We start from the raw sequence: 141,401 nt of genomic DNA, 5'->3' as shown, positions 1-141,401 counted from the left end.
ACCAGCCTCCGGTAGAATGACATAGAATCTTTTTTCCGCTAGGCACTCCTTGCATCTTCGGTTGAAGTTTCAATTTTAGATGGAATAAAGAAGTCTTAAACATACTAAATGGGTCAGGTTATAACCCGACCTAAATTATTAGATGGATCCAAATGGGTCAGGTCTATATATGTGTGTGTGTATATATATATATACAAACGCGCGCGCGCGCGCGCGCGCACATATATATATATGTATATATATTTGTACATATATGTAGATATATATCTGTACATTTATATATTTATATATAGACACACACATATACATAAATATTATTACTATTATTATTTTTAATAATAATATTTTTATTACTATTATTAGTGTTACGGGAGAACTTAGCCACCATGCCCCACGTGACCGGCACGCGCGCCCAGGAAGACTACGGCTGCCCCTTGATCCAGCGATCCGACCTCGGGTCGGATATCTTCGGCTCCGCAGCCCGACCCCGAGTCGGCTGCCCCTTGATTCAGCAATCCGACCTCGGGTCGGATATCTTCGGCTTCGCAGTCCGACCCCGAGTCGGCTGCCCCCTGGATCCAGCAATCCGACCTCGGGTCGGCAATCTCTTGACAACAACAGACTGTTCTCCTGAGGCACGCCGCGGCCCCCTGCTCCACACTCCCTGCAACGGCCGAATCCGGCGCTGCCCCACGATCCCCTGTAACAACCGTACAAAGCGGAGCTCCACTACGCCCTGCCATGGCCGTACCCGGCGCTGCCCCACGATGCCCTGTAACGGCCACGTCAGTGGCAACCCCATCGTGCCACACGATGACCAATCCCCAGAAAAACCCCCCAGCCTGATATATATGGGGCTGGGGGGGAAGGGGGAGGGTAAGCAAGATTCTCCATAGCATTATCTTACCTGCTACCTCTCCTTCTCCTTCGATTCCCTCTAACTTGATCGTCGGAGGGCCCCACTACCCCAGTGGTGGTGCGAGGCTTGCTTGCAGGTTTCCCGGCGGAAGGTGGAGCGCAACCAAAGCAATTCAAAGGGAACCCCGTTCACACCGCTGTGCCAATCGTTCTCGGTTTGGACCCTCAGCAACAGTTGGCGCTAGAGGAAGGGTCCGGATCTCAGAGCGATCGTAATGGCACGGCGAGGTGGTCGTGGAGCTTCCAATGCTTCCGGTCGCGGGGCCTCTCGCGCCACTGGCCGGGAGGCCGCTGCATCTCCAACACGCTCTCAGCAACACTCCACCGCCCCACCGCCCATTCAGATGGTCGAAGCCGCCCAGTTCGACCAGCTAACCCAGCAGGTTCGCACCCTCGCGGAAGCGGTGCAGAATCTGCAGGGTGCGATGTCCCGGGCGCCGCAGCGGGCTCAGGAGCCGCCGCTGCCTGAGCGTTCGCCTGTCCTCCTCAACCCGCGCTCCTTCCTCTCCCATGGGGAGGAGCGCCGGCGCGAGGAGGATTCTCGAGCACGCTCCATTCTGCCGGGACTTTCCCACCGGAGCTGCGCGGGGTACGAGAGGCGGGCCCGGGCGCGTTCCCAGACCCCCCAGTCCTCGAGGAACCCGCGCTCCAGTCGGTCCCCCTCTCGCCGCTCCTTGTCTCCCACCCACCGGTCGCGCTCCCTGGACCGGCGGGTGGACGATCTCCACCGACAACTCCAGGTCCTGAAGGGCCATTCCAAAGATCCCTTCGCCGACTTAGAGATCTCCTCCCAGCCGGCGCTCGCCTCGAGGATCCTGCGGACCCCGAATCCGCCGGGGTTCAAAATGCCGGCGATCGAGCCCTATGACGGGGCGGCGGATCCGCAGGATCACGTCGAGAGTTTCAGGACCCTTATGCTCCTCCACGGAGCATCAGATCCCCTTCTCTGCAAGGCTTTCCCGGCAACCCTCCGTGGCCCGGCGAGGGCATGGTTCGCCGGGCTGGAGGCTGACTCAATCCGGTCCTTCGACCAGTTCACTCGCCTCTTCATCACTCATTTCGCCGTCAGTAGCCGGCGGCGACTGGTCTCCGACTCCCTCTTTGATGTCCGGCAAAACGAGGGAGAAAGCCTGCGGGATTATCTTACCCGCTTCAACAGGGCTACGCTGGAGGTCCGGAACCTGAGTCAGGAGGTAGCTCTTTCAGCCCTGAAGCGTGGCTTCCGAAAGGGCAGACTCACCTTCTCCCTGGACAAACGCCTGCCGCGGAGCTTCCCAGAGCTGTTGTCCCGGGCGAACCAGTATGCGGACGCCGAGGAGGCGGCCGCCCACCGGAGCAAGGAGGCCGCCGAGATCCCTCAAAAGCTTGGGAAGAAAAGGCGGAAAGAGGCACGCCAGAGGAGGAGCCCGACGCCTCAGCGTCGGCGCAGAAGCCCGTCGCCGGCGAAGAACCACGGCGCCCCACGCCCTCGTTCTCCGCCCCGACGTTTTCACCGGTACACCCCTCTCCTGACTCCCCGGGCCCAGATCCTTATGGAGATCAAGGGGCGGGAGGACCTCCCGGCCCCGAGACAGATGCGGAGGATCCCTGGGAAGAGGCCCTCCCGGGCGTACTGTGAGTACCACCGAGACCACGGCCACGACACGGAGGACTGCTTCCAGCTTCGGGACGAGATCGAGGCTCTCATCCGCCGGGGGCGTCTCGGTCGATATGTGAGCGACCGACGTCCCCCCGCAGACCCGCGTCCGGCCGACCCGGCCCCTCCGGAGCCTCGGGAGCAGAATCGACCCGTTGCGGGCGTAATCCACACTATCACTGGGGGCTGCCCCCGGCCCGTGAGGAAAGCAGGGGGCTCGACGGAAGTGTTAGGGGCGGCCGTCGCAAAGAGGCAGAGGGTCGGCAATGTAATCACCTTTTGTGATGAGGATGTAAAGGGGGTTCAGACCCCCCACGATGACGCCATGGTGATCTCCCTCACTATGGCAAACTATGATGTAAGGCGTGTTCTTGTGGATAGTGGAAGCTCAGCTGATATCTTGTTTTACGAGGCCTTCCAAAAGATGGGCTTGTCCAGACATTTGTTGCACAAAATATCCACCCCCCTCATAGGATTCACCGGTGACGCTGTCCCGGCGGAAGGTGTCGTTGAGCTGCCTGTGACTGCGGGCGTCGCACCCGCAGAAGCCACGGTGTGACTCGGGTTCTTGGTCGTCCGTGTTCCCTCGGCCTACAACGCTATCCTCGGACGACCCGGACTGAACGCCCTTCGCGCGGTGGTCTCTACGTACCACTTGCTCATGCGGTTCCCCACGGCGGTCGGGATCGGGGAGGTCCGAGGCGACCAACCGACCGCACGGCAATGTTTCCTAACGACCCTCAAAGGGAAGAAGCCCGCAGAAGCCCTAAGCGTCGAGTCCCTTGATGCCAGAGACGAGGTGGCCTTGCGGCAGGGGGAGCCGGCCGAGGGTGTGGTCGAAGTTCCCCTCGAGGAAGGCCGCCGGGACCGGGTGGTCCGGGTCGGCGCCAATCTCGACCCGGGAGCTCGGGCCCGATTGGTGGAATTCCTCTGAGCCAATGCCGATGTATTTGCCTGGTCGGCGGCCGATGTACCTGGGATCGACCCGGAGGTCATTTCTCACGCCCTCAACGTCGACCCGACCCACCAGCCAGTGAAGCAGAAGAAGAGACACTGTGCCCCGGATCGGATCCGGGTGGTCGACCAGGAGGTAGACAAACTCTTGGAGGCAGGATTCATAAGGGAGGTGAGTTACCCCGAGTAGCTGGCAAATGTTGTACTTGTCCGGAAGGCGAGCAGGAAGTGGAGGATGTGCGTCGACTATACCGACCTGAACAAGGCGTGCCCTAAGGATAGCTTCCCGCTTCCGCGGATAGACCAACTGGTCGACGCGACTTCCGGATATCAGCTGCTGTCTTTCATGGACGCCTTCTCCGGTTACAACCAGATAATGATGGCCCCACAGGACGAGGAGAAAACTGTCTTTATAACGGACCGGGGGCTGTACTGCTACAAGGTAATGCCCTTCGGTCTGAAGAACGCTGGCGCCACTTACCAGCGCCTCGTCAACAAAATCTTCAAAGAGCAAATCGGCCGGAACATGGAGGTGTACGTGGACGATATGCTGGTGAAGAGCCGCCAGGCAGACCAGCACATCGTGGATCTGGAGGAGACTTTTACCACCTTACGGAAGTTTCGCATGAAGCTGAACCCAGCGAAGTGCGCCTTTGGCGCTTCGGCCGGGAGGTTCCTTAGTTTCATTGTCAACCAGCGGGGTATCGAAGCCAACCCGGACAAAATCAAGGCCATCCAAGGTATGTCCCCTCCGACCAAAGTAAAGGAAGTTCAGGAGCTCGCTGGAAGGGTCGCCGCGCTCGGACGATTTGTGGCAAAATCGGCCGAACGCTGCCAACCATTCTTCAAGGTGTTAAAACGCCCAAAAGACTTCCTCTGGACTGCCGAATGTCAAGCAGCATTCGACCAGCTCAAGGAATACCTGGCGTCTCCTCCCCTACTGTCCAAGCCGCAAGAAGGGGAGATGCTCTACCTCTATCTGGCGGTCTCCCCAACCGCGGTCAGTGCGGTGCTGGTTCGGGAAGAGGCAAAGGTCCAGAAGCCTGTGTACTACATCAGCCGGGTCCTACGGGACGCCGAGACGCGGTATACGAAGGCTGAAAAGATCGCCTTCGCGCTGCTGACCGCGACCAGGAGGCTCCGCCCCTATTTCCAGGCCCATTCTGTCACCCTCTTAACTGATCAACCGTTACGACAGATCCTCAGCAACCCCGAGAATGCGGGACGGCTGGTGAAGTGGGCAGTAGAACTCGGAGAATTCGACATCCGCTACCAGCCTCGACCCGCCATCAAGGCCCAGTGCTCGCGGACTTCCTCGCTGAGTGCACGGTGCAGGAGGCGGAACCTAGACCGCCGGAAACGCCCAGCCTCGACCTCCCGACCTGGACGCTTCACATCGATGGGTCGTCGAACCCCGAGGGTGGAGGGGCCGGGCTGGTCCTTACCAGTCCTGATGGAGTGATAGCCGAGTATGCCTTGAGGTTTGGATTTCCAGTTACCAACAACGAGGCGGAATACGAGGCCCTAGTCGCAGGACTCAAACTCACTGGGGAGCTCGGCATCCGGCGTTTGAAGGTCTTCACCGACTCCCAGCTGGTGGTCGGGCAGGTCCGTAGGGAGTTCGAGGCCCGGAGCCCGACCATGCAGAACTACGTCCGGAAGGTGCAAGCACTCATTTCCGACCTCGGCAGTGTCGACATCCAGCAGGTCCCCAGAAGCGAAAATACCAGGGCCGACAGGTTGTCCCGCTTGGTGGGCGCAGAGGCGCACAACTTGTCGAGGGCAGTCTACCTGGAGACCCTGGATGCCCCGAGCATCGGCGAGGCTGGAGCGGTGATGGCGATTGATCCGGAGCCGTCTTGGATGGACCCGCTCGTCGCCTACCTCGCCGAAGGGATCCTCCCTGAAGACGAAGATCAAGCTCGGCGACTTGTCAGGAAGTCCGCCCACTACGTACTCTATGAAGGGAGGCTGTATCGGACCTCGTTTACCGCCCCCCTCTTAAGGTGCCTCCGCCCCTCGGAGGCGGCCTACGTCCTCGGCGATGTCCATGAGGGCGTCTGCGGATCGCACTCGGGGGCTAGGTCCTTGGCGCACAAGATCATGAGGCAAGGCTATTATTGGCCTACCTTGTTGGAGGACTCAAAGGATCACGTACGGAAATGCGACGCCTGCCAGTGCCACGCCAACGTCCAGAGAGCCCCTTCTGTCCCCTTGGCACCAATCACCGCACCCTGGCCCTTCGCACAGTGGGGAATGGATATCCTCGGACCATTCTCCGTCGCTTCCGCCCAGCGAAAATTCTTGATTGTTGCAATCGACTACTTCACCAAGTGGGTGGAGGCAGAGCCGCTGGCCACTATCACGGAGGCGCAAGTCCGGAAGTTCGTGAAGAAAAACATCATTGTCCGATTTGGGGTACCCCGGGTCCTCATCTCGGATAATGGTCGACAGTTCGACAACAAGCATTTCCGTGACTTCTGCGAGAAATTCGGGATCGAGCATCGGTTCACATCTGTGTCGCATCCCCAAACCAACGGTGAGGCCGAGGTGACAAACCGGACAATCCTCCAAGGAATTAAGGCGCGAATCGGTCGGACGGGGCAAGCTTGGGTCGAAGAACTCGAGAACGTCCTTTGGGCGTATCGAACCACGCATCGGACCCCTACCGGGGAGACGCCTTTCAGCCTAACCTATGGCACGGAAGCCGTTGTCCCCGTGGAGCTCGGACTCCCCTCGCCCCGGGTGGCTACGCACCGACCCGAGGCCAATTCGGAGCAACTCCGAGGAAACTTGGACCTCTTGGAAGAAGCGAGGGAAATGGCACAGGTTCGGATGGCGATGTATCAGCGGAGGGTGGCCCGATATTATAACTCCAAGGTCCGACCAAAACTTTTCAGAATCGGAGATCTGGTGCTAAGGCGAGCCAAAGCATCTCAACCCGCGGAAGGTGGGAAGCTGGCGCCAAATTGGGAAGGCCCGTATAGGGTTCGTTGGGTAAACCGACCTGGCTCCTACCAGTTGGAGGCCCTAAATGGTCGAGAAATTCCAAGGAGCTGGAATTCCGCTAACCTACGGGTGTATTACCAGTAGAAAGACAAAGCCAGAAAGACAGTTCAAAAAATGTATAGTCCTTTTCATTTCAATAATTCCTGATCACAATGGCGTGTTCGTGTGATTACAAAGAATTCCCAGAGGGGGATTGGGGAGTAAAGAAAGTAAGGAAGAGGTGGGGACTCCGTAGAGTTGAAGATCCGGGATCCCGAACCCTCCACCCGAAGCAGCTGCAATCCCACCGGGCATGGGTGCTTCTCCCCGGAGGCGCCATCGACGCCTCACGCAAAAGACGAAGAGCCGGCGCGGACGAAGAAGAAGTGGACGAAGAAGGAGTTCACACTGCTCCTAGAGCAACGCCACCTCCAAAGGATATTCCGGCCCTCCCCAAGAGAAGGGGAGGGAAGGAATACAAGGGAGAAGAGCGCGAGGAGGCGCGATCCCGGATGAAGCGTCTGGCGCAGAGCTCAATCGGGAGGTGGGACGGAAAAGAGGGGGGATGTGATCCCGGATGAAACGCCTAGAGCGGAGTTCCACCGGGGAGAATCTCTCCGTTGATCCCAGATGAAACGGCTAGTTGGCGGAAGTCGCGAGGGGCGCACCTCCCGTTCTTCCGGCAGGGGCTTCCCAGCCACGCACCGGAGAGGAGGTCCACGATCCATGGCAACCTGAACAGCTCCGGCTTGGCAGGCTCCACCGTACCTGCACTTATATTTATAGCCAAACTGTGGCCCCCCGGTCGTTCCGATGCGGGTGGCTCCAATAAATGCGGGCGCATCGTATCCGGAGCCGTTCCGGCTCTCGAGGCGTATCCTCCCACGACCTCCTAAGCGTCGTTCTCCTTAATTGCATTCTTCATGTAGGACACTCCGGGCGGCGTATATCCCACGGCACACGTATCTCCGCACGCGCCCAGGCCGCATCCGCCTCGAAGAACGCGCGTATCGCGGCCGCTTAACTGGCACTCCTCGCAAGCAGCAACTGGCCGATCCGATTTCCCAGGTAACGCCTCAATTAGCATTTAATAGCCTTCTGGTGTTCCCCAGGCGACGCGTCGAGAGGAGGAGAAATACGATCGCAGCTGGCCACGGAGAAACCCCGTCGAGCGGCAAGTGATAGGCGCGTGACCAACGAGCGGAATTCTCCGAAGCTCGGCCTTCGGATGCCAGGCTAACCCGATGATTATCCCGGGAGCAGACTAGCCTGAAGCCCCGACCGGTCGCCTCGGCTTGCGCCAGCCTTGGCCGACCAACGAGCGGAATTCTCCGAAGCTCGGCCTTCGGATGCCAGGCTAACCCGATGATCATCCCGGGAGCAGACTAGCCTGAAGCCCCAACCGGTCGCCTCGGCTTGCGCTAGCCTTGGCCAACCAACGAGCGGAATTCTCCGAAGCTCAGCCTTCGGATGCCAGGCTAACCCGATGATCATCCCGGGAGCAGACTAGCCTGAAGCCCCGACCGGTCGCCTCGGCTTGCGCCAGCCTTGGCCGACCAACGAGCGGAATTCCCCGAAGCTCGGCCTTCGGATGCCAGGCTAACCCGATGATCATCCCGGGAGCAGACTAGCCTGAAGCCCCGACCGGTCGCCTCGGCTTGCGCCAGCCTTGGCCGACCAACGAGCGGAATTCCCCGAAGCTCGGCCTTCGGATGCCAGGCTAACCCGATGATCATCCCGGGAGCAGACTAGCCTGAAGCCCCGACCGGTCGCCTCGGCTTGCGCCAGCCTTGGCCGACCAACGAGCGGAATTCTCCGAAGCTCGGCCTTCGGATGCCAGGCTAACCCGATGATCATCCCGGGAGCAGACTAGCCTGAAGCCCCGACCGGTCGCCTCGGCTTGCGCCAGCCTTGGCCGACCAACGAGCGGAATTCCCCGAAGCTCGGCCTTCAGATGCCAGGCTAACCCGATGATCATCCCGGGAGCAGACTAGCCTGAAGCCCCGACCGGTCGCCTCGGCTTGCGCCAGCCTTGGCCGACCAACGAGCGGAATTCCCCGAAGCTCGGCCTTCGGATGCCAGGCTAACCCGATGATCATCCCGGGAGCAGACTAGCCTGAAGCCCCGACCGGTTACCTCGGCTTGCGCCAGCCTTGGCCGACCAACGAGCGGAATTCTCCGAGGCTCAGTCCTCGGATGCCAGGCTAACCCGATGATCATCCCGGGAGCAGACTAGCCTGAAGCCCCGACCGGTCGCCTCGGCTTGCGCCAGCCTTGGCCGACCAACGAGCGGAATTCTCCGAGGCTCAGTCCTCGGATGCCAGGCTAACCCGATGATCATCCCGGGAGCAGACTAGCCTGAAGCCCCGACCGGTCGCCTCGGCTTGCGCCAGCCTTGGCCGACCAATGAGCGGAATTTCCTGAGGCCTAACCCTCGGATGCCTGGCCTAGCGCCGGAAGAATTTCCTGAGGCCTAACCCTCGGATGCCTGGCCTAGCGCCGAAAGAATTTCCTGAGGCCTAACCCTCGGATGCCTGGCCTAGCGCCGGAAGAATTTCCTGAGGCCTAACCCTCGGATGCCTGGCCTAGCGCCGGAAGAATTTTCTGAGGCCTAACCCTCGGATGCCTGGCCTAGCGCCGGAAGAATTTCCTGAGGCCTAACCCTCGGATGCCTGGCCTAGCGCCGGAAGAATTTCCTGAGGCCTAACCCTTGGATGCCTGGCCTAGCGCCGGAAGAATTTCCTGAGGCCTAACCCTCGGATGCCTGGCCTAGCGCCGGAAGAATTTCCTGAGGCCTAACCTTCGGATGCCTGGCCTAGCACTAGAAGAATTTCCTGAGGCCTAACCCTCGGATGCCTGGCCTAGCGCCGGAAGGATTTCCTGAGGCCTAACCCTCGGATGCCTGGCCTAGCGCCGGAAGGATTTCCTGAGGCCTAACCCTCGGATGCCTGGCCTAGTGCCGGAGGAACTTCAAGAGTCAGGAGTCGGCGAGACGCTACCAAGAGTTAAAAAGAGGAAGGACGAAAGTGAAATGAGGAAACACTTTGTTTGCATTAACTTTCGTTGCATCAGGGCCGAGACCCATACAACATGGCAAAACGCCAACATACAAAGAAAAGAACAAAGAAAAAGTACAGAGGGTCAGCTTGGAGGAACCCCCGGATCGGGAACGGCGAGCACGTCCGCGAAGGGTAGGGAGACGGTTGGAGAACCGGCAGGCAATGGCATCGGAGGGGAGTCGAGGAGGGAGACCCCACTCAGGTCAATTTCGGGGTATTTAGTGGACACCCTTGCCAGACCTTCATCGAAGCCTAAGGCAAAGGAGTCGGACACCGCATCCGACATGTCACAGATGAACTCGGCGGACTGACGATAGGCCTGTACCGCCTGACGCCCGATTTCTGCGCTCTTCTCGGCCAGCGCCGCCTCCGCTCGCTCCGTAATCTGAGCTTTCGCTTCCATGACCTTCGCCACAATCCGCTCGTCCGCCTCGGAGGAGACCCTCAGCAGATCGGCCCGAGCCTCCATGTGCTTCGCCTCGGCAGCGACGCGAGCAGCCTCAGCCTCCTCCAGGCGCGAATGAAGCTCCTGGTTGCTCGCACGAGTCCCCTCCAAGGCCGACTCCAATTCGGCCATCTTGGCTTCAAGAGATCGGGTTCGGTTGCGGGCGTTGTCGGCCGACTGCTGGGCCTTCTCCCACCTCTCCCGGAAGTCGGCAGCCTTCCGGGACTGCTTTTCGGCTCGCTCCTCCGCCTTCCTGATCTCGCTTTCGAGACCCGAGGTAACCTTGAGTTGCTCCTGAGCCTCCAACAGTTGCCTCTCGAGGGCGGTGAAGCCGAGTGCCCGCTCTTCGGCCACCTGGAGCCTCGTCTCGAGGTCCCTGGTCGTTCTCCCCGCCGCAGCCTGGCCTCCCTCCTCTACAGCTTTCAGTCGGCTCTCGGCCTTCGCCAGGAGCCTCGCCTGTTCCTCGTGGCTCTCCTCCAGACGGATCATGTACTGAGCGAGCTAAGAGACAGAAAAAATGAGAGCGTCAGACGGGGATCAATAGAGCCTATAAATGACGAAAGCGACCAAAAGAACACTCACCGACATGAGGCGGACGCAGCTGGCAGCTCCGACTTCAGGGATCCTCATCTGCCGGACCTGCCTACGGTCACCCTCCAGCAGCACCGTCTCGATGAGGTTTCGGGCGCCGGCGAAAGTGAAGGCCGACCCCGACTTCGCCCCGGAGCCGGACGGTGGTTCTGCGGCCTTACCCTTACCCATTGCTTGAGGGAGAGTCATGCCGACCGTGCTCGGGGCGGGGGCCGCGCCAGAAATCGACAGGGTCCCGCTCGGCCGAGGCCTCGGCGCGCCCCTCCTCGTATCATCCGAGGTCGACCAAGTCGAAGGCCGGGCTGGGGACCGACCGCGTCCGACCCGGCCATCTCGGGCGCGCCCGGATGACACCTCCGAAAAAGCGGTAGTCTCATCACCGGAGGGCTGATACGGCGTCAACTGTCGGTCCCGAGCCCGCGGCGTCCCCCTGATCGGTGGGCCCGGACCCGTCTGTCGGCGTCGGAGTCGCCTGCTGGCGGGGCTTCTCCGCCGGTGGGACCCCGCTCGGAGGAGTCCGTTTCTTCCTCCGGACCGCTTCCAGTAGGGACGCCCTACTAACAGCCATTGCCCTGTCCGACTGCATGACGTCGTCGATTTCTGCAAAAAGAACGAGATGGTTAGAAACTGAGAAGCTGATGGAAAGAAGAAACGAAAGAGGAGAAAAGAGCTAAAAAGAAGAAGTGATGGCGGGCTCACGGTCGGCGGGGACCGAGCTCAGACCGACGTTCACCAAGGCATCCTCAGAAATAAGGCGAGCCACCGGGGGGAGCCGGCCCTCGGCAACCAACCCCCTCAAAACGGCGACGCCATCGGACTCCTCCCTTGACAACCTCGATAGGCCGATCGGGGACTTCATCGGCGTCTCCCAGGTTGTCCCGATTCCCCAAGAGGGATCTACGTCGATGAAAAAGAAACGCTCCTTCCAGCCATGAATGGAGGAAGGAGCCTCCTTGACGAGGCCGCACCCTCGCCGCGCCGCAAAGCACCACCACCCTCTGTCCCGGGGGTGGCCGTTTAGGCCGTAGCATTCCCAAAAGACATTCAGGGTGGCGGGAACCTCGTGCATGCGGCAGAGAACCTGGAAGGCCGTCAGGGTACGCCATGAGTTCGGCACCAGTTGCGTCGGTGCCACTCTTAAACCTCGAAGCACCTGCACGACTAAGTCCGAGGGGGGAAAGCGGAACCCAGCCCGAAGGATGTCCTCACTAATGGCGACCTTCCCTGGAGGAGGATGGGACATCCTCTCCTCAGGCCCCGGGAGCGTAACGTTGCAGGCTTCGGGAAGGTGGTACCGGGCCACGAACCTATCTAGGTCTTCGGGGACCAGCTCCGACTGAATGCGGTCCGCTCTTACTTCGTCCATCCCTAACGGCCAGAGAATCTACGGTCAGGACGGGGTCAAGAGGGGAGAAGGGACCGGAACGACTGAGGTACACTAATACGAAAGGAGAAAGTACGGAGAGCCCTAAATTGAAGAGTGGGGCAACTCACCGGAAGGGAAGGAAGAACGGCTCCGAGAGCGTCAAAGGAGGAGCGAACGAACAGTCCGACGGCAACGGCAACAGCACAAGGGAGAAACTCGAGGATGCCTGTGAAGAGAAAGGCGGATGGGGGAGGGCCCCCGGTTAAATAGGCAGAAAGGCGGGTGACGCCAGAGGACGCCTGGCTACCGAAGGATCGTTCTCGCCCCAAAGGCGAATCGACGCCATTAAGGAAGGATGTCCGCCGAAATCCGCAGACCGCCAGATCAGCGACAACCGCCATACGCCATAAAAAAAGAGAGGGGAGCTCGGAGCGCGCGCGCCTTTCCGAGGGATGGCGGCAATCTCGAAGCATCACTCCCTTCACCCGTTCCCCTCCTGGTTCCAGGCTCGGAAGTGGGGGGCTACTGTTACGGGGGAACTTAGCCACCATGCCCCACGTGACCGGCACGCGCGCCCAGGAAGACTACGGCTGCCCCTTGATCCAGCGATCCGACCTCGGGTCGGATATCTTTGGCTCCGCAGCCCGACCCCGAGTCGGCTGCCCCTTGATCCAGCAATCCGACCTCGGGTCGGATATCTTCGGCTCCGCAGTCCGACCCCGAGTCGGCTGCCCCCTGGATCCAGCAATCCGACCTCGGGTCGGCAATCTCTTGACAACAACAGACTGTTCTCCTGAGGCACGCCGCGGCCCCCTGCTCCACTACTCCCTGCAACGGCCGAATCCGGCGCTGCCCCACGATTCCCTGTAACAACCGTACAAAGCGGAGCTCCACTACGCCCTGCCATGGCCGTACCCGGCGCTGCCCCACGACGCCCTGTAACGGCCACGTCAGTGGCAACCCCATCGTGCCACACGATGACCAATCCCCAGAAAAACCCCCCAGCCTGATATATATGGGGCTGGGGGGGAAGGGGGAGGGTAAGCAAGATTCTCCATAGCATTATCTTACCTGCTACCTCTCCTTCTCCTTCGATTCCCTCTAACTTGATCGTCGGAGGGCCCCCACTACCCCAGTGGTGGTGCGAGGCTTGCTTGCAGGTTTCCCGGCGGAAGGTGGAGCGCAACCAAAGCAATTCAAAGAGAACCCCGTTCACACCGCTGTGCCAATCGTTCTCGGTTTGGACCCTCAGCAACAATTAGTATTATTACTATTATTATTGTTTCTATTTTTAATATTGTTACTATTTTTAATTATAATTACTATGTTTAGTATTATACTATTACTATTATTAGTACTGTTATCATTATTAATACTACAACTATTATTAGTATTATTATTATTTTTAGTATTATTACTATTATTAGTACTATTACTATGATTGGTATTTTACTATTATTAGTATTATTATTAATAGTACAATATTACGACAATATAATAATATAATATAATATAATATAATATAATGGATTAAAATCTAATCTAATAATAGATTATATTATATTACTGCTAAATATTATTATATATATTAATATTATAATATTATTATAATATATATCTTATAATAGAATATAATATAATCTAATATATTGTCCTTTATATAGTTAATCATATATTATAATAATTTAATTATAATTATATCATATATTATCATAATATAACTATTATTATTATTATAATAATGTAAAATTATGATTGTAATAATATGTCATATTATGCTTATAATAAAATATAAGAATATATTATATTATAATTATGTATTACTGTAATAATATAATATATTATACTATTATAATATAATATTATAATTTATTATTTTATTGTTATATTATATTATATTATATTATAATAATATATTATGATATAATATGCTTTAAGATATAATAATGAGATTTGTTGGTTGTTATTTTGGTCATCAAATTTTTTTTATTAAAATCAAAATAGCTTTCCAACATTTGTCAGAAAGCACTTTTGAAGAGAAACTCCAAAATAAAGTTTTTTCCAAGTAGACCTTTTCATCTTTCTAATAAAATCAAAATAACTTTCTGATTTTTTACCAAACGCCACTATATCATCCAAAGTACTTTTGGAGAGCTAAAAAGTGATTTCTGGCCATCCAAAAGCTTTACCAACGGGGCCTTAGTACCTTAGGGAGTTTTTAAGAGAAAAAGACAAGGCGAGAACCTTGTAAGCTTGTCATTTGCATGTTTGTGTATATTAGCAAGTATATGATGATGTCATCATGCTCATGATTCAATGGGTAGCTTGCACCTAGTACTACGTGTAATATTGTTTTTGATTTACTATTTTTTAAAAGTTGGCTATTGGAAATGGTGGCCCTAAATAAGGAATATCGCTTGAAAGCTATGGAGAAGTTTTTACTATAGTTTCTATCACATGGCTTTTCTTCTTTGTTCTTATTTAGTGTTAAAAGTGGGTGCTCCTTTCAACATGAACTAAATTTTAATTCTTAATAGATCTTGTTCAATGTAAGAATTTTTTTTCCTTGGAATATGGTTGCGCTAGAATTGTTCCTTGGTGATTGATTCACAACGAGCTCATGGTTCTATAAGTGATATCCACTCAACACTACGTTTAGTATTTTTAATTTTCATTTTTTGAGTTGAATATTGGAATAGTGGCCCTAAACAAGGAATACCTCTTGAAAGCTATGGATTTGTTTCCAAATGAAGCTTTTGTCATAGTTACTCTGATAGGGCGTTTTTGTTTGTCTTCATTTAGTGTTAAAACTAGAATACTTTTTTGTGAGCGAGCTTTTTTTTTTTTATAGATTTTGTTCCATGCATAAATCTTTGCCAGTGGATTATGAGTGGCTAGGTTAGAGAATTGTTTATTGATGGTTAATTTTTTTTTCTCCTACTGCCTCTTTTGATGTGTGGTAGAAGAAAGCTAAGAACTAGTATATTTCTTGGTCTCAAATATGAGCAGGATCTATCAGTAATGGAACCAAGGTCTGCAATCTTGGTATGAGGTACTATATCGATACCTTATCTGGTTGGCACGGTATGGTGGATACAGTATGATCAGTACAGTGTGGTATGTATCCTATATTGAAATAGCTTTCTAATTATTTTTCATAATTTTTATCTTGGTACTCCTTGATACAGGTCGGTACGCTTTGCTACGAATCTGTACGCACCTCGATACGGGGCAGTATGGAATTTGCATCGACTTGAAGTTGAGTTTTGTACTAGTTTTCTCTTGATACAATACAGTATGCTCCATACGAGGCAGTACGGTGCAGTACAACAGACTATGAATAGAACGTGTCAGGAGTATCTCAAGGTCAATGCAGGATGAGTGAGAGTTGGGACAATGCTTGTTGTTTATGCCTATGTTGCTTCACCTGCAAGATATTAAAAATTGACATGAGGATGTTATTTTTTTATGCGTGATTGCTGTGTTCCAATGCCTGGTCCAAGTGTGTGTTGCATCTTTTTTATGTTTTGTTATGCACATTGAAACCTGCAAAAAACTACACAAATGCTTGTTGCTTGTGAGCCAGTGTGATCCTATTTATGCCTTTCTCCTTTGGTTTTGATTCCTCCTTCTGAATGTTGGTTGTCTCTACAATTTGGTGTTGAATAAGATTGTGGACCTCAAGAAATTGTAAGCCAATATAGTAGAAAATAGAAATGATTGATCATGTGGTGTCTTCTATCACTCTCTTATCAAACCTGTTGCTCAATATGCAAATGTGCAATATTAAAACCTTGGTCCTCTAGAAAGATATTATATGCTTTGCTTGGTTGTGGTGTAAGCAAGTCAAAGGAAATGAGAAAGGGGTTGGATATCTGTCAGCCTAGGTAGCAACTTAGCATGTTCAAATCTCTTTGTCAATTTGTCATTTCCTTAACCTAGGATTTGCAGTAACCAAGTAGAGCATAAGCAGATGTGTTATGTTTGATTTTATGGAAGCATGCAGAATGGTGCTGCATGTTATTTATTGTATTTCATTAGCAACTACTTTAATTTGGTGTGTTTCTTAGAATCTTCGAACTCTCTGAACATTATTGTTTTCTATGTGCTTCGCGAGATTTCTCTCCTGCTTCTTTTTGCTTATTTTGTTCCTCCTAAATTTTCATATAATGTAATTGTAGCTGTTCTTGTGTTCAAGTTATATAGTCAGATTTGTCAGGGAGACTGCCGCTCAATTTGATTTTCTTTTTTTTGCCTTTTTTTTAATTTTATTCTTCATCTATGCTGCCCTTGTCTGGTATTTGCATGCAGATTTTAGGTAAAATATGATTCCTCTCTGGCTGTTCACAAGACTATACTAGAACTTATTAATATTCCAAAAATTGAACAGAAGATTGACCGAGTCATTTGCATTGTTAGCCTTCAATCTGTTCTTTATCTATTAGAAATTTAGAAGTTTATGCTAATGTATGTATGTGAAATCATTTTTGTAGTCAAGCTGAATGCAAACCGAGTTGTAGTTGGTACTCTTCGTGGATTTGACCAATTTATGAATCTGGTAGTTGACAATATTGTAGAGGTTGTCGGCAAGGAACCGAATGATATTGGAATGGTGGTAAGTTTCTTTGCAGATCTTAATTATTATAATTGAATAGGAGGCCTTTTCTTAAAATAGTTACCGTTGTCATTTTCTTTTCTGGATGCTTTCATGGGAAAGCATGCAACTTAACCTCGAAGAGGCACATGATGACAATATTCAAGATTACCCCCTTGGTATGCCTGTATCATACCAAACCGGATAATACCGAACATAGCGTACCAGTTCGGTACTGATACTAGTACCGATGGTGTACCGACCCTCAATATGCCAAAAAAATTTTCGTATTATACCGACACTATGCTAATGTGGCACCGGTATGGAGTTCGGTACCAGTATGGTGAATCTTGGTTACCACAAGTCCCTTTTGAGGCTAAGTAGCTTCCTTCTGCTGGGAGGTGCTAACTCCTTCTTTAAATTGCTAAAATTATTTGACGATTTGAACCATATTAAATTTTCCACAGGTTATCAGGGGTAACAGTGTAGTCATGATTGAGGTTCTAGAACCAGTTGGCAAAACTTGATGACTTCCCATTGCTCGTGGGATCATGTTTTGGACCAAAAGGCTGTGAAATGTATGGTTTATATGGACTGTTGCCATGTCTCTTTTTTGTTTTTCTGTTTGCTTTTTTATATTTTATGCTAAAATAACAAATTTTACTCACCAGTATGGAAAGATTATTGGACTTGATTTCCATCATTGGATGCTTGTGATGAGAGTTGGTAGTGTTAAAGGCTGTAATGAATAGTTCTGTAAATGCAGGTGTCTTTGGAAGTCGTCTGTGTCTACTAACTTCCTCTTTGTCCTGAGCACAGATCACTTGTGTGATGAAGAATTTGCTTTGCTTAAGTTAGTGATTCAGTAGAATCTTTTACATGAGGCAAGAGATATTTTTGCAAAATTTAATTAAATGGGTATATATAAATTTAGATCATGCTAGCCTTGCGATGATCTTATCATGAATGCAATTATCCTATTATAAAACCAGATTGGATAAGGGCATGGTTCGACAGTTCTGATCCAATCAGCCGATGTGTCTAAGTTTAATAGCTGTGGCTAAAAGCAAACAGCTAATTACAATTATAAATGTTGCTAATGCTCTAACAAATTATTACTATTGCTACAAGTGAAATCTAGTTGCCATCATGACTATTGCTACAAGATTGGCACAATGTTACTAAAAGGAAACTGTTGCTGGAAATTGGACCCGGGGGCCGCCACGAAGCCAGGGGAAGGAGGGGCTCCGCCGCAGGGACAGTGGATGACCGTGCGCCGGCTGGTGGCGTCCTCCTGGAGGGGTGCAAGTCCGCCGTAGGAGCGGTGGTCAATGGCGTGCCGGCTACTGGCGTTCTCCTGTAGGGTGGAGCTCCGCCGCAGGAGCGGTGGTCGATGGCGTGCCGGCGGGTGGCGTCCTCTTGGGGGGCGTAAGTCCTGCGAGAAAAACCGGTGGCCGGGCTCCCCGGCGCCGGCCCTCCGATGCTTAAGTCAGAGGGGGCAAATATGTGGAGAGAGCAAGGAAGAGAGTATGTGGAGAAGACAGAGAGAATATTTGGATAAGATCCAGAGGATCAGTTTCCTCAATTGTCTGTGTTGTTTACTTCTTTCCACCCGGTCTAGGAGGGTTCTCTCCAGCTTCGGATTTTTCCTCTTGTTTTGGTCCTGTTTTGGTCCTGTTTTTGTCCCCCCTCCCTTTTCCCCCCAGGTTTTCTTTTATAGGAAGATTTTTGTTATCTGGGAGGTGACAGGAGGTTTGTCCTGTTTTGTAATAATTGGGCACGATTTGGCCCATTAATGGCGTGGTGGAAAATAAGGCCGAATCAGACCGGAACCAGGGAGTTGTCACGGTCGATCGGACCTGTTGGGGTGGTTGAACCGCCGGCCGTGGTAGGCCTGGGGTCCGTGGATGGTAAGTGCATTTATTACCGAGTGAACCGGCGGTCAGGGAGAGCCATACGCTTTGATGGTTCAGTGATCCGGAGATCGCCTTGAGCCGTGTTCATTAAATGACTGAGTGCATCAGAGACTCGAGGGGGTCTCATGCATTAATGGCAGGTCGTGCCGAATACCTGCGGAGATCTTATGCCTTGATGGCTTGGAGATAGCGGCAGGTTGTAGTGGAGTTGTCAGGTCCCTCGGGCTTAGAGGGTTAGGCGGAAGTTGAACATTTGGTCCAAGGTAATCGGCTCGGCAGGGGTGCCGAGCCGAGCTGGTCGCCCAATGGGGCGCCCTGTGGCGGGGTTGCTTCATAGTACTTCTGCTCGGCGCCCTTTGGGCGAGCGTCTTTACTTCCGCTCTTTGGTTGGTTTCCTGGTCGGCGCTCTTTAGGCAAGCGCTTTCTCTGGTCGGCGTTCTCTAGCCGGGCGCCCTGCTGATCGGCACTCTTCGGTCGAGCGCCTTTCTGACCGAGCATCCCTACTTGGTCATTTTGGTCGGGCGCCTCTTCTTGGCGCTCTCTCTGGTCGGTGCTCTCTAGCCGAGCACCCTGCTGGTCGGCACTCTTCGGCCCGAGCGCCTTTCCAGTCGGCGCACTTTAGTCGAGCGCCTCCGTGGCGGCATGACTTGGGGTTTTTCCCCCAACACTACCCCCCGACTTCCGAGTTCCAGTTGGCTACCAGCTGGAGCGCGGGAAGTAGTTTTGGTTGGACCATTACGGATTCCGAAAATCCTAATTTATTGCGCATTTTGAATTATCAAGCGCTTCGAGGTGTCTTTAATAGGCGGCGTCTCTTCCTTCCCGAAAAGTCTCATTATTGGGACGCTTTTTGCGAAGCGTCCTCGCGTCGTGGGCTCATGATGGGGCCGCACGATTCGATGGGGCGCTTCGGCGTCCGAAGCGTTAGCCCTAAATAAATGCGTCGTTCTGTCTTTTGGACCGACACGCGTCGTCATCTAAACAGGATACAGCGTTTTTCTCGCTGATCCGGGCCGTTGGGGAGGTCTATTTAAACTCTCCCCTGGCCCTCTGCCCTCTTCCTATTGTTTTCTGCTTCCAGCTTTCTATTCTTCCAGTCTTCCTCAGACCGAAGTCCCTTTTCTCCGGCATCTTCCCCAGGTTGTCCTTTTTGCTTTTTTAATCCTTTTCTTCCCCTACAATGGGTTCTCTCCCCAGTGAAGTCGTATCCACCATGAGCGTCCTGGAGGTCGAAATAACCGAAGAGTGGTTTTTCCCTCTTCAGGGGTTCCGTTTGGAACCCGCCAGGCGAAGGGATCGGATAACTGATCCTCCGGTAGGCCGGATCGGAGTGCACCAGGAGTCACTCTGGGCCGGCCTCCGATTTCCTCTTCACAGCTTCGTGAATGAGTTGCTGACAGTATGCCGGTTGGTCCCGGCGCAACTCACTCCGAATGCTTGGAGGATAGTGATGGGTTTCCTGTCACTGTGTTTACTGCAGGGGATTCCGACCTCTGTTAACATTTTCCGGCGACTTTTTGTCTTTAAGTCGAATCCGGGAGACGGGGAGTGGCTTTACATCGCCCTTCGGGCGGGTCGGCCACTCTTCCATGGTGCCCCTTCGTCCATTCATGGCTGGAAGGAGAAGTTCTTCTTCCTTGGCTCTGAACGGTCCTGGGGGTTTGACCCCAGGTGGGGACCGGCCCAGCTTAAGTCTATCAACAGGCCCCCCCAGCTTTCTCCGCGTGAGCAGGAGATCCTCGACACCATCCGCGGCCTTGGGGACGGGATCTTGCTGAACGGCCTCATTAGTGAGGACGCTCTGGTGAACGTGGGGCTGAGCTCGGCACGTCCTCAGGGTAAGGATAATAGCAATGCCTCTTTCATTTCCTTAATTGTTCTAATGTTCTAATTTTGTTCGTCTTTGCAGACATCGCCAAGATGGTGACCAAGAGCGAGGTCCTCTACGCCCGCTACCAGAAGAGGGCAGCCGAGCTCTCGGGTGAGCCCACCGAGCCGAGGAAGAAGCAAAAGGTCTCGGCAACCTCGACTCCCTCGGCGGCGGCAGTAGCCGAGGCGGGTCCTTCCCGCCTCGCGCATCCCGAGGCGGGCCCCTCTCGTCCCGCACATCCCGAGGCGGGCCCTTCTCGCCCCGCGCGCCCCGATGCTGGTCGGGGGGACGGCGCGGATTCCGGAGGCTCGGGCTCCAGGGGAGCCTCAGGGGCGCCCCCGTGCCCGGTGCCTTTAGCGCAAGTTCCTGGTCGGCAGGATGCTTCAGTTGCCGATCAGGGGAGGAGATCCGCGGGTCCCGTGCTTGCACGGCCCGCTATAGTCGTGCGGCGGTCAGATCGGCCGCTCGTCCGACCCCAGCCCCCTAGCTCCGAACCAAGGAGCAGTCAGGGAGCTTTGGGGTTGGCTCCACCTAGGCCAGCCGACGCTGGCCTCCCGAGTTCGTCAGGCTCGGAAGAGCGGGTGCCTTTTGCACCCACCTGGTCGGTGTTCGAGGGCGATTCAGCCCTCGAAGATCCTCGAGTAGCGCGCGAAGTATTTCGGCTCGCGCTGCTCCCGACTGACCGGGCCGCGATGCAGTCCATGAGCTACAATGCTTTCATGGACATTACTTGCTGCAACGCCGTTCGGGTAAGTAAAATTTTCCTCCTGTGTAATCTGTATAGATTTTTTACTAGTGGCGCCTTACGTTTTTCTTTTCGTCTCTTTTATAGCGTTTGCACGAGACGGAGATGCTGATGCACCCAGTCCAAGAATACTGGGAGAAGGCCCGGAGGTGCCAGCGCAGTTACGACGAGGTCCAGGCGAGGTACCTAGCCGCCGAGGCGAAGTACCAAGCCGCCGAGGCCGAACGTCAGGTGCTCCAAGGAAAAGTTGGAGCATCCGAGGAGGGAGTCCGAGCTCTGACCGCAGAGCTTGAGGAGGAGAAGGGCGCGCACGCATTGACGAGGTCCGAGCTGCGCGCCGCAGAAAGCCGCCTGGCCAAGGCCGAGCAGGCGCTGGCCGCCCGCGGGCAGGAGGTGGAGAATGCCCGCGGCCGCCACTTAGAGCTCGAGCGGGGGCTAAGGGACCTTGAGCGGAAGACCGCCTATCATGAAGCCCGGGAGCTCGAGGCTCGAGAGCAGGCTCAGAACGCGGTGAGGCTCTTCCGCGAATCGGCGGAGTTTCGCGACCTCCTAGAAGAGGAGGGCGTGAATGGGCTAATCCAGGGCTTCCGGAATTTCCGCAACCAACTGCGGCAGCTCCTCCCGGATTTTGATGTAAACCTGCTCCAGCCGGGAGCAGGGGTCGAAAGGCCGGCTGCGGAGGCAGAAACTCCGGGGACCGAGGCGGCCGTAGCCGTTCCCGAAGTGACCGAGGTCGCCTCCGAGGCTACTCCTATCGCTGCCGAGGCCACCGAGGGGGTCCCGGCTGCTGAGCCAACCACTCCTGGTACTGCTGAAGCCGAAGTGGTCGAGCTCGAATCTTAGTGTAATTTTTGCTTTATTTTGTTTAAGTCGGGATGGCCCCCCATACTTGTAAGGGCCAAATCCGAATTTTCGTACTTAGCCTACGGGCTTTTTGGAATGAATATCTTTCTCGGAAACTCGCCTATTGTAGTCCAAGTTTCTCTGCTCGGATCCGTTTTAGGTTCCGAGGATACTCTAGGGCCTCAGCTTTTACCCGCCACAGGGCTTTTAGGTTTGGCTTGCCGAGCTCCGCTGCTCGGTCTTTCAACGCTTATGCCAAAGGGATTTGGTCTCGGAGAGTCTTTCCGAGCTTAGTCCAGAATTCGACCAAGCCCTAAGGCGGCCTCTGGGACTTAAATTTTGACGAAGTTAGTGAACTTTGGGTCCGAGCCTCGAGTTACCGGGGCGGACCAGATTCTTTCCCACCAATTGGGTTGAATACTCGTCAGCTCATGACAAGGATTCACCATAGTATAGTAGTTTGGTGTCGTGAGTATTCTTTCGCCGAGGCGATTGAAAATGCTCTTCTGCTCGGAGTCCATTTTTTGAGGACGTCGGCAGAGATCCGAGAACAATAGATAATGTAAAAACATTAATGTAGAAGCATAAATGGGTACCTTGTACCGTGTGCGTCCTCGCGCCGAGGCGACTGAAGACGCTCCTCTGCTCGGGGTCCGTTCTTCAAGGACGTCGGCAGAGAGAAGTCCAAGAATAAAATAATGTGAAGACATTAAATAAATGGGTACCTGGTACCAAGTGCGTCCTTGCGCCGAGGCGACCGAAGACGCTACTCTGCTCGGGGTCCGTTCCTCGAGGACGTCGGCAGAGAGAACGAGCCGAGCTCGTGGGTTGAAGTCGGTGGAGAACGAGCCGAGCTCGTTTGGTCAATGAAGACCACGTCCCAACGTATTGGGGCATCCCGGTAACCGGGGCATCCCGACGTCTCGGGGCATCCTGACCGTGGTCAAAGTAGGCGAACGAGCCGAGCTCGTCTGGTCAGAGAGGACCGCAACTCATAGTCGGGGAGCACGAGCCGAGCTCGACGGTGGAAGCCGATGGAGAACGAGCCGAGCTCGTCTGGTCACCTAAGACCGCACCCCGACGTCTCGGGCCATCCCGGTAACCGGGGCATCCCGACGTCTCGGGGCATCCTGACCAGGGTCATCTTGACCGTGGTCAGGGTAGGCGAACGAGCCGAGCTCGTCTGGTCAGAGAGGACCGCAACTCATAGTCGGGGAGCACGAGCCGAGCTCGACGGTGGAAGCCGATGGAGAACGAGCCGAGCTCGTCTGGTCAGAGAGGACCGCAACTCATCTCGACGTCTCGAGCATCCCTTTAGCCGGGGCATCCCGACGTCTCGGGGCATCCCGACGGATCGGGGCATCCCGACGTCTCGGGGCATCCTGACCGTGGTCAGGATAGGCGAACGAGCCGAGCTCGTCTGGTCAGAGAGGACCGCAACTCATAGTCGGGGAGCACGAGCCGAGCTCGACGGTGGAAGCCGATGGAGAACGAGCCGAGCTCGTCTGGTCACTTAAGACCGCACCCCGACGTCTCGGGCCATCCCGACGGATCGGGGCATCCCGTTGTGGCAGGACATCCCAATATATTGGGGCATCCTGACGTCTCAGGGCATCCTGACCAGGGTCATCTTGACCGTGGTCAGGGTAGGCGAACGAGCCGAGCTCGTCTGGTCAGAGAGAACCGCAACTCATAGTCGGGGAGCACGAGCCGAGCTCGACGGTGGAAGCCGATGGAGAACGAGCCGAGCTCGTCTGGTCAGAGAGGACCGCAACTCATCTCGACGTCTCGAGCATCCCTTTAGCCGGGGCATCCCGACGTCTCGGGGCATCCCGACGGATCGGGGCATCCCGACGTCTCGGGGCATCCTGACCGTGGTCAGGGTAGGCGAACGAGCCGAGCTCGTCTGGTCAGAGAGGACCGCAACTCATAGTCGGGGAGCACGAGCTGAGCTCGACGGTGGAAGCCGATGGAGAACGAGCCGAGCTCGTCTGGTCACTTAAGACCGCACCCCGACGTCTCGGGCCATCCCGACGGATCGGGGCATCCCGTTGTGGCAGGGCATCCCAATATATTGGGGCATCCTGACGTCTCAGGGCATCCCGATGAATCGTGGCATCCCGACGTCTCGGGGCATCCTGACCGTGGTCAGGGTAGGTGAACGAGCCGAGCTCGTCTGGTCAGAGAGGACCGCAACTCATAGTCGGGGAGCACGAGCCGAGCTCGACGGTGGAAGCCGATGGAGAACGAGCCGAGCTCGTCTGGTCACTTAAGACCGCACCCCGACGTCTCGGGCCATCCCGACGAATCGGGGCATCCCGTTGTGGCAGGGCATCCCGACCGTGGTCAGGGGAGGAGAGATAAACCTGACACCACGAGATAATCAGGAGAATCGGTGAGCTCGGAAATCATAAATTAATTATGAAATGAAATCCATAGAATGAAATTCAATAATCGAATAATGAGGAACCCCTTGGGGTTCTACTGATGGTACACGCAGAGATTTTCAGAGCTCCAGCTCCGCGGAATGACAGTCCCGTCTAGGGACTCTAGCTGATAAGTCCCGGGTCGGCGGATGCGCGTGACTCGGTATGGTCCTTCCCAGTTCGGGGCCAGCTTCCCTTGCTCAGTTGGTCGGGAGGCTTCAGCTCTTCTAAGGACAAGCTCCCCTGGTCTGAAAGATTTGACTTTGACCCTCGCGTTGTAGTACTGAGCTGTCTTTTGCTGGTACCTCGCCATACGAACTCGGGCGACCTCCCTTGTTTCCTCGATCAGGTCGAGGTTGCTTCTGAGCTGCGAAGAGTTGGAGCTGGCATCGTGGTGCTCGACTCTTGGAGAGGGAAGTCCAATCTCCAGTGGAATGACGGCCTCCGTCCCATAGGTCAAGTTGAAGGGAGTCTCGCCGGTGGGGACGCGGAACGTAGTCCGGTACGCCCACAGGACATTGTATAGATCTTCGACCCATTGCCCTTTGGATTTGTCGAGCCTGGCTTTGAGACCCTGCAAAATAGTACGATTTGTTACCTCGATTTCTCCGTTCGTCTGAGGGTGCGCGACCGAGGTGAAGCGATGGTCGATGCCAAGCTCGGAGCAGAACTCTCTGAAATGGATGTTGTCGAACTGGCGACCGTTGTCAGAGATAAGGATGCGGGAAAGCCCGAATCTGCAGATAATGGACTTCCAGACGAAATCCCGCATCTTCTGCTCGGTGATCCGGACAAGGGGATCGGCTTCTACCCACTTAGTGAAGTAGTCGATGGAGACGACCAGGAACTTCCTTTGTCCGGTGGCCAGTGGAAATGGCCCGAGAATGTCAATTCCCCACTGGGCAAAAGGCCAAGGGGAGCTGATAGAAGTCAAAGGAGCCGAGGGCCGGCGTTGAACATTGGCGTTCCTTTGGCACCGGTCACATCTTTGGACGAAGTCCATAGCATCCTTCTGGAGTGTCGGCCAATAATATCCTTGGCGCAGAATTTTGTGGGCCAGTGCTCGCCCTCCTAGATGGTTTCCGCAGATCCCTTCGTGGACTTCGCGCATGGTGTAATCAGCCTCCGTTGGGCGGAGGCATCTGAGGAGGGGAGAGGTGAAGGACCTCCGATAGAGCTTTCCCTCGTACAGTATGTACCGGGTGGCGAGGCGCTTGATTCGGCGAGCCTCTTGTTCATCAGTGGGGAGGACTTCATCTTGTAGGTAACTGATGAGCTCGTCCATCCAGCTTGGCTCGAACTCAGTGCAGAGGGTCTGCTCGGGCTCGTCTGTACTGGGCTTTTGGAGATATTCCAGTACCGCCTCTTTGGAAAGCTCGCTCATGCGAGAGGACGCCAGCTTTGATAGCTGGTCGGCCCTAAGATTCTCCGACCTGGCAATATGTTGAATATGAAAGGATTCCAAGGTCGAGGCGAGATCCCGTACCTTCTGAAGATACTTCTGCATGGTCGGGTCTCTGGCTTCGAAGTCGCCCACAATTTGGTTGACGACGAGCTGAGAATCACTGAAGGCCTTCAAGTCCTTTATTCCTAGCTCTTTGGCTAGCTTGAGCCCGGCGACAAATGCCTCATACTCCGCTATATTATTTGAAGCAGGAAACTCGAGGCGCAAGGCTTGCTCGGCGACCACCCCCTCCGGGCTGGTGAGGATGAATCCTGCTCCGCTACCCCCCGAGTTTGAAGAGCCGTCGACATGCAGAGTCCATGTCAAACTCGGGGTCTGCTCCGTGGGTGACTCAGGTTCGGGCTCGGGCTCGGCTTCATCTGGTATAGTGCATTCGACGATAAAGTCTGCGAGCGCTTGTGCTTTGATCGCCGGTCTGGGCCGATACTCGATGTCGAATTCTCCGAGCTCGATGGCCCATTTGGTGATCCGATCCGCACGATCTGATCTCTGCAAGATCTGCTTGACCGGCTGGTCGGTCAGCACAGCCACTGTATGAGCTTGGAAGTAGGGTCGGAGCCTCCGAGCCGAGATGACCAAAGCATAGGCAGTCTTCTCAAGCTTGGAGTATCGGGTCTCGGCGTCCCTCAAGACCCGGCTGGTATAATATACTGGCTTCTGGATTTTGCCCTCCTCTCGGACCAGGACCGAGCTTACTGCAACAGGGGAGACAGCTAGATATAAGTAGAGGAGCTCACCCCGTTGAGGCTTCGTGAGCAGGGGAGGGAAAGCCAGTAGGCGCTTGAGCTCTTCAAAAGATTGCTGGCACTCGTCCGACCACAAGAAGTTCTTTGGCTTCTTGAGGGCTGCAAAAAATGGAAGGCAGCGCTCGGCCGAGCGGGAGATGAATCTCCCGAGGGCTGCCACTCGGCCCGTGAGCCGCTGTACCTCCTTGACCGTCCTAGGAGGCGTCATCCCTTGGAGGGCTCGGATCTTCTCTGGATTGGCCTCAATTCCTCGTTGTGTAATGATGAAGCCGAGGAATTTGCCGGAGGTGACCCCGAATGCACATTTGGCTGGATTAAGCTTCATCCGGTACTTTCGGAGTGTGGAGAATGCTTCCCTGAGGTCGGCTATATGGTCTTGCGCCATCTTGCTTTTCACCAGCATGTCATCCACGTAGACCTCCATGTTTCGGCCTATTTGGTCTTTGAAGATCCGGCTGACCAGTCTTTGATAAGTTGCCCCGGCATTTTTTAAGCCGAATGGCATCACCTTGTAGCAGTAGGTTCCCCCGTCGGTGATGAAGGCTGTCTTCTCCTCATCTTCTGGCGCCATGCGGATCTGGTTGTATCCGGAAAAGGCGTCCATGAATATCAGCAGCTCGTGACCCGAGGTGGAGTCCACGAGCTGGTCGATGCTGGGAAGTGGAAAGCTGTCCTTCGGGCAGGCTTTATTCAGGTCGGTGTAGTCCACGCACATACGCCACTTCCCGCTGGCTTTCTTGACGAGGACCACATTGGCGAGCCACTCCGGGTAGGCTATCTCCCGGATGAAGCCGGCCTCAAGGAGTTTGCTGACCTCCTCGGCTGCTGCTTGCTGTCGTTCAGGGGCCGCGCCTCGCTTCTTCTGCCGCACGGGCTTGCTGGTTGGCTTTACTTGGAGCCGGTGGACCATGATCTCGGGATCTATCCCCGGCATGTCTGCAGGCGACCATGCGAAAACATCCATGTTGTCTCGCAGGAAGTTGACGAGGCGACCCCTCTCGTGCTCGTCGAGGCCGGAGCCGACCTGCACGGTTAGCTCGGGAAAGTTCTCTCGTAAGGGAACTTGGATCAGTAACTCACCAGGCTCTACCCGCTCTTTCTGGGGGTTGACCCGTGCCTCCATAACCTTAGTTGTGGGCTGGTCAGTTGTTGGGGCAGGCACTTCGGCTGATCGTCTTGCCTCGTGGGTCGCCAGGTAGCATCGCCTTGCCACCATTTGGTCCCCTCGAACTTCGCCGACTCCCTGGCTGGTGGGGAATCGCATAAGCAAGTGGCGAGTTGAGACCACCGCTCGGAGGGCGTTGAGGCCTGGCCTTCCGAGGATGGCATTGTAGACCGAGGGAAGGCGTATCACGAGGAAGCTCATCCCCACAGTACTTTCGCGGGGGGCGAGCCCGGCTGTGACCAAAAGGTCGATCTCGCCCTCTACTGGGACTGAATCCCCAGTAAATCCAACTAACGGGGCATTCATCCTCCGCAGCTGTTCTTTGGTCATCCCCATTTTACAATATGCACCAAAGTACAAAACATTCGCCGAGCTTCCATTATCAACTAAGATGCGTTTTACATCGAATCTATTTATAATCATGGAGATGACCACGGCATCATCGTGGGGAGTTTCGACTCCCTCTAGGTCGTCGTCTGAAAAGGAGATGGCTTCAGAGGCACGCAGGCGCTTTGAGGAGGTTTCTTCCTCCGAAGCTTCTCCAGCCGAGGCCCCGCCTCGGATAGTGTTGATGACGCCGGCGATGGGCCTGTTGGCATTCGAGCCTTCAGGCTGCGCTGCTCCTTCGGCTGGCCGCTTCTCTTCACGTCGGCCTTGCACGAATCGATCGAGCACCCCTCGGTGGATGAGTGCTTCGATCTCATTTCGGAGCTGGTAACACTCCTCGGTATCATGTCCGTGATCCCGGTGGAAGCGGCAATACTTCCGGGGATCACGCCGGATTCTAGTGTCTGGCTTCGGAGGTGGGAGCCGGATGTGATCCCGACTCTCAATCTCCATGAGAATTTCAGCCCGAGGAGCGTTGAGGGGAGTGTATCTTTCATACCTCCCTTCGGGTGCACGGGCCTGCAGTGGGAACTTCAGGCGGAGGGGTGACCTCTGCTGTGGCGGTCCCCTCAACCGGGGTGGACTCTTTGGGCGGGACGGATTCTTAGCTCGTCGCGGAGACGGGCTTCTGGGCTGGCCGCGCTCCTCGCGGCGTCTCTTCTTGGAGTTCTGCTCGGTTCCGCCCCGCCTAGCTGCCACGGCTTCTTCCGCCTTGGCGTATTTCCGCGCCCGAGCGAACATTTCAGTGCGGTCCGCGGGAAAATTCTTCTCAATCGAGAAGAGGAATCTGTAAGACCGGGCTCCAGTCTTCAGTGCTGACATGGCGATGGACTGGTCAAGCTCCCGGACCTCCCATGTTGCAGCGGTGAACCGGTCCAAGTACTCCTTGAAGGATTCTCCCTCCTTTTGTTTAATGTCTAGGAGGGAGTCGGACGTCCGCCGCTGGGGTTGGCTGGCGGCAAAGTTGCCAGCAAATTGTCTGCCAAGCTGCTCAAAGGAAGAGACAGTACTCGGCTTCAGCCCGGTAAACCAAAGTCGGGCTGGCCCTCGGAGTGTCGCCGGAAAAGCTTTGCACATCATGGCCTCCGAGGCTCCTTGTAGGGCCATTAAGACCCGGTAACTCTCCAGGTGGTCGAGGGGATCAGCCTTGCCGTTGTAGGGCTCCACCTGGGGCATCTTGAACCGTAGCGGAACCGGTTCATCTTCAATCTCCGGGGAGAAGGGCGACTTCGTAGTAAACTCAAAGTCACCATCACGCCCCGACTTCCTTCCGTGGAGTGCCTGGATTTGGCGCTCCAACTTCTCGACTTTCTTGTCGAGTTCATCATTCTGGAGGATTGCTGCAGCGGTTCGTTCGAGCGCAGGTTGCCCTGGAACCGACTCAGCTTCTGAAGGCTGTGGCCAGCCTCCGTGGCCCCTGGCTGGGTGCTCTCTCCAGAGGGAGGCCTGGACTTGGGAGTCCTGGACTTGGGAGTCCTGACCTCGAAGGGGAAGTCCGCTTGTAGGAGGCTCCGGTTGAACTGGAGCCGGAGGAGGCGGTGCCGCTGGAATGCCCCTGGGTTGCAAGCTTTGGACGGCGGTAGTCAACGCCTGCACTTGCTGCACCAAGGCATCAAACTGCTCCGGTCGAACTTGAGGCGCTGACTCGGCCGGAGGTGGTGAGTTCCGAACGGAACGTTCTGGACTTGGTGGAGGACGTCGAGAGGCGTTGGAAGCCCCTTTGCTTCTTAGCTTCATGGCAGCGAACTCGGTCCCTTCCTCTAGCGCCAACTGTTGCTGGAAATTGGACCCGGGGGCCGCCACGAAGCCAGGGGAAGGAGGGGCTCCGCCGCAGGGACAGTGGATGACCGTGCGCCGGCTGGTGGCGTCCTCCTGGAGGGGTGCAAGTCCGCCGTAGGAGCGGTGGTCAATGGCGTGCCGGCTACTGGCGTTCTCCTGTAGGGTGGAGCTCCGCCGCAGGAGCGGTGGTCGATGGCGTGCCGGCGGGTGGCGTCCTCCTGGGGGGCGTAAGTCCTGCAAGAAAACCGGTGGCCGGGCTCCCCGGCGCCGGCCCTCCGATGCTTAAGTCAGAGGGGGCAAATATGTGGAGAGAGCAAGGAAGAGAGTATGTGGAGAAGACAGAGAGAATATTTGGATAAGATCCAGAGGATCAGTTTCCTCAATTGTCTGTGTTGTTTACTTCTTTCCACCCGGTCTAGGAGGGTTCTCTCCAGCTTCGGGTTTTTCCTCTTGTTTTGGTCCTGTTTTTGTCCTGTTTTGTCCCCCCTCCCTTTTACCCCAGGTTTCCTTTTATAGGAAGATTTTTGTTATCTGGGAGGTGACAGGAGGTTTGTCCTGTTTTGTAATAATTGGGCACGATTTGGCCCATTAATGGCGGGGTGGAAAATAAGGCCGAATCAGACCGGAACCAGGGAGTTGTCACGGTCGATCGGACCTGTTGGGGTGGTTGAACCGCCGGCCGTGGTAGGCCTGGGGTCCGTGGATGGTAAGTGCATTTATTACCGAGTGAACCGGCGGTCAGGGAGAGCCATACGCTTTGATGGTTCAGTGATCCGGAGATCGCCTTGAGCCGTGTTCATTAAATGACTGAGTGCATCAGAGACTCGAGGGGGTCTCATGCATTAATGGTAGGTCGTGCCGAATACCTGCGGAGATCTTATGCCTTGATGGCTTGGAGATAGCGGCAGGTTGTAGTGGAGTTGTCAGGTCCCTCGGGCTTAGAGGGTTAGGCGGAAGTTGAACATTTGGTCCAAGGTAATCGGCTCGGCAGGGGTGCCGAGCCGAGCTGGTCGCCCAATGGGGCGCCCTGTGGCGGGGTTGCTTCATAGTACTTCTGCTCGGCGCCCTTTGGGCGAGCGTCTTTACTTCCGCTCTTTGGTTGGTTTCCTGGTCGGCGCTCTTTAGGCAAGCGCTTTCTCTGGTCGGCGTTCTCTAGCCGGGCGCCCTGCTGATCGGCACTCTTCGGTTGAGCGCCTTTCTGACCGAGCATCCCTACTTGGTCATTTTGGTCGGGCGCCTCTTCTTGGCGCTCTCTCTGGTCGGTGCTCTCTAGCCGAGCACCCTGCTGGTCGGCACTCTTCGGCCGAGCGCCTTTCCGGTCGGCGCACTTTAGTCGAGCGCCTCCGTGGCGGCATGACTTGGGGTTTTTCCCCCAACAGAAACAATTAGCTGTAATTACAATAATTACTAATTGTGAGCTTTTTAGCAATTGGATGTACAGATTTTTTCGAATCCATCTCTTTATTAACATGACTATATAGATGCAGATTTTTTTCGAATCCATCTCTTTAGTAACATGATATATGACAGTTCTACTAATCGTTTCTAAAGGATTTAGCAATAATTTTTAGAGATTTTAATAATGATATTTCCATCATTAAATTATTTTTTTTACTGTAGTGTAAGTTGGGTTAGGTCGGGTGTGGACCGTGCGGTTTCAATTAAGGTTAACCCTACCGCAAGCTTGCTTGAGATTTGATTGGGATTTTTGAGCTGTAGTCCAACCCTAATTTATAAGACCTCAATGCAACTCTACCGGATGAGCAGGTTAGATAGGCCAAGTCAAGATTAAGCCAAGCCAAGTTGCACCCCTACCATATTCTTTTTAAAGTTAACAATTGATGATGTTTGGAATTTTCTTTTTCCAAGTGCGAGAGATGGAATTTTTGTCCCTTCTTTAAGCGAAAAGTATTCTGGTTGGTAGCTTTTGTAGAAAATTATGGAAATGTGATATTGTTAGGTTTGAAAAAACTACATGATGATGTGATGAAAACAATTCTAGACCACAATATTATATATACTTTCATGTGTGTTCCTTTTTTTTTTTCTGAAGTATTTTGGTCTGCGTCAATGTACATGACTGACCGAGGAGCAGGAGCTACTAAGGCATTGGAATGATAGTTAAGTTCAACCTAGGAGTTACGGCGGATCGATCATCGTTCAACCTAAGTGTTACGACCGATTGATCATCAATCATCATTCAACCTTAAGGCTTGGACAAAATTTGAGACCTGTTACCACCCAAGCCAGCTGAACTCCAACTTAACCACACCATTATTGTCGGTGCAGCGTTTGTTAACCAGTTGCCATCCTGGTCTGTGCTCCTGCGTTGACAAATTTGGCCTCATTTGGCCTGCTCTGCTTACAAGATGAGATGAACCTCGTGCAAATCTTGATGCACCGGTGAACGGATGGTGATCGGCCGAGGATCAAGAACCCATCAAATGGAGGTCCACCTTGCATGCTGTACCTCAATAGCATGAGATCGGGCCCATCAATGAATGAAGAAGACAAGTTGGTGTCAACAACCTCCAATCAACCAAACCAAATTATTCAACAATGAGGACCAACTGAAGCACTTTAGTCAAGCCCACCCTAACACCTCCCTCTGTCTCCCACTCTCTTCCAGTCTTCCTACCTGAAATGGCCTCCAAAGCCACCAACTCAATCATCTCTCCACCCAAATAGCTTTGGAAAAAAGATATTATCACCAATCTCAACCTATCCACCCTTTGCTCTCCCTTGCACACCAATTGAAAAATGAAAGGACGAGGTCATCGCCTATCTCTCTCTCTACATGCATGAGGACTTCTAGAAGTAGTAGGTTCAGAGCTTGTAGTATGTGTGAGAAGCTCCCGCGCTTTCCATGCATTAATTCCCTCTCTCTTTCCATGCTTTTTCTCCTCTTCGACTCCTAAAGTCTTAAGTCCTAAAAAGACCTACGTAGAAGTTCTGGCAAACAGCTCACCATTTTCTCATCATCGATCTTTTTTTCCTTTCTGAACTGAATCGATATATAAGAGTGCCAAATCAATCGAGAACCACATCTTTATTGCTTGAGCTGTTCTTATTTCAGGGGTACCAGATAGCTGTTGAGATTAGAAATGGCTGCATTCCAAGAGAATTATCCTCGTCCAGTCTTTTGTCAAATAGGAAAAACCACTGTTCTCTTCTACTAGTACTGCTGCTCCTACGAGTACTACTTTGTTTAGGAGTACTGAAACTTGTGGAAAGATGGAAGTTTCAGTCCACTCCCTGAATGCTTCCCCACATTTCCGAAGTACCGGCCATGAAACCTGTTCTTCTTCCACCTTTAGTTCCCCAGGGTTTTGTCAGGAGAACACCCCAGCTATAGAAATCCATGTCCACTCCGAGAACGACCCAAATTACACCTGCTTCTCTTCTGCACATAACTTTTGCTCTCCAACCCAAAGCCCACCACTAATGGACATCAAATACCTCTTCAAGAACAGTCCACAGAATCCTCAAAACACCCCTCGTCACCAGCTATCTTCTTCTGCATCTCCTCTAATGGACATCAAATTCCTCTTCAAGAACAGCCCACAGAATCCTCAAAACACCCCTCGTCACCAGCTATCTTCTTCTGCATCTCCTTCTCAAATGGATGCTACTGCTGCACTTCCAAGTGATCAGCCAATGGAGACTGGCTTAACTAAGCTACTGCCTATCCCTTCAATTGAGATGGAATTCATCGATCAAAATGAGGATGGACAGCTGGGATGGAGGGAGGTAGAAAAGCAGTCTGACCAGTCAGATTATTTGCAATGCATCGGTATGTCTTGTGAGTGAGAAAGGAGTGTGCATTAGATTAATGAACGTACGATAATTAGGCCTAAAATATATTGCGTTAGGGTTGCTCAGATTTTTAGCCTAACACTCATGCTACATCAGCTCATTATACTACTAGCTCAAAGGTTTCTAATTTCTTATATATGAATCTTTACATGTTTATCAGCAAATGTGACGGTTTATAATTTTCTGTATTTCAATGTACTTTGTAGCTTATGAAGAGTGGACTTCAATTATCCTGGAACAGATTTTTCATTTAAATAATGATTGAAATTCTGATATCTTTTCGGTACATTCTAACCAGTTTCCTTGTTTATCTAACTCTTTTTCTCCACAGACATACATGGAGTTGTAGAAGGGACTCCACCAAAAACTGCCAAAAATGACCAAAACACAAGTCCTGAGCTCCACCAAGCCTCTGATTCTGGTTTCAGACCTCCTAAGATCAGAATCGCCTTGGAAGCGTAAAGTTTCATAAGCTCCAATTCTAAGAACTTGTCAAAAACTTGTACTACATTGCAGAATGTTTTGACATATTCTCAGAACTCCCAAAACTACATGCTAAGAACCAAACAAGATTCACGACTAATCTCAAGTGCATAACTTCTCAGGAGTGGGAGAAATTTCCATGACAAGATCACAGAGGAGGAGATCAAGCAGGTCCGTAATTCTACATTTTTTCCAAGATCTTTGTGAAAATATACAGCTGAATCTATATAAAGTTGTGGTAAATAGTGGCTTAGTGGCATTTTCGTAATTTTGTTCAATTCCAGGCTATATTGTATACAGCATCCTTGAATAGACTCTCTTTATTCCAAGACGAAGCCAGCGAGTGCGCGCGCCTGATAAGGGAAGAGCTTGACGCTGGCCAAGGAGCCGTTGAGGTGCTCCATTTAAACCCTCATATTTCTTTTGAATAACCAAAATGCCCCTACACATGCCAATCCTGCATCCACTCATAATTCTGAACCTAGTATCTTAAATATAGGTACAGAGCACAGGAGACAATCTATCCCAGACATCCCCAATGTCGGGGACGCCGGCGAGCTATCTGAGTCATCCAAAGCGACCACTGATCGCTGTCCTTTTCCGGGCCCACTGGAGACAAGTATGGGTGGTCTTGCTCTGGCTAGCTGCTTGCCTTTCACTCTTTGTGTGGAAATTCATCCAATACCGCCATCGATCAGCCTTCGAGGTTATGGGATACTGCCTGTGTACTGCAAAGGGTTCTGCTGAGACATTGAAGCTTAATATGGCACTTGTCCTCCTCCCAATATCTCGTAACACCATGACGTGGCTTCGTAAGCATCGCTGGATCAATTCGACCATCCCCTTCAATGACACTATCAATTTCCACAAGGTATCTCTTGGGCACACCTGGTAACCTTTCTTTTCTTTTTTTACAAAGAATGTACACTTTATAATTCTACAAACCACTGATTCATGTATCAGAGAAACTATAATACCTTTCTCTGAATTCCCTTTTTGAATTGGCAACCCTGAATGACCTTGTCTTATAGTTATCCCCTTTCAAATCCTCTTCGATCAATCTATTCACTCTGTTTCGTAAAGTATATAACACCCTTTACAAACCTTTTTTACTGGGTACTCCCCATTTTTCTCCAAAAAAAAAAAAAGATCTAAAGTTTAGTTATTCAGTTGCTAGTACTAAAATTGATTTTTGACAATTCTTTGTTTGCCCCTCCAGTTTTTATTACTGAAATGTATCAGAATTGAGGGTCAAAAAGTTTAAGAGAAAAAATGAAGACAAATTATCTTCAAGGATGCATCAACAAGTTCCGAAGGATCAAAAATAACAAAATATCATGAAAGTTAAACCCCTTTTCTTCAAGAAAGTCATGAAAGACAAATATTGTTTCATGCTGGGACTTCTGACTGTAATTTCCTTTCTTTAGTGTAGCTGATCGCAGGTGGGGTTGTGATTGGAGTGATCCTCCATGCTGGTACACACCTTGCATGCGACTTCCCAAGGATTGTCAATGCTAAAAGATCGGTGTTCCAGCGAACAATCGGAAAAGGCTTCCATTACCGGCAGCCATCATACTTGGAGATATTGGTGACTACTGAGGGTGCTACAGGGATAGCAATGGTGGTCCTGATGATTATAGCATTCCTTCTTGCCACAAGGCCATCAAGAAGGCAGCATGCATCATTGCCATGGCCAATAAGATGGTTTGCAGGGTTCAATGCCTTCTGGTACTCGCATCACCTGCTTGTCCTGGTCTATGTGTTGCTCATCGTTCATTCCTTGTTCCTCTTCCTAACTCAGGATGTAGCCGAGAAAACGGTACACCATCATACTTCTTCCTAAAAGCACGATTCATAATTTACAGCTATAGCTTAGAATAGATTAGTGGCTGTAGTTTCTCAAAATGAAAGATTATTGGCAGTATGTTCCATGTAAAAACTCAGTAACGTTGCATACAAATTTTAACCACTCCAATGCATAATTTCTCTATAAAAATTTCCACAACTTTTCTGTTTCACTCTTTTCTTTTTTGTCTTATGAATTTTTCATACCTCTACTGAATTGGAAATTTTGCCAAATCAAAATAACTTGTGACTATGATTACATTAACCAATAGTATTTGTTCTAGTCATATGCAGAGCTTTTTGCCGAATTGTTTTTATCATATATCACGCCTCGTAAGGCCAAATATTCTTCTCATTTGTTTAATTCTCACTTAAAAACAACCAACTTAAGGGTACCTGCATGATACCTTTCATAGAATTGCCGTTCTTAAGTTGGTCTCACCATTAGAGTTTTGTTTTTCTTTTGGCAAACTGATCTCTTCTTCACATGTAGTTTCTTCCTCATTTTCTCCTCTTATAAGCAGACTTGGATGTACATAGCGATCCCGGTCCTGATATATGCTGGGGAGAGAGTATTCCGGATAATCCGGTCAGGAATTTATGGTGTCCAAATTCTCAAGGTATGTAATTTATTCACTAAAGACTAATAAACCCCTTAACAGCTACATACTCATAGTATCTATGTGTTTTTATACTTGTTTTTTTTTTTTTTGGCAACAGGCAGCAATTTATTCTGGTGAAGTTCTGTCGCTGAAACTGCAAAAGCCTGCAGGCTTCCAATATTGCAGCGGGATGTACATATTTGTACAATGCCCTCAGATATCTACATTTGAATGGTATAATAAATATACTATTCCTGTCTAGACCATCCTAAGGAATGTGGAGAAATATTATGAAAAATTAGTATTTTTATGCAATTCTACTTTTTTGAATGGAAATACTGGAATAATTGCTTCCTTTTCTTCCCTTAGGTTTTGTTTGCTCAAAAACCAATATTTCTTGCATGCATTACAGGCATCCATTCTCACTTACATCTGCGCCGGATGATGACCATTTAAGCTTGCATATTAGATCACTTGGAGATTGGAGTTATCAAATCTACAGCCTTTTTCAGGAGGTATAAATTATTTTCTTTTTTTTTCTCAAAGTACAAACCAGGAACAGTAAGATGGAGGTGTCAGCAGAGAAGTTACTGTAAAGTCTCTTAGCTTACAACCACCAAACAATTCTCGATCCAAAAATATCAATGGAGAATGTAAATTTTACAGTGCCTTTTGATCTCCCAACTCATGGCATTTATTTTATAGATTTAAAACAGATTTTGCTGTGTGTTTTCAGGCATTAGTCTCTGGCAAGGCCAATTTCCCAAAAATAAGCATTGATGGCCCTTATGGTGCAGCCTCTCAGGACCACTGTAAGTATGACAACATCTTGCTCATTGGACTGGGCATTGGGGCCACACCATTCATCAGCATCCTCAAGGACATTGCTAACGGCCAAAAAGGGCCACAACTAGATACTGTAGGACCTCCATTCTTTCCCTTCAACTGTGATGTTGGAAGCCTGTGTTTGTTATCTTAATCAGCACTACTTTGTCTTTTAAATAGGTAAATGATGTTCAGGCTCGCAATGACAAGGGCCCAACAAAAGCTTATTTCTATTGGGTTACACGAGAGCAGGGCTCATTTGAGTGGTTTAGGGACATCATGAAGGAGGTTTCAATTTTAAATAAGAAGAAGGTAAACTTTCAGCATTACTCAGCTGCTTATAGTTGTTCATCATTTATTCTAACAGTTAATGTATTCTTCTGGTCCTCTTACCAAATGAATTAATGTTCTCATTGCACACATGAACTTCTTTCCCTTGGATTTGTAGGGAGTGATAGAAATGCACAACTATCTGACCAGTGTTTTTCGAGAAGGCGACAAGAGATCAGCACTGATCAGTGCAATCCAAGCCCTTCATTTCATGAAGAGCGGTGTAGATATTATCTCGAAGACTCCAGTGAGTTCTCATTGTGCTTCTCTGATGATTCAATAAGCCAATGCAAAAGGAAATATATGAGAGCTGATGTGCTCCCCCCTCTACCACCATCCTTGAATGCTCTACCGGTTACCGAACTAGTATTACTACGAGGCCAAGCCAGAAAGTTTGCAATAGCGCATATGTCGGAGGGCCAGACCCCTCCTAGATCACAAGCTTGGCTTTAGTCTCAGTACAGATTGGTTATTGTTAATGAATTGACGAAGGATAACATGTGCAAAGAATTTTAGAATTTGTTCAAAATTATAGCTTTGGCTTATCATGTTTTTTGATCTTTCAGGTTTGGACGCAATTTGCTAGGCCAAACTGGTTCAAAGTCTTCTCTGGTTTGGCTACTAGACATGGAGGGGAGAGGATTGGTAAGAAACCATAATGGTAGTTCAAGTTATTTAACCATAACTGTGAAGTAAACAAATTGGGAATCTTAGTTGTAGGTAAGTTTACATGGTGATTTTAGTGGAAGAGTTTCTTAGTGGTCTTGGTGACCATCTTAGAATCTAGGACTTGAAAAGTAGTTTAAAATACTACGAAGGAAAGTCAGATTTAGGCCGGTAAGTTGTAAACTTTGAACACTGGCTTAAGCCAATGGAGTTGGTAAACAGTCCTAAACCAAAAAACTAGGAATTTGATGCAGTGGCTTATTGGTCTTGGAGGTGGGATTGGATTTGCTCACTTGCTTATGATTTGGTGAATTTGGTTGCAGGGGTTTTCTATTGTGGACCAGAACATTTGGGAAGAGATTTGGAGAGATTGTGTCACAAGATGACTGCCCAAACCTCCACTAGATTTGTATTTCACAAGGAACGTTACTAAATGTACAACTATGGGGATTAGGCCCTACAATTTTTTTCTCTGTTATTGGTGGATGTTGGACTGGTTCAAGGACTTCACTTACAGTCACAGAGGAACCTTTCCTAACCCAATGTTACACTACATAGATCTTGCGATAGCAGAAGCAATTGTAATAATCATAGTTTTATTCCAGACTAATAGTAATAATTAGTCAAATTATTGTTTATCATTGTTGTTGTCGTTGTGCTTGTAGCGGTGCCCCCCCCCCCCCCCCCCCCCCCAAAAAAAAAAAAGAATTAGAGAATTTGTTTTTTTGCATGGTGGAACCTTGTTTTTCTTTTCTTTCTTTTTTTTTTGGCTACGCGACGCAACAACAAAAAGCACATGTCACACTTCGACAGCTCTTGGACTACCCGTTAATGTAGTAATATAGATTTCTATGTGCTTTTCTTATAAAAAAAAGCTCGCTTAAATGAGACTTTACCGACTAATCTATCTAAATCACCCAAAATAGTTAAGGTTGAGCTAAAACTTTTGATGATTGGATGGATTTGGGTTAGTGGAGACCAACTTGGCTATGAATGGATTGGGTATGGATTTGACCTTTTAATCTAATGGACCATCATGAGTTATATAAATATTTAAATTTCATCCTCAAAATTTAGGTTATTGATAATTGTATAGTGGGTCATGGCTTCGTCGAACTTTGTTCCAATAATTAGGATAGATGTGCAATTAATGATTAAGAATGAATAAAATATAACAAAGAGGACATTGTCTTAAATTTCCCCTCTTGATATTTTTACTTTTTAAAATGCCTAGCCCTAGATTTCCTATTTTTGAACCTATTTTGTTTTTACTAAAATGTATAATTGACAAGCGAAGGGTAATAGGATAGGTGGGTTGAATATGGTTCTATATAAAATAAATAGGTTGGGTATGAGTTATTTTTTCAACTTGATTATATATGGATTTGGGCATATAAGGCTTTAGTGCAGTTGAAAATTTGTATTGAAAGTTACAACAACTAAAATAAATAGGTTGGGTATGAGTTATTTTTTCAACTTAATTATATATGGATTTGGGCATATAAGGCTTTAGTATAGTTGAAAGTTTGTATTGTAAGTTACAACAACTAATAATAACAAATAACCAAATATTTATGTAACTTAGAAACTTGGCACCTCTAATTTTCACATGCATGTATGGCATAGATTCATAAAAGTTGGTTGAACCTATATGAGATATGCCACCAACTGTTATTTGCATCCATCAACCATGAAACTCAGTGTGTCTTATTTTTTTTCTTTCTTTTTTTTTGAAAAAGAAAAGTTACGCCCACTGAATGACTTACCTTTCACCCGGATCACAATTGAATGAGCTATCTACATTCCAATAATCATATGTAGTCAACGCAAGACAGAAACAGGTTCTTTTAGTTTGATTAGATGGCGATGTCACGCAAGCTGGAATAGCTCAGTTGGTTAGAGCGTATGGCTGTTAACCATAAGGTCGGAGGTTCAAGCCCTCCTTCTAGCGTCCCTTTTTTTTTTTTTCCAATAAACCGGACAACAACTTCACTTTTTTAACATTTCCCTTTTTTTTTCTCCCTCAAGAAAAATGCCTTCCCAGGGTCCAGCCATGACTTCATGTTACCAATAAACCCAACAATAAAACCTTCCGGCATCTTTTTGGGAGACATATATTATATGAATTTTTAGCATTTCTTTTTTTTTTTGGAAAAATGCCTTCCTAGCATGGGTCCAGATTTTCTTTTTTTTTAAAAAAAAATGAAGTTGTGATGGTCATTTTTTATCCTGCAGGAATATACTAGGGGAGATCCATTTAATGTAGGCTGAGCTGGGCCTGCTATTTTTTAATGCTGAAAATTCTATTCTCAATCCCATGGATTCTATTTCCAAGTAGGGATGCAAATGGGTCGGATCGGATCCTGGATGATCCCGATCCGATCCGATTTTTTGTTCGGATTCTAATTTTGGACCCAGATCCGACACGGTTGAAGATCGGATCGGGTCGGGTCGGGTCCGAGTTGGGTCCGGATCGGGTCCGAGTCGGGTCGGGTTCGGACCTGAATCGGGTCTAATTTTTTTGTATTTTTGAAAAAGAATTTGGGCAAATCTAGTTTGGTCATATCATAATTATGAGGTGCTGGGTGACCCATGACTTGAAAGACTTGCAATTGATCTCCAGTCAGAACAGATGACCCCGACTTACTAACTAAGTCGGTCTACAAGCCAAATTTCATATCACACTATTTTTTGTCCATGTGACTGGACGGAACTTGGTGTCTCCAGCTCCCCTCTCACGAGGACAAAAAAAATCCCAGACCTTCTTCCAAAATCCAATTCCATTGCAGAAAACTGGCACATGACCCATATTCAGTTCGGTGTTCCCTCACTTCCTCCCTGTAAAAGTTAAAAAAAAACAGAAACCAAAATACCGAAGGAAAAAAAAAAAAAAAAAGCCAGCTACCGATACACGACCCAGAGGTATCAACAGTGTAATAGACCGAGAGAGGATCCTGACAGACCAATAGTGTCACGACCCACACAAAAAAAAGAAAAAAAAAAACTCTCTTTTGCTCTTTCCCCCTCTCTCTTTCTCTCTTCGGGTCCATTCGGGTCGGGTCGGATCCGTTCGATAAACCCAGTCCCGACCCAGAAAATGATTCGGGTCCAATTTTAGGACTCGACCCGGATCCGCGGGTCCTAAAATTCGGGGTCGGGTCGGATCTACGCGGGTCGGGCCGGGTCGGGTTTCAGGTCAACCCGACCCATTTGCAGCCTTATTTTCAAAGAAATTATCCAAATAAGCACTTAAATAATATTTATATCTACTTTATTGCAGTATTCATAGATTAATAACCCAATCAGTCTTAGTAGTACCATATTAAATTGAAGAGAGACCAAGTTTTAGGGTCGAATTGGACTAGGATATACCTGACCCCGACCCGACCTAGTTTTATGTTTGGGTCTTGATGGTGAACCATACCCAACCTAGAAGAAAATTAGATCGTGTCCATAGAAAACTTCTTTAGACCTAGTGGATTATAGAGATGTACGTATCAGATCCAATTTTTTATGCATTGGGTATATTTAGGAATGTATGCATTGGGTTAGGTTGGGATGGGTCAAAGTTCAATATATTCAAACCTAACTCGGAATGTCAAACAAGTCTAATTTTGAAATCCAACCTGGCCTTCTGGGTCTCCACAAATGGGTCAAAGCTGAACCTGTTATCCTTTGATGCTGAAAATTCTATTCTCAATCCCATGGATTCTAGTTCTAGTGGAATTATCCAAACAAGTCTTTAAATGATGTTTATAACTCCTTTATTTTAATACTCATAGAATAATAACCCAATTTTTCTTAGCAATACCATATTAGATTAAAGAGAGACCAGATCTTAAGATGTATTAGGGCTGCAAATGGGGCGGATCGAACCAAGGTATGCTTGATCTTGACCCAACCTAGTTTCATGTGCGGATCTTGATGTTGAACTAGACCCAACTTAGAAGAAAATCGGATCATGTCCATGGAAAATTTCTTTGGCCTAGTGGATTATATATATGTATGGATCGGATCCATTTTTTTATGCATTGGGTATAGTTAGGAATGCATGCATTGGGTTAGGTCAAGACAAATTAAGGTTCAATAAAGCCAGACCTACTTGGAATGTCGAATGAGTCCAATTTTGAAACCCGACCTGATTCTACGAGTCTCCACAAATAGGTCCGATTTGGTAGAAATGGATCAGGTCGGGTCAGGTCACTAATCAACCCAACCCATTTGCAGCCTTTGAGTGCATCTAGAACCTTAGGTCCTAGTCGATCCTAACTAGGATGGACTAAGATGGTTGCATCCTTACGCTTGGAATGGCCTCGCATCTTAGTACACCGATTTTTTATTTTTTATTTTTTTTTATTTTTGTTAATGATCATATTGGTCTGCTTCAATCCATCCCATCCTATCCCACTATAATATCGACCCAGCCTCAAACTGAGATAGATCCTAGTGTTTGAGATTTAAACGCTTGACTCATACAATATCAACAATATGATAGCATCTAAATTCAATAACATACAAATAAAACTGGTGAAAATAATCTTGATTTATCATGTTGATTCTATGTAAAAATTTAAACTTTATCATGGTTTGAAGCAACAATTACCATATCTACAAAATAAAAATATATCAGATCATCAATTTTTAACAAAGTGTTAAATACAATAAACCTATGAGATGAGGAAATTTATGACTAATAAATATTGAAAATATTGCTGAATCCTTAAGTGGTGCATTTTCATCAACTTACCTGAATAAACTAAAGAGAAAAATAACATGAAGGAAGTCACAGCCCACCCAGAAGTCGGCAATTCTTTTCGCCGACTTTCCATGACTTCCTCTCACGTGCATGATACGTGACCCGATGCGCTCGGTCGCGAGTGGCCTCCCCTTCCGTCGCCTCCCTGGTGGCTGGTGCTCTCACTTTGTTTCCGTCGTCTTGACCAGTGTCAGGGAAGTCCGACTGCATCGCTCCCGCTTCCATGGAGAGCGGAGGGATCGAAGGCAAAGACCAGGAGATCTCCTCCTCTCCTTCTCCTACTCCTCCATCGATCACGCTGGAGGAATGGCGAGGCTCGTCCTCCGCAAAGCTCTATCGAACCGCTGTCATCACCGCTGACCCCTCCTCTCTCGCCCTTGAAAGGTTTCAACTTTAAAGTCTCCGATCCCTCCTTCTACTCGATCATCTCCTGCTGATAGCATCCGCTCTTCCTTTTTCTCTAATCCGAGAGAGAGAGCCTTTGTTTCAGGTCCGGAAGTCGATGGCACCATTTCTGGAGGAAGATTCTTGAGGCCTTTGTTCCGGAGGCAAGTACTAGATCCCCTGTTCCCTCTCAAAGTTTGCTCATTTTTTTTTTCTTTCTCTTTGTGACTGTTTTTCTTTTGAAATTGAAGAAATTTGGGTCTGGATTGATCCTTTTCTCCTTTGTTTTTCCAACTAGTTCTTATATCGAGGCCTAGTGCAGAGTCACCTTTAAATTTGATAACCTTTTCGGTTCATGTTGTTATTTACTTTGTCCTGTGATCGCTGATCTTTAAGTAGATGATGCAAGTTGGAGTTTCATGTCGTTGGTGATTAACTATTGTATTTCACGATAGTGGGATTTGATTTGATTTCATGAAGAATTAGAAATAAAGATAAATAAAAAGAAAAAAAAAAGAAATTTGCTGGAATTTGGGATGTAGTGAAACCTATCAGTAAAATACTCCCGAGTCTAATTTGAGACAGAATAATGTAAATTAAGGGGGCAAAAAGAACTTCAGATGATTAGATTAGAGTGGCACTGGCACTTAGAATTTTGTGACTCAGTTTGTGGAGCAAGGTTGCAACTTTTATTGTGACAGGGTTTCCCAGGCAGTGTGACTCCGGATTATGTTCCTTTCCAAGTGTGGGATTCTTTGCAGGTAGTTTCTGATGCTTGGTTAATTATTCAGCATGATGACTATGCATTTTGCAATAAGCCATTATCTTTTTGCTTTTGCTTCAGGGGCTCTCAACTTACATACGTTCCATGCTCTCTACTCAAGTAAGATTACACTCAATTGTTTTGGCCCTTGATTACTTGTGAAAAGATGTAGTTCTAGCTTCTTGTATATTTTGATTTTGGTTTTCTGAACTGGCATTAGGCTCTCTTGGGTGCCATAGGAGTTGGTGAAAAATCTGCTACTGTCATTGGTGCTACTTTTCAGGTACTTGATAATGGCTTTATTTTTTAACATTCTTGGGATTCGACTTTCAGTTCTGAAGCTTCTATATTGAACAATATAGAAAATATGAAGTTGTGGATGGAGAAGTGCTGAAGTATTATGCCGCTCCAAGTACTTGATAATACTACTGCATATATTCCTTGTGCTACATGATAAATTTGCACCTGCAGGGTTGGGTTCATGAGAAAAATGAGAACAAAGTTAGATCATCTGATTATTTAGTTGAAATACTCACATGGACTTATAAAAGGTTTAAATGATGGAACTTAAATACTCCTTGGTTCTATCTTGCACCAAAATGGTAGGCCAGTCTTGTAGCTGTTGGCCTGTCAATAACATCTGCAAATTTAAGAATATGGCTCCAAACTAAAGGAAAGTCAAAAAAATGAAAAGGGAAGAATTTTGGACTATGAATATAAAAGCTGGGGAAGAACCTTCTGATCAAAGAGAATTGCTAGTAGACCTAATTTTAAGTTGGGAAATGAAAGGCCTGCCTTTCTGGTGCCCAATGTCTTGGTAAGTAGTGCTGTAGAGGTATTTTAGGATTTCATCTTTTTTGCTGTCATTTTTAGATTTGTTTTAGTGTAATTTCTGCTTAGAAGTCTTCAGAAATAGTTAATGGAGATTGCCAATCAATAAGTCAGCCTTCTTCTTATCAAGACATCTGCTACAGTTGTGTAATTGGTTGACTTGAATCCTAGAAGCCTCTTTCTTTTGGAAGGAGGTGGTAGTGGATGGCTTTTTCTGGTCAGTGGCCATGAAGCTTCAAAATTGTTACAATGATGCAATGTCTGAAAAGAAGATAAGTTTGGAAGTTCAGGGTATCTTAGGAACAATCTTTAACAGTGAGCCTTTATTGATTACTAGGAGGCCTTTTTAAAGCTTGTCCACAATGCGTGGGTTTCATCTTATGCCACCTTTAGCTTATACATGAAATTAACAGACCCATTCTGGATTCAAACAGCCGAGTTCTGTTTACCTGTATGTGTATAGATACACATATATCACTTTTCTAGTTACTCTACTCACTTCTTTTGCAAAAAATCTCAAATATTGAGTTTGAGAAAGATGCTAACACAACTGTATATGCTTCTCTATTTATTTTTGCTAACGATTAATCATAAATGGAAGAATTTGACAGTGGTTTTTAAGGGATTTGACTGGAATGCTTGGAGGTATCTTATTTACTTTTTACCAGGTATTCAAGTTCTATTCACCTTCAGATTTTGAATCAAACTTTCTAGTTTTTCAGTAGTTCTCTTTTGACATTTTCTGTTGCAGTAATTGTGCTTGATGTAACTACTTAGACAATATTGTCTTTTCCATCACTTCCTTGCTTTTAATGCAACTTATTTGTTTTTGAGCAACTGATGCCATATGACTTTCCCCCCAGGGTTCTAATCTTGACAGCAATGCCAAGATGTGGCGTTTAGTTGCAGATTTTATGAATGATCTTGGTAATGTTCTTATTACTTGTCTTGGTTTAACATAATACTGTTGAAGATAAACTATTTGTCTCTAGTAAAAGTGCATTTAATCATTTACATTCTGTAGTGGACAAATTTAAACTTCAGTTTGGATTTACGTAACGCCTACAAGCATATGCCACAAAGTGTGGAAATTTTATATGGAGTACATGTGTGGACCATTATATGTTTCTTTAGGGTTTGATGGATCTAATGGGTTTTGTCTTGTAACTTCTTGACCATCAATTTTCAGAAGATGCATTGGATGCTCAGAAACACAGTATCAAATGGGCATTTGGCCCAAAGTTTTTAAGATTCTTGGCCTACTGAAATAGAATAGAACGTCAAAATATTTTTGTTTTTTCTTGGATGGTATTGGTTTGGTTTTGTGCGATAGACATTGGTTTAATCTGGATTTGCTTAGATTTCCCTGAAAACTTTAAAATGAAACAATTTCTATGAATGATAATAGTTATGAATTATCCATGATATATAGTGAGAAAAAAGCCTCCAGGTTTCAAGTGCAAGTGCATAAGTTCAGGTCTTGAAAGCAGCCATTTCATTGTATCCAGAGCACCCCTTCCAACATCCCTATTGATGGGTAAAGGTGCTGGACAGTGGCCCTCTTAATCATCCCTTTTTTTTTTTAGTTTGGGGGGGTGGGGGGGGGGGGGGGGGGGGGTGATGGAGATGAGTGTTTTCCAGGAAAGGGATGTCTGGATATCTATGCATTTCAATGTGTTGACAATTACTCTATGAAACTAATACTAAAACTTCATATTATACTTTGCAAAATGATTGATCATGCATTTATGGGAAAAAAAGCTTAAGTTTTCCTATGTTAGTTGTCATTTTTCCATATTTTCTATGTTCTTATAAAATGTATTATTTATCTTTTTTTACTTTAAATGTCGGTTTTCTGATCCTGCTTCCTTGCTATCTAAAACCATGAGACCTTAAAGCAAATGCCAAAATGTCATGTGGCTGCGCCAAAATGTGTCTCAGAAATTAAATTTACACTGTAGCAGCATAGAATACGCTGGCTTACAGGCTGGCAAATCTGAATGCATGATGGTCCAAATTGATAAATGACAAGCAGTGCTGTTGGCAGTCGTCATGGACTATATTAGTTGTTCCTGTCCTTCAGCATCTGTCTGTTTATGTGAGACATACTGGCGGACATAATTATTATATGTAGGTACTGCTGACATGCCTATCAGTGGTAAACATTTTCAGAAATCTCTTGGGAGGACATTCATATGGTTGAACACAATTTTGCTTTTTGTAGCGATGGAACTAAAACCGTCTTCTATGTCAGTGTGCATAGAGTAAAATCTAGCATTTATGCTGATTAGTCAATCACAATTTCATGCCATTTGACTACCTCTTTGATCAATTGGCTCGTTAATATCTGCTCGGGATTTAGAAGTTCGTGGGCTTCTGAAAGTTTCAGATATTCCTTTCTAACATACATTGTATATATTTACTTGTTCATTTGTTGGCAGCACTCTATACTAGTAGCATATCTAGATCCCCACCTATTCTCTTCTTGAATTTTGATTGTTTTTATTTGTGGTTGCAGGAATGCTGATGGATCTTGTATCTCCTTTGTTTCCTTCAGCTTTTGTTGCAATACTTTGCTTAGGAAGTTTGTCAAGAGCATTCAGTAAGTTCAGTGTCACCATAAACAATTGTACATCTTGTTGGCACTAACTAGTCAATTAAGAATTCTCATTGTGTGTTAGCTGCTTTGAGCTGTGGCATTGTGGAGGAACTTGATCCATTAGCATGCTCTATTATTACTATGGTGAGCCTTATGTATTAAATATGACAAGAAAATAATGGAGGGAACATTGCATGAGCACAGCAGACATCTGCTGTAACTATGCACCCTTCAGAAGAATTTTTGGAGTTTCTTTTCTCTCTCTTTTCTTCACTAGTGGTTAATTGACAATGCGGTCTGTTGTTTGGACCATAGTTACAACAACTCCTGAGGTTGGGCACCATCTGTTCCCTTTGGAACTGGAATGTAATCATCAAGAACTTTGTTCTGACTGTCATGCTAACAACTGATTGCATCGAGAAAATGCTTTAATTTAAAGTAATAATTGAAGTTTCTTTTATAATTGTGGATAGATATATGTTAGATATTCTCGTTTTATGAGGAGATACAATCCTGCATTGAATCTTTTCAGTCAACATGTCAATAATTTTAGCTAAGCCTCATGTCTAACAGTTAACTTTTAATGTAATAAAAGTTTACCTTGTTGTCAATGTACTTGAAAAGATACACCTCTATATTAGCCTCACACATGTCAATAATTTTAGCTAAGCCTCATGCCTTACAGTTAACTTTTAATGTAATAAAAGTTTACCTTGTTGTCAATGTACTTGAAAAGATACACCTCTATATTAGCCTCACATGTTGGAGGTTTTTATTTGCTGTTTTATATTCTCTAATGAAGGTAAAATGAGTGTGGTTTTATGAATATATTAGTCATTTTTTTTGAGCTTTCCTGGATTTAGGATATCTAAGATGACATGATTTTTTTCTAATGGATCCAATTTCCCATTATGTTCCTGATCAGCTGGTGTTGCTAGTGGTGCAACTAGAGCAGCTTTGACTCAGCATTTTGCACTTGAGAACAATGCAGCAGATATCTCTGCTAAGGTGCAAAAGCTTTTATCGTTTTCTGGTGAATCTTGCAATAGTGTAGTTGCTTGTGCATATATGTATATGTACAATTTTGTAATTTTGGCAGGAGGGTAGTCAAGAAACAATGGCAACAATGATTGGGATGGCACTGGGAATGCTTATGGCTCATGTTACAAGAGGACATCCTATTGTAGTGTGGGTTTCATTTCTCCCTCTCACAATGTTTCATATGTATGGTGAGTACAGCTTCTATAATATTCTTTCCTCAAAATTGTTTACAATTCAAGTCATGATCTATGCGACAAAGTTACTAAATTTCTCAGGGATTTATTGCTGGAAGCTTCACCCAGAACTAATAGTTTTATATCTAAACTCTAGTTTGTCTCTATGAATGTTACTGTTTGGCCTGAGTAGAGGAGCAAAGGAAGCTTTAGGCTGGTTGAAAGTATTTCTTTCTTTGTTAATGGTATAAGCTAAATCCTGTTCTTACATATTTGAATATTAGGATATTAATATGACATGGTAAGGGGAATACAGGATATGAGTGTGTGGTAGTTCAACCGTAAATAGAGGGAATCAATCAGTTGTAGTTATTGTTTCCTTTCTCAATGGCTATCTGCTGGAACCTTCACTTTCACTTTTTTCTGTAGTTGCAGCCTAACACATACTTACGTTGACTATGAATGGTTGTACAATCTTCAACCTAGCAATGCCATAAAAAACATATGTTCATAAGAATATGCAACATATCCTAGTTTTTATTCATTGTGCATAGCCACTCCTATGTAGCTCAGATATTTAGGCATCTTTGATTACATGTTGACAAGACATGTCTAATGTTTTGGTGTGAATTTGACTGCGAAACTAATTTGCTATTATGCTCAGAGTAGACATTATGTAAGATTATTTTGCTCGAATTGGATGTTCATTGTTCCATGTACTTATCATAGTTGACTTGCATCCACCATTATTCCATGACCCTCCATTCTTATTGATGTTTTTCTGAGGATATAGTAGTTCGACTTACATCTTGTTGCTGTTTTCTTCCAGCAAATTACAAGGCAGTGCAATGTCTTTCACTGAATACTTTAAATAATGAGAGAAGCTCCATATTGCTGCAATATTTCATGCAGAATGGCAAAGGTGATGATCATTTTTTTTTTCTTAAATCTAGATTTGTATGGAAGACTGGTACTATCTGTTTTGTATGGATAAAGCATATCAATGAATTAATTGGTGCCTACATTGATCTATTGGAACCATTCAGTTGACAAGCTTCTGCATTGGGTAAAAATTTTCACCTTGCAGTCAACCTTACACAGAAAGGACAAAAAAATAAAGCACTAAAATATTGTCATCACCCCTAACTTTTGTGCTTGATCTTTCTGCATTATCATGATATCATTGAATCTTATGTTGTGGCTTGAAGTATTCAAGTCTATCCCTCTTAAACCTAGTCAAATTGTGCTTCGCTGTAGGAACCTGCTGCAAATGAAGGACCTTAATAGGTGTTTATCTTTTGCCAGTTCTCTCACCGCAAGAGGTTTCAAGGAGGGAGCATGTTTTTCCTGTTTGGGCTAGCTGGCATAGTTCAAATAATGCTGAATCACTGTACCGGCATGTATATGTAGCTGTCAGAGCTTCCTCCTTGAAGCACTCTGATATGTAAGTTCTTAACTTCCACTGTTAAAGACTTAAATACCATTTTTCTTTCTTGGTTTTTCCCAACAAAGATCCGAAGATACAATTGGGATTGTGACAAGTATCCATCTGCAAAAGAATCTCATTTAATTGTATCATCATGACTACTAAACTTGAAGTCGATGTTTGACAGGATGGAGCTTTCAAGATCTGCAAGTACCCACTATAGGAGAGGTCTCACTTAATCTTTGGTGATTGAAAATTTTATGTCAGCCTGTGTTTGGTTTGCTAATTTAGTTGGTTATTGCTTATTTCAGCTAAATATCTATTGCTGGAGAGGAAAGGAGTGATACATGTCATCAACCATAAGGAGGCAACACCTGCTGATATTTTGCAGTCCTATGTTCATGCTCTCGTCTTAACAAATCTTGTGGACAGAACCCAGTCTTTGCACACCGAAAGCCGCCTATGGATGGATGAACATTACCCTGTTTTCATTGTAAAGGTGCTCTTCAATGCTTGATGTTTTTATGATTAGTTAGCTACTCAAATCCTATAAAATCTTAGTGTTCATGGGAGTGAGTGAAGCATGCATGCCCATTTGAGTTTTAAGGAACATAGCTACTCCAATTAGCTCAAAAGCAAGGAGGGCAAACTTTGTACCACAAAAAGAAGAGAGAGAAAATAAAAAAAAGAGGGCAACCTGATGTTCTTTGGCCATCTTGAGGCTGTTGTGGTTCAAACCCACTTGCCTTCCATAATAATACCATTACGGTGGCAGAAGCAAGAACACATGAATGTAGTGAAATTAAAAATTATATCTGGTTATGTGTTTGATGTCCCATTTTTTATGTAGTGTCAGTGCTTATGGATTGTGTTGCCTTGTTACAGCTAAAGTCTGCAGGATGGGCAACGGAACGGCTTCTGTCACCGTCTGTTGTTTGGAGGGCAGACTGGTTCTGCAGTCCCTCAGATGAGAAGATCAACTAGGTAACAGAAAAGACCAATCCCTTGATGGTGCCCTAGACTGGAGTATGGCTGTTAGGTGTATGAGTTCATCTTTTTGGCAATATTTCACAAGATATCTAGATAATGATTTGGCAGGAGAGTCTCAATGATAAGCTTACAAGATTGTAAAATTCTGAGCAACAATCAAAGACTGCTGATGAGTACCCTGCTTCATGTACTTTTACTAATCATAAGCCCATAGCAAATCCAGATGAGTTTACATATTTGTAGTGAAAAAAAAAAATAAGCAAAAACCACTGGTGTGCTGGTTTTTTTATTATTATTTATTTATTTGTGCTCAGCTTAGGATTTGAATAACATCTGCTTGGGCTAGTTCAAAAAATTATTGTAGCCTGATACCCAACAGAGATGGAGATAGGACTCGACCCAATTAGAGTTTGGTCTGGGCCAAACTTAAACTGGGACTTGAACCCTACTATTGGGTTTCAGGTTTTGCAAAATTTAAGTACCCACTGTCCTAATCTTTTTCAGTTTATATTATCTACTGGTATTAGCTTGTTCCACTTGCCTATACGCAAGTGGCAGCCCAGAGTCTATTCCAATTCCTTTGTTCTTACCACACAAACCACTCCATCTGCGATGGCCTCCAACCCCAGACACCTCTATGACAATGAAGTCTCCGAGATCCTCTCCTGCCTCTTAGCAAAATCCATCACTGCTCGTTTGGACTTCCTGAAATGCTCACTTGTGCATCATTTCCTCCTCGCCCAATCTCATCTCCTCACCAGCCGGCGACGAGTGTCGTGGCTTGTGATGCATGGAGCTGGTCGTGGGTCAAATTTGGGCACAGAAAATATTAAGTTATACGTAAGCCTGATCTGAAGCTTGTCTAAAAATAAACATAGTTCTGATCCGAGATATGGTTCATGATCAGCTCTGGTCATGCATGGGCATTGCTGTAAAGTTTCGACTACCCAATCTCGAGAGACTACTCTCTCTTCTGCCTCACAAGGATTCCGGGTTGGTACTCATTTTTATATTGCTGGGTCTAGATTCGGCGGACAAATACATGGAAGGTTAACAAGATGATCAATTGAAGTCTGAGAAATCTACAAGTTGACTATTTATACTGCATGCTAAGCACTGTCATAGTTCGAGGTGGCAATTTGGTCTTTGCCAAAGCCATGTTGGCATGCGATGATGAATCACGGATCACCTTCCTTCGTGACAAAGAAGGACGAATTTCGACAGCAGCGTCAGCGAGGATGAGAATAGCGGAGGTGTGAAATTTGTTATCAAAGATCAGGAGGCCAGATTAGTGGCTGCTGAGAGTCGGTGGATCTTCGATCAGTCCGTCGTCGATGCTGAGCTCAGAGCCGCATAGAAGGGCATCATATATGTGAGGTGTGTTTTGGGTGCGGACTGTATTATTCTTAAGGGGGACTCAACCACTGTGATCGAGTAGATTCAGAGTCAAGACATGCTGCTGGTGAGATACAGTTGCTCTACGACATTTGTAGTCTTTTGAGTGAGTATGCTTTCTATCGAGCTACATATGTCTATAAAGAGACAAACATGTTGCGGACTGGATGGCATTTTATACGGTTTATCACTCCGACGATTTTATTTGAAGGAACCATGTGTCTGTCCCATCTCTCTTGCACTATTTTTTTTTTTTTTTGATTTTATAGATTGTACAAAAGAAGAAAAAGAGGAGGAGGAGGAGGATACACCTTCCTTTACGCCAACCGCTGGGTCCGTCATTCATCCTCCTGCGCAGATCTCAAAGCGAGGAGTGGATGATCTAACGGTGAACGCGATGGAAGGTGAATCCAAATTTCGCGCGAAGTACAGTACACCACCAGCCGCGGTCCTAAAATCTAATTCTAACCCTAAGCCCAACCCTAACCCTAGAGCTCGCGAAGCGAATACATGGCGGAGGGGAGGAAGCGGTGCCTCTACGAGGTCCTGGGCGTCCGCCGCGACTGCTCCCAGGATGAGATCCGCGCCGCCTACAAGCGCCTCGCCCTCCAGCTCCACCCCGACAAGCTCGCCGCCTCCGCCTCCAGAACCTCCGCCGCAGACGCCACCGCCGCCTTCCAAGAACTCCGCCATGCCTACGAGGTTCTCTCCGACCCCAAAGAGCGCGCCTGGTACGACTCCCACCGCTCCCAGATCCTCTTCTCCGACCCCTCCTCCACCTCCAAGTCCCACCGCCCCTCCGCCTTCTTCGATCTTGACCTCTACGCCTTCTTCTCCAACTCCGCCTTCTCCGGCTACTCCGACGCCGGAAGGGGCTTCTACAAGGTCTACGGAGATCTCTTCGCCAAGGTATACGCCCAGGAGCTCTGGTTCGCCAAGGAATTGGGGCTGGGCGCCGACGCCGTCGCGCCCGTCCCTCTGATCGGCAATCTCGACAGCCCCTACCCCCAAGTCACTGCCTTTTACAATTACTGGCTCGGATTTTGCACCGTGATGGACTTTGGTTGGGTGGACGAGTACGATGCGTCGATGGGGCCGAACCGGAGAACGAGACGGGCGATGGAGGAGGAAAACAAGAAGGCGAGGAAGAAGGCAAAGAGGGAGTACAATGACACAGTCCGTGGGTTGGCGGCGTTCGTCAAGAAGAGGGACAAGAGGGTGATCGATATGATGGTGAAGAGGAATTTGGAGGAGGAGAAGAGGCGGGCAGAGGAGAAGGCAAGGAAGAAGGAGGAGGAGAGGAAGAAGATGGAGAGAGCGAGGATGTATGAAGAGCCTGAGTGGGCGAAGATCGAAGAAGAAGAAGAAGAGATGGTTATGAGACGTGGGTTTGATGACTTAGAGGAGGAGGATGATCAAAAGAAGAAAAAGAAAAAGGGTGCCGGTGAGGAATTCTACTGTGTGGTGTGCAATAAGAAGTTTAAGTCGGATAAGCAGTGGAAGAATCATGAGCAATCGAAGAAGCACAGGGATAAGGTTGCGGAGCTGAGGATGACATTGGAGGAGGAAGACAAGCTCTTGGAGGAGGAGGGTGACGACGAGGGAGTCCATGTAGAATTTGATTATGAACCACCAGAGTCAGAGGAGAGTGATATGGTGGATGAACTATGTGAAGAATTGAGGGAGGAAATCAGGTTGCAGGAGGATGGGAATGATGATGAGGATTTGGAGGACAGTGATCAAAAAGTTGGTTTAGATGATGAAGTTAGCATTTTGGAAGCAATGGTTTCGGGGCATAAGAATAGGAAGAATTATTCTCAGGATCTCCATAACTCGACATCCAATTATGACCATTATCTTGATAATGATGAGCAAAATTCGACAGGATATGATTCCAAAAGAAGTCGCAGGAATCGAGCATCAAAGAGATGGACAGGGGCAGACATGTATGATGAAGCGACGAGGCAAGGGATCGGTGAGTCCCAATGGGAGGACAGTGAAGTTCAGAATCAGGAAGACAATATTGAGGATAAAAAGGAGGGTCCATCTAGTCCTTTAGAGGAGGTTGCAACCAGAAGTAAGGGAGGTCGAGCCACAGGAAAGAATCAGAAGTCTAAAAAGCAACCGGTGGATGGAAAGGGAGCTGGAAGAAAAGACACAGCTGGTGACTCAAAGAACTCATCAAAAGGAAGGAAACAGAAGGTAAAGACAGCCCTACTAATTAAACATGCAATTAGTTTGTTAATTTCAGTTGCATTATTTTGGTAGTGACCTGGCATTGTAGAATAGATCAGTGAGAAAATTTCTTAGTGAAAGGATCTCTGGGAAAGAGGAAAAAAATAGTAGAGATATACTAGGAAAACTATCTCCTACTCTCTGTTCTCTAAGAATTATGAGTTTATATTCAGAAAACTTATAGCAGAACATTGTCAGTTAATATGCCATAAGTTGCAATGCCCATATTTTCGACATAACATATCACGAATCTTGGAGCTTTGTAATTTCAGGCATTATAGCCTTCAGTCAATAACGTTCATTTCTGATCATATATCTTGATTAGTTTCTACCTTTTCAAAAGCCAACAGTTCTATAAACATTAGCTTATTGCTGCAATCATTTTAAAACCAGTACTCAAGTCCTTGTTCTTCGTAATTTTCTGTTCAAGATTTTGAATATCTACTTCAACTGATATTGTAGGTGTACCATAGACACAGAAATGTAGTTGTCACTCCAGTCCTCTCTCTAAGAGGTCCCATCTACTTCTGAACCTTTTTTAGTCATTATTTGTGGACAAACAGTTTCTTCCAATGTGTGAAGTTTAAATGAAAGAGATGTCTCTTCAAATAAACGAGAAGTAATTAGGTCAAGTTTAGATATCAAATAATGTAAACTAAAGAGTGAAAAGAACATTCTTAGATACAGATTAGTGAAACACTCCAAACAAATGGCAAGAGTGAACTCTATTTATTGAAATAAGTTAGAAAAGGGCATCCCGGTGCACGAGACTTCTGCCATTGCAGGGTATTACATGCTGATGACCTCTCACCTATGTATAGGGGAAAAGTTGCATAAATCAAAAGTAACAGGTGTAGTCTTAAGCAATGGGCAAGAATTTAGCTAATCTTGGTTTTATTATTAGAGGTGTGGATGCTGGGTGGATTTTGATGAACTCTTGAATAAAAACTAAGCCCTCCAAAAACTAGTATTGCAAAAAGAAAATAAAATGCAATGACGCTAGAGAGTTTCAGTAAAAGCAATTATAGATTGCCTTTGCCATGATGAGATAATGTTGGCCATGCATTATCGCAACATAGTGCTTATGGAGACAACATGACTATGGTTCAATGTGCATGGGTGCATCATGCATTCCATGGCTTAAAAGCTCAGTTTCCCTTTTAAAGCTATCCTTGAACTGAAATTTTAAGCCAAAACTTGGAACTTTTCTATCAATATCGGTTGAGACTGGTAAAAGTTTTGCTTTAGGAAAGAAAATCTTCAAATCCAACCAGAACAGTTCTTGAGATACTGAATCAGTAATAAAGCCTCCTTAAACATTAACATAACTGAAATGGTGCTACAAATGCCCAAAATGACCCTGCCACATGTTGGTAAGGGTCTCAAAATGTCTAAACTTGTTGGTATGTCTTCAGCTTTTGTTGCTTCTATGTTCATACCTACATTTCTGCAACTATAAATAAACCAAATGCCTGAAGATATATCCCTCCTCTTATGAAAAGGATCAGCAAAGATTCATAGTGCTGTAGCATGCCTATAGGGATCCTTGAAAGCAATGGAGTTTGAACCTAAAATTCTGTAATTTTTTTGTATTTGAAATTAGCACATCATCTATAATTTTGTTAAGATTATTACGTGGTCCTTCTTAAGCCGGCATGAGTCATCTGATTTTCTTTTAACACTTTTAGGATTAACATTGATGAGTCAGTCAAACTATCCATCGTGATGGCAGTATTTCCATCATGTTTAAAATCTTTATGAACAAATGAGAGGAGCTATAACATCTTCTCTGTTCTTCTGCAGTTATGCAAATTTCTTGATGTTAAGAAGGGAAACAAGTAGAAGGGTACGCCTTTATTACTTGCTTGGTGATTCTCGATCAAGCTAGTTACCCTACAAGGTTGAGCACAAGGATTATGCTCCCTAGGGTTTAGATGTTTTCTGCATAAAAATCTGCGCAGATTGACTCATGAAAGCAATTAAGATTTTGAGTGAACTCCAAAAGGATACTGTTGGTGGTAAATAGGGTCAAGGAAGGTTCAAGTTTGGTATGAAGGAATCAATGGATTAAGGTGGTCAGATGGCAGAATGCATGTTGGCTGGTGCAAGAATCAACCCTATTTTAGAGGTTCTGGACTTCTTGCCAATAGATTTAGGGTAGAGTTTGTTGGTAAAGGGGTTTGGATGTATTTAGAATTAAAAGAGTCATAATCTGGGGATTCTTGAAGCTTTTTCCTGAATAACTTGAGGAGATTAAAATGCACAATTAACTCCAGCAACATGTCTTCTGTCATGCGGCTTCCCCTTTTATGCATGAGCAATCTACAAGTGCCTCATGGTAAGGTTGTGAACTCTACCTTTTTCTCTTTTTTTGTGATGAAAATGTCCTGGTCAAGGTCGTTTTACAACCCTTAAGCCTTTAAATGTTCTGTTATTGCAGAACCCATTCAGTCAATCTTGAATTCCTGAATCTCTATGCACAAATCTGTCTGTGAATATGAGATTCATAATAACTGCATAACCTTTTGGAAGTTTTGCAATTTTCTCTTTGTGAACTGACTCCGTAGATTATTTGAATCAGGCAACCTCAAAGGCTCTGAGTAATGCGTGTGGGACATGTGGAGAAAGCTTTGAATCAAGGTACTTTGATATGTAAAAAAGTGTCTTCTAATCATTGCTTCTTATTTTCTTGAATTTGCCCTCCATCTTCTTTAGATTTACAGTGCTGATCGAGTTTGTATGATCTTATTTTGTCAGGAACAAGTTATTTGCGCATATAGGTGCCACAGGCCATGCCATGTTGAAATCATGGTAGAGGAATGCAGATTGCTGATGAAAGAAATTATTTATAGAAATCCCGGAAAAGGAATGCAGATTGCTGATGAAAGAAACTGTTTATATTCTTTCCTATGAGGTGTTGTTTTCTGGAACAAGGCCAATCAAGCAGACATCACTTTCCAGACTTGAGATATATGAATAGTGTACTAGGATCAGAGCTCCTCTTCTTAGTTAAGAGCCCATTTGTAAACTGCTCCACCAATAGCAAAGAGGAAAAATGAAAAAGAAAATTAAATTTTGAGACAGGATAAATTTCTTGATTTGACCTTTCAAAGTTTTGATTCTTGTATAAGGAATCTGAATTCCATCATCACAATCTTAATTTTATGGGAACATTCTTTTGATTTTTTTTTTAAGATACATGTAAGGGTGTTTTTTTTTTTTTGTGGCAACAATCCATCTTGTTTCAATCTAACGATGAATTTTCATGAGAACCAATGTATGCCCATTCGCTGACTTGTTTCGTTAACAGCTTTGCCCGATAAAATTGCACCAAAAGCTGGTTTGGTGCTCAACCCGGATACACGCATGGCAGCACTTGCAACTCTAGGATCCAGCATTTGCAGATCAGTATTATCTCTGGCATTAATTTCAGACTGCCAACTGGATGGCTTTGAAATTTAAAGACATGCAATACTCTCTGGTTCTAATCTCACCATCTTAACGGGTTCTGGGTAAATAGCAGTTGAAATGAGAACTATAGTAGATTCTTCATCAGCCAGTCAACCAGGGCACTGCCTTTGAACCCAGCAGAGAACTGTTTTCTATTACACTAATAGCCTCAAATCTAGTCAGAATGCTTTATTTTATTTGAGAATGAAATCTACCTCTAGTTCTACGAAATAAGCTTATGAAATCTACTTCTATTTCCATGAAATTGAAGTGATTGGTAGGCTAAATGCATTAATCAACATTACAGAGTTGGATATTCAGACCATTGAAGTGATTGGTAGGCTAAATGCATTAAGCAACCTTACAGAGTTGGATATTCAGACCATTGGAAGGTGTGAGAGTTTGGACCTGGCATATACTTTGCAGGAACTCTCATACCCCTTGGATGGACCACATGTCAAACACAGCGGCATCAGTGCATCACATCCGTGCCATTGGATCCACATCATGTGAATAAGGTAAATGTGAATAACGGAAGCTATTAGATGCCCCTCAAAAAGGCCACAAACGTTCCTGTGATTTGCAGGAACCTGAAGTAAATCATGTCTTGGATTTTGGCTGTGAAACATTCTTTAATGCACAGCATCGCGCCCAACGAGAAGCGATGCGTTGCCACGACTCTATCAGTAGGTAGAGATGTACTTGGGGCACCATGGGCAGGTCTCCCAAATTTTGCCTAGGTTGAGGGGCAAATGATGCTGGATTTGTTCAGGCATGTTTGCTGAGGCATGTAGGCATGCATCTAAACCAGCTGCTTGGGACATGAGGCTGAGGCTATTACAGGCAAGTCACAGAAGATAATTTAGCAATAAAATTAGAACAGTTTAGAGATGAGCCAGAGCTCAGAACAAGGTAATCTAGCTTAGATGTCTATGATCAATGAATAGGTATTTAGACAATATAGTTATCCGATTTACAAAAGCTCGTAATATTTAATGCCCTAAAATTTTTGTGACCACTTGCCAATTCTCTGTTGCAACATGACCATCAATATCTTGCAAAGGGCACAAATTATGTTTCAGTGGCAGTGGCTTTTTTAAGAATGAAGAATGCAAGCACATGGCATAAAGCTTGCAATCCTACATATTTCGGTCTAATAATCAAAGACAAACACAAACCAAATGAAAGACAAATCATAACAAAAACCATTCAGTCAAAATTGTTCCAAAAATATTTTCTAATCAAACACTCTTTGTGCAGGTCATATGAGAACTTCTAAAAGACAACCTATACACAGTTAATCGAGCTGTATGCTTTTTTATTCAGCGTTAATCATTGCACCTTCACAACTTGCTATGCTATAAATGCAGGGCCCAACTTATAACCCTCTGCCAGCAGCATCATTAATGTAAGCAATTGCTTTCTCTCTGGTAAGCTGTTTTCCTTCTACCAATCCTCTCACTAATGTATTCATGTAATTATTTGAAGGGCCAGTTACAGGTAATTCACCAGATTTAAATCGCTCAACCTCTGAAAATAAGCACCTGTGCCGTTGAAAGTTAAACATGTATCAGAAATGTGGGAAAGCACTTCATTAAGTGAATTATAAGAAGCAACTAGAAAACATATCAGATATGCGGGGAAACACTTTACTAATTGAATTGGAAAAAGAAGTATATTTAGAACCACTGAAAGTACTCACTGTTAGGGATAGGAAGTTACTGGAAAAATGCAGGTCATTAACAAAATTAAAAAAAGCAACATATTGAGAATCACTAAACGATGTCATTGAGAAGGCACTATTCCAACAACTGCACGAGGAAATCACTGGAAACATGTAACAATTAAAAGGATGTACAAAAGTATATTGTATCATCATATAAGGAAATGAACCATGTAATAGATCCCATGGTAATTATTTTGAGATGATGGCAGTTGCAATTTCAACAGAAGAAACAACATTTGTTTCCTCATTAGAAGCTCATCAATTTTTAATCTCGAATAGCAGATTAATGAACCTTTTTGAGGATATTCACATCTAAAATTTCAAGGAAGTTATGCAGTAAGGCATGCCTTGGTTTAGACCAAATAAAGAACCCCTAGCAATATCACAAACTACTGTAAGGGGTCCTACAGTGGATAAAGAATAGAACCATACAGATAGAATTCTTGACAAGATATGAGGAGTCCATATTTGCAAACTAGTAGGTCAATAAAAAAACCAAATATTCAGAATGACTTGATTGTAAACCTATTTTTTTTCTTAAAAATAAAATTCTAGATATTTGGTTTTGATAAACTTTTCTAATCCATTGTGACTTGAACAATGCAATGCCTTTTCCCCAAGTTTAGCAAATTGATGACATAGATAAACAGTGAAAGCAGTAAAGAGTTCGTACAGGGAAGACAGCAAGATGGAATCACAGAAACTGCCTCACAACAGAACTAAAATAAAAATGACTGCCTCAATATAATGTTTGCAGTTTGCAGTATATAAGATTTATGATTTAGGTTAGAATTTCCAGGGGCCTCACAACAGCTCAACAAAAACAAGAAACATTTAAAATACAGAGTGCGAAGGGCGTACGTCATAGTTAAGATTGGAAGGTTATCTTCTTTCCCCAAATAAAGGACATTGGAATACCATCCAGCCTGCAGGAAATCCCAGTAATGGTCAGATATCCACTGGAAACAACTAAGCTACCAGTACACAGCATGTACCAAGAGAACCATGCATACTGTGCACACATAAAGAGAGAGGTGGGTGTGTGGTTGGGGGGAGGAGGGTTGTGGTGTTTAAATTAGTACTTTGATAGTGTCTAGAAATGCTAACATAAATTCTTCCAAACATATCAACCATCAGAATACCAAAACAAATAAAATCTTTTAGAAAGTAGATAGCAAAATTATATCATAAAGAATAATTTGACATAAACAGAACTGCATGCCTTAATCATGTCATAGAGTCAAGCATTATCTGCAACAGAAAGCTTTGACATAATCAATGTTCTCTTGTCAAGTAATGATTCAAATAGAAATCCATAATACAGTGGTTTTTATAGCATTACAGAGGAAAGGCGGTACCTTAAGAGCCTCTAGAGGCAATGACTTGTTTTGAGCAACAATACCTATCTCAGATAAATCTAGTAAAGGCTCTATTGCACCTTGACTTTTGCCATTCTCTTGATGTAAATTATTCTCTTGAAATAATACATCGTTGAACTGCTCGAGCCTGTATATAGCTTGTCAAAGCAGAACAAAAGCGTGAGACATTCAATATAAACAGTTCAATCAACTCTGTATGACAAAATATATCACAGTTCAGAGAATATTACGTTATTCTATACATGCACATGTAGGCTTTCTCATTCTTGTTGCTTTCAGGATGAAGAAAAGCAACACCTCCTTCACCCCATGTGCGAGTGTGAGATCTTGCAAAGAATAACCGATGGGGCACAGTTTTCCAGATGACAACTTTTGGTGAACTTTTATCTCGCGATCCAGGACATGGTTTGTTCATACCTTCAACCTATTAAAATGATGGGTAAGAAAGTATTAGGACATTATCAAGCAGCCTTTTCTTCCAAAGCAACCAGATGAGGGAAAATAGTAAGCATCCAGTTTTATAGGGAAATATATATATATATATATATATATATATATATAAAACTTAAAAACTATAATCGAAGGAAAACCTTGTTCCCCCACCTACCCATACATATCCATTCCCCTCTCCATGAAAGAGCTACTGTATTCGAGCAATAAATATATAATTAATGCAGTTAGAAGATGGATCAGTCTAACTACAAATCCAATATTTAGATCTTTGTATGTGCATTTTCTTTTCCTTTTTATAGGTAATCTTACTGGGGCTGTTAAACCTACCCAATATTGTTTGCCTGAGTAAAAGCTATAATTATAAAACTTTTATGTAACAAAAAGTACAGTGGATGAATTTCTTAAGCTGATCTTCTGTCAGTACTCGAAAACTCATGCTACAGATCAAACTTGACTTGAAATCACCCATGCCTTCCAGAGGGCTGACTGAATTCAGCACACAAACTGGAACAGCTAAAAGCAAGAACATGGAATAAGGTCCCATAATAAATCATTGAAACTGAAGGCCAGAGATTGAAGGATCCGCCAGGAGAGTTACAAAGTGAAATAGTAGCAGAGTTACAGATAAGGGAGGCATTTGGATCACTCAAAAAACTGTAAAATTCTTCTAGCTTTTCTTTTAACCCTTAAGTTGGAAATTTTCTTTCTAGTTTCCTTGGATCAGATAGAAAAAGCACAATAGGAATTCAAGATCTAGGAAGCACAGATAATTTAAACTGATATTGTGTTCATATCCAGTACATATCAATGACTGATACTTGTTGAATTCTTTTAGGATACATGTCAGATACTTCTTTCCAGTGGTCTACCTTTCAAAATTAAGAAAGTTCTCATGATGCTTCCCAGTAACAGATGGAATACTTCATCGATACCTTTGGAGATGAGAGAGAGGGTTTTCTCTCCTTTTGTTTTTCCTTTTCATTTTTTGTGAATGTTGACCTTTTAATGATGGATGATTAATTTTGAAGCATGTGATGTTGATCTCAGTATATGGAGTGTGGAGTGTAGCATATGGATTTTAATCACGATCTATGTTGCTAGGACCTTTTGGTTTACAACAAAGTGCTCAGACCTGACACTTCGAAAAGTAAGGTACGACACTTGGACATGGGTATACAAGGAGAAATTTTAAAGAAGGGAAGGGTTGGACACTTAGACATGTCAAACCTGACACCTATACCTAAGACAATGTAACATAGACTATGATTAAATGATGGAGTTTGTCGATGTTGATCTATTGTATAAAGTCTGGACTATGTTATTTTTTTTATAACATGTTATTCCTAATAAAAGCTTTTCTTTAAATATGCGTAAAAATTATAAAATTATTCATTTATTCTATCCTCAACATATTGCATCTTACTTTTTCAATATTCGTCATATCACGGTATCCATATCATGTTGTATTTGTATCTTGTATTAGTGTCCATGCTGCACAATCTAGTACTGATGTTTGATCGCTTGTAGTTTCTTCCAAAATATTAATGATTAGTTAAAATATTTGGATTTTTCAAGCTGTGAAAGACTGTTACTTGCATGGAAACAGGTTCAAAGTTTCGGTCAAAAATGAATGGATTGGAATGAAGGTTTTCAGCCAAAACCAAGACAGCTGACACCAGAACATTTTCCATATGTTCGATCAATTTCATCCAAAATTGATCAGTTTTGGTCCACTTTCAGTTATTTTCGATCAAAACTCACCTAAACTAGCCCTAGACATGTTTTAAGTTTTATTTGGTATAATATCATATCTGGGGCATTTTTTTATTTCTGAGTAATTTCTGTGTTGTGTTAATTATGGATGATTTTTCATTCTTTTATCCTGAGTAAATAAAGAAAAAAATTACTTGTGGACGATAAATATAACCATTGATATGCCAAGGCCTCCCGAGAGGCCCCTATTTTAGTACTTTATAACGATTAATGCGCACAACTTAAAAACAAGAGATCATCATTCCTATAACTAAAAAAAATACCTAAAACTGCATTCATTTCCATGTAATCTGAATAATATGAGAAACAAATGCCTGAATTTAATGTATTTGTGAGTGTAGCTCAAATCAATGAAGAAAAGGGCTTGAGCACATTCAGCATGGAAAAGATTCACATTCTTTTTCGTCAAAAGAGGGGAAGACCCATGTGGCAAAAAGCTTCACATTTGCTAATAATAAGTTTTCCAACAACCAAATTTCAATAAGCAAATAATATGTGCGCCCACTAAACATCATACCAACATGTTTTATGAAGTTCTTGTAAATACATCATTAACTTTAGCCTATATCTATCGATACTACGCCATTATAGAACCTATGTAACACAAATTACTTAATTGTTGGATAATAACTTTTCTTCACCTCTTTTGTTCACTTCTATTTTTTTAATTTTCTATTTATTTTAAGAAAACTCCAAAACTTGAGTAAAATTGCCAAACTAGAAATTTACAGGCTTTATTGACACTAGAACCATCAAACCTTGGTATCGAATCAATGACTAAGGCCCTGTTTGGGTGAGCTGTTGGCAGTAGAGCTTTTGAAAGTAAAGCTGTTAAAAGTAGAGCTGTCTAAAGTAGAGCTTTTATAAAAAGCTGTTTGCTATTTGGTAACTACATTTCTAAAGTGCTGTAACATTTTAACATGTGTCTAGTAAACAAATTGAGAAAGTACTTTTGTATGATAAAATGACCATAAAGGACATTACTAGTATTATACAACAGAGCATAATAAAATATAATATGTATTAATATATAAATATATGACAGAGTATAATATTAATATAATGTAATATAATATTATTATAATATAGTACTATAACATTGTATACTATAGGATAATAATTTAATATAATATTAAATTATTTAACATAACATATCAATGTATTATGATATAATGTAATATAATATTATATTTATAATATAATACAATAATAAGTGTATAAAATATTATAATTATTAGTGTAAATTCATTTTTCACCCTTCTTATAAGCATTTATCTCTCTAACAAATTTTCTAGCTAGGTGATAAATTTGGTTAAATAATTATTAATATTTTTATTTATTTATTATTTTATTTCATTGAAATATATTTATTTATTATCTTATTTATTTATTTATTCGTTCATTTATATACATATTTATTTATGCATTTATTTATTTATTATTTTTTTCTTTTCTTTTCTTTTTCTGTCCTTTTCTCTTTTTTTTCTCTTTTTTTTCTTTTCGTTTCTTCTTTTTCTTTCCTTTTCTTCTTTTTTTTTCTTTTCTTTTTCTTTTCTTTTTTCTTCTCTTCTTCGCCTTCCTTCCTCTCTTCCCTTCTTCTCCTTTCTTCTCTTCCTGCGAGGCCGGTGACGCCGGAAGGGGACTGGGCCGCAGCGGCCGCGAGAGGGGGTCGGGCCATGGCCGGCGGCGGCCGCGGCTAGCTAGCAGCAGTCTCGGCGAAAGGGAGCCGAGGCGGCTCGCTCGCCACCACCGCGAGCGGACTCGCCGCCCCACAGCTCCACCGCGGGCACACGTCGCTGCGGGCGGACGCCGCCGCCCAAAACAGCACTCCACGGGCGGCCGCCATGGGGGCTTCGCTGCAACTCGCCTCCCCGGTCCCGCGGCTAGGACGTCGTGGTCCCACAGCTGACGGAGGCTCGGCCACCCCACGGCCGAGCCCGGCCGCTCCACGGGCCGGCCGCGTGCCACGGGTGGTGTCGCGACGACCTGCAGAGGGGTCGCTGGCCACGGTTCGTGGCCGACGTGGTGGCTGCCACCATGGGCAGCCATGGGTTCACCAAAAAAAAAAAAAAAAAATAGGCGGCAGCGTTGAGAAGGAGATAGAGAGGGAGAGAGAGAGAGAGGGAAGGGTGAGAGAGGAAGAGGCGGTGGGATGGAGGGTTTTGGGAGGAAAAAGAGACTTTTAAATAAGGGTATTTTGGTCAAAAATAGCTTCCCGACAAAGCTGAAACAGCATTTTCGGAAAGCTCCAAAATGGATCTTATCCCAAAAAGTTGTTTTCAGCTTTCTAGGAAAGTTAAAACAGCTTTACGAAATTTTTATTAAGCACTCTTTTTCATCCAAAAGTACTTTTGGAGGGCCAGAAAGTGCTTTTTGGCCCTCCAAAAGCTCGCCCAAACAGGGGCCTAAGATAAAACATCACTGCCATTAGATCTATTCAAATAAAGGGATAACCTCACATAAATCGCAATCACTTAGACAAGGTCAAACTTCTTCAATTACTAGGTAATATTTCTGGTTGTTATGTAAATCAGTGCCAAGGTTGTTGCCAAGGTTGTTGGAAGAAAATGAAGAAAAAAGGTAACATAATATTCAAAAATACAATGAAACAACACAACATAATGAGCACAAAAGAACAAGCATTGGCAATATGAAGTTTTTTGAAGCAAAGAGTGCTTTGCAATCATGTAATTATTAGGAAAACTTCTTTGGCTGTCAATATGACAAGCATCATACCTTTCCGCCTTCAATGTAGCAGAGAAACCTTGGTTTCCACATATTTGATCCATAGCTTCCATACCAGACTTCAATATTAGATAAAACTGATCTCCAAGGAATACAAGCATGAACATTGTTATCAGGCAATGCTTGTGCATTAGGACATTCATCAGATAAAACAATGGGATTTTGCCCAGATGGAATTTGGTTGGAGACAATCGCTTGCCCTTGATTATCTTCAACAATATTCAACTTTGAAAGGGGTTCAATAATCTCAACAAAGTTTGAGGAATATATAGAGCTGGAAGCTCCCACATCACTCTCCACATCAGACTCAGAGCTAGAGCTCAAGTTTAGCTGGAAGTGCAACAATATGAAGTCATAAGTGCAAGTAAAAGATGTATACGGAAATTACAAATAATAGCTACAGTTAGTTAAACTTCAAGGCATCACCAACATTTAACCTTGAATTCAGGTTCATATTGTAACAGAATGTTTATTTCATATTAGTCAAACATTTTGTGGGCAATGCAAGCTGCCACTGATCAATGGGAGAGCCAGGAGGGGCCAACTTCCTCCTCCAAAATCTCTGAAATCTTTATATTCCCCTTCTTGTATGGTGTGATTCCCCCTCCTAAAATTTGTGCACCTTGGATTCCACTTGCTATATATTGTGGGAACTAACAGCCCACCAAATCTAATATCATCTATCCATCCCCTAGGCATCCTAGTAAAGTCCAACTCCAAAAGGAAACCTCGCCTAAAAATCTGCATAACATTATGGGACCAGTTTCAGTTTGTTGTAGAAAAATCTCTCACAAAGGGTGTGGTATAAGATTAAAGGGATAAGTGGGAAAACAAGAATAAAAGAATCTGTTAGTTCTCACATATTCACTTTTTTCCCTTTCTTATAAAGTAGTTTCTGGTTTCTACTTCTGGCAAAACGTTCCATTTTATTTTGCTTTACGAAGCTCTGATTTTGAGTTTTTATTTGTCATTCAGCTAAGACTTTTTTTTTTTCTTTTTTACATAAAATGGAGCATAATATATGATGCTTTCTATTCACATCAGTTCCTAAGTACATACTTTCCAAATTTGCTTTTAAAATTTGATTGAAGAAGATGAAATAGTTTATTATATTCTTAGTTCTTGCGTGATATTTTCCATTAATGTTTAGCATTTGTTCTTAACTTCTATGTAATATATTATAAAGAGTAAGGAGTACCATGCTCACTTTTTTCCATTTTTTCTCCTTTTTTGTTTCCAAAGAGTACCATGTTCATCTTTTTTCATTTTGTCTGCTTTTTTTGTTTCCTTCATGTGAACTAGTAGTTGTAAAATAGGATGTCATTGTCAGCATTTAAAAGCTAGGGAGATTATTGTAGAACTTTAAAATCTCCAGCCGAAAGTATTTATTTATAAGTTTCTTAGAACATTTATGAGAACTTATTAGGGCATCATCTCCCCCCCCCCCCAACCTCAAGTAGATACCTAACTCCGTCATTGCTATTGATAAACCAACCATTGCATTTTCTTTAGCCATCATCTGCTCCCAAAAACGAGGAGAATGTATTTGAATGGGGAAACATGAGGAAATAATTGAAACGTAGGGCCAACAATGCCTTTTTAACAATGTCAACCCCAACAAGTTCCCACTACAATTATACAGTAGCATTTAGGTTTCTACCAAGATAACAAAAGAGGGAATTTAATAACTAAGGTGAAAATAATGTCATCCAACATGATACAACATAGCAGGAGTGTTGATAAGAAAACACTATTATAAAATGCAGTGCATAAGGCTGGATATGAAACCGCACATGGATATGCAATCCTCTAACTGCACCGCATAAATAAACTGAACCGTGCTGGTACCCAACCAGTCCAGTTTGGTATGCCCCAAACCAACTGCTTCGGTATGGTTCAGCATACCTTCCTTAGCACTTTGAGGACACATAGTAGGATTATTGTTGTGTAGTTGTATATGCATATCTCTTATCATTGTGCATATGTATGCATGGCCCTTTTAGCATTAAAAAGCCACATATGTGCCACTTTTACACAGGCCTATATAAATAAGGCATGTTCATGCTAATAGTTGGGTTAGATGTGGTTTTCGTGCAAGCTAGTTAAATTTATATTAACAAAATTAGTATGTAGATGCCCTTGTTGTTAACAATGCAATTCTTTATTAAAATATTAATATTAATATTGTATATAATATATTTTATTTATTTTAAATATATAGATGGCTTGCATAATGCGCATGACCTATGCCATCCTTGACTTGCTATATACCATAGCTGCCTTTCAAAACATTGTAAGAGCACTTGCATGGGAAACTGAGAAAAAGCCATAGCTCATGGTTATCCATTTTATCTTGGAATAGTTGAAAAGGTCTACAAAGAGACTAGCATTAGTCTTTGACCCAATCATAGTTGTAGGGTGATAGATTCCCACCCCAATAGGAGTTCCTAAGAAAACCGGCTTCAGAAACAGATTTATTTTGTTAAGAAGCATACTACAAATTAAGGAATTTCTTAACTAGCATTTCACATTTAGCGTTTCATTAATATTTTCCACATCAATTTCCCTTTATTGGTAACCAAGCACCCAACTACTTAGAATTTTTTAAAAAGATTAGACATTTAAATATTTTTATCTAATATTTTTATTTTCTAATCGATCCAAGTACAAGTTTTTCAAGTAAAATTAGAAGTGGCGTAATTTGACCCAACCAACCAACCCAAACATAGCTAATTGTAAAAGTCAGTCTGTTCTGGGTTAACTCAAAATCAACCTGGGTGAAAGTGGCACGGGTCTTGTATGATGGAGAAAAAATGACCAGAATCAAAAGATAGACCAAATTCAATGGAGGATGGGGAGTATGGCTGAGATTCCAAATCTTACGAGATTGAAAGAGTCGTTATGAACATGTAGGTACAAATGTAGCCACTCAAACCCAATGGTCACCAAGAGTGAAGCAGTTGGGAACTACAAGTCACCTCCTAGGCCACGAGGTTTTGGGATGTGGGTTTACATTTTAGCTACTTTTATCCTTAGTTTATAACTATCATATTTTATGAATTCCAAAATTTATTGCTTTTAGGTAAAATTCCTACATTTACTGAGATCATGATGATATCTTTGAAGTTAATTTGATTTTGTTGTTTGTGATCCTTGCATACCATGTTTTGCTTTATTTTTTCAAGCAGCGGGAGGGAGAATCTCTCAGGGAGTACCTCGATCGCTTCACCGCTGCAACCTGGGAGGTTCGCGAGCTCGACCAGTCGATAGCCATGTCGGCGCTGAAGACTGGGGCTCGCTCCTATAGATTCCTCTTCTCCATCGAGAAAAGCTTCCCCGCTGACTTCACCGAAATGCTGGCCCGAGCTCGGAAGTATGCAAAGGCTGAGGAGGCCATCGCCTCCAGGCGGGGTGCGACCGAGCAGACTTCAAAGAAGCAGAAGAAGCGCTGCGAGGAGCGCGGCCGTCAGAGAAGCCCGTCTCCCCGCCAGAACAAAAATTTGCCGCGGCTAAGGAGTCCACCTCGGCAGCAGGGACAGCGCAGACCAAGGTCCCCGCCTCGACCAAGATCTCCAACACGGCCACGGGTACCACCGGGAAGGTATGAGACTTACACTCCCCTCAACGCTCCCCGGATAGAGATCCTAATGGAGATCGAGGGCCGAGATTATTTCCGGCCTCCACCCCCGATAAGGGATCCCGGAGCTTACCGCAATCCTAGGAAGTATTGCCGCTTCCACCGAGACCAAGGCCATAATACGGAGGATTGCTTCCAGCTCCGGGACGAGATCGAGGCACTCATCCGTTGCGGAGTGCTAAACCGGTTTGTACGGAACCGGCGCGAGGAAAGGAGGCCAGCAGAAAACGCCGAGCAGCCCGAAGATCCAAATGCCAACAGATCCATCGCAGGCACCATCAACACCATCGGAGGAACCTCGGTCGGAGGGCCAACCGAGAAAAAGGATCCTCTGAAGCGCCTGCGCATTTCTGAAGCCATCTCGTTCTCAAACGAGGACTTGAAAGGAGTTGAAACTCCTCATGATGACACTGTGGTCATCTCTATGATTGTAAATAAGTTTGATGTAAAACGCGTCTTAGTAGATAATGGAAGCTCGGCAAATGCCTATCAAAAAATGGGGATGACAGAGAATCAGCTTCGGAGAATGAACGCTCCACTGATTGGATTCACCGGGGACTCCGTCCCGGTTGAGGGTGAGGTCGGCCTCCTCATCACGGTTAGCCTCGCTCCCCGAGAAAGCACTGTGAGGACGGACTTCCTTGTGGTCCGCCTACCTTCTCGGACGACCAGGGCTAAATGCTCTCCGAGCCGTGGTCTCAACCTACCACTTGCTCGTACGATTCCCCACTGACCAAGAAGTAGGCGAAGTTCGTGGGGACCAGCTGATTGCTAAGCGGTGCTATATGGCCATCCACAAAGCAAAGCAACCGGCTAAAGCTGGAGCACCAAGCCATGGCGAACAAACTGCCGAGGCGCCAACCCAAACATCAAATCAGGCGCTGCCCATTGAAACCTTGGAGGTGCGGGACAACACTTGGAAGAGACGGGTGGAACCTGGTGAACTTCTTACTCAGGTTCCTTTACAAGAAAATTGCCCAGAGCTAACCGTGCAGGTCGGCTCCGGCCTGAGTTCCCTCGAGAGGGACCGCTTGATCGAGTTCCTTCGGACCAACATGGATATCTTCGCCTGGTCGCCCGCTGACATGCCGGGAATCGACCCTGAGGTCATGGTCCACCGGCTCCAAGTGAAGCCAACCTGCAGACCCGTGCGACAGAAAAAACGGGGCTCTGCCCTGGAACGACAACGAGCAGCGGCAGAGGAGGTGGACAAACTCCTCAAGGTCGGCTTCATCCGGGAGGTCCTCTATCCGGACTGGCTCGCCAATGTGGTCATCGTGAAAAAAGCCAATGGGAAATGGCGTATGTGTGTGGACTACACCGACCTGAATAAGGCCTGCCCGAAGGATAATTTCCCCCTCCCCAGCATCGACCAGCTCGTCGACTCCACTTCGGGACATCAGCTGCTGACCTTCATGGACGCCTTCTCGAGATACAATCAAATCCGGATGGCGCCAGAAGATGAGGAGAAGACGGCTTTCATCACCGACAAGGGCACTTATTGCTACAAAGTGATGCCGTTCGGGTTGAAGAATGCGGGAGCCACATACCAAAGACTGGTTAGCCAAATCTTCAAAGACCAGATAGGCCGAAACATGGAGGTCTATGTGGATGACATGCTGGTGAAAAGCCGAACAGCAGAGCGCCATGTGGCTGACCTCAATGAAACATTCTCCAAGCTCAGAAAGTACCAAATGAAGCTCAATCCGGCGAAGTGTGCGTTTGGAGTCACCTCAGGCAAATTCCTGGGCTTCATAATAACCTAGTGTGGAGTCGAAGCTAACCCCGAGAAGATCCGGGCCCTGCAGGAGATGGTGCCGCCAAAGACAGTCAAGGAGGTACAGCGGCTCACCGGGCGGATCGCGGCTCTGGGGAGGTTCGTCTCCAGGTCGGTCGAGCGGTGCCTCCCATTCTTCAAAATCCTCAAGCGACCGAAGGACTTCTTGTGGTCCGAGAAGTGCCAGCAAGCTTTTGAAGAGCTTAGGCGCCTTCTCGCCTCTCCGCCACTGCTCACCAAACCCCAGCAAGGCGAAGTCCTTTATTTGTACCTGGCCGTCTTTCCGGTCGCAGTGAGCTCAGTCCTGGTCCGGAAAGAGGACAAGCTTCAGAAGCCTGTCTACTATACCAGTCGGGGCCTGAGGGATGCCGAGACAAGATACTCCAAATTGGAGAAAACAACTTTTGCCTTGGTCATCTCAGCTCGGAGGCTCCGACCCTATTTTCAGGCCCACACTGTGGCCATACTGACGGACCAACCGATGAAGCAGATTCTGCAACGGTCGGATCGTGCCGGGAGGATTGCCAAGTGGACAGTCGAGCTCGGGGAGTTCGACCTTGAATACCGTCCAAGGCCGGCAATCAAAGCCCAGGCACTCGCCGATTTCATCGTGGAGTGCACTTTGCCGACGACCCCGAGCACCCACTCATGCCAACAAAAGAAACCCCGAGGCAGCCATGGGTCCTATATGTGGACGGCTCTTCGACCTCGGGGGGTAGCGGAGCAGGTCTCATCCTCACCAGCCCGGACGGAATAGTGGCTGAGCAGGCCCTGCGCCTCGAGTTCCCGACCTCAAACAATGAGGCAAAATACGAGGCGCTTATCGCCGGGCTCAAGTTGGCAAAGGAGCTGAAGGCGGAAGACCTGAAGGTCTTCAGTAACTCACAACTGGTCGTGAGCCAGGTTCTGGAAGATTTTGAAGCAAAGGAGCCGTCAATGCGGAAGTATCTCCAAAAGGTGCGAGACCTCACCTCTACCATGAGCTCCTTCAACATTCACCATATCCCCAGAGCGGAGAACCTCAGGGCTGATCAACTGTCGAAGTTGGCAACTTCCCGCATGAGCGAGCTCTCCAAGGCGACGGTACTTGAATATCTCCAAACACCCAGCACAGAAGAGCCTGAGCCGGCCATGTGCATAGACACCGAGCCGAGCTGGATAGATGAACTCGTCAACTATCTACAAAGTGAAGTCCTCCCCAATGATGAGTTGGAAGCTTGCCGAATCAGGCGTCTAGCCTCCCGATTCGTATTGTATGAAGGCAAGCTCTACCGGAAATCCTTCACCTCTCCCCTCCTCAAATGCCTTCGCCCGTCAGAAGCGGACTATGCTATGCGAGAGGTTCATGAAAGGATATGTGGGAACCATCTGAGAGGTCGAGCACTGGCTCATAAAATCTTGCGCCAAGGATACTTTTGCCCACACTCCAAAAGGACGCAACGGACTTTGTCCGAAGGTGCGACCGATGCCAACGAAACGCCAATATCCAGCGCCGACCTTCGGCCCCGCTGACCTCGATCAGTGCCCCTTGGCCATTCGCCCAGTGGGGTATTGACATTCTGGGGCCATTTTCCCTGGCAACTGGGCAGAGAAAATTTCTGGTCGTCTCCATCGACTACTTCACCAAGTGGGTCGAAGCTGAGCCGGTGGCCCGGATCACCGAGCAAAAAATGCGAGATTTTGTGTGGAAGTCGATCATCTGTAGATTTGGACTCCCCCGCATCCTTATATCTGATAACGGTCATCAGTTTGACAACACCCGTTTCAGAGAATTCTGCTCCGAGCTCGGCATCGATCACCGCTTCACCTCGATCGCTCATCCACAAACAAATGGAGAAACCGAGGTGACAAATCGCACCATCCTTCAGGGACTTAAAGCCAGGCTTGACCGATCCAAGGGGCAATGGGTTGAAGACCTCTACAATGTCCTTTGGGCCTACAGAACAACATTTCGGCTTCCCACCGGCGAGACCCCCTTTAACCTGGCATATGGGACGGAAGCTATTATTCCTCTGGAAGTTGGGCTTCCCACACCAAGAGTGGAACACTACAATGCAGCCTCCAACTCCTCCCAACTCAGAGGCAACCTGGACCTCGTCAAGGAAACCAGGGAGGCGGCCCGAGTTCGTATGGCGAGGTATCAAAGGAAAACGGCACAGTACTACAACTTCAGAGTAAAAGTCAAGCTCTTCAAAGTAGATATCGTCCTCAGGAGGGCTGAGGCTTCTCAGCCCACCGAGCAGGGAAAACTAGCCCCGAACTGGGAAGGACCTTACCAAGTCGCGCGAGTCCAGCGGCCCGGAGCTTACAAATTGGAGTCTCTTGAGGGAACTTTTATCCCTCGAAGCTGGAACTCCGAGAACCTTCGAATGTACTACCAATGAACCCTTCGGAGGTCATCGACAAACAGGAATACCACTTTCACTCCACTTATGATGATTTGCTTACGGTTCTCCATTAATTATTTTACACTCCTGATGTTGGGACGATCGTGAATCCCAGAAAATCCCGACCAAGCTCGGACGCCCGACCAAGCTCGGACGCCCGACCAAGCTCGGGTGCTCCAGTTAAGCCTAAAGCACCTCGCTGCGCTGATATCAAGCTCGGTCTCGATCTCCCTCAAACACCTCGACAAAGGTCGGGATGCCCCGTGAGTCGATAGTAGAGTCCCAAACTCCCTCGACCTCGGGAAGCGTCGCAGGTCGATAGTGCGTTCCCAGACCCCTCGACCTTGCGCACGATCCCTCGACTAAGGTCGGGATGCCCCGTGAGTCGATAGTAAAGTCCCAAACTTCCTCGACCTCGGGAAGCGTCGCAGGTCGATAGTGCGTTCCCAGACCCCTCGACCTTGCGCACGATCCCTCGACTAAGGTCGGGATGCCCCGTGGGTCGATAGTAGAGTCCCAAACTCCCTCGACCTCGGAAAGCGTCGCAGGTCGATAGTGCGTTCCCAGACCCCTCGACCTTGCGCACGATCCCTTGACTAAGGTCGGGATGCCCCGTGGGTCGACAGTAGAGTTCCAAACTCCCTCGACCTCGGAAAACGTCGCAGGTCGATAGTGCGTTCCCAGACCCCTCGACCTTGCGCACGATCCTCGGGTCAACAGCAAGCCCGAGCTCCTTCGACCTCGTTCATCCCTCGGCAAAGGCCGGGATCCCACGTATGTCGACAGCAAGCACAAGCCCCCTCGACCTCGGGAAGACAACCAAGATATGGGAACTTCGCGGACCCTCCAACGCGCAGGCTCGCCCAAGACAAGACTACATGATATTCTCCCCTGATCGGCTGGAGTGGGCTACGCTGTGGCGCGAGGCTCTGACCAAAGCGCCGTCTCATTCTACAAACGGACAACATCGTCCGTGAAGGCGGACTACAGGCCAAAGAACGCCTCTAAAAGCCGATCGCAGAGCGGAGTCGGCTACCTCCGCCAAAAGTGCTCAGCTCTGACGGTGCGAAAGGTACTTCTCACCTAGCACCTACATTATTGCATTTACTTATGCACTATGACGGTCGACAAAATCCCGACCGAGCTCGGGATCTCCCCCGACCAAGGTCGAGATACCCCTCTGAGCTAAACACAAGCCGAGGGACAAGGCTGGAGCAGGCTACGCTGTGGCGCGAGGCTCTAACCAAAGCGCCGTCCCATTCCACAAACGGACAACATCGTCCGTGGAGGCGGACTACAGGCCAAAGAACGCCTCTAAAAGCTGATCGCAGAGCGGAGTCGGCTACCTCCTCCGACGGTGCGAAAGGTACTTTTAACCCAGCACCTACATTATTGCATTTACTTGTGCACCATAACGATCGACAAAATCCCGATTGAGCTCGGAAGCTCCCCCGATCAAGGTCGAGATGCCCGTCTGAGCCAACCATAGCCGAGGTCTTTTCGACCTCAGGCATGCTCTCACCACTAGTCCACAGGTCGATCTATGCAGATCCCTAAATGAGGGCTCGACCGAGTTTAAATGTCGGTCCGGGTTGACGCCTACCCGTAGCGACAACCTCAACCCTAAGCACTATAGCCGAGCCTAGAAGTACCGAGTCACTATGTTTCGATTCTACTAGTTGGTACGCCAACCGAATTCAAGGTTGACTGCCACGATGGCCCTAACAATAGCTCGACTTGGGTCTACGATCCCCTCGGGGACCAACTTTAAAGCTTTTGCGAGCCTACACTTGGAAAGCCGAGCCTAAAGACTCCGCCAAGACCTTCCGGAAGATTAACCTAAGGCCTGACGAAACTCCTCCGAGGGCGAAAGATCGAGCTCGGCGCTCCGAAATTCGGATCCGAGCTCCGGGGCTCAGCGAGATTCGATTCCGAGCTCAAGGGGTTGGCGAGATTCGAATCCGAACTCAAAGACTTGGCATTTCGCCAACCTGAGCTCCGAAATGATGAAGCTCGGAACGCCTCCTAGTGGATCTATGCTTGGCAGGCGCAAAATGCGAACCCGAGCTCCGAAATGATGAAGCTCGGAACGCCTCCTAGTGGATCTATGCTTGGCAGGTGCAAAATGCGAACCCGAGCTCCGAAATGAGGAAGCTCGGAACGTTTCCTAGTAGATCTATGCTCGGCAGGCGCAAACGGGGCTCGACCGAGCTCGAAAAATTTGCCGAAGGGAATTCTAGTTTAAATGATAGAAAACTTATCCATGTGGAAGAAAAAAACAGAACAATCGCGAATTTAGGAGAAAGGAATTTTCATTAATAAGCCTGAAGGCTGGAGTACAAAACTGAGGTTCGGCCATACAATTTTGGAGGCCGACCTTGCTTACAAAGAAAAAAAAATAGAAACAAAAAAGGAAGGAAAGCAAAACCCTAGGAGGCGGGCGCTGCTCCGTGATCATCCGCAGCCGTCACCTCGGCCTGAGCAGTTTGGAGGGCAGCATCAGAAGCTCCTCCTAGACCCCCATCAGTGGGAATCTCGCCCTCCTCGGCCGCTTGGACTTCGGCCCTTGCCGGGTCTTCAGGCGCCTCGAGCTCCTCGACTCCTGCCCCAGGTTGGAGCAGATTGAGGTCAAACTCGGGGCAGAGCCACCTCAGCTGGTTGCGGAAGTCGTCGAAGCCGCGGATAAGCCCATCCACGGCCTCCTCCTCCAGCAGATCGCGGAACTCTTCCGATTCCCGGAAGAGTTGGACCGCATGCTGAGCCTCCTCTTGAGCCCTCTTCTCACGGGCCTCGAGCTCCTGAGCCTTGAGGTGAGCCTCCTTCACCTCCTGCTCGCGGGCAGCGAGCGTCGAGCGGGCCTCAGCCAGACGCGCCTCGGTAGCGCGCACCTCTGACCTAGCTAGGGCATGTGCGCCCTTCTCCTCCTCGAGCTCCGAGGTCAAAGCCCGAAGCTCGTCTTCAGCGGCCTCCACCCTCGCGAGGAGCACTCTCTGCTCGGTCTCGGACTCGATGCGCCTCGCCTCGGCCTCCTCTTGTCCACGCTGGCATCTTCGGGCCCGCTCCCGATAATCGGATGCAATATGCATCAAAGTCTCGACCTCGTGGAGATGCTGTTAAACAGCGAATGAAAGAAATGAGTTAAGGCTAAAAATTGAAAAATGAAAACGAGAGTTAAAAGGTATGCTTACGCGGACCGCGGAGCAATATACTCCGTCCAAGAAACTGTTATAATTCGTGGACCGAATCTTGGTCTGGTCGGCCGGGAGCAGCGCACCTCGAAAAACCTGCCGCGCCACTGCAGGATCGTCGAGGGCCGAATCGCCCTCAAAGATCTCCCATGAGGGGAGGTATGGCCTCCTCTTTGGCCGGGACCCGACTTCCGAGGGTCCAGGGAGGCTGGGCCTTGCTGGGCTCGACGGAGGCGGCACCCCAACCTCTTGGCTGCTCCTTGGTTCGGGCACTGGATGCTGAGATCGGACAGGCGGCCGACCTGGACGCTGCGAAATCGGGGCCGGACACGCGAGCGCCGCAGATGTCCCCGCGGAGCTCGACCCCCTGTGGTCGGAGCTCGGGACCTCCTTCCAAGCAGGCCCAGAAGATCCGGCCTGGGCTGCGCTCGCCCCAGCACCCGCCCCAGATGACGTCTGAGCCTTCTTCCGAGGCTCAGGTGGGGCCCCACCGGTCTCGGCGGCCCTCTTCTGAAACCGGGCGTAAAGGGCCACATTCTTCGTCACCATTTTCGGAACGTCTGGAAGCAAAAAATAAAAGAGGTCAAATGTCAGGAAAGAAGAAGAGCAGAACAAATAGCAAAAACCACCCTTACCCTGAGGGCGCGCCGAGCTCAGGCCAACATTAACCAGAGCGTCCTCGCTCACAAGGTCGTTCAGCAAAATGTCCTCCGCAAATTAAAGATATGTAATTCACAAACTATCAAAATGCAATTTGAGCATTAAATCCATCCAAAAATAACAAGATTATTTTTAAATATGTAAACTACGAATTTTTAAGAATTTAATTTTTATAACCAATACTTCATAAGAATATTAAAATGTCTTGGGCTGCAGCGGGAAATGACAACATTAAAAATCACAACAAGTTAGATGGTTTTGAACTCTAGAGTTTTTTCTATAATTATTATAATGAAAGCCAAACACATTATTAATCCACAAGAGGCCCAACAATCCAAAGTCGATATATTAGACACGATGAGCTCTACAGAGTCCATTATGGCTTGGCTCAAGCGGGAAAAAAAATGGAAGAAATTAAAAGGAAAATTTTGCACCTTAACCGGGCAAGGTCTACTGTTGCTAACCAATACTTTCTGTAGTAACTCAACAGCCAATGCTGGCCAGAATGTCTTTAGTTCATGACGAACCTGGACAAGGAGGACCACATCAGAAAGGGCATATCTCTCGATAAGTAGATAAAACCAATTGAAATGTATGAAATGGGATTGACAAGCAACACACCTCTTGTATGACACGCCATGTAGACTCAAAAGGTTGCACCTCTATGGATCCAACTATGGGTTTTTCTTCCAATAAAACTTTTGCACAAGCAAGAACTGAATTTGCTATAGAATTAAGATTGTAACCTCCTTCCAGAGCCATCACTATCTTTCCTCGAGCAAATCCCATCAGCTTAAAAAGAAAGTGCAGCAAATGTTAAAAGTTAGTAAAGTTCAGACAAACAGTTCATATGGTAGTAAATTGGATTCTGTAAGACAGTATATATGAAGACATGGCAATATTAAATACACGAAGAGATGCTTCTAAGAATGGTCGAAATAAACATGAAGTAGCAGTCCTTTTTCTGTTTTGAGATCAGAAGTAGCAATGAAAAGATTGCCATTCTACAGATAAAGAATTAATATAATTTAGTGAAATTTATTATGGCAAGGACTAAATATTTTCATACTGTTTAAGGAATTTCTACTAGAGACATGTTAAAATTTTCACAAAAGAAACAAAGACAGTGTAGAAAGTACTCACCTTTTTCAACATAAGTGAATATCCATATGGTGTGACACAACAACCACCAAGTGGATCACGAACAGCTGTTGAAAAAACATATTGGCAAAACCCTTTAGAAGAAGAAAAGTAAATAAATTCTTATCCACCCAACATGTTAATTTTAATTGATGTCAGCAAATAAGCAACGAAGAACAAGGTTTTCAAAACAAATAATGCTATATGAGGGTTAAGTTGGTTCGCCAAGATAATGGTTAGAAGAAATTAATTGTTCTCATTTGCTAGGTCATCAATACACTTAATGCGCCTCTAATGGGCATTCAGTGCGACTTTTGACCAGTAAACAAAATATGAGCTTAAGCCTTGCCGGATGATTGCAGCAGGAGCTCATGCAGTAGCTACATGACTGTTTGACAAGCCAAAAGTGGCCATTTGCTGGTTACCAATGTAAATTCGATCAAAGAATGCACATTCAAAGAAAATATCATTATGACAGTCGATCATCATAGCAGAATTCCAGTAGCACTGCAAGCCTTTAAAAGTATCAAAGAATATTTGCCTCTACCTTCAGATATAATGATCAATGCTGATGACCAAGTCCATTGGATGCTACCAGCAAAAGGGAATAAATAATGGATGTCTCAAAAGGCAACAACATGACTTTGAGATCCACCTACAAATGGTTGCTAACTTAAGATGATTTGAATTTTTCATTAAGTTGGTGTTTTAGAAATGTTCAGCCTTTTAGCCTGCTGAACCAAAATAGGAAGCCGAAACAAGTAGATACATCTTTAAGGCCTGGTTTCCATTAGGATCAGACGTCACCAAAGTAGTGTGAAAACATAATTTGGAACAGAGTGAAACCACCTGGATTTTGTTAGAATCCTAGGAAAGAAGATCCAGGAGGCCAACATGTCAAGTGATTTAATAAATATTTCTACCTATAAGTGTGACCGCTTAACTTTACATCATTAGCAACTTAGTATTGCATTGATTGGATGAAATATGTATAACTTTCCAATTAATTGTCTCAGTTGATCCAATGAAGCACTGATCCAACAAGTTGAGGAATTCATCTCGTCAAAGTAGAAAAGCTTATATTGGAAGTTGTCTTAAAACTGTCTGACTCATTAATTTATAATTATTATGCCTTAATGATATCTATCTGAATTTATTAATTTCACATATAAATTTTTCAGTTTTAATTGTTCCACAGAAACCATTTGCCATTTGAAATAAAATAAGATGCTGAAAAGTCTAAAGCTGAAACCATGTGAAACAAAATACTTGGCCTGACACTATGAAACCAATATCACGAATTTGGCTATGCACATGTGCAATCAGCTTGTTGGTGGATTAGACTATCTAATATTAACAGGTCTATGTGAGCCAGTCTATGTAAGTGCACATTTTGTTCAGAAAGTCGGACAAATGCAAAAGGCATCCAGGTGTAATACAGATACCTTCTTGACCTAACTGCACTAAAACTAAAAGGCAAGATCTTACGGTTTTGTAGAAGTATGGTTTCAAGTGCTAGTCTACCAGTCAGCATGTTCCATGCTGGGACAGTACTGGGACTAGGATTGGGTCAGCACATCAGATTTAAAGAAGAGTTTCTAAATCTTTTTGTCATTTTTCAGGGCCCAGTGCAGCAGTTTTGCTAGCATATTATGGCATGGCACATACAATGCCAGTGCGAGACCAACTTGTCCACACATCACAGATACTTAAAAGATCTTAAAAACTTGTAAACAATTTCCATGAAAAAATTGTTTATGAGTCCAATAAATCAGCTTTTTTGGTCCTTCGAACATCCATCCTAAAACAGTATATCCTGGACTCTCTCTTTGTATAGAAACATGTTATTCATTGATTTTGTGAATAACTTTTGTTAGGGGAAAAACTAAGTTATCCCAAAACAACCTGCGGGCGCCCGACCAGAGGGCGCCCGACCAGAAGGCGCCCGACCTGCGGGCGCCCGACCAACCGACGCCCGACCAGACGACGCCCGATTCGGAGGCGCCCAACCTGAAGGCAACTAGCTCGGCTCGGCGTCCGACCAAATGCCGGACTCCGAGATGCCCCGTCATAGCATTCGACCTCAATCTGATCTCCTTCGGGAGTCTTCAGAAACCTAACCTCACTGCTCACCTACTAACGTCACGCCCTTCCGTAGTTCAGCCAGAGACCATACCCTGCTTCGCCGTCAGCAATTAATACGCATGGCCTGTTCTGATCTCCGGCTCACTCAACCATTAAAGCGTATGGCCTCTGCTGATCTCCGGTTCACTCAACAATCAATGCGCTTCTATCTACGGATCTCAAGCCCTCCACGGCAGGCAGTTGAACTACTCCGCTACGTCTGATCAACCACGACGACTCACTGACTCCGGTTTGATCTCCCACGACACTATATTAATGCACACGATCGTGTTTAATTATGACCAAAAAAAAATCATTTGCCCTGTCACTTCACAGGTAATACAATACCCTTCTATAAAAGGGGAACCCCTCCACCTTAGAGGGGGTTGGACTCTGAAACCCAAAAAACGCATCTCCTCCCTCCTTCTACACATTTGCCCCCTCTGACTTAAGCATCGGAGGGCCGGCGCCGGAAACCCCGGCCACCGGCTTGTTGCAGGTCTTCCGGAGAACGCCGCCCGCCGACGGACCGCCCCTCCTGCTGTTCCAGCACCGGAGCTCCTCCTTCTCAGCCGACGGCCGTCCCCGGGTCCAATTTCCAGCAACAACTTTGATCATAGGACATCTTTTCATTTAAACAATTTCCATTACATGTCCAGTATTATGGTCCAAAATCCTGAACCAAATAGATATTTTACAGACATGCGCTAAAAGAAAAATAATTTCGAAAAAGTAAAAAGAAAATAACCTGCATCAAATCCAGCAGAAATTAATATTATGTCAGGATTGTAAGATTCAACTACAGGAAGCAATACATGGTCCCAGACAGCTAAATAGTCTGCATCACCACATTGTCCATGTTCCCAAGGAATATTGATGTTATATCCTGCACCTGGACCTTCACCAACCATGCAATATGACCCATCATCACCAGCTGGATAAAAGCTTCCAAAATCGAACCTACAACAGAAATATGATTGTTACAGTCAGCTGTGTTTATGAGATCACTTCACAGTGAGGTAACATTCACAAAGAATAAGACACCATAGTCTACTTAAATTTTTGTTCATTGTTCAATATCAGATAGCTACATGTTTGGCTGATTTATAGATAAATGGCCAGCGGTACTTTTTTTTTTTTCTGAAATACATTGGAATTATACAATGGTGCTTGACAACATGCAAATTTTATAAAAACAAGTCCACCTCAACATATGTGATAGGCATTTAGTAGCCCAAGGAGAAAGGATGCTTTTTAGAAAGACATGTAGGATAGAATGCTCTAGACCACAAATTTCCCAAAACATGCAAGGCTATTGATTAATCAGTTGTCACATGGAACTTTATTAATTAAGTTGGAGGTAGATCTCGTTTACAATCTAGTTAAAAGAGCTTCGGAAATACAAAAAAAAAAAAGTCACCCTCTTTTCTTGAGAGTCTCAATGTGCATATTAGAGGATTACATATATGTATTCATCTCTGGCAAAAAGCACCTATTTATCATCTACAGTGTTTGTTAAATTCTAGAAAAACCTTGAGATTTTTTTTGATGCAGAAGTGCGAGAGTGAGACTGCTCTGAAATGAGTATCATTACGGAGGAGATGCAACTGTTTTTATGCATGCCATTACTTAAAAACAATATAATAAACACAACTTACGGGAATGGCAGGCCCAAACAATTTTGCTGTAAGTTTTCACCGACAGCTAGAATGTATCAAGTGTCAAGCACAATCAGTAGTGACAGAAGCATGGTTTCAAGTGCCAGCCTGTGCTAGCCATGTCAATACGAGCATAGGCTTGATATTGAGTACCAGGCATGCCAACCTGCTTGATCCATGCCAATCTGGTATAGATTGAGATGGCTAACACCAACTACCAAGGGAAATGTGCTTTAATTTTGGCACAAATGGCATGTTTCAAGATGGCAAAACAAGTTTTATACCAGCATTGGCCAACATACCCAATGCAAACAGCAATTGAATCATTGGAAAGAAAGCCATAGAGACAAGATTTAATTCCTAAGCTGATTGATTAGGTAAAAATAACAAACATTATTAAAAGTGAAAGGCTTATAGAGTAAAAGGATACTGAGTAGTGAGTACTACTTGATTTAATACTGAGTTGCGGAAGCACATCCACAATTAATGAAGCAAAATTGGTAAGATCACAGACATAAGCAACAAAGATTAAGAAAGTTCATCACAAGGAAAGGGCTAAGGTTTGTGCCAGACAAACTTGAAAGTGGGTAAGAACTGAGCAGACTTGGTCATATCTGTGAGAAAGGGCAATTAGAGTCTTGCATTGATGGAAGATACCCTTGATAGGAATGAATGAGTCATGTGGATGACCTTAAATTGATGGAATAAGGTATGCAGATTATGTTTATATATGCATGATACAAGAACAATAGAATATTGATTTCAAGAAATGGTGCTAAATAAGAAACTAGAGATACTCAATCTCACCTGTGAACCGAAAAGAACAGTACCCGGGGGTCCTTGTAAAACATATTCTGAGTTCCATTGCCATGGTGAACATCCCAATCCACAATTAGTATCTTTCTAATACCTAACTCTGGCTGTAATAGGACAACAAAAGTGAATAAGCATTCATGGTTCCAGAAAAATGATATCATGCAATTTACAAAAAGCCATGATGCAAGCCCTCACATTAGTTTTTTTGTACAGAAATTTACAAACAAAAATTACTGCATACCCTTTCATTCAAGAGAAAATTAGCTGCAATTGCGACATTGTTGAAGAGACAAAATCCCATAGCTTCATCAGATTCTGCATGGTGTCCAGGAGGCCTCACAAGGGCAATAGCAGAATCCAAATCTCCTTTGGCCACCTTTTCAGACACCTACTTGAGGAAAAATGAAAAAAGGATTTAATGTTTACCTTAGAAGATTCTATTGCTATTTTACATAAGTAGAATGCACCTGACTGAGCTGATCTTTTTTTAAAAAATAAAATTCAGTACTTAGTGCAATTAACTGATGATGTTAAATTCTTATTAATATGATTCTAGACTTATTAGGTGGAGATGAGTTAAATCACAACTGGTTAAGAAAACTGAGCATGAAATATTACCTCAACAACTGAACCTGCTGCAAGGTAAGCAGCTTCAGATGAACCCTTGTTAAAATATATAGAATTGAACTTTGAGGCAATCCTAAGACGTTGAGAATCAAATTCTTTAGAGCTGATATTCCTGATCAGCTTGATATGACTTTGGGCATGAACAGGTGCTATGTACTTATCCTCAGCTTCCTTGGCGCTCATAACTACACATCTGGAGAGAAGAAGAAGATAAATAAAATTAAATAGCGATATAGATATCACTTAATAGGCTTATTTTTTTTAAAAAAAAAAAACTCAACAATTATGCATAATTTATCCACTGAAATGGGAAAAACGGAGTAGACTTCCAAGGTTATCAGCATAGACAGTATGGATATCATTTCCTTAGATGGCATAGCAGTTGCACCTATTATAATTTATACGTGAAGTTGAACAATTCAGAAAACACCACCAAATGGAGAGCCAGCAATGACTAGAACTTAAATACATCGTATATAGGTTCAGTCATCAACCATGAAAGGTCATTCATCCAACCCAAATCTTAACAAAATTTAGAGCCCGTTTAACATGCAAAGAAAGAGATTTTTTAAAAATAAAAGCAAACAAGTTACCAGTAAGACAGCATGTTCAACCAAGTGAATGTTGATTTGAATGGACCATATAAACACAATGATAGTTCTAAGATCATGCAAAAGGGTTAAAAGAACTTATTCACTTTTATACTATTAGCCTAATCAGAATAAATGCATACTCTCATGCTATGGTATTGTTTTCTCTTTCTTATACAGATGATCCAATAATATTTAGGCATAAAGCAAAGCTTATAACCCATTAATCTTGCAACTAAATTTAAATTTTCTAGATAAAAACCTTTCAAGACCTCAAAAAAAAAATCTGAAAAGAATTATAACTTTCTCTAGTAACATCAAAATTTCTATATTAAAGCTTTTCATGACTTCTCAAAAGCACACGAAATCATAAGAAAGACTAGAATTTAGGGTTTTATAAATCCATTGTCAAATTGCGAGGAAAGATAATTGGAAAGAAGAGTCATTTCCGCTCTCCCAAACTTCCATTAATGCCAAACAGCCGTCGGGATCCAACTAATCCTCGAAGCAAAGGGAATAAGAGAGAAAGATACCTCTGGGGAATCCCCTCGGACTCGAGCTTCCGCCAGATGGTGCGAATCCGCTCGGGATTCTCCGGGTGGCTCTCGCCGTCGGGGGTGGCATGGCGGCACATCCGCTCGTCGTACAGGAGGCCTACGCGCCGGCGGCGGGGATCATCCAGCGCCGCCATGATCGACGGGGAGCGAGCTCGGACGGAGGGAAGGAAAAAGGCCAGGTGTAGTTTGGAAGGGGAAGGGACGAGAGGTTTGGGGACGTGAGTGTAGGTGTAGAGTATTTAATCTAATGAAGTCGAGATACGAACAAATAAGGTAGGAAAGAAAAGAGACTGGCCATGGGAAAATTTGGGCAGCTGCCTTGTAGCCTATTTTTTAATTTTTTTTAAAAAAAAATATTGGAGAGAAAATGTTATTCTTTTTATCTGATTTGAATTTTTTTAAAAAATTAAAAAAATAAAACAAGGTCTTGTAGATAAAATCATACCAGCACTAAAGTATCGGATCAAAATATGTTCCTACACGCTAGGATGTTGATATGGTTCTATGGGTGCAATCATTCTAATATTAATGTATCAGGCCAATTTTTTTTACCACATCTTCTGCGTGTGTGTGCATGCGTGCAAAAATTGAAGGTGAGTATTATGTTTTTCTAAAATTTTACCATGGCTTTCTAAAATAACTTCCCTGTCCTCTCTCATTCTTGAGGTGAGGTAGAAATCATGCTATAAAATTAAGAAAAGTTATATAGAAGAATCACTAAAAATGCTAATGGCATCATAACACCCACTATGACAGTTCTTTTACCCTTCACTATATTATAATGATAGTATTACAGAAGCTGCTAACAACAAAAAAACTAGTCATTATCTGGTAGTTTCATAGTTTCATCTGTTAAAGCAATATCTGAGGATTCTAATTTATTATTTCTTTATTCGGCAAACCTGGGCTTAATCAAATAATACCATTATTCTTATTCTTTTGCATTTCTTATTATAACATCAAGTAAAGATCATTACAGTAACAACTATTTTTTCCAATATAACAATAAATAAGTATTTTGATGGTGGTCCATTATGAAGGGATTTTATTGGTATTCCCGAAACAATGGTGGGGAGAGGCAAAGAATTAGCATAAAAAGGCATGCGGAAGTTATTATCCTTCTATTGATGTATTTTTCAAAGCCAGATGGGAGCATACTCAACTGCAAGCACAAACAGTCCTTGATATTGTTATATCTAATTGAGGAGCATGCTGCTTTCTTGGATGCTTGCAGTGAAAATGTACATCATAGAATTCTCGGATTAGCGGTGGTGCTTCCTGAACCAATATATATGCCATGCCCTCGATCCAAGATTGCGAGCTAAGATTCTTGTTGCTGGAAATTGGATCCGGGGGCGGCCGTCGGTTGAGGAGGAGGAGCTCCGGCACGAGAATGGCGGGTGGCGGTCCGTCGGCGGGCGGCGTCCTCCGGGGGACCTGCAAAATGCCGGTGGCCGGAGTTTCCGGCGCCAGCCCTTCGATGCTTAAGTCAGAAGGGGGCTTAATTTTGGAGAAGGAGATGGACTGTATGTAAAAGTCCGAAGCCCTTCCTTAGGAGGAAGAAGCTCCTTTTTAGATAAAGAAACTCCCCTTTTATAGGAGGAGTGCCAGGGTTACCTGTGATGTGACTGGGCAAATTAATGGGTTACCGTCACGATTCGACGTGGGCGTGGAAGTAATGAGTTGCCGTGGATGGCCCGTTTCCATCATGGGAGGAGATGGTGTGCAGCCAGAGCTTGCTTGTGGCGCACAGTGCAGTCCATTCTTCGGAATGGTGAGGCGTTGACAGTCGTAGCAGGGTATGGTCCCCGGTTAATATGTCGTGGCGTGGCCGGCAGGTAAAGCATGATGCGGTGAGGCTGCTGCAGGGCATGGCCGCAGCATGTGGACGACGAGGTCGGCCTTCTGAGGTCAGCTCGGCCTTCTGAGCTCGGCAGCCTGCATGAGCTCGGCCTGAATGAGCTCGGCAGCTTTCTGAGCTTGGCAGCCTGCATGAGCTTTCTGAGCTTTCTGAGTTCGGCAGCCTTCTAGTCTCAGCCTTCGGAGCTCGGCCTTCGGAGCTCGGCTCGGCCTGCATAAGCTCGGCCTGGATGAGACTACTGCAGGTCGTGGCTGCAGCATGTGGATGACGAGCTCGGCCTTCTAAGCTCGGCTCAGCCTGTATGAGCTTGGCCTTCTGAGCTCGGCTCGGCCTACATGAGCTCGGCCTTGCTGTCGGATTTGGGTGCTTTAATTGTATTTGTGGGGTGGTCCATTTTCTCCCCAACAATCCTAATGATCATTGTATATTTATAGCAAACTTTCTTCTCAAGCATGCAAGATATTTCATCACGGTAGCATAAAACAAAGAATAAATAATCAATTAAATAAGTCTCAAAATTTAAAAATTTAAAATTTAAACTTTAATATCTTACAAGATCCAACAATGTTCAAAAGAATTAATATCAAACTTTAATAAAATTTTAATCTGAACTAAAGAGACCAAAATTTTACTTCTAATCATTTTTCTATAGCAAAACCCTCAGCCAAGCTAGTTCTTCGAATTTGTAAAAATAGTAGAATATCGAATAACTAGTTAAATAACCTGGTAAGCAATGAACACTTTATCTAGATTAATCAAGCAATAAATTAAATAATCATTTATAAAAAATATACATATGGAATTTATTAGTTCAAAACCAATCTAGATATGTAGCATTATTAAAACATCATGCATACCAAATTCAATCTTTATCAAAATTTAAATTTCATTTATAAATTTAAGTTTTTTCAAAATATTAAGGTCACCTTGTTAACCATGAGCTATTGCCATATTTTTTCCTGTGGTAGGGTCAAAAATACCGTGCATCTTTTTGTAGTGTGCCGCACATTATCTTGTAGTATGTTTCTTATAGTAAGCCGTACATCTTCTTGCAACATAACCCTCTAGGACAAATCAATTGCAACGTATTAACCTCTACTAGCAAAGTCCTTAACATAGTCAAGCTGAGAGTCTAAAACAATAATGCAATTTCATATTTTAGTTTGACAAATATATATATATACAATGCAGTATTGAAATCAATCGAACAAGATCAATACTTCCAATCATGTATCATTATAATATTCTAAAATAATACATTTCGACAATAAAGTACCATTCATCAAATTCATGTTTAATGAATTGTATGATTCAAAATTTATGAATATAATAATTTTATAATTTATAGATAAATTAAGAAAAAGCAAAACATTACTTATCTTATAAGTACTCTAACAAATCCAAATAATTCCATAAATTCCTTCTCTTCAAAATCTCAATTATAAATCGTATCATTCTATCCCTTTCCTAGACATCTTCATGTCTAGACAAATTTTATTCTAGGTAGCGGTGCCTGGCGACCTAGATTGGTCCGATCTAACTAATCAAATTACGTTCAAGTATCAGGATAAGATATAGTTAGGATGGTGATAGAGTCCAATAGTGCTCATCATGGACTAAGATGATGTCAACATACCACCCAACGGAGTATTTAAAGCTTTTTTATCAAGATCAACTCGAATCCAAAGCAAAGGGGTTCAAAACCCTCCACTAGCTCATTGGTTATGGTGGAGAGAAAAATATAAAGAAGAAGAGAGAGAAATAAAGATGGTGAAACGGGGCTAACTAGGCGGCAGTATCCGGCGGCTAAGTTAGTCTAATCAAAACAACTTTAGTCAATCAAAATTCAAACTAGGATACAAAGAAATTGAAAGCGACCAATTCGACTAGTATCTAACAAAGGCTAAGTTGGAGGGTGACAGGCCACCTGGCGGCCGGTGATCTAAGATTCTTTTAACCAATATTGTCAAAAATGGTAGAGACGGGTCCGGGGCCTGCCCAACTCAAAAAAAAAAAAAATTAATTTTTTTTTTTGAGAGAAAAAAGAGAGAGAAAGAGAGAATGGAGTCTCCTCTTCGAGGAAGAGGAGGGCTTCCAGGTGGCTACTGGTGGAGACTGACTGCCGGAGGCCGACGGCAAAGGCAGTGGCAGAAGGGCAGCCGGAGACTGCGGTCTCCCGTGGCAGACATAATAGAACCGAGCATGACTAAAACAGGGCAGGTGGTTCCGAGCTCCAGCCCGCTTGCCGGCGGCTGGGGCTCCGACAACGGGGATGAACCGATGCGGGGAAACGGCCGGTGAGGTGGGAGGCGACGATGCCTCGTCTCCGTTGAGGTTAGGCGGTGACTCCAGTAAGCATGAAGGTGGCTCGGTGGCGATGATGAAAACATCAAAATAAACCGAGAAAGAAGATAGAGATGGAGGAGAGGGAGAGTACGGTGTCTCTCACAAGCTGTGAATGAGATTAAATAGGCGGCGATGTCCGCCGGAGTTTGAGAAGCAGATGGTCTCCGTCTCCGAGAGAGGGCTGCTTCCATACCAGGCCATGCCCAAGAAAGAAAACCCGGGCCGCGGTCCAAAGGGCTGGGCCAGACCCAATTGAACTCCAGACCGGTCAAATGGACCGGCCCTGGTTCACTCTTTAGCTTAAACAAAACTTGTATTAAGATAACTTTTTGAGTTTCTTAAAACCTGCATAAGTACCCAAGATTTTCTCGATAAATAATCAATATGGGACTAAATGCACGCCCAGATCCTCACATACTTTTTCCGTTCAAGCCCTGACATCCTCATCAAGCTAAGGGTTCAAATCCATTCAAATCTAATTATAAGCACCACAGTAGGCCCGTGGTCAGCCTCCATTAACTCGTGCTGCAGTGTCCTCTAGTTCACATAGGCTATAGCCCGAGTTCGCTCTGGTACCATTTGTCACAACACAAAATCTTATCCAAAATGACTAGTCAGAAGATATTTTTTGGATTTCTTAGTTTTGTATAAGTACCTAATATCTTCTTAGCGAATAACCGATGTAGGATTAAACATACGTCTGAACGATGCTCACATGTGCCTGATTGTTGTCTTGGATTTGATCAAACGTAAGTATTTTGCCAATTCCAATCCTTTTCTGGAGGGCCTTGGCTAAAAGTGAAAGAGCAATGCATGCATCCACAATCCCCTCCATTGGGCCAACAAATCCATTTAACTCATCAGAGTTATATACAGCCAAGAGGCACTAAGTCGAAATAAATACAGTTGAATGCTGTGCTTTTTCAGTTTATAAATATCAAGAGGAGGTCAAAAGATGGTTGACTGATTTAAGCTTCTACCGAGTAGATGAAACTTTTTTGTATACAAACAAAATGGGCTGATCAAAGACAATGAAGATTATGTTAATGAACCAACAGCTCTTGGCAGCCAAGTTATCAACATATACATACCAAAGCTGTAGACTATTAACAAGATAACTAGATAAGCAATGACGGTAATTCTAAATGGCCAACCACTAAAAAACAGATCACAGCTTAGAACATTGGCTTCAAGCAGACAATGGAACTGATTGATGAACAATTTATGGAAACCTCTATTTATTTGTGCTTTTATGGAATAATCGATTGCTTTATACCGTTATCTTCCTCTCTTGCTTGATTCCTAGAGTGCATATGCTGTAATGGCATCTACAGCAGAGTATTGTCTATATTGAATTAGTCTGTTTCATAGTGGCATTGGCTTAACTTAAAATAAATAAACAAAATCTCATTTATAAACCAGGATAAAACTGTCAAATCAGAACCTGAAACAGCAATTCTCAGCACAATCTACTCAATCTGAAAGGGGAAAAAAACTTTAGATTTTTGGAGCACTTGAAGAAGATTAAACTATTAGAACCAATATTTTCTTTATTCCAAAAAATTGCTCTAATTATAGTTTTAAATCCTGGAGAGATAAGGGGCATTCCGGTTGTCCTATCCCATTCCTCCGACAAAATGGGAACTAGGATGGGATGGGGCTCCCAAACCTATCCATGTGGGGAAAGAAGAAAATGGAAAGAAATAGAGGAAGGAAAGAAGAAGAAAAGAGCGTAGAAGAAAGAAAAGAAAAAAAAGAGAAAAGGAAGAAAGGAAGAAGAAAAAAAAAAAGGGAAAAGGAAGAACAAAAAAAGCAAACAAGAAGACAAAAAAAGAAAGGAAGAAAGAAGAAGAAAAAGAAAAAAAATGCAGAAAAGAAGGGAGAAAGGAAAGAAACAAAACAAGAATGGCAGAAAAACAAGAAAGAAATGAAGAAAAGAAAGGGGAAGGGAAAAAAATGGAAGAAAAAAAAAGGAAAGAAAGAAAAGAAGAAAGAAGAGAAAAAATAAAGAAAAAAATAAAAAAAGAGGGAAAAGAAACAAAGGAAGAAAGAAATAAAGAAAAGAAAAAAGAAAAAAAAGACAGAGGGTACCTACTGAGACTAGGATAACTGCCAAAATAGAGCGGGGCATCAAGGTATCCTGTTCCTTGGAGAAACTGAGACGCCCCAATTCCACATGATTTAAAACCTTGGCTTTAACAAACCCACTATGTCGCTTGATACATTATGGCCAGTTAGTAATCTTGTAGGTGGTAGGCTCATTGGTTCGAGCATTGCCAAAAATGTCATTTACAAGACCTAAAAAAGCATTAGAGGAGGACATCAAAAGTATTTTCCACTATTATATTTCCAGGGGTCCATCATATATATCAATTACAAAGTCGAATTGTATGTCAAATTTTCGGAGACCCTAACTTGGTCACATAATGCCCGATTGAGATGATCCTTTTTTTGAAATTGGATAGCTTTGCGAGATCTACAACTTTGGGCCAACCTTCTAAGGGATTAAATTAGATCGAAATTTCATCTTTTAGACCTCGAAATAGGTTGGTCAAATCTAAAATTTCTTTTTCGGAAAAGACTTGACCAAATATTATTTTTCAATTCATGAAGAATTAGGCAAAGCGATGAAAGACAAAATTGATGTAAAAGTTGAGATCTACCTTCTATAGAATTTTAATTTTTTTTAATTATTTCTATTAGTTATAATTATTTTTGGAGATCTAATTCTATTCAAACCAGGAGAAGAATCTAACCTAAATTGTTAAATGGAGGACCTTACTAGTATTATAATAGGGGCTATGTACCTCAATTTAGGAGGTATATGGATCATCAATGAAAGAAAAGAAAACTTAAGCTCTACTTTTGCAATTCTTCTATCCTCTTCTAGTTTTCTTTTCATAGATTCAAGTTGAGTGGATTAAGAAAAAACTTTTTTTTCTCGATTGAATCAAATACATGTTGTTACGTGATCATCAAAATCACTCTAATAAGATCATGCTAACAAAGAAAAATAGTACATGCTGATCCAAAATCACATTAGCAAAAAAAAAATATATTACGGGCCAATATAGCTTGTTACATAATCTCTAAATCATGCTAGCGCACTCCTCCAACTCAAGGTGGTACTGCAAGTGCCAGGTTGAGTTTGAAAATCAGATTATGAAAGTATCCAAAAGCTAACGTGGTATATCAAAATTTGAAGTAGTAGCTTAGAAGCTGATGTGGCAAATCAAGAACTAAAGTAGAAGCTTAGAAGCTGACATGATAGATTGGGAGCTGATATAACAACTCAGAAGTTGAAATGGTGGTAGATTAGAAGCTGATGTGGCAGCTTAGAGGCTGAAGTAACAGATCAAAAGTTGATGTTATAGCATAGAGTCTGATGTGGCAAATTAGGAGATGTTATCATAGCTCAGAATCAGATGTGACATATCAAGAGCTGGCTTAGCAGCTTAGAAGTTGATATAGCAAATCGGAAGCTGATGTAGATTTAGTAGACTGATGTATTAAGATGATGTGATAGCACATAATCTAGCATGGTAGCTTAGGAGTTAATATAGCAGCTTAGAAATTGATGTGGCAGATTAGGAAACCGATACAACAAACTGATGTGTTTGAAAATGCTGACATAGCTAACTAACGCAGTAGACTGATGTAGCTAACTAACATAGTAGACTGGTGTGTTTGCCAATGTGACCGACTGATATGACAGTCTAATATGTTTGCCGTCGTGGCTAATTAATATGTTTGATTATATGACAAACTAATATGGTTGACTGACATATTTGATGATATGGACTATTGTGTTTGTTTAATGACTGACATGGCTCTCACATTGCAGTGACATGGCAAAATGACTAATACGGCAAGCTTTGCGGCTGGACGGATGATGATATGGTAGGATGTTACAACTGGCCAATGATGATGTAGGGAGATGTGTTTTGTCTATGCTAATGTGGAAAAATGATGTGTTGGTTATTATGACTACTCTAGATGATGTGATTGTGAGAAGACACACAGAAGATGATGATTGCAGTGAGCACTGACGCTCGGAGAGAAGGCAGTCGAAGGTTGACAATCCTCGAAGATGGAGGCACCTTGGAAGAGAATGAAGAGGCCTCAAATTGGGTGGTGAAGGAGCCAGAGGCAATAAAAGAAACCGAAGATGGAAAGAAAGGGACAGATTGACGGTGAGGAGAGATGACAAAAGATCTGAAACTAAGGAGAAAAGCAGTGGAGAGAGCTATAAATCCATCAAACAACAAAGATTCTTCGGGTGTGAATCCACCAGAAATAGAGGATCGGCAGATCTACTAAGAAATATGGGATGTTCATATGTTGACTCACTAGGAAACAGAAGATCTATGAAGAAATAGAGGATTTGCGGATCCACCAAAAAATAAAAGATATTCCGGTGTTGATTCATCAGAACATAGAGATCGATATATAGGCAACAGAGATTTGATGGCCACAATAGAGGCGAAAGAGATGGCGACAACAGATCAGGTGATTGGTGGCTCTGATACCATATTAAAATATTTGCAAAATAAGAGGAGAATAATAGAGAAGGAGAGTGACAAAAAAAATTTACATTTCTGTTCCATCATATTTCGTACATCTCAAAGTTATATATACTAGTGTATCGGACTATATAGAAAAAAATAGTACAATCTGATACAAAATTATGCTAACAAAGAAAAATATTATAAATTTATTTAGGTTGTTACATAATTTCTAAAATAACACTAACGCATCTTAAACAAATCACACAAGCATTAACGCAAAACAATTGAAACTCTTCTCACATCAAAATTTTACATTAAAAAAAGAACAATAGATTAGGTAAAAACAAAGAAACCACTTTATTCAAAAGGAATGGATCTAGGCGATCTCATCACTTTCTGCTTTGAAGTTGAACTCCTAATTAACTATGGGACTAAGCGGCATGAAGGAAAATGAGAGATCTCTAGAGTTTTTCTAAGGTTTAGTGGTGGAGGCCTTGAGCTCTAGCCCCAAAGTAGACAAATTCTCTCGTTAGGGAGAGATCGGGAGTAGGATGGAATAAAAAGGACCGATGATTTCTCATTGCCCTTCTGAATTTTTCCATTTTTGGAATGGTGGTATTGGGCATTCCGATGTACTCCATTTAATGAACTACAACACAGAGGTGGGTCCAATCAGATGGCTGGCAGGGCTTTGATGGGATGATGTATTAATATGGGATAACGATTGTGATTCGTGAGGGACCAGAGGGCATCGAGGGAGGGATTTTTAATTGACTATTATTTGCCAAAATTAAATGCGTGATTTTTAGTGCGCTTTTAGCAATTGGTGACCCAAGCCGATACATGGCCGTGACTAGGGTTGGGATTGATGTTTAGACAAGATTAGCTATAAGGACTTATACGGGTGTATGTTTAGTTCTACATCTACATAAGGACTCGGGTAAGTATATGTTTAATCCCATAGCAGGGGCAAGAAACCCAAATAATATCTTCTTAGCTAGTCTTTTTGAGTAAGATTCTAAATTATTTAAACTGATATAAGAGTGGATCCAGTCCATTGCCCATATGGATTAGAAGACACTGTAGCACGGGCCCATTTGTATTAACCATAAACTAATTGTGGTCTTTGTAATTAAATTTGAATGGATTTAGACCCTTATTCTAGCGAGGACATCTGGGCTTAAACGGGAGGAGTATGTGAGAACTTTTATAGATGGGTATTTAGTCCTATATTGGCTATGCATTGGATAGATCTTGGGTATTTAAACATAGCCAGGAAACTCAAATAATACCTCCTTAGCTTGTTTTTTTTGGCTGAGATCCTAAAGAATCAAAGAATCCATAAAAGACCTTCTCAGCTAGCTTTTTTTGGATAAGATTCTGGGTTATTACTTAATCTTTCCAATCCGATTCAGCTCTTTCAGAAGTAAAGCTGGGTAAGTCAATCTGGTTCGCTCCGCAACACGTGGGCTTCGGTGCATGTAAAGCACCAAGCCAACGTTAAACAGCAAGACAGCCTCGCTACCAGGTTCTTATAGGCGTGGGAACAGTTTGCAAACTAATATAACAATTAACATTTGATCATATTTATCTTTATCTTACACATATAAAAGCTCTTCAATCATCTTGAGTTGACTGTCATATTATGTTTAATCCTTGACTGAAAAATTTATTCATACCCTTTGATCTTAATGGTTATTTTATACACAGTACCTTGCCTCTATTTATAGGAAATTGTTTGCAACATAGATGTTGGAAATAGACATAACTCTGTGCAGAAAACAACTTTACTGTGGGTAGGGACTTAATGTAAAAATCCTATTTATAGGCTAAATGTGAATTGGCAGTCAAACAAGAACCAGGTGCTTGGTTCCTGTTTTCTTTATTAAGAGAAGCCATGCACTTGTAAAGACAAGTGAACAAACCAATGTAATTGATGACTGGATTCTTAGCTGTTTAAGGAGTACACATCACCAGCTTAAGCTTTGCTGCAAGAAGAAAACATAATATCGAACTCGCAACATTTTTCAACAAGAATATACAGGAAATAGCTGTTAACTGACAGCCAAGTCTATCAAAAGGCCTTCTAGTTTGGAGTATAGTTTCTTTCTGACAGTGATTTGTATAACATGAATCTTGCTTGTTTCTTGTATCATGAAATGACTTCTGAAGCTTTGGAGAAGAGGGGATCATAAATGAGAGTTTCTGACAGCATGGTATCCTTATATCCTGAATCATGCCTTTCTGTGGCCAGATGAAGCCATGAGAACACCCACAGCAACAATAAACATAGACAGCATACTCACAAGCAACACGTAAGTCTTTCTTGATGACTTTCGGTACTCTCCAAAAAGGACTATGCCCCAGAATGTGCTTACAAGTGGCAACGCCTGATTCACATTAACACGCCTTAGAAAATAGAGCAATTAGAACAATATTGTCAAATAGCTTTGACGTACCAAGACCACTGGCAAAACATTCTCATGCAAAAAAAAGAAGAAAAATATTGCTTTTTATCAACACAGCAATAGCAATATTTTTTGATTACTAGTAACACAACTGATGGGGGAGGGGGCATTGAAGTAAGAAGTCTTAGTATCACCTAACAAAGTGATATTATTTTTCCACATAGTATGGTATTCTTTAGTATGAATTGCATTTTTGTTTTGAAAAAAAGGAACAAACTTCAAAAAACTTAAGCTGCACAAGAGTTTTAGCTATGTGATGAAAGCCAAAGCAATCTGTAAGAACTGAGAATCCCAAGGATTATATGTACTAACCTGAACAGAATCAGCTGCAGCATATCCAGCTGCTTGCCCGCCCATGAACTGGAAGCCATTTCCAAACCCACATAGTAGCCCTGCCAGAAGAGCCCAATGTCTGCCTTTCCAGTCCTTCAGATAAGCTGTGAAGGATGAACTCGGTAGCCCAAGCACAGGTTTGTAGAGAAACCAGATATTCAAACCAATTCCAACAACAAAACAGGAGATAGAGAAGTAGAAGAATGCAGTGTAGACCACCAAATGTGGCACCCCTTCTTTCAGGGTGTGCCACTGGTCATTAGTAGCCAAGTTGAATGCGGGAGAGAAGAGGGAGAAGCAAATGCCTGCGAAGAACACGATGCTGAGGCCTAGACATGTGGTGGACCCTAGCACCTGTTAGCAAGAATTATTGTTAAGAGTATTTGGGAGTGTAGGCTAAAACAGAACTCAAGCTCCAAAATTCAGTTGGCTGACAATGAAATTAGCTACTTATCAGTTCCTGCATCTAATCATATTTACACCAGACTTTAGGCATCAACGTATAATTTGTCGGTGAAAAGGGAAAAGACAATAAAGAAACCAAATGAATGCCTTTATGCATGTAGTATATCTGTGAGTTGATATGGGGAAAGAAATGCAAACATTTACTTGCACATAAGTTTTTGTGCCCCCAAAGAGATCGTGAATATCCATATATCCATTATAGACAATGATGTTTATCCATGAACAGTCTACATACATGTTGCTACATGGCTTGCGTAGAAAAATTTATTTCTAATGCATATTACTGCAGAGGTCACTGTTCATTGCTCTTCTCGAATGGTTCTAGTTTGACACACATTTGCAGGCAAGCATAGGCATGAACATGTAACTATTAGATAGTGTTCTTGAGGAAAGTAACTACTAGATAGTTGTATCGCAGCATGTGGATGTATGGAAGCATGAATCCATGTGTATGAGTTAAGTATGATTTTGGTTATATAATGAAATGACCATAAATTCTATGACCATAGATGAAAGAATGCTGCATAACTACAGACCTTAATTGATCTTTTCTTTTCTAGCTGTATGAGAAATTCTGCAGTTCCGGCTTTTGCTTTCTCAACATTGAAATTGGCATATGAAACATGAGAAACTCCATTTTCCAAGTCCTTGTGTATGTCATCTGTGAGCAGTGGAGAAAAGTTATAAGGGACCCTTCTTAGAACTTGACATCAAATTCATGGCATTAGTTAGGTACCTTTGTCCGAAACATCTTTGCCGAGCTCTTGATCTCCAGTAGTACTGCAAAAAAGTTTAAATCTTAGATTCAGTTGACAACTAAGCTTGAAACAATAAAAGATAAGGTGTATCTTTAATTATTATTGTCCTTTTGAAGTTCAGTGATTTTAGTTACTTGTCATGGGCAGTGAGAAGAGCCAATGAGAATGAGATGGGTCAGTGAAAATTTTGTTGTGTAATGAAATTCATAAGTATAAAGGTGATGATGAGTACATGGTTACGAGTGGCATCGAAATAGGATAAAGCAAGGGAAAGCAGTTCGAGATATTTTGAACATTTGCACCGTAGGTGAAGCCCTAGTACAGAGAGTGTCCCTACATTGATTGTAGGATCATAAGATGGATTGAAAACATGATATGCAAGTAAAGAGATATCTTGAATCTTGACGTGTTGTCCATATTTGAGTAGTTGGTTTGGATACAAACTAATGGCAAAGTAGTGACTCATATAGCTAAGACAAAATTAAGAAAATGATATCTTGAGTCTTGACGTGTTGTCCATTTTCGAGGAGTTGGTTTGGATACAAACTAATGGCAAAGTAGTGACTCATATAGCTAAGACAAAATTAAGAAAACAAGGTTTGTCTTACATAACATTCTAGTATTGTTGGGTCGAACTTTAGGAACATATTAACCATGGAACATTCACAACTGTGAATTAACCATGGAACACTCACAACTGTGTCAGTGACAAAAGTGATGGTTTTATTCTTTTTCCCATCATAAGGGGCCTACATGATAAAAAGTTCATCAAGTCTTCATGTCCTACTTATTTTGTAATATCAATAGAAAGTTATGTAGTAAAAAGTTATAGAAAAAGGTGTATCAAGATCTGCTCAGTGACAATGCTCCACTCGATTTTTTCTTAAATTTCAAGAATTAAAGAGGTAAGAAGAAACCAAAAGTGGTAAAAAAAGATACCAAGTCTTATTCTGGTATTCATTTGAGGAATCATTAAGTTTCTTCTCATTATCAGCTGCATTGGAGGTGTGAACGGCAGATCCAAGACAAACTGCAACCAGGAAGCACCCAACTCCTGGGAAAAGAATCTCAGCTCTATTGATGCGGTCATCTAAATAATAGTTCAAGGTTGTGCCTAAGATTTCAGGAAGGAAAGATAACATATTAGCTAAAACCGATGCAAAATTAAAAGATCAAAGATAAAATTTTGTAGTATGATTGCAGTGATTGGAGCTCATACATCAAAAATAACTTGCAATATCCTACTCATACATTTTCTCTTCTTTTTCCAGTATGGAAGGACAAGAAGATTCGCAGTGCTGCTCATCATTTCAAACTACTGATTTTATTTTAGGATTACTTTAAACAGAAGTTCTAGCCCATGTTATAACTAGAAATAAGAAACCTTGTACGATATAACCATCTAATGCCAGTGCAAAATGTTCCAAGACAAGGAAAAATTATACAAACATGGATATGTTTTGTTAGTTAAATGCTGAGTAGTGTCCTTCCAGACACTGATATGTAAGACATCAGTTTTGATGTCCTGCCTGACTAATGTTCATACATCGGATATTGATGGAGCCCAAGCTACATGAGAAGCATATATGACAGATTCAGCTTTTAGATCAGATGAAATGGAAGACCATAAAAAAACTTACCACCCGAACTAAAAGATTACGAGAATGTGCAGCTCGTGGCAAGGAGAAAATATTTCAGTATAATGGAGATTATAGCTTTAGAAATGTGTACCTATAACAACTGTTATACTTGAAGTGATGACCTCTGTAACTGAAAGACCAACATAAGCCCAAGCATACTGAGTAGCCAGATTCCCAAGGCTAAGCACAATTCCACCTGCCATTGCAAACAATATCGAAGGCCAGTTGTCCTGCATGTGAATGCATTTATCAAATAGTGGACTAGAAAGCAAATAATAAATGTGGAGTGGTGATCACTAGATTACTTCCATTTCCATGGGAAAAAAATCATCTAAATCAATAGAAAACTGAATATTGCGAATTTTCACCACTCCACAGAAGAAACGAGGAGATATATCAATACCTAATTAGAAACACTGTCAACCATTTATGGTGACAGCCGAGATAAGTATACATGCTGGTTCAGAAAGATAATAACAAAATGCAGATTATATCATTTGATTTACTGGATCTAATTTTGTGCTAAATCATAATGCAAGGCCTTATTTACACCATCCTTATTATGTGCCATATGCTTTAGAAGTAAGTTCAGATTTGAGACAAACAAACAGGACAATGCATGCAATAAAACACCTTGACCATGCTTAGAATGCACAAAATCAAGTGGACCTTCCATAGTATCATGAACCATACAACTTAAGATTTTCAAGAAACAGTATATGTCGCGTTATCCAACCGCATAGATGTTTCATGACAAAAAGATTAACTGGTAGAATTCCAGATAGAAACAGGACATACATATGACATCAGTCCTTAAGAATCAACTATTTGCGTGGAATGAATGGTGCCAGCATGCTAGATAAAGGCAGCATGCACATTAGCTACTTCCTTTCTCATTGGATATTGATAGGGAGAATATTAATCAATTGAGCAACTGCTTCTTGAATTGCGATTCGCCTGTTTTTGAGCACTTTACCATGCAATGCCCCTAGATGGAATATGCCTTATTGTTTAAATTCATGAAACAAGTAGGACCTCTCCATAGGTGGTTAAAACTAGACGCGAGAATCTAATCTGAAGTAACGATCACCTGGCTTTACTTCAAAATGGCATGATGCTTCCTGTGCCTATGATTCTAGGGAAAACAGCAATTATCTTCTAATGTAATCCCCCCAACTACATATTTCTATTAAATAATCAAGTAGACTTTACATTCTCAGATTTCATTACCAGGTATATTCGGAATCGAATCGTGATGCAGTTCAGTCAACAATTAAAAATAGCATAAAACTACCACAGCCATGCACTTCTGAGCTCCCTTGGATTCCAAATCCGAAATAATTTAAAGCATACGAAGAACTAAGGAAGCATGTTTGGTTCCATCCATCACAAGCTAAAGAATGCAAAATTCTGCACCACCTCTGACCAAGTCCTAGACAATTTCTACCAAATCCAAACAATATATTCATTTAAATCAAGGACATTTTTAACAACTCAAACTCAAAGAAATGACCAACCTGGGTAAGTTGGGTGAAGAAGTTTGGCATATCATGTTTACTATCTCCAATCTGACCAAACGTTAGAGCAATAAGCACAGCAGCCAAGAGATTTGTGAGGGAGTAATCGAGGTATGTATGCTGAGGAAGACGACCCCTCCGCTCTAAGAGGGTCAGAACAGCCGGCCAAGTGCCCAAGAACAAAAGGGCAGCCAGCATGAGGGCAATGGCACCTCCTTTATCTTCTACCACATACATCTTCAGAACAAGTTGTTGCCTGAAGAAAGAACCAGATAAAAAAACCTGAAGTGGCTGTAAACAATTCATTAGTTACTCTTCTATCAGCCCTACTAGTTTAAAGATGGCAGGAACACAAGCTTTAAGAGCTGCACCAATAATTCAGGTTGTGATAAGGGAAAAAAAAGATAAGCTGATGTTCTACAAAAACAGAGATCCTATATAACCAAGCTACAGAAAAATGGGTCTTCTTACCATTTGTTCAGAAACAAAAAGGATAGAACGTGGAAAAGCCTCTTTTAAAATATGGAACATCAACAGGATGCATGAAAAAACTAGAAACCATGAACGATAACTATCGATGAAGAAATCCTGACAATTTTACCAACAAAACCATTCAAGCAACTCCTGAAACTGCATCTACATCACTTTGAGATAGAAAAGAGAATGGTTAATCGGAAATCCAAGAAGAGAAATATGACCAAAGATTAGAAAGACAATCTATAAGAGGACAGGACAAGATCCATGTTGAATTTCCCCAACCAAAGCCTTGGCAACAAAGCACCTGGGGTGGATAACGCTCAAATAATCTCCAAGTAGCATTCAATCAGAAAAACAATCTTAAAAATGAAACCTTTACAAGGATCTGATGTTCCCAAGAAAATAACTGATCGGCAGCAAACGCAAATCTCTATATTTACACAAAAATAAGCCGAAAACAATGGGCGGTTTCAGAAAAGAAGGACAGATTGAATAGAACATACTTTGAAATCTAGAAAAGCAAATCATCAAATGGAAAAATAAGGAGAAATAATGAGTAAACTACTTGTGTTGAAGGCTTGAAGTTACAAGCAGACAAGGAAAAAAGACTCACGGAAACCAAACACTCAGGAGTCAAACATTCCAAGGCAAAATATCCATCCAAAAAAATGATACTGCAAGCGAGAGAAATTTTTCAAACAATAATAAATCTTGTATACTTTTCATTTTCTGACTATTCTTTGTTAGAATAGATTAGGGTAAGCTGACCTCAGAGACTAAAAATTTCTTCCACAATGACGGCACCTATTGGAAGAAAACGGAGGAATTTTTTGAAAGCAGGGAGCATAAATTACAGAATTATTTGCTTCAAAGTATCCAAATCAAACAAGTAAAAAGAGAAACAAGATCTGGATATTAATGCAAAAGGATCCAAGTCAAAGATCACAAAGAAAAATGTGAATTTAATACCTCGCCTTGGAGGAAGAAGACGGAGAAATTTCAACGATGGCAGCTGAGATACCGACAAAAGAGCAGTCCCTGGCTCTCTTCCGAAAGGTCAAAGATTCACCACAGCAACCATGGAGATCTCTCGACCTGGAAACTTGTTGGAGTCTCTCAGGGCTCAATAGCTAATGAGGAATGGGCACTGACAGTTGGCAGATATTATGGATGGAATCCATGAAGGATCCTTCTCCGATTCGATTCTTTGGAGAGAGAGAGAGAGAGAGAGAGAGAGAGAGAAGTCGTGACGGGATTCCTTATCGGAATCTCGGCCGTTTTGGCTATCCGGTTGCAGGTTGGCTCCACCATTACAATAGGTGCATAAGTTGGACGGCTGTCCCTTGATAGTCGTGCAACATGTGATTCTATGAGTTATTGCTTTTTTTTTTTTTTTTTTTTAAAAAATAGGGGGAAGAACCTCACCCGCGTAGCAACCCCCACTAGGCCATCCTTCCACCAGGAAATGTTCAATACAGGCTGCACGTTTTTGCGTACCTTCTCCGACCTGTGGGCTTTTCCTACTGAGATCAACACCCACATGTGAGTATGTCACCCTAGCATTACCTCGGGTACCGGCGGATCAGATAGCGATTCTATCGGACAAACCAAGCAGGAGGTATCCGGTCCCCACATTTAATCGACATCCGCGCATTTCGAACTTGGGTCACATCGGTGGAATCAAAGCCCCGTTCCTACTGTGCTACTACCTCGATGGCAGTTATTGCTTTCTTTGGTACTTGTTTTTAGCACGAGCGGCACTGTGCAATAACTTCATGAGAAAAAAAGTTTGTAGAGTTACAAGGTTACAAATCATATTCATTTGATGGACAGTAAACGATGATTCCTATGACATGGGAATGAATCTGACTATAATACATACATAAACATGCACATGCACACACTAGAACTTAGGCCAATGCCGGCACACATGACAAATTGGAAAGTAGAATAATGGTAGATTTTTATGAAAATGCAAATATTAGATCATTTTTTTGTTATTTCCAATAAAAGTTGGATCGCTTCATTTTGATAGTTCTATGGCATATAATACAAAAATATTTTCTTCTTTCAATACTAGTTTTTAGTTAACATATGCATCACATGTAGAAGTACTTCATGAGAGTTAAACATGCACATAAAGTTTAAAGTGCCCTGTGTTTTAATATTAAGCTATATATAGATAGATAAATCGATGCACACACATTAGAATTTAGTCAATGTTAGAATGCAATAAATTTAAAGGTAAAAGAAAGGTAGATTTCGAATAAAATGTAGAAGTTAGAATAATTTTTTGGTATTTCCAATAAGTTGGATCGCTCCACTTTGATAGTTCTATAACATATAATGAATACTAGTTTTTAGTTACCATATGCAGGATATGTAGAAGTGCTCTATGAGAGTTAAAAAGTAGAAGTTTAAAGTGCTTTTTGTTTTATTATCAGTTTTCCTCATTTGTGATATATGCACAAGAGTTCATGGTGGAGTAGGTAAAAAGAGAGAGTATAAAGCTACACGATTTGTTTATTTGAAGAAAATATATGATGATTTCTAAGACATGGAACGGACTTTGGGCTATAAAATTTATTAAAAAAAGGAGAGGATATTTCCACTAATATTAGACCACTTTACTTTGGACATATGTGTAACATATTATGCAAAAGATTTATATTTTTTTAATACTAGTTTTTAATTAACATGTGCGGTATAAAGTACTTTACGGGACTTTAAAAAAAAAAAAAGCAAGCAAAATTCCGCAGGGGAAGGGTGGAAAGGAAAAAGGTTATCCTATGAATTATGAAAGTAAGCTATCACAAATATGTGGAAGTCTTGAACTTTTAGCTGGTTGGCATCTCTCTTCACCAAGAGTCAAACCATCTATCAAATTAAATAGCGTTTCCTCTGACGTAGGAACCACATGCACGGTGCCAGTTGTTTTAATCAAATCTTTTTTGAGAGGAGTTTTTTTAACCATATAAACGAGGCTCATTCGAGTTCAGAATAAGTCAAGCAGGCCTTGGACCGGACCATGGCCCATATGCAACCCTGGCCCAAAGTTTCTTTGACGCGTCAAACTTGAAGATGAAAAAAAAAAAAAAATTTGCATGTATACCCTCCTAAATATATAAACTTACATAAATATTCTCATAAAATTATTATTTGTATATATATCATTCTTCTTTTTTTTTTCATATGTATCCATACCATCAAACGTCATTAAAAACTAAACGGCTTAAAACGAAAATGACTAAAATATCTGTAGGGATAGATATGCAAAAAAAAAGTTATAAGTATATGCACGCAAATAGCAACTTTACAAGAATATTCATGTAATTTCTCATATTTAGAAGATAATATATTCAAAAAAAAATTAAAACTCGACTGGAACTTGCTAAGTCTATTAAGATTCAGTTGGATCCACAAGTCAAAAAAAGATTGAGCCATATTGTCAATTTTCATTTTTAAGATCATGACTTGGTCAAGTTGAAATATTGGGTAACCATTTTGGTAATACTATTCTCCATTTAATTTTGATATAATTATCATTATTGAATTTATAACATCTGTATATTCTTCATTATTTTTAAAAGATTAAAGCATATCAATTTTCAATAATTATATATGCTTAGATTAGTAAAATATTTTTTAGTGTTTTATAAATCTTAAGTTGTTTGTTTTTTAGGCGAAAATTTCATAAAAGCAATATGATTCATTCTATAAGAGTTGATATTAACATGAGATCATGTGACATGATAATATTAATCTTTTTTTATTAATCACAAATAAATTATCTTTACTGAATTTTGATTATTTTTTATTAAATTTTTTTAACTATATACCTTTCTAAATATGCGTAATTACATGAATATTCTTGCAAAGTTGCTCTTTGTATGCGTATCCTTATAAAGTTTTCTTTTTGAGCGTCTACTTATAAGGGTATTTTAGTCATTTCAAATTTAAATAGTTTACTTTTTAACGATATTATATGGTATGGGTACGTATATAAAAAAGAGAGAAAAAAAGAAAAAGATGGGTATATATGTAAAATAAGTATTTTATGATGATATACATGTAAATAGCAATTTTACGAAGATATTCATATAATTTTATATATTTTGGAGGGTATACATGTAAAAATTCCAAAAAACAAATATGCAAACAACGGCTGATGTGGATAAGACTCCCACTCCTTCCCCTTCACAAGACCCTTCTCCTCCTCCTTTTCCTCCCCTCCCCAAGCCCCGATTCCCAACCCTTTTGCCCCTCAAATCCGACCTCCACTCCTCCCTCTAGTCTCACCAGCCCGACCGCTGGTGGAACTCCTTCAAGGTCCTCACAGCTCGCTCCCTCCTCCCCACCAACCCTGCTCTCCAACTCCCTCATCGCCCACCTCTCCTCCCTACCTGAGGGCCACAACCTCCGCTGGGCCTTTGTCGTTGTCGTCTTCCTCATCGAGATAAACTCCAAAGCCCTCTCCTTGGGATGAGAAGAAAGCCCGATATCGGTGTCCAATAGCAGGTTTCCGAAGAAAGATGTTGCCATGCTTCGGATGAGAAATCATATCAATGAAGCTCGATATCAGTGCCCATAATATAGTTGCCGCCACCATCGATCCTACCATCATCATTGTCTCCACCACTACCATCACCATTGTCTCCACCACTACCATCACGAACACTGTTGCCATCACTATTTTCACTACCACCACTACCATTGCCACTATCATCATTGTCCTCTCCATAATATAGCTAACGCCACCGTCGATCCTACCATCATCATTGTCTCCACCACTACCATCACCATTGTCTCCACCACTACCATTACCAACACTGTTGCCATCACCGTTTTCACTACCACCACCATTGCCACTATCATCATTGTCCTCTCCACTATCGCAAGCGCCACCATTGTCGCCACCTCCACCCACCACTATTGCCACCCCACCACCTTCACACCACCGTTACCACCATAGCCCTATAATACAATTACTGTTACCACCATTACTGCTATTATCGCCATCATCATCTCCATCACCACCACTGTCGTCATTACTGTTTCCACCGCCACCACTATTATCGCCACCACCATCATTGTCATCTCCACTATCGCCAGCGCCACCCTCACATTACCTCCACCACTGTTGTCGCATCCCACCACCTCCACTGCACCACCATTGCCACCACGACTTCTACCATCATCTCTGCCACATCATTACCACCAACACCATATTATCAATATCCCAACCATCATTGTCACCGCTGCTACCACCTTAATGCTACTATGCCATTAACACCCCCACCATCACCATTGCCTCCTTTCACCACCATTACCATCGCCTTAGAACCATCATAAATATTTTCTAAAAATAGTTGACCATATGAAATATATTCATTTTTTAAAATTTAAAAATAAAAAATTATTTTCTATTTCTGAAAATTTTAAAAAAAATAAAAATTATGCCCAATGGTATCATTTTTTTCCTCTGTTTTTCCATCTTAACAATGTTAATTGAGGAAAAGGAAGGCAATTGAGCACAGGTTAATGTCAAAGGTTAACCAACTGGTTAGTTAAGCTTGTTCAAGAACAGGTTCTCAGGCTCATTAAAACACAAGCACTGCTCCTGTTACCTTCAAATAAAACCAAGGCATCAGCCTCCAGCGGCTAGAAGGGACCCAGATTTGCTGGTTGCAGATTATTCTATGACATAACAAGAGAAATGACATTACAACTAAGCATGGTTCATTACACTCATATATCTTCACCAGTGCACTAGTCTGCATAGGAATCAGCACCATCTCCGTGGCAGCATTCTCCTCCGACAAACATAGGAATTCCACATCCAAAAACCGAAGTATGAAGCAGATCAAACAGCTATCAAATTGTCCATATAACCTTATTTCTTAGTTTCATCAAACCTATGTGCAGCCCTTCAAGCCCTTTGCCTAGCCACATTGAACTACCATAGGCATAGAAAGAATGAAGTCCTGAAAAAGATGTGAATGATGTCTAACCACAACAGCTTAGATCAAGATTGTTTGAAAGATGGCCCATCACTTTGAGAGTTCAACCAACTGATCAAATTGACCATGGTTTATATTCTTCTCAAGTATAAATCAACTGGTTGTCACTACATCTGTGCATGCTCGTTTCTCGCAATACCATTAAGATAGTTACCAAGCAGTCTCTGATCCATTATCATGTTAGGTATCTGCATCAGAATATTTCCCTAGCTTAGATTTTTGCTCAGTGACGAGGAAAAATTAAACATGTAAAGCGGCATTTCATTACTTTGTCTCCAAAGAAGATCTTTGAATTATTGGCAACGGCTTCAATGAATTTGAGCTCAAGATATTCAGGTGTGAGTTTCAGTCTGTTGGCTTCTGCTTCCTTCATCACTCTGGAAAGTGTGAAGACAATTCATTCATCCCTATAAGAATGTTCGGCATCATACTTCTAGTCAGGAAATAAGTAAATATAGGACCAACCTATAAAAGTTGGCGTCTGTTTGGCTCTTCTCACGCGCAATGTACATTTCGTTCTCAATCTCCTGCTGCCTCTTGACGCTCCCCTTTTCATTAGCTTCTGCTCCATGACAATCCTGCTGACCTGAGCATTCTTTTCTGCTTCCGACAAAGCTATCTTCTTCTGGGTCTCAGCCTCCTTCTCTGCCACCTTCTGTTTCTCTATGGCGATTAAAGCCTATAAGTATAGGAAAAAAAAATCAACAATTAAACAATCAAGCATTCTTGTGCTATGTCGAAGTGTCAAAAAGTATAGCACATCAAACTGTTCATAACTTCATATAGTATCTACATGATGTTGTAAGCACCAAACTCTAGGTCTCCCATTATATACAACAGAGTAACATAGAATTTTACATAAGTCTGGCTCCTCTGAAGAAGGGTTTGACCCTGAAGATTAAGAAATAATGGGACTAAACACTGAGAAGGATGTACCGCCAGAATTTGGTAAAGTATAAATTAAAGACTTCAAAATCAAGGGGAAAAGGTTGACCATTTTTGAATCATCAAACGTTTATATTTTATGTTATTGGAGACATTGTCTGTTCTATGTTGGCCTAGATGCAGCTTTCTGCAATGGCTAGTTCTTGCACTAATCTTTGGCATTTAATTGGCTGTAAGAAAGAGAGAGGGCGGGAGAGAGAGAGAGAGAGAGTAACATTGCATTTGTTCCATTATAAAAATATTATAAGGATGTTCGGGTGCTTGGACAGGCTATTTAAATATAGCATTGCCAGAAGACATGCGTTTACACTGAAAATTGAACACAATTCCCTACACTTACTTTGGTGGGAGTCTCCAGTCTCATCATTATATTGGATACAACAACACTCTGGAAGGTGTTTTGCAATATCACAGAATTCAAAAATTGCTTATTTCACCTTTTGAGCTAAACTCTTATTTCACCTCCTTCCCTCATCTAAAACCCGTCCAAACTCTGAAGCTTGATGCCCCGGGATGTTTTCTTCCTACAGCATACCAGGGCATCCAAGACCTTATTGATTCGTAACCAATATTACAGATAGTTTGTTCTGACCATGTCAGAGATCATAAGATAAATACCTTAGTGTGTTCCTCTTCCATGAGTTCAAAATTCTGCTTAATGCTCAATGGGATATTTGGCTTTGTAACACGAACACTGATAATTTCAATACCTGGAGCATAATGTGTACAGTCACTTTGAATGGCTTCTTTCATTTTTTCATCAATCTGAAACATTGTCATCATGGTTAGGGAACCAAAGAATTGCAAACTCTACAACAGTCGACAGGCAATACTTTTTCTTTAAGGTTTGGGATAGAAATTGGCAATGACTTTCCAAACCCAAATTCAGGATTTATGCACTAACCTGATCAAACATGTCAATATAAACTTGCTGCATAGTATGAGCGCTGCAAAACTGATTGATCTCATGATGAATCTTATCATAGATCCATGTCTTATCATAATTTATGCCATAGTTGAGCAGAGTTTCATACACATACTCTTTACGAAGGCGATTGACAACCTGCCAGAAAGGTACTTCAATTATAAGTGAAACAAGAACCACACCACATCATTGAGGTAAAACAGGATAAATCTCCTTCATTAGTGGTACCAACAAATCAAGAGCAAGGACCATGCTTGTGTACCTCTATCTTATCAAAGCTGATCATAACGCCACCTTTCGTACCACATGGAATATCTCTTACCTGATTGCATTTTTTTTTTAAAAAAGAAAATGAGGCAAAAGGCATAGAGTTTTGATGTACACTTGATAAGAAAAGAATTAGCTTGATTCCTTAATTAGAGTTTTGTTTCAATATAACTAAATGGTATGATACAGGTCATTGTTAATATGGATTAGATTTAAGAAGTGCAGTCAACAAGAATAAGTATCCCCCCCCCCACTCTTCTTTTCTTCTTTGACACGTGAAGACAAATATAACATCAAAGCCAAAATGCAGACCATAGTTGGCCGATAGGGGGTCATGGAGTCAGGTTGAACAGAGTATAAGCCAATTACCTGGTCTGTCTGAAGCGTAACTTGTATGGGCTCAAACTGGGTTATCAAAGGCAACTTCAAGTGAAAACCTGGAAAAGAGAGACTATTTCAAGCAAACTGTAGTGCCTATGAATACAAAAATGGAACTGTATTATCATAGACATACCTGGATTAGTGATAGTTTTCAATAGAGCACCACCCCTCCAATATGCACCAACATGGCCTTCAGGAACTTGATGCAAGATGGAAAAACTGGAGCTTCTTGTTGAGATTGAAAATGAAAGCATTATCTGTAAAGTTATCGCATAATAATCAGATATATCAAATTAGATATGAATCATCGCTTAAGTATTATTGTTGGCCTATATCATAGCCTTATACAACAAAACATATGGTATTAAGATGGCTGCTGGTCGCTTCATCTCTTGTTTCTTCCAGGTAAACTTTCCCCATTTTATGTTTCACTTGAGAACAAGGATAGGAAAAATCCCAACTGAGATCTGGGTGATGGTGGGACTCAAATCTTGGTCCATGGCACCAATCCCTAAAGATTTTACCAACTGCAGCAGTTGGCACCCTCAACTCCTTATAATATGGTTAAGAACAATAGAAAAGTACATAAAATGGGAATCATATTAATCAAATTCAAAGAAGAATATAAACAGACTAAGAAAGTGATTCGGATCCCACACTTTCCACCAACCTCAAAGGAATGGGTAAGAGGCTGACTCCAATTTGAAAAGGGACCTTTATCCAATACGGGATACTACCAGATGACCCGAACGAAAAGGTAAGTATCCGAAGACGTGCTCCGAGGTTCCATTATGATCCTCAAACGAAAACATTGTATCGGAAATCCTACGATGGAGTGCTCCTGCGGTGTCTGTCGAACCAAGATGCAGAGAAGGTTATTCAAGAGACCCATAACGGCATTTTTGGTGCTCATCAGCCAAGGACCTCAATTTCAAGACAGAATCCGGAGATTGGGTTACTATTGGCCCTCCATGATCAAGGATTGCATTGACTATGCCCGCCGGTGGGATGCCCGCCAGTTTCATGGTGACTACATCCACCAGGCCCTAGAACCATTGCATCCAACCGTGATTGATGGGATTAAAGATAACCAGAAAATGCCTGCCCTCGATATCCGGATCTTGGAGTTCGACCTAATCCTCATCAAAACTGAAAGTATGTTATCATACACATGATTTTGACATATAACCTGGGATGTTTGGTTGCCTATTCATTTTTTTTTTAACCACATAATCATAAAACATTCTTCTTCATAAAAAAAAGGTTTTGTGAAAAACAGGGGAAAGACTGCTTCTCATAAAACTCATTTTTCAGGTTTCATAACCTGTCAATTTTGGCAGAAAACATTGTATGGAAACAACCAAACAATATTTTTGTAAATATTATTCATCTTGCATTTTTTGTAAGCTTGTTTTGGTAAAATTAGTCAACCAAACAGCCCCTTCTAGTTGTAAATTGAAGCATCATGACAAAAGCTATGGTGAAATATGGGTATACATAAGTGGACTAACAATGCAAATAGAGTTGATGGGAGAGATTTACACATAACACACAAGTTGCTAAATGTCCTTCTAAGTCTCATAAGAACGGCAATTTAATCAGTGCAATCGTATATTCAATCACATAAGGTGAAATTAAAAAGTTGCCCATGTTTCTCTCTCCCTATAAATCTAACCTTAATTAGAAATTTTGACCCTAACTAAATGGAAATGACTTCACAAGTCAAAATTCTCTTATACTTAAGAAAGTTGTACAACCAACACTCAACCAAACATCTGCCTCAACAAATTTTGGATATAGCTTGGCCCACCATGAGAAAGGCAACTACATCTTAAGTTACGGAACTTAAGCTCATGCAAGTGGAAGTAAACCTCCGAAGCTTATCTACAATGGGAAAGTGTTTGAACAAAGATTGGTACCAGACAAGGTTCAATAGAAGGAACCACATCAATCTTTGAAATACAAATTACAAACCAAAGAGCCAAAACATAACCCATTGCCCATGAAGGCGGTGTGGATGGATCCATGATATCCATTTGGATCTTTATTTCCCTATAATTAGTCTCCTACGACGAAAATCCATAAATTCTAGTCCTGAAGAGCATGACAACAGAGACAACATATCAACCAATATGATCAACATGGCTTATCTATAAGTTTTGACACTTTATAAACTCAAAAACAATTCCTTAAAACAATATCAAGAAAACCGTATCATTCTATGGAGATTAGTTTGATCAACATGTTCTTATTGGTACCAACTGGACCATTGGTAACTAATGCTTTGGGTACTAAAACGAGTCTCCAATATACTGAATTCAAATTTTAAAGAGATTAGCTAATAAAAATCGAATATTTTTTCTTCTCTCCTTGCAATTGGTATAAAAGAAATCAACTTTAACTGAAAAATCCAATATAATCGATTCCCGGAGGAATGATTGAACTGAAATAGACCCTAATAATCTCCTTCTCTTATTCTCGTTCTTACCGGGATCAAAGCGAGGAAAATAACCCTTATCACAATGCTGCAGAGATCCGCTCCAGAAGATGGAGGCAATGATTGCCTCCTCCTCTGCTGCTGCTGCTGCTGCTGCGGTGCATCCATGGCGATTCAAACCCTTGCCCTAGCCCTAATTCCAACCAGCTCTGTTTTTATTTCGATGGAATCAACCGGTGCTCTGTTGCTGCGACGTGGGAAGCAAGGAAGGGACAACCGGGAGAGGAGATTTTGCGGGGCGCCGCACACACCCGACCATGCGGAGAAGATCTGAGTCGACGTGATTTGCGAACTTGGATGATCGGACGGTCCGGAGCTTTGGATTGGTGAACATGTGGCTGGTTGCTGGGTCCGCCATCTGTTCCAAGACCATGCAGCGTCTCCTCTAAAAGAGCATCCCTAAGCTCCCACCAAATTGGGAAGGGACACGTGTACACCACCATACCTCAACATGCAAAGAAACGATTTACGTATTTTACATCCAGGTTACAACTAACCGAGATTATTAAATTAATCTAGTATTAATACGTCCAGGAAAATAAATATTCTAAAATTTATAAAAAATATCGATGTCAATAGTCCACAATATAGTTTCCATATGATGATCACATAAATTGTTATTCAGTTCACAGTACTATTAACTTCTCTATAAGTATACGCCATTTCATATGAAAACAGAATTACCTTCATTCTCTAACTATTTTATATCTAGAGATGGAAAGTAGTTTTTATCAATCTTGACTCCAAGGAAACATAAAAATGATGGCTTCCAACTGTTCCAAGAGGAAGAGAATAATCGGATCGATCGCCATTTGCCATTTCAGAGAATAATTGGGAGAAGTGTTAGAGAGAGGAGATGCTACGAGAGCTAACTTGGCGAGTGACGCCATTCCTCCTATCTCACGTTGTATACTAGCAAGTGACACCGCTCCTCTCATCGATCTCATAATGGTATACAAACTTCCAAGGAAAAGGTTTTGGCTACCATGGAAAGGGTTTTGGTAGTGATCTAGCAAGCCAATGTACCATTGTAGTCACCATGCTGCTTTATTTCAATCATTAACGATCTACAGCCTCTGAGTCTCACATTTTATCAAGAATCATGTGATGGCTATAACTGAGATGTAGATTGGACCACTATGTCAATGGACTGAATTTAACACTCTAATTTTGTCCAACTCAAACCGAAGCTATTTGGACTAAGTTTGTATTTAGATAGTATGACCCAATAATGTGAATTTCAATTGTTTTTCAGTCACCAAGTATCTTGAGCCAAACTTGAATCGGACCAAATCAAATCAATTCGCCCTAACCATTCTTGAATCAATAAAATATATTTACTTTCATTAACAACTTTTTATTTGATTAATCATTCGTTTGTGTTGTTGACTATATTTTATTGATGATAGTCAATCAAATCTATGCCTAGTGGCTTGTTGATAATGTTTATATATTTATTCAATTGTAATTTTCTTGATTATCTATAGTGTGTAATAGGAAAAGTCTTGAAGCTGGCTTTTATAGGAGCAACCTCCAAATCTTGTAGGGTTTGCAGCTTCAGTATTTACCACAAATAGCTACATTTATCTTTGTTCTTTTCATGTGTATTATGCATGCTAGTTTCTAATATGTATGTATTGTGATTAATATGTTTGTATGTGTATTTCTATGATTGTGCTCAAATTATTTTTGACCCGATCTAAGCCCAAAATTTTGATTAATTAATAAAATAAATTCTAAGCTTGTTCGAGCTTGATCCACATAGAAGTAGATTTGCCTAATTGAAATAAAGATTGTATTTGAGATGTTTCAAATTGCGAACTAGCTAGACCAATTTGCAATGCTAGATATTAAGATGGGATGGATCCTTACTTATTTGAGTACTCATGGACAGAGCTTGGGTTTAATATTTGTAATTTTTTGGTTGATCTGGGCCTAATTGATAGCTTAACTCAAAATCCTTTGTCATTCCTCTCCTCATCTCCCTACCCTCCCCATTCTCCTCCTCACCTTCCCCTTCTATCTCTTTTCTTTCTATGGTACTCCTTTCTCTTTCCGCGACAACATCCTTTGGCTCTTACTCCTCTAACCCTACCAATTTTGTTCTCAAGATGTCCTCGATCAGCATGCATAGGTCCGAAGTAAAAACCAAGTTTTTGTCGAGGGCTTTCTTGCAATACATGGTAGAACTTTGAGATTTACATAACTATATAATATTTTTTTCAGGAGTCCAGAAAGTATATAACATACAAGATGAATATTAAAATCTCAGCATAGAGATCAACACCCTTAGATCTATCAAAATCTGCTGCATTATTGGCTTCTCTAATAATATCAGTATAGAGAGACTTGCTAAAATGAGATGAGAGGTATGGAAATCCAATTATTTACAATCGTAGAGTCCCTCTAACATAATATTAGATGCTTTGAGGATAGTGATGATAAGTACTAAACCTTTCCGAGCATCTCCTAAACTATGGGACATAAAGAATCATTGCTCTTCGTAATCAAATTTTAGATTTTTTTTTTTTTAGGGCTCGTTTGCTTCGCAGGAAAAGAAGGGGGGGAAAGTGTGGTCAACGGAAAAGTAATAAAATACCTCTTGTTTGGTTGGAGTTTTCAAAGGAGAGAGATGAGAAAGTTGTATTCATATGGAAATATGATTCCCATATTTCATAAAAAAGTCTTTCCCACGAGAAACATATGAAAGTTACTTTTCTATGGGCGGTAGAAATCACTCCATCTTTATTTTTTCCCAAAAAGGCCCTTCAGCATTAAAGAGGCATTAAAGACCTAACTTTTACTAAGGGTATAATAGAAATTACAAATAATTTTTTCAGAAAAATAAATAGTCAACCAAACATAAGCACTTTAAAAATCTGTCACTTTCTCATGTTAAACCAAACATGTCAAAAGCATATTCTCATGAATCTTCTTCTCATGAATCATATTCTTAGAGGGGAAAATGCTTCCCGCGAACCAAACGAGCCCTTAAGGAATCATTGCATATACCACCCTTGCCAAATCTTAGATTTTAGGTAGCAATGTAGCCAAGTGCAGTACCTCCATGGTGTGTAGATAGCTGTTGCACCATAATGCAACTTATTTGATGCAACAAATAAAATTTGTACGAGCGCTGTTAGCAGGAGTTTTTTCGCATAAAATTTTCTATGCTTGTCTCGCACGATTTGCTCGCAGCGAGCGAGCCGTTAGCTTACATAAACAGTTCTCCCACTTTTACGCGCCACTCTCGCGGGCTCGCTCTCTCCACCCTATCCGTTTAATTGAACGGTGGGTCCGGACGATGCCGGTCCTCGCCACCGAGGCGGCGAGCGGCTGGATTCTGGGGCCTAGGGCTAGGGTTAGGGTTTCGGGGAATGGGTTCCCTTCGTTCATCCCCAAGGAGGTGGAGAGGATCAGAGACCTTGCCGCCCGGGAACTGGCCAAGAGGATCGAGAGGTTGCCAGTAAAGGTGCGATTTTTAGTACCGAATGCCTCCAGATTCTGGTCATATTTCTTTTTTCTTGGCAAGATTTTAACTTAATTCGGTTAATTTAGATTTTTTGGATGAAAAATTAATCAAAATTGCAACTTTTTGATGCCTATGTATATTTCCTCGAATTTGGTATGCATCCATACATAATATTTTCTCAAAGTGTCTTTTTGATATAAGATTTTCTCAAAGTACTTCTTTGATACTATATGTTTCCTCTTATATCATGTAAATTTTGTGAGGCATTAATGCATAAATTTTTCTGAAATGTTATGCCAAGAAACTTTATATGCTCTCTTTAGCAGACATTTTTTACTTGCTATTTCTAGAACCCATGTTGTGGCCTTTCAGGTCAGCTTCACGAATAGCTCCATTATGAGTAGCTGCGTGAAGCCGTCTCAAAGGAGGGGAAAGGAGCCAATTGTCCTTCTCCATGGTTTTGACAGGTAAACCAGCTAAAGTAAGAGTTTTTAGTTTGCCGGGGAAGAATTTATGCTGCTGATTATATTGCTTTAGATGTACTTGTTTTAGTTGAAGAGCTCCAGTTCTATTAAACAGAGGTTAACATGTGGATATTGTGTAATATGTGACACATAAGTTGTTACGTCGATTGAATAGTTTGTCGCCTATGTGTCGACTATTGATATATCTAGCACAATGGTTTCCCCAATTATTGGATGTCCTAACTTTACCAACTATTTGCATAAATGTTTCAGCATTGGAGTCACCCTCTATGACAGCTGGTGTATTTAAATTTTATGAGATTTCAGAGCATCAATTTTATTCAGAAATGCAACATAGTGCTATAACCAATCAAAAGAATAAATACATTATTGTTCTTTTGTTCTGATGTAAAAATATATATTATGATAATATTCTTTCTGTATTATTAGATATTTGGACTAAATTTATTAACATGTATAATCTTTAGTTCTCTTAGATTCACTTCTTTTAGTTTTTATTTTCTATTTTTCTATTATTTAGTTTTATGATTTATTTTGTAAATTCGCTTAATATCCCTCTATCCTCTTTCAGGTTTTGTTAATTTCATTAGGAACCGACTGAAACTGCAAAATTGATCAAAATGGCCAGCTCGCTTCATATTTGGAAAATCCAAAAATCTGGGTCAGGGTTCCACCCCAAAACCATGAACAGGCCTTTGGCTTAGCTTGTGCTGTTTGGCTCCTTAATAGATCATGGCTGGAGGAGAATCCCCTATCAAAATCCCAACACAACAAAAAACTCCATATGAAACAACTGGATATAAAACACCTCAGAACAATAACAGCATGTTTCTTTAATAAATTAATATGGAATACTTTAAATCAGCATACATTTAGTTAAGTGACTACATAACCTTGAAAATTATGAGAAGCAAGTGCCCAAACCGAGGATGTTTTTAAGTACCACTCAAAATAATGAATAAAATATGTTAATACACTAGGCACTGAAAGCTTCAGTGTTGTCGAATATAACAATTTTTGAACAACTGAAATTCAGTAAATAAATAATAAATTAGATATGTAGTTAGTACAATTTATCAAGAAAGCTTGTATTTGACTTTTTCCATCCATACATACTTAAATTGTTTAGTAAATAACCCCATATTCCATAGCACATAATACTTCAAATCAGTGTCTGATAGTTCTTGGCTTCTTTTACTTTTCTCTCATTTTTTATTACTTTTGAATTTCTACATTCCTTTTTTGTAACTAAAACTCCAAAAATTGGACTGGAACTGCCAAAACTAAAACACAAACTTGCAATCTTTTGAACCTCATAAGGAGAAAATTAGTTGGCTTTTTTACATCATGTATATTCTCTCTGAAGGATTGTCCAAAGGTTTGCTTAGGCAGGATGATTCTTATAATCTGATGTAAGCATTACTTAAATTAACAACTTTATAAGTTTAACTGAATTAAGTAATTGGCTCAGAGCATCCAGCCAATGAATTGGGACTTAGCCCTGCTGAGGGTTGAACTGTTGGTGGTCAAATTAGCTACTATATGGAACTTCCATAGTTATTAGTGGACTCAAGCACTTATACTTTTAATGCCTCATCATTGAATGGTAAACATGTGGTGATCTTATGAACAGTTCTTGTTTAGAATGGAGATATACATTACCATTGCTTGAGGATGCTGGATTAGAGACTTGGGCTGTTGACATTCTTGGGTGGGGCTTCTCTGATTTAGGTATGTTTTTCAGTTGATTATCATAATAAGCTCATGCCAATAACACATGTATGGGTGGAAAATTATGTATTTGGCCTACCTTTTGCTATTTCTTTTTATGCACACCTTTACCTAATCTATAATCATCAATAATGTTTTTTCACCATGAGTCAGAAATGCTTCCACCATCCAATGTGGCTGCCAAGCGTGAACACCTCTTCCAGGTATTTATCTTCTTCTAAATAGCACTGAAATTTTATATAACTTGTGTTATCTGTTGTGTTTGCTGCCCCAATATGAGCTTAGATACCAAAAACACATTAACATTATCCATTTACTGGTAATTGAGTTATGCAGTTTGCAATTTTGTGAAGGGCACATGCTTTCCTATGTGTAAAGTGACACTGGAATTAGCAGCATACTATGCTGGCACCATTGAAATGATGTTCTCTACATATTTTATAAAAGAAAGAAAAATATGATTACAGATAGAGCAAATTGATGCACTTAACGGGGACACCTATTCCATTTGAAGTTGCTCCATTACTCATTTACATATTCAAGGTTTTTAAAAGCTGAGATATCTTTCATCTCGATGGATGACTAAGACCAAGATGAACTGAGATCTCAGATTATATCAGCCAAATCATGTTTGTTATAATATGACTCAGATGTCAAAATCTTGGGCAATATGGTATCCAAGATAAACAAATATTTTTTGGCGTTGATTTTAAAATTTATTAGTTTAAAAAAAAACTTATTTGAGGAAGTAGAAAAAAGATGCTTGAAGATTACTACCCCAAAATGTTTATCTTGTATTGGTTGGTATGTTGGAATTTATCACTTTATATTGGTCGAGATGATAAGGGCCAAGATTGTCTATATGTTGTTTCAAGGGGTGACCAATGTTGGTACAAACCGAAATCTCAGCCGAGATGAAAACCTTGCTTCCATTATCTGTTATGACCTACAAATATTTTGGATTTTCAATAGTATTCAGAGACATGGAAAATGATCAGACATGGTTTTTCATACATATAGCAGACTTGACATGTTAATTTATCATCACGGCTTCTTTTTTTCTTTTTTATGTAAATGACATCTTTCATAAGATGAAGATACTGATTTAGCTCTATTTTGTACTGTAGCTTTGGAGGTTGTATATTAAGAGGCCCATGGTATTAGTTGGACCAAGTCTTGGTGCTGCTGTTGCCATTGACTTCGCAGCCAACCATCCAGAAGAAGTATAGATTCTTACATTGTACTTGCAGCATCCTTTTTTTCTTAAAAAAAAGTAGTAGACTGTTTGCTGGTTGCACTAAAATGTTGTTTTAACGGAAGCCTCTGTATTGCAAATCTGCATTTTTTTTTGCCGACTGTGTTATATATCTTTTAATTTCTTGCTTCAATTTTTTTTAAGCAAGCAGTTATCGAAAAATTATCATTCTAGCCATTATGTGACTTCCTCAATTTTTTTTGTTCCTTTATCTTTTACAGGTTTCTAAGCTAGTTTTAATTGATGCAAGCGTATATGCTGAAGGCACAGGAACTATGACTAAGTTACCTAGAGCACTAGCATATGCTGGGGTGAGATGTTGTAGGCAGTATTTCTGTAGATACATGTGTAATTTTAGATCTGTGGTGCTCAATTGATGGCTTTGCGAGGTTATGAAAATAACAAGTAAATATTGTTTGTTTTATGTGTCCTGTTTAAAGCTAGCTGATTTGCATATCTCCTATCATCTGGTTCCTAATGACTTTGAATCAAGTTCTATGTTCTTGTGGGTCAAGTTTCAATAAAATTTTCTCAAAAAACATCCAATAAAGTTTGGAATCTTACAGATAAATTACATGTAGTGACCTTCTTTTTTTCCTTGCAGGTGTTCTTGTTAAAGAGCATTCCATTAAGGTTTTATGCAAATACATTGGCCTTTAATAAGGTTTCATTTGGCTCGGCACTCGACTGGGCTAATGTAAGCATTTTGCAGTTATTTAGCTTTTGTAGAATGCACACATGCAAATAAGTGCTTGCATCTGCATCTTACCCATTGTGAAGGTTTTATGTTTTTATGCTTTGTGACAGTATAAAAACATAAAAAAAGGTCAAGCTTTTTTAATGTTTAGTTTGGTTACAGCACCACTTGAAATCAAGCTTCCAATAAGCTTTTACATTTCAAGAAAACAATGCAATTATATCTGATGGTTCTTACCATGAAAAACAATTAGTCTTGATATTGATCTCAATAGCCACCTTTATCAAGAAGTACTAAAGCAGATGGCTCCATAGAAGGGACTAATCTCCAGTCTAAGGGAAGGAATTAATGGAAGAGAGCCTATTGCAGAAAACTTCAGCTCAAGGGTGTTTATTACATCTACTATCTCTCTATTTCTCTGGCCGGCCTGAATTGTTTTGTGTTGCAGCCATCCATTTTGTATATGAATACTACCTCTATTAAGATATGACATCAAACATCTAATTACGATGTCCAATGATTACATGTGTACCAATGCCTGTGTAACATACTCGAAAACTCAGAAGAATGTAGAAAAACTGAAAGTGAGGCTTGGTATGAAGGTGGATGTGACCTTCAAATTGGAAACCATGACTAAAAGATACATATGACTACTTTCAAATAGGCATGACAGTGATTTATTTTTTATGTTTATAGCATTGGTTATGGTATAGGCTGAAAGTGGGTTGGATAAAACCCCACCAAATCCAAATTCATATCTGGACTGGGTCAGATTTGGACATAGAAATTGGTTTATCCGACCCGATTTGGATACGGATTCAGATATCATGAGATATTTTTTTTGACCAGATTCGGATATGGATTCAGGTTTTTTTGTTTTTTCCCTATATCTGGATTCGGATATCCAGATAATTCAGTATTGAAAAAGAAAAAAAAAATCTATATCTTATTCTCCTTCTTTGAAATGATTTTCTTGTTTAGATTTTTATAATCTCATTTATGTTTTCACGTATGTACTTGCTGAAATTGTAGCCAAATAATTAAATAACAAATTTTTCATTGTTTTCATCTTTTATGATTAATCTTAGTTGCCATGATTGAACTTACTCAAAAATTCAATATGTATTCAAATAATATCTGGTTTATATGCGTGCCGATTCAAAATATAATTGGTCAATATCTGGTTTGTCTCTGTGTCCTTTTAGAACAAATATGGATACAAATGTATTCATTTAATGTTCACATCCACATTCATATCTGCTGAATAATTATGGATATAGATACGGATAATACAGATATCCAATCTGTGTCTGGTCCAGCCAGTTATGGTAGTTTTTTTGGATCGCTGAAAATTTTTCAGTTGTAAAAAAATCTAGAATAAGTATAATGCTTCAGAATTGTAAGATTTCTTTTTCCCAAAAATTAGAGTTTTATTGCGGGAAAAAGGCAATGCAAAATCATATCTTGGCTGTACATTCTTTCAAGTCTCAACATAATCACCGTCTCAGTTAATAGTTGACTACGCTGTGCAAATTGTGCTAGTGCATCTGTGAACCGTTGATCCATGTCTAGTAAGGTATATGATACAAAATGTAACATGAACACTAACTTTTTAAGTTACAGGTGGGCCGCTTGCACTGCTTATTACCCTGGTGGGAAGATACAACTGTTGATTTTATGGTTAGTGGCGGCTACAACGTCAGTAGTCAAATAAAACAGGTATGCTGATTTAAGTAATATCTGATGCTGAACTTTTCAACAAATTTTCAACCACCTTCTAGGTTCCAGCTTTCAAGTGGTGCTACTACTTGTATATTAAGAAAAACTATTAATGATGTTTGCCTTCTGCTCTGCTGGTTGTAATGAGACACATGAAACTACTAAACCTATGGCATTCTTGAAGATTAAGAGAAGTTCGTTATTTTTTAGCAAACTTCCATGAGTTAGTTATGGTGCTTGGTTATGCTTTTGATGAACTTCCAATGTTCATATTGTTGCATCATTCAATGAAAAGAATACACAAAAATTGCAATGTTTACAAGTTACAACTGCAAAATAATGGAAAATAGACAGAATCATTATTATTAATGAAAAAAATTTGCATGAAAAAAGAAGCCTTCTCCAGTAAGAACTATATGCATGCCTTTGAAGATGTGCATAGACTTGCTAATGAAAAGCAACCAACTTATCTTTATTTTCATGTCTGATATTTGTTCAAAATCACTAACCGAAGATAAGAGGGAGGTTGAAGTTCAAAACTTGGTTCTCTTCTTATGTCAAATCTTGTATTTCAACCTTTATCATTGTACAGAATACAATCGTTTTGAAATATCATCACTACATTCTTGATGAGAACTATCTATCATCATATACTCTTCACATACTGAACTGTTGGAAAAGAAAATTGATATTTAAGGCCAGATTCATTTGAACACTGTCAAGTTGAGAACTAGTACAAGTCCTGGTCATTCTCACTAATGACTGGTCAGGCTTCTTGTTTCTGCAGCATTGCACTCAGTTAAAGCCTTAGTTAATGCCTATAGGTGTCTGATATATTGAAAGATGAAACTGTATGTGCAATGCACAATAATGGCAAATTTGCTTGAGAGAATAATATATTTGTTGGTAGAAAAGTCCAGCCATTATATATAAATATATAAACACACATCTGTATATCTATATCTTTATATATTCTCCAGACCATTGATTGTTGCTTTTTACAGATAAAACAAAAGAGTCTAATTATATGGGGTGAGGATGATCAAATTATTAGCAGCACAAATGCACTGGTATGTTCATCTAGCTGAGCTTCAATTTTTTGTATTCTTGGTATCTGGTTTGCTTCTGTGAAGGTTTAAAATTTGAAATGGTGGTTTTAAAAGTTGGAAGTTGCAGCTACTCTTCCATCCCACCACCCCCAAGAAGTGGGCTTGCAATTGAAAATCAGTCAGTCTCCAATGCAAACGCTGTTACAGTATGGCAAATAGGTTCATCTCTTGGTAGTGTTACTACTTGAGTCATCTAAAAGATTGATTTGCAATTATTCCTCGAAGTTACAACATGACACAGAGTTGTCTCAATTCAAAATCATTTCTCAAGCTGACACCATCACACAGAAATATAAATTTATTTTTAATTCTTTGTTAGTGTCAGCAGACACTTTCCGGTCACAAATAATAAGCCATGAAAGTAACATGTCCAGATTTTGGCAGCACTGCATGAATATCCATGGTTTTGTTCAACTCTGGCATGCATTTAAATTAGAACTATTAATCATGACTCGGCATAAATTTCTGGGCGTGTTAATGATTGTCAGCGAAGTTTTACTGTTGGGCACTGCTGATATATGTTTTTACATCTGTTCTGCATCAGTTTGTTGAGATGTTGAGCCATCCACTTACGATTTTTATGTATTTGAAGACATTATGTTGATGCATCCATGTTTTTCTGACTTGCACATGCAGAGATTGCAAAAAGAACTACAGAATTCAGTTTTACATCGGATTCCGGAATGTGGTCATATTCCTCATGTGGAGAAGCCCATGTCCGTGGCTGAGTCCATTCTTGAGTTTCTTCAAGGTGATCACAGTTAAAAAAACCATGGTTTCATGTTGTGAAAATGTTTGCTCTCACCCATGATGTGGATTAGTCATTAATTCTTTGCCATGCTTGAAGAATTTATAACATATCATTATGATATGATGAATTGGTTATAGTGCTTGTATCTTTCCGGGAAAATACATTGTACACTACCATTTTTTAATGGAGTCTCTATGACCTAAAATGTAGCACTTCTGGTTGTTTCTGCCGGTGGTTACAGTTGCATCATCCATGAGATTTCCTCAACACCCATTGTCAAGCCCCTGTAACAAACAGGTTTCTATTACATATGATCTATATCATCTGATCTATCGTGTTGTGATGCAATCACGAACCATTCCTAATCTACCAAACTAGCTTTGTATCCTGCCTATGCGTCGCTTGATACCAAATGTTCTCTGTATGTATGCCTGTCCAGACCTGCATTAGTAATTCTGTGATATTACATACTTGAAATCCTTCGCCATCTTCTTAAAGCCATTGGGATTTCTCCTTTTTAGCTATACAATAGTGTTCTAACAGATCAACACTGCATCATGCTGACTTGAGCCAACATCTCCTTCATGTTTGATGTTTCCATGCTATCCACGTTGGTGCTTCATTAGAGCTTCAGGCCTCAAAGGCTCCTGCTACGTTCAGATGAGATGAGAGCTTTCACCACATGTTGGCTTTAACGACTCCATGTTAAGCTTATGCCCTTTCCTCTTGATCCACACCCATCTGTTGACAACAATGTGGAGTCATTTTTCTGAACAGGATCTAATATTGAACTCAAACTCCAAAGGTTTCATTACCTTAGTTTGAGCTATACCATCTTATATCATTTGTAGTTTGCATGAATCTTCTGTTTCCTTAATTAATGTTTAGGTTCTTCTGATTACTACTTGCCAATGATACCAAAGCCAGCATAATTATCTTCCCATGTCCATTTTATACCTTGAAAAGACCTTTTTTATTCCTGATTATAGTTTTCCTAATGGCATAGTAGATTTTGGAAATAATCTTTACAGGCTCTGGCTTGAATCTTGTCACTATGAGCAAGAATGGAATCTTCTTCATTTTGGTAAAAGATGTTATCAGTTTCATTTCTTCTGGTAGGTAGATCATTCCTTACAAGTCGAATTCAGTAAGATTGTTTTCTCATCTAACAACCTAACCTAAAAGCTGGCTTATTGTCTTTCTGAAACTCTACCCGAGCACCGACACTCTGCCTATCTATTCTCTAGTTCTCATGTGCCTGCGCATATTAAGGCGCAGAGAAGGACAATTTCAGGCCTATCTTAGTTGGCAAGGCAATTACCTTTAAGATCATACTCTCAGGCATCTAATGCTCTAGATGCTGCATTTACATGGAAAACTCGGTCCATCTCCATCTCTGGTGTGCTTTGCTTGATCTCGTAAATTAAGTTTCAATCCTCTACATCAAGGGGCTGTTGTCTAGTGTTTAGAAACGTAGATAACTTCTGTCTACAGGTGCATGAAGGTTTAGCCTTCATCACAAGAGTGAGAGTGGTACCAAGATCCAGGGATTTGATTGTCACCTTTCATGGGTTAAGAGACTAAGAAGGTGGTCGTATGTGACTGACACAGCTTGTCATGTTAGGTGTATGGATTGAAGTGATCACTGCTATTCTAAGCACCAAGAAGCTAACTTGCAACCTCAGTGATAGATTGCTATGTTCAAGTGATGCAAATGACTTGGATTGGAACTGAAGGGCTTGTGGCCTCGGAGTTGGACCTTGACCATACTCCTTTTGCTTTGAAGGATTTGCATCAAATTCAAGTGAAAGTAAAGTATCTGTAGTCAGTTGAACAAAGGTAAAGCCTCTTAACCTACTTCTATTATATATCTACTATATATAAACATAAGGGTGCAGGGTGGCTGGATGTCTGCATGCAAGGCCCTGGACATTCAACTATTTGAATACACTTTTTTTTTGGCAATAGAGAGAACACCCTTGCAAATTACAATAATAGCTATAAGAATTTTATATATGTAAATTAACAGGGAGCAGCTTTATCTTCAACCAAAAAAAAAAAAAAATCCTAATCCTAATTTTAAAATCAAATTTTAATAGAGACTGGAATGGAACAAAGAGGCAGGATTTTTGTTAATGAATTCACATAAATAAAAGATATGATAGCAAAGTATAATCCCAAAAGTCACCTAATTGGTTGATGAATCAATAATGACATGCAACCACCAAATGGTCCTTTATCAAATCTTGCAAGTCAAGCATACTAAGTACTTGTACAAAAAAAAGTGGAGGAAGTTTAGGTCACAAGAGAGAAGAAGATCTCCATCAAACATTTCACTGATTACTTACTATATATGAAAACCTCTTTTCCCGGCGTTGTTCTTTGACCCATCCAACCGCACCCAAAGAATATTTTCCTCACCGCCTACCAAATAATGATTTCCATTGCCTACCAAACAAGCAAAACTTAGTGGACACTTGACAAGATCCATTCTTTGTACCGAACTGTAAGGTGAGATATTTAAAAGGATCTACTAAATATGGTGACTAACAGCCAATCTGAAATCCTTGCGCAAAACATGGAGATTATAACTTGCTTAGCACTACCTATTACTATTAGTTTGTTAATTTATAATAATATTGCCCAGTGTTGTGTCTATCTTGTGGCCACACTTGAGAGTGACCTGACATGCCTAAAATATTCTTATTCTTGGTTTAGAACACAATAATATCATTGGGCTTCATTGTGAAGCCTAGCTTCATAATGCATTACAACTCAGAAACAGATATGTCTAAAAATTAAATGAAACCAAGACCAACAATAGCAGGCTGAAATGGGAGGGTACCCATATCCTCATTCAATTAATAAATTGCTACCTCCCTAATTTTACAAAAAGAAGAGAGAGAGAGAGAGAGAGAGAGAAGAGGACAAAGGTCCATGAAAGAAAGAGACTGAGAGAGACTTCCATCCTACCAATCTACACCAAAAGGAATCAAACCCCACTTCCTGCCACTAAACAACAAGCCTGGTGGGGGAAGATCTCTGGATGGATCCCCCAATCCACCACCCATCAAAACAAACATCAGTATAAACATGAATCAAATCCTCAAGGAAGCAAGAACAGAGAGGAGGATGGTTAGGAGGAGTGAGCCCATTTTAGCCTTTGGAAGCAAGCCACCATCACTCCCATCTACACTGGTTGTGCCACTGGGACCTAGTCCCAGCACTCCTCCAGTACCTGTTGAGGTAGTACCAGGTGTGATTGATGAGCTTGTGGTGTTTGAGCTGGTTGGGGCGCTTGAGGTTCCTGCAGCACTGGAGCAAACAAAAGGAGTGGAAGAGAACTAGGTTTAGATCTAAACACATGCAAACAAATGAGTCTGGTTATAGATAAGCACACCAAAGGATGCAAGGTGACAACTTGGTCCTTCAGGATTTGGGCTACTATTTAGTTCATAATAATGGAGAATGAAATCACTTCAGACTTAATTGAAGGCTTCAAAACATCATGCAAGAATAAGATGACCCATTACTAAAGAGTAAAGGCCTAGTTCTCACAGGTAATCCTCACACAGGAAGAAAACATGCTAAGTAAAGGACTGATTTGTGGTGGGGGGAAAAAAACCTGGGAGTTGCAGGATAGGTGCAGCCACTTCCTCCTGCAAAAGAAATAATCAAAAAAAAAAAAAAGAATAGGTAAGTTGCTCTGTACTAAAATTTTTCCTTAGTAGCCCTTGGGATGAAGTTGAGATCTTCTTTTTTTTTCTTTCTTTGTGAAGAGGCTTACCAGGGTCTGAGTTGGTGAGAGTGGCAGTGCCAGAGAAGTCACAGGTCCCTTGAGCCTGGCCCTTCCTCTGGTAGTAGCTGTTGGCAGCATAAGAGCAATGGGCCAGCACTGTGTCAGGATTGTAGCATGCTCCATTCTGTAGGATAGGGGTGCAGTCAGCCCCAGCTCCACAAGCATAGTCCAAGGTGGTTTGTAAAGCAGTGTTGCTCTGATCAGACTTACAAACACACCAAGCAGCATCTTCCAAGCAAAAGAATTAAAAAAAAAAAAAAAAAAAAAAAGACAGAGAGACAACAACTTTTCAGTGCATCTATCATACCAGATGTCAATGATCATAAGAGAAACCAGCCCTTTTCCACAAAAAAAAGAAGAAGGAAAAACAAAAAGATATAGGGCTAAGAAATGTTGATTTTCTAGTTCTAAGTCATCTTTTGCCTGCTAGTTCAATGTCATTACAGCACTTTGCATTCATGTAAGAGAGAGAGAGAGAGAGAGAGAGAGAGAGAGAGAGAGAGAGAGAGAGACTCTCACACCTTAGAACAGATCATGTTTAATGAAGGAAAACTTTCACTCACCATCTGCCAAATCATTATTATTGAACATAAGGGGAACCAACTCTGAAATAACCTTCAGAGGAAAAAAAATCCAAGGGATAAAAGGTTAAAAAAAAAAGGAACTCGAAGTCTATTATAAATAATTAGTGATACTTGGGTTCTATGTCATTTACACACACTAGCATGGAGATAACATCCGGCTATCAAACATGAAAACAAAGAAAAAGGAAAAAAAAACTAGAACAGGGGAACAAGTCCATTCCCAATCTCTGAGGACATGTATTATAGATTTATGTAGCTAAGCCTTACCATGACTCCTGATTAGAAAAAGCAACAGAACCACAAGAAAGGAAAAGGAGAATCGGGTGTTGAAAAGTAGAAAAAGGTGACGGCCTTTGAGCCTTGGACATGATTAAAACGAACAATCTTAGCCTCTCCAGTAAACCATAACCCATAAAAACATATAACAGAAACAGGCAATAAAGAAGGGGGAAACTAACCATCTCCTAAACATTTTTACAAGGTTCTAGACCTGAAGATTGAAATTATAAAAAAAAGGAAGAAAGGAGCATATAGCAAAGGCCTAAAGCTTACCTGACCCCCCAGTCATGGCCAACAGAAGCACAAGAAGAACTAGAGCAGCCATGGCTGACCCTGAAGAGAGAGCAGAGGAACAGAAAAAATGGATGGAAAAGGGGTGAGAAGAAAGGCGGTGAGAGAGTTGTACCACAAGAGTTTGATGTCAGAGAGAGAGAGAGAGAGAGAGAGAGGTGGCTTGATTGGGTTAGAGTCTCTCTCTATAAGCAATTATATGGAGGTGGTGATGGAGATGTGCATGGGGAGTGGTGTCTGTCCTCATCTGCTTTCCTTCTTTTATTTAATATTCTTTAAGACCCTATTATTTATCATATTCTTTCCCTTAGGTGTGTCCTTTGGAGGGGACCTTTCTTTGCCCGCTGGTTTGTGTGGCCTTCTGAAAACGGTCGTAAACCCATGAGTGGGGTTTGTCCAAAGATAGAGATGGTTCAACCGACCTGGTATGGCTGGTGTTGGATGGGCCCTGGCGGTCTCTGTTCCCTTTTCCTCATGATGTGCTCCCACCATGAGTCATACAGTGCTCTAATTGTCCTCCTCCATTGGTTTGGGTGGCACCAATATTTGGATTTTGGTGCTGGCCTCATTTACACTGTATACTTTTTGTGTGTGCAATTATGTTGAAATGACCCCATCCTTCTGTTCTTCTTTGGTTGTTGGTTGATTTTTATGTGGGATAAAGATTGTCCTCCCAACATGCTCTCACTACTTGACCAAAAATAATGATATTTTCCCTCATGATGTCCTCCTGACAGTATTTAATCAGCTTATTGAGCTATCCTCATTTACTAAGGATTGGAAGACATGTTTTAAACAACATGCATGCATGCAAGCTTTTCTAAACATGACTTGAAAAACATCTCCCAAACTTCGCAAGTAAACTTCCATCAATTTTCTGAATGATTGCATCTCCTAAACTCTGCATGTATTTTCCTTGGAACTAATCAGTGATATATTGGATGAAAATCAGTAAGTTACTCGAATGATGACAAGGGAGAAACTAAAACATTATATATATATATATATATATATATATATATATATATATATATATATATATATATATATATATAACTGTTCTCCAACAAGACAAGACATGACCAGTAGAAATAGAGACTTTGGCAACCTAATACAGAAGTTGCGAGATCATCTAGGGAGGCATTGCAAAGGAAAAATAGACGTTAGAGTAAGACAACAGATAGAGCATATATACTGGCAAATCAGGAGAAATAGCAGCCCCTGCAACACCATCACATGCCAAAGTTTAAAAGAGAGCCGAAAACTTCCTAAAATTTGAATACTGAGAACCATCCTCCCACTATATTATGTTCAGATGGGTTTGGGCAGTTGCAGTGTGCATGAAATATTTAAAATAGATGTCTTACTGATACACTGCTGCAATGACAAATGAGCATGGAAAGTAAATATTTTTTTCTTTTTTTCTTCCCCCCTCAGGGAGATGCATCAAAATACACAGGAGAAAGATGGAAAGCAGTATGTGAGGGAAATACAGAAGTTCTCAAGGCTTTGTTAGGCTTTGCAGTTGGGTCTGGTATGGTCTAATTCTGAACATTTGCATTATATTGACATAGGAAATCAAGTGGGTGATTAGCTTTCCAATGAATCTTTTCATGATAACTTCAATTTTTTTAAGAGGAACTAGATCTAGATTTTGAATACCTAGATAAGGCTATTTTAAATCCAATCAAAGATGAGATGAGCACTAAATGCTTAGTAAAAGGGTGTGCCCCATTTGTAAGGCCTTTTCGAACAATTCCGTGGTGGTTATCATTGATTCCCCTCAATGCATGGTGAGAGAAGGGGAAAAAAATAAATCAGTTGTTTTCTTGAAAATTTTCAAACCACTGGATAGGGTGCTTGTGCTACTCCAGAATACCATATATACGCTTTGGACATTATTTTTCTTTGCAATCCATTAGGTGGAGAGATTTTTCCAACCACCAACTTAGAATCTACTACCAAAAAAAAAACACTAATTTAGAGTCATGCTCTTGCTGTAACAACCTAGTACCTCATCCGAAAAGGCTATCCGAAAAATATATTTTTGGGTATCTTCTTGGCAAATAACTAATGTAGAACTATACACACGTCCGCACAGATGCTCACATACTCTTTCCATTCAAGTTCTGATATCCTCGTCAGGCTAAGGGTCCAGATCCATTCAAAGCTAGTGTTGCAACATCCTCTAGTCTATATGGGTCATGGACTAAGTCCGCTCTAATATCATTTATGATAAACCAGAATCTTACTCAAAAAAGCTAGCTGGAAGGTACTTTTTAGGATTCCTTAGTTTTGTATAAATGCTTAAGATCTCCTTAACGAATAACTGACGATGCTTCAAAAAATTATGTGTATAAGAAGTTTGGTAAAAATAAAATGCCCATTGAGGATGGATTTGAGCCAAATCTTATATAGATTCTCTTCTGGATCATATGATTGCTCGGAGACGTGATTTCAAACCCTATTGAGATCCAAAGTTAGATCCAGAATGCCATCATGTTCAATTTAATCTCATTGTCAAGCATAATTCAATACTTCATCAATCTTTCTAGCAAATTTATATATTAGGAAATAGAATAACCCGTAGTAATCTTTCTATGGTTACTTTATAGATTTCTTAATAGAGGAGAAATTTGGGATTGTATGCTCGTCTTATGAAGGGCCCTGGCTGAAGTTAAGATCTCCTATAATTAGGAATCTAGAATGAACTATATATGAAAAAGAAGAAAAATTGTAAGAGAGGATTGTCTTCTGGAGTTGGCAAAACCATTAGGTGGTGGATATCAGTAAGCTGGATTCAATCTTTGCCCTGATCTTGATTTTTTTATCATTCTGTTGGATTCTATCCCATCATAGTTATCAAGCAAAAGAATAATTTTTTTTTTTTGCAAAGAAAGTTTAGATTATAATTAAAAAAAAATCTTTATTTATGTATACACATACATTATATTTATATGTATGTATGTATGTATGTATGCGCGTGGGTCTATATATGTATGTTATTTATCTTGTATATCATAGGCAGAGTTCTAACAAATTTTTTTTCATAAATCACCTTATTATAGAATTTGATATAATATTATTTAATTTTAGAAAATGATTTCTTTTATCATGCTGGCTCTTGAAGTACCCATTTCATTAAGGAAAAAAAATTATAAATCAGGAATTGAACCAAGTGAATCAATGGACCACAAAAAATTGGTATGACCTCTTGAACTTGAAAATTTTATATAGGCCTCTTTGCACCGATATTTTGATTGTTCATAAAATAATATATTATTAATATGAGCATTGACAAAATCAAATAACACCATTATCAGATGTTTTATTTGTGCTAAATCCACATTCTAGGTCCAAAGAACGACCTTTTAATAATCATTATTTTGTTCTCAAAAAAATCCACCGCAACACCAAACCAGGCATATAACAACTGTTATTAAAATCCCGAATCAACAAAAAATTTCATCAAGATTGGATTTTATCATTGATTGCCTTTTGGGCAAGAGTGGGTTGGGGATTCATGCAAACAAATTAATCATGGCATCTTAAAATCGATCTGTTTATTAAAATGGTTACACTAATGAATCATGTATTCATGTTACTTGTTCAACAAGCAGATTAATTTGAACTATGCTCTTCAATTTGGCCAACACTCGTGCAGTTCATCCCTATAGATATGACCAGGTGGACCAGATTAATGGGTCCCTGCCGGAATAAAGTTCATTGATTGCAGTGAAGACTTTGGCAGATACATATCCGTGGCCCATCAAACTGAAAGGCTGTCCCCCACCAAAGCCTTTCCTAGTCCTAACCCATTTAATTTATTTCAATCCATCATACATTGAGCTAGATAACATGTTTAATAAAATAGTTAAATTCAAATGTGTATTTTCGATTTATTTAATAAATAAGTTAAATTTGGATTGACAGATTTTTGTTCTATCTCATATCTGATTCAATTCATATCTTGTTCGATCCAATCTGATTGCCACCCTTATATACCAGAGTTTCTAAGTAAAAAAAAGATTTCATGGTTGATAGAGCATAGTATTATTCCATAGTCTTATCCAAGGAGCAATTCTAGGTGTTGTCCGATAGGAAAGAAAGGGATCTTGCGATAAAGAGTAATCTAGGGCTTCTATAAATGCACATCTAAAAGTATGAACTTTGAATTTCTATCACCGATCTAAAAAAGAGTTTAGATGTAAGTGATATGGAGATGTGTAATGTAGTGGGATGATTGGACATAAATTTATTAGTATTTACTTGTTTATGCTTCAAATATTCTATTTATAGTTAGAAAATGATTGTAATGAATGGTAATGTAGTTGAATACTAAAAATTTTCTATTTTTGGTATTTACTTTTTTATGTTCGAATAAAGCTCATTTATTCAAATAAAGACTTTATGGACTAGATCGGTCCCAATTCTGGTCCATAGCCGATCAAATCAGAGGTAGCAATATTTAACCATTTAACTTGTTTAAATTAATTTAATTTTATTATAAATTAGACTAGATTAACTATTTAATTAAAGGGTTTTTGGTATGAATACCTTTCTAAATATCGGATTTTGCATGAATACCCTTCCAAAATTAATATTTGCATTGATATCCTCGTAAAACTCTATTATTGTACAAATGCTCGTAATATAACGGTTGTTCCAACTGTGTTAAGAAAAATCATATTTATATTAATTAAAAATAAAATAAAATTTTAAAATTACTCTATTGTCCCTATCTTCTTTTTCTACTATCAGAATCGCGATCTATTTGCATGTCTACCCATTAAGAGTATTTTAGTCATTTTAATTTGAAATCGTTAATTTTTTTAACGTCGTTAGATAGCATAGGTACATACGCAAAAATAAAAATAAAAAAAAGAGTAGAATAGCAAAACAAGTGTTTTACAAAGGTATACATACAAATATCAATTTTGGAAGGGTATTCATGCAAAATCCGATATTTAGGAGGGTATTCATGCAAAAAATTTTTAATTAAATGATCAAATTCAAATATAAATTTTTAATTTATTTAATAAATAGATCAGATTTAGATTTATAGATTTTTGACCTATTCTATTCGATCTGTAGTTGGTTCGATCGGATCTGATTGCTACCCCTCTATTAAATTAAAAAATTCTGTCCACAACCCATGCCTTTTCTGGTCCTAGTAGAGTAAAGCAGCCACTTTCCAATCTTGCATGTACTATCGCCAAAAGAAAAGAAGCCTACATGTACCAGACTTTGGATTGAAAAATTAAAAAAAAGATTTAGTAGTTGATAGAGCATAATGTTGTTCCTTAGCCTTGTCCAAGGAGCAGTTTTAGGTATTGTTAGAGAGAAAGAGAAGGGATCATCTCATAAAGAGTAGTCCGGGGCTCTTGCAAGATGCGTATGAACTTTGAATTTCTATCACTAGCCCTTTAGATATAAATGATATGGAAATGTGTAATGTAGTTGAATGATCAGACATAAATTTATTAGTACTTTAAATATTGAGTTCGGGTTGTATCTTCCATGCCAAATATGGATCGATTCTTTTTCACAATATTAACTATTGGGTGGTGTTGTGGTTCAAATTTGGCCCGAGGGTGACCACGCCGATGGAGTAGAAGGAGCCGCCGGTGGTTGGAAGGAGAAGACGGGAGTCACCTCCCGTGCAGTGGCCGCGAACCTGCACAAAGCCTCACCGGTGTTTCCGGTGAGGGCCCTCCGACGATCAAGTTAGAGTACGTAAAGTTGGTCCAGCCCAAAAGTCCTTTAGAAATTACCTGACCGAGCTATTTATAGCCTCAGTGGAGTGGCTCAGGTGGCAGAGGTACTATCAGCCCTCATCATGAGGGGGTGTGGCTCTGAGCCGGATGGCGCGCAACTCAGGCTGGCTGGTGACGTGCGGTACAGTTCATTCTTGAGACAGTAGGGTCTTGACAGTCACGACAGGGTATGGCCGAAGTAGTCGAGGTGTCGTCCGACTGCTGTTGGTCGGTTATGAAGATACGACACGGTAGTGTGGTGAAGTACGACCATGTAGGTGGGCGTAGGCCCGCACATGGGTGCGGTCGTTGGCGAGGCCGAGCTCGTTAAATAGTCACGCCACGCATTTGACGAGGTCGGCTTGGCAGGCGCTGGGAGTAGCTTGGCTTTCCGGATTTCGAGATGTGCTTGATGGAGCGCCCCGAGCTCGAGAGTTGGAGCGTATTGCTGGGGTTGGCGCCCCGAGTTTGGTCGGGGCGGGTCGGCGATTGTCTGAAGGTACCCCGAGCTTGGTCGGGGGAGTCGGCGAATATCTGGAGTTGGTGGAGTCTTCGGCAGAGTTTCGAGGATGAACTGGCCCTAGGCCGAAGTGAAGATTCAGCCGATTATCGTTGATGTTTACTGGGCCGAAACTGGGTGGCCTTTTAGTTGTGGGCTGGACGATCTATTTTTCCGCCCATCAGGTGGCATTCTATATAGATCTCAAAGCACTCTAAACTTTATTCATCAATGTACATAGTTTTCAAAGAGACAATGGCACGACCAAAAGTGAATTCCTGCAAAGGAAAGTGAATTCTTTCTTGGAGCATAAGATACAATCCGAACTAGACCTGTTAACAAGCTGAGCTGCTCGGGCTCGGCCCGGTAAAAGCTCGTCTCGTTAGTCAAACGAACCCAAGCTTGAGCAGCTCACGAGCCCAAACGGAGCTTGTGAGCTCTCATTAAATTTTCCAAACCCATCCATCGTCCTGTTTCTATTCCCCGACCCCCGCCACCTCAGTCCAAGACTAAAACCCTTGGCTCTCACACAGTTCCCGCTTTTCTCTAAGGTTTACGCGCTCTATTCAATCCATCGTAAGCTCAAGGAGGAGAAGAAGAGCTTGGAGGACGGATATCCTCCGGTGGAGGGGAGGCGGCGAGGGATTTGGTGGTGGAGGAGGCGGCGGCCGGAGGAGAGGCGAGTAGGGAGGCGGAGAAAGGGGGGGAGGAGGAGGAGGGGAAAAAGAAGGTTGAGAAGGAGAAGCGGAAGCAGAAGAGGAGGGATGCGGTGGAGAAGGGTGAGAAGGAAGGGACGGAGAAAAAGGAGAGGAAGAGGCGTCGTTAACTGGGGGACCAACGTATGCTCCTCCCAGCATAAGAGCCCGAGCAGCATAAGAGCCACGTCCCATGTCCAGCACAAGAGCGTCAAGGCCCAGATTTGGGACACCGTCGGCCAAGAGAGGTACCTCCTCTCAAATTCTAGACTTCCGATGCGGTTCTCGTTCTTTTCTATTCTTAGATATGTTTCCATTATAATCTTCTTTGGTGTGGAACTCCTTGGATCCATTAATAGAACCTTGTTTCTTGTTGGCGTTTGCGTTTGAATCTATGTGGTCGTGTTTAGTGTTTGAGTCGAGACTTCGGGAGCGGCTTCGGGATCTGACGGTCCCTAGATCTCGGTGGGGACGTTGACTCCCCGTCGGGGTGGGGAGGAGGTGGTGTCGGTGGGTAGGCCTGTTAACGAGTCGAGCCAAGCCTGTCACGCCTCGAACCCGGATCCATGACACGGCCGTGCCATTGCCGACAATCGCCCACAATAGCACGCAGCCTCATACAGGGATAACAGGTAGCCAATAAAATTCAAACTTTCATATATTAAAATATTGCAGTAAAACCTTTAAGGCTGATACAAAATACAGAACTTTTATACTATTCAGATATACAAAAGTATGTATGCTTCTCCAAAAATAACGAAGCTCTATTACGAAAGAAAAATACATCTGATGGCGATCACTGGTGAGGATCTGAAAGAAAGTGAAAACAAACGGGCATGAGCTACATGGCTTAGTAAGTAATTCTGCATAATCTTATCGGATCAACTAAAATGCTAAACATGTTTAAACAGGGTTTGAGAAGCTGACATGCATATTATCTAACAATTTATCATGGCAAAATATGTATGCTGGGTAAACAAAGCAGTACTTTAAGTTAAACTATAATTTTCGTAAAATGTACATATGAAACCGTGCCCCCGGCATGCCGTGCTCCATTCTCTCGGATGCTACTGTGAAGTCATTCTCGGCCACTGACGAGGCCAGCTCAGTTATTAGTCAGCCACTGGCGGGGCCGGCTCAGTCATTCTCGGCCACTAGCAAGGCCGGCTCAGTTGCATTCGATCAGTAGCATCTTTGAATCCATTTAATGCCTCTTGGGTCCGAACGACGAGTCTTTGATTCCTAGAACCACATTATAAGACTCACATTATTCTCTACTTATCATAAAATTTAGTTCATCTTACCATGGACTTGTTTGGATCCCAACCAAGGATCTCAGCCCAGTTTAATTCACCCAACTTGAAGCCTTTGAGGTTCAATTAAAGTAACTTTGGGTCTACAAGGCCTAATTGGGCCTTTAATAAAAGGGTTGGGTCTGATTTATGGTTAGGTCCACCCTTTTCTAGCCAATTTGGCCTTCTGCCAATTTAATTGGGCTTGATCTGGGCCTTATTTAGAACTAATTGGGCCTGCTGAGATCAACATAATATGAACAGGGTTAGGACCCAGCTTAATTGAGCTTAATTGGGTCCGGGTTTAGCTCAATTTGCTTAATTGGGTTCGTTCAGGCTCAGTTAGGCTCAGACCTGACGCTATTTGGGCTTAATCAGACTCACTTCATTCAATTGGACTTGGTTCACCTCTTTATTGGATTTTTTCCAAACCCATTTCAATTTATTTGGGCCTAACGGGTTTCGGCCCCGAACTTCGATCCGACCCGTTAGGCAACCCGTTAAGGTTTTCTTGTGGGGGTTTCCAGAGGCTTCGGCCTCTTCGTCCATGCCTCTCCCGCTCCCCCTTCCTCCGGTCCCCCTTCCTCTTCTCCTCGCCGCCTTCCAGCTCCTCCCTCTCCTCTCGCAGGCGACCGGGGAGATGAAGCTCCCCCGATCCTCCGGCCGAGGCGGTGCTCCTCCCTCGGGGCAGCGGCGGTGGGAGACCGGTCCCCTTTTTTCCCTTCTCCGAAGTGATGCCGGAGAAGAGGAGGAGAACCGGAAGATGGGATCGAGGCCGGATCTCCTCCGGGGGTCCTCACCGGCTCCGACCACGGCGATGTAAGGCCGTGATCCAAGGTAAGTACCTATTTTTTTTCTGTTTCTTCTTCTTCTTCGGTTTCCCCTCTTTTCTCTTTCTTCTTTTTTTTTTTAAAAAAAAACAGCGCCACCACCTCTTCACCGGCGAAGAGGTGGGGCTCGGCTGAGGCTGGCTGCCCTGTGGTCGCGTCTGTCGCCAGCTCGGCTAGACCCGGCGGCCCTCGGTTGCCCCTCAGCCTCAGGGCAGCCGCGGCCGGGGAAGGCTGTGGTGCACTGTCACCCGCAGACCGAGTCTGGTTGGGCTCGGCCCGGGTGGACATCGGGCCTGGGCTTGGGCCATCCTCAGGCCAGCCCGTAGCCTGTGAGTCCGGCCCGCGGCCCTTCTCCCGTTTCTCATTGTGCCGATCTTCCTCTCTATGCCGGTCTTCCTCTCAATGAAACAGAGAGGAGAACACCCCACAGAGGGGTTTCTCCACCCTTTTTCTTGCCTAAGACCTACTTACAGTAGCCCTTACCTTGCTGTGGCCGGTCGAAGTTGTGCAGTACCATCTCAGCATGCTCCCTCCTTCCTCTCCTGGGGCTGCGAGATTCCTTCTGCCTCCAGCTCTAGGGCTTAGCTCTCTGGTGCGGTAAATCCAGAGGGTTAGAGGTTTAGGAGGGTATATCAAAATCGGGGGTTAGCAAATCTTAGGAGTTATAAATACTTGGCTTAGGATTTGACCCCAAGGAGAGGTGGCATCCTCTCCTTCCTCACTGCTCCGGAAGCCACCAGCTGCCCCTCCTCTTCAGGCTAGCTCAGAGCTCAGCTGCCGAGGGGGAGGAGGTGGCGGGCTCCCGTTTTGCATGTCTATGGGGGATCTCTCCGTTGGCCAGCTGGTGGTCCTGTCCTTTCAGCCCTCAGGTGGGAGATGGCAGTCCTTCCTGGCTGCTCTTCATGGGCCAGCATGGCCCGCTAACCCCCCTGGCCCAATACTCTTCAACTGGGCCCTTCAAGTATTGGGCCCGGATATTACATCCTTCCCCCCTTAAATAAATTTCGTCCTCAAAATTAGTCATACCTTAAGGTTTAGGCTTTAAAAGTATTCAACCATCGAGTCATCCTCGAGATCTCAGTTAGTCTCTCTCAGAGTACCTACTCACAAGATTTCGACATAAAGAATTACGACATACAAAGTCATGGCATCTCAAAACTTAATCCCTTCCATCTATGATATAGGAGTTCTTTTGATCTCTTCCAAAAGAAGACTAATCTTCCCACCTTAGATTTTAAATGCTATAATCCTTGGCCCAAGAAATTAATTGCTCTCAATTAAATCCACACAAAGATCGTAATCGGCTTAACAGAAATAGGTGAGAGCATTAGCATCAAATACTTTTTATAATCAATAATCCTCTTGCTTCTCTTAACTTTGCCTACAATTTAATGATCAACCTTTACCCTAGCAAAACCTCAAACCCCTTTCAAATAGATAGATCGAAAATGTCATAGCTAGGAGTAGGGAATATTCCAGTTCTAAGCCCAACCAAGGAACCATCAATCCGTTAATACTAAATTTAAGATGCCAAGATTCTCCCAGGAGTTGCCAATAATAGAAAAACTCACTGGTGAAAATTTTACAGCTCTCTCCAGATTATTCATAGAATCAACAACACTTTTCTCCACTAGAAATCTAACTCAAATCTTCTAATAATTCTCCTTATCAATACAACTTCATCAGTAGATCTTATCAAAAGAGTAAGGTCCATTACTTCAAGATTTAGTTCTTTTAATAGGCGATCTAATTCAAACTTTTTTTTTTGCTTATACATGAAAATCAACATCTTAATTCTGAATAAGAAGATCAAGTTTCTTTGTCAAAATATCAACTTCTCTTGATTAACCGATCTATCACAAGATTAGATCATAAACAATTCTAATCCATCCTTGGTAGATATTCATCAAAGTCGATTGACCACCTCAATTTCTTTCAATCAAATAAAGGGTTGATATTAATTAAAGAAATTCAAGCTTCAAATTTAGGAGGACGGAGGTTTATATCAGCATATTCCAGATCTGAGATCAAAATTGATGATCCGTTAATTCTAGTCTCAAGATGCTAAGAATTTCTTAGCATGACATAAAACTGGAGAATCTAAAATAGCACAGTGATATCCAAAAATCCGAACATTTTTCTTTTATTTATCAAGAAAAATCCTACTACACAAGAAAACAGATCAAATCTTTTATTATTAAAACTTTCCGAATTAAAAGAATAATACTTCTGGCCAACTTAGATAAATAATTCAGATCACTATGTTTTCGCTACGTACTCTGATCAAAATCCTTTGAATTCACTAATAACTTTTGATCAACATACTATTTGTCTGCAAACAGAACTATTTAATACCTCATGTGTATTTGTACTGCAAATCTTTCCTCTATCTAGATCAAATTTTACTTAGCTAGAACTTCTTTTTTTTTTTTTTACTTTTCCATGAGCGAGCAAAGAAAGGGTATCCCAACATAAGATCCCTTCAGATAAGTGACAAATGCCTTAAACAATTTTTACATCTTCAGCAACGTCATCCGTAGAAAATGAGCCTTCTTTTCTAATAAGAGATAAATTCTCAAGTCATCTTAGAACATTTTAGGCTCGGAATTGTATAAACTTCTGAAAATTATTTCTTAGTATCCCAATCTGTTATATTAGGTATCCTTACAATTGCATGAACAATAATCTGCCCTATTTTAGCATTGCTAGAAGGTGATTCTCGATCTCACATATCCGTTAAAAGAAAGATATACATACTTTTGTCGTAAGATCTTTATTTAAAAATCTTCTTCTTTTGTGCTCCTTCCACTAGACAATGATATGTGGAATTATCATCCATAACTTTCACCTTCCTCATGAAACAGTTTAAACTTATTTCTCAGTAACAAACGAAGGTATTTAATAATTGCCCATCTATTAAAGATAAAATAATTTATTTCAAATCTTACAGTAGGAATCACTAAATACAAACTCCTGAAACATCATGCGCTATTGGGCATGTTCCCATAT

The 141,401-nt window shown here is 42.8% G+C and overlaps 9 protein-coding genes and 1 non-coding gene across 22 annotated transcripts; 6 read left to right on the top strand and 4 right to left on the bottom strand.

Moving 5' to 3' along the window:
• Window positions 1–14,818: 14,818 nt before the first annotated feature.
• On the top strand, window positions 14,819–17,078 carry LOC113462797 (probable small nuclear ribonucleoprotein G). Its single transcript, XM_039134466.1, has 4 exons — window positions 14,819–14,855; window positions 14,967–15,041; window positions 16,451–16,572; window positions 17,019–17,078. Exons 1-4 carry the CDS (start codon window positions 14,819–14,821, stop codon window positions 17,076–17,078), a joined length of 294 nt encoding a protein of 97 aa, XP_038990394.1.
• Window positions 17,079–32,625: 15,547 nt separating this feature from the next.
• LOC103708281 (respiratory burst oxidase homolog protein F-like) lies at window positions 32,626–39,101 on the top strand. Its single transcript, XM_017843088.3, has 14 exons — window positions 32,626–33,686; window positions 34,041–34,167; window positions 34,315–34,363; window positions 34,477–34,587; window positions 34,692–35,063; window positions 35,625–36,011; window positions 36,562–36,657; window positions 36,758–36,873; window positions 37,052–37,154; window positions 37,376–37,558; window positions 37,645–37,776; window positions 37,913–38,041; window positions 38,361–38,439; window positions 38,784–39,101. The coding sequence occupies exons 1-14, from the start codon at window positions 33,128–33,130 to the stop codon at window positions 38,891–38,893; spliced, it is 2,553 nt and encodes an 850-aa protein (XP_017698577.2). The 5' UTR covers window positions 32,626–33,127; the 3' UTR covers window positions 38,894–39,101.
• Window positions 39,102–40,337: 1,236 nt separating this feature from the next.
• On the top strand, window positions 40,338–40,411 carry TRNAN-GUU. The gene has a single exon. It is a non-coding gene; the product is annotated as a tRNA-Asn (tRNA).
• A 2,925-nt stretch (window positions 40,412–43,336) lies between these two features.
• LOC103708256 (protein root UVB sensitive 3) lies at window positions 43,337–51,722 on the top strand. Of its 3 annotated transcripts, XM_008793092.4 has the most exons (15): window positions 43,345–43,600; window positions 43,707–43,764; window positions 44,302–44,361; window positions 44,445–44,483; window positions 44,584–44,646; window positions 45,806–45,862; window positions 46,058–46,121; window positions 47,713–47,796; window positions 48,719–48,801; window positions 48,893–49,022; window positions 49,837–49,929; window positions 50,313–50,451; window positions 50,621–50,661; window positions 50,745–50,932; window positions 51,319–51,722. In XM_008793092.4, the coding sequence occupies exons 1-15, from the start codon at window positions 43,440–43,442 to the stop codon at window positions 51,415–51,417; spliced, it is 1,359 nt and encodes a 452-aa protein (XP_008791314.2). In that variant the 5' UTR covers window positions 43,345–43,439; the 3' UTR covers window positions 51,418–51,722. The 3 variants fall into 3 exon arrangements, 2 of the variants coding, with proteins under 2 accessions (XP_038990019.1, XP_008791314.2); XR_003385929.2 differs by lacking the exon at window positions 51,319–51,722 and having other exon boundaries at window positions 43,337–43,600; window positions 50,265–50,451; window positions 50,745–50,892; XM_039134091.1 differs by lacking the exon at window positions 45,806–45,862 and having other exon boundaries at window positions 43,344–43,600.
• A 1,542-nt stretch (window positions 51,723–53,264) lies between these two features.
• Window positions 53,265–58,339, top strand: LOC103708255 (DNAJ protein JJJ1 homolog). The gene is made up of 3 exons (XM_008793091.4): window positions 53,265–55,020; window positions 57,635–57,693; window positions 57,811–58,339. The coding sequence occupies exons 1-3, from the start codon at window positions 53,329–53,331 to the stop codon at window positions 57,866–57,868; spliced, it is 1,809 nt and encodes a 602-aa protein (XP_008791313.2). The 5' UTR covers window positions 53,265–53,328; the 3' UTR covers window positions 57,869–58,339.
• A 1,093-nt stretch (window positions 58,340–59,432) lies between these two features.
• On the bottom strand, window positions 59,433–85,987 carry LOC103708253 (histone deacetylase 5-like). The gene is made up of 13 exons (XM_008793088.4): window positions 85,717–85,987; window positions 84,585–84,786; window positions 84,208–84,354; window positions 83,958–84,070; window positions 82,241–82,452; window positions 79,372–79,436; window positions 78,850–79,020; window positions 78,663–78,755; window positions 66,571–66,909; window positions 61,839–62,032; window positions 61,588–61,735; window positions 61,091–61,155; window positions 59,433–60,047 (listed from the first exon to the last, which is right to left on the bottom strand). The coding sequence occupies exons 1-13, from the start codon at window positions 85,872–85,874 to the stop codon at window positions 59,882–59,884; spliced, it is 2,073 nt and encodes a 690-aa protein (XP_008791310.2). The 5' UTR covers window positions 85,875–85,987; the 3' UTR covers window positions 59,433–59,881.
• A 10,379-nt stretch (window positions 85,988–96,366) lies between these two features.
• LOC103708254 (ureide permease 1-like) lies at window positions 96,367–103,330 on the bottom strand. Of its 6 annotated transcripts, none has more exons than XM_017843090.3 (8): window positions 103,083–103,330; window positions 101,637–101,892; window positions 100,211–100,349; window positions 99,419–99,593; window positions 98,458–98,501; window positions 98,258–98,382; window positions 97,236–97,610; window positions 96,367–96,845 (listed from the first exon to the last, which is right to left on the bottom strand). In XM_017843090.3, exons 2-8 carry the CDS (start codon window positions 101,871–101,873, stop codon window positions 96,690–96,692), a joined length of 1,251 nt encoding a protein of 416 aa, XP_017698579.1. In that variant the 5' UTR covers window positions 101,874–101,892; window positions 103,083–103,330; the 3' UTR covers window positions 96,367–96,689. The 6 variants fall into 6 exon arrangements, with proteins under 6 accessions (XP_017698579.1, XP_008791311.2, XP_038990017.1 ...); XM_008793089.4 differs by lacking the exon at window positions 103,083–103,330 and adding an exon at window positions 102,882–103,016; XM_039134089.1 differs by lacking the exon at window positions 103,083–103,330 and adding an exon at window positions 102,727–102,820.
• Window positions 103,331–107,655: 4,325 nt separating this feature from the next.
• Window positions 107,656–113,321, bottom strand: LOC103708280 (erlin-2-B-like). Its single transcript, XM_039134086.1, is given in 10 exon segments — window positions 107,656–108,321; window positions 108,402–108,510; window positions 108,599–108,689; window positions 108,692–108,812; window positions 109,697–109,843; window positions 109,983–110,141; window positions 110,266–110,325; window positions 110,640–110,707; window positions 110,785–110,908; window positions 113,140–113,321. Coding segments are annotated over 10 exon segments (1,077 nt in total). The 5' UTR covers window positions 113,257–113,321; the 3' UTR covers window positions 107,656–108,240.
• A 3,060-nt stretch (window positions 113,322–116,381) lies between these two features.
• On the top strand, window positions 116,382–124,579 carry LOC103708252 (uncharacterized hydrolase YugF). 5 transcript variants are annotated; one of them, XM_008793083.4, is made up of 10 exons: window positions 116,383–116,620; window positions 116,993–117,087; window positions 118,739–118,836; window positions 118,990–119,039; window positions 119,964–120,059; window positions 120,313–120,402; window positions 120,696–120,788; window positions 122,412–122,507; window positions 123,512–123,577; window positions 124,253–124,579. In XM_008793083.4, exons 1-10 carry the CDS (start codon window positions 116,453–116,455, stop codon window positions 124,379–124,381), a joined length of 981 nt encoding a protein of 326 aa, XP_008791305.2. In that variant the 5' UTR covers window positions 116,383–116,452; the 3' UTR covers window positions 124,382–124,579. The 5 variants fall into 5 exon arrangements, with proteins under 5 accessions (XP_026660887.2, XP_008791309.2, XP_026660888.2 ...); XM_026805088.2 differs by having other exon boundaries at window positions 116,511–116,620; window positions 116,971–117,087; XM_026805086.2 differs by lacking the exon at window positions 119,964–120,059 and having other exon boundaries at window positions 116,382–116,620.
• A 2,609-nt stretch (window positions 124,580–127,188) lies between these two features.
• LOC103700117 (PLASMODESMATA CALLOSE-BINDING PROTEIN 3-like) lies at window positions 127,189–129,497 on the bottom strand. 2 transcript variants are annotated; one of them, XM_039134087.1, is made up of 4 exons: window positions 129,303–129,497; window positions 128,155–128,394; window positions 127,993–128,026; window positions 127,189–127,682 (listed from the first exon to the last, which is right to left on the bottom strand). In XM_039134087.1, exons 1-4 carry the CDS (start codon window positions 129,352–129,354, stop codon window positions 127,466–127,468), a joined length of 543 nt encoding a protein of 180 aa, XP_038990015.1. In that variant the 5' UTR covers window positions 129,355–129,497; the 3' UTR covers window positions 127,189–127,465. The 2 variants fall into 2 exon arrangements, with proteins under 2 accessions (XP_038990015.1, XP_038990016.1); XM_039134088.1 differs by lacking the exon at window positions 129,303–129,497 and adding an exon at window positions 128,730–128,772.
• Window positions 129,498–141,401: the final 11,904 nt, after the last annotated feature.

Source organism: Phoenix dactylifera, chromosome 15 (assembly GCF_009389715.1).
Source record: "Phoenix dactylifera cultivar Barhee BC4 chromosome 15, palm_55x_up_171113_PBpolish2nd_filt_p, whole genome shotgun sequence".
Classification (NCBI taxonomy): Eukaryota; Viridiplantae; Streptophyta; class Magnoliopsida; order Arecales; family Arecaceae; genus Phoenix; species Phoenix dactylifera.
Note: the sequence above shows the minus strand (reverse complement) of the source record. Positions and strands in the feature narration are given on the sequence as shown.

Bases quoted from the DNA above. Each gene is read 5' to 3' on its own strand.
- LOC113462797 (XM_039134466.1), top strand. From the start codon at position 14,819: ATGCATAAATCTTTGCCAGTGGATTATGAGTGGCTAG. The intron at 14,856-14,966 runs GTTAGAGAATTG...AAATATGAGCAG, and splicing joins AGTGGATTATGAGTGGCTAG to GATCTATCAGTAATGGAACC. The intron at 15,042-16,450 runs GTATGGTGGATA...TCATTTTTGTAG, and splicing joins TACCTTATCTGGTTGGCACG to TCAAGCTGAATGCAAACCGA.
- LOC103708281 (XM_017843088.3), top strand. From the start codon at position 33,128: ATGGAAGTTTCAGTCCACTCCCTGAATGCTTCCCCACATTTCCGAAGT. The intron at 36,658-36,757 runs GTATGTAATTTA...TTTTGGCAACAG, and splicing joins ATGGTGTCCAAATTCTCAAG to GCAGCAATTTATTCTGGTGA. The intron at 37,155-37,375 runs GTATAAATTATT...GTGTGTTTTCAG, and splicing joins TCTACAGCCTTTTTCAGGAG to GCATTAGTCTCTGGCAAGGC.
- LOC103708256 (XM_008793092.4), top strand. From the start codon at position 43,440: ATGGAGAGCGGAGGGATCGAAGGCAAAGACCAGGAGATCTCCTCCTCT. The intron at 48,802-48,892 runs GTGCAAAAGCTT...TAATTTTGGCAG, and splicing joins CAGCAGATATCTCTGCTAAG to GAGGGTAGTCAAGAAACAAT. The intron at 50,933-51,318 runs GTGCTCTTCAAT...GCCTTGTTACAG, and splicing joins ACCCTGTTTTCATTGTAAAG to CTAAAGTCTGCAGGATGGGC.
- LOC103708255 (XM_008793091.4), top strand. From the start codon at position 53,329: ATGGCGGAGGGGAGGAAGCGGTGCCTCTACGAGGTCCTGGGCGTCCGC. The intron at 55,021-57,634 runs GTAAAGACAGCC...TATTTGAATCAG, and splicing joins CAAAAGGAAGGAAACAGAAG to GCAACCTCAAAGGCTCTGAG. The intron at 57,694-57,810 runs GTACTTTGATAT...TTATTTTGTCAG, and splicing joins GGAGAAAGCTTTGAATCAAG to GAACAAGTTATTTGCGCATA.
- LOC103708253 (XM_008793088.4), bottom strand. From the start codon at position 85,874: ATGGCGGCGCTGGATGATCCCCGCCGCCGGCGCGTAGGCCTCCTGTAC. The intron at 84,787-85,716 runs GTATCTTTCTCT...TCTTCTCTCCAG, and splicing joins TCCGAGGGGATTCCCCAGAG to ATGTGTAGTTATGAGCGCCA. The intron at 62,033-66,570 runs GTATGATGCTTG...TCATTTTAATAG, and splicing joins GCTACATTGAAGGCGGAAAG to GTTGAAGGTATGAACAAACC.
- LOC103708254 (XM_026805081.2), bottom strand. From the start codon at position 101,942: ATGAATTGTTTACAGCCACTTCAGGTTTTTTTATCTGGTTCTTTCTTC. The intron at 99,594-100,210 runs GTACACATTTCT...CTGAAATCTTAG, and splicing joins AAGTATAACAGTTGTTATAG to GCACAACCTTGAACTATTAT. The intron at 98,502-99,418 runs GTATCTTTTTTT...ACTTTTTTGCAG, and splicing joins GAATACCAGAATAAGACTTG to TACTACTGGAGATCAAGAGC.
- LOC103708252 (XM_008793083.4), top strand. From the start codon at position 116,453: ATGCCGGTCCTCGCCACCGAGGCGGCGAGCGGCTGGATTCTGGGGCCT. The intron at 117,088-118,738 runs GTAAACCAGCTA...TCTTATGAACAG, and splicing joins CTTCTCCATGGTTTTGACAG to TTCTTGTTTAGAATGGAGAT. The intron at 118,837-118,989 runs GTATGTTTTTCA...ACCATGAGTCAG, and splicing joins GTGGGGCTTCTCTGATTTAG to AAATGCTTCCACCATCCAAT.
- LOC103700117 (XM_039134087.1), bottom strand. From the start codon at position 129,354: ATGGCTGCTCTAGTTCTTCTTGTGCTTCTGTTGGCCATGACTGGGGGG. The intron at 128,395-129,302 runs GTAAGCTTTAGG...TTTGCTTGGAAG, and splicing joins GGCCATGACTGGGGGGTCAG to ATGCTGCTTGGTGTGTTTGT. The intron at 128,027-128,154 runs GTAAGCCTCTTC...TTTCTTTTGCAG, and splicing joins TCTCACCAACTCAGACCCTG to GAGGAAGTGGCTGCACCTAT.